The 127,223-nt window shown below is 46.6% G+C and overlaps 10 protein-coding genes across 12 annotated transcripts; 5 read left to right on the top strand and 5 right to left on the bottom strand.

The window, feature by feature from the left end:
- The first annotated feature begins 21,505 nt into the window (after positions 1-21,505).
- LOC136540792 (uncharacterized) lies at positions 21,506-25,490 on the top strand. The gene is made up of 8 exons (XM_066532812.1): positions 21,506-22,109; positions 22,229-22,373; positions 22,494-22,662; positions 23,742-24,012; positions 24,095-24,357; positions 24,443-24,658; positions 24,773-24,887; positions 25,021-25,490. The coding sequence occupies exons 1-8, from the start codon at positions 21,959-21,961 to the stop codon at positions 25,062-25,064; spliced, it is 1,374 nt and encodes a 457-aa protein (XP_066388909.1). The 5' UTR covers positions 21,506-21,958; the 3' UTR covers positions 25,065-25,490.
- Positions 25,491-29,049: 3,559 nt separating this feature from the next.
- Positions 29,050-30,057, bottom strand: LOC136540791 (mitochondrial import inner membrane translocase subunit TIM23-2-like). The gene has a single exon (XM_066532811.1). The coding sequence runs from the start codon at positions 29,959-29,961 to the stop codon at positions 29,368-29,370; it is 594 nt and encodes a 197-aa protein (XP_066388908.1). The 5' UTR covers positions 29,962-30,057; the 3' UTR covers positions 29,050-29,367.
- Positions 30,058-31,590: 1,533 nt separating this feature from the next.
- Positions 31,591-32,549, top strand: LOC136540790 (early nodulin-like protein 8). The gene is made up of 2 exons (XM_066532810.1): positions 31,591-31,955; positions 32,024-32,549. The coding sequence occupies exons 1-2, from the start codon at positions 31,763-31,765 to the stop codon at positions 32,413-32,415; spliced, it is 585 nt and encodes a 194-aa protein (XP_066388907.1). The 5' UTR covers positions 31,591-31,762; the 3' UTR covers positions 32,416-32,549.
- Positions 32,550-33,841: 1,292 nt separating this feature from the next.
- Positions 33,842-39,263, bottom strand: LOC136535814 (bifunctional fucokinase/fucose pyrophosphorylase). 3 transcript variants are annotated; one of them, XM_066528220.1, is made up of 7 exons: positions 38,757-39,263; positions 38,368-38,650; positions 37,926-38,296; positions 37,171-37,297; positions 35,945-36,961; positions 35,059-35,753; positions 33,842-34,427 (listed from the first exon to the last, which is right to left on the bottom strand). In XM_066528220.1, exons 1-7 carry the CDS (start codon positions 39,072-39,074, stop codon positions 34,029-34,031), a joined length of 3,210 nt encoding a protein of 1,069 aa, XP_066384317.1. In that variant the 5' UTR covers positions 39,075-39,263; the 3' UTR covers positions 33,842-34,028. The 3 variants fall into 3 exon arrangements, with proteins under 3 accessions (XP_066384317.1, XP_066384318.1, XP_066384319.1); XM_066528221.1 differs by having other exon boundaries at positions 38,388-38,650; positions 38,757-38,889; XM_066528222.1 differs by lacking the exon at positions 38,757-39,263 and having other exon boundaries at positions 37,926-38,304; positions 38,368-38,504.
- Positions 39,264-52,622: 13,359 nt separating this feature from the next.
- Positions 52,623-54,802, top strand: LOC136535812 (uncharacterized). Its single transcript, XM_066528218.1, has one exon. It carries the CDS (start codon positions 53,059-53,061, stop codon positions 54,544-54,546), a length of 1,488 nt encoding a protein of 495 aa, XP_066384315.1. The 5' UTR covers positions 52,623-53,058; the 3' UTR covers positions 54,547-54,802.
- Positions 54,803-54,931: 129 nt separating this feature from the next.
- On the bottom strand, positions 54,932-56,735 carry LOC136535813 (pentatricopeptide repeat-containing protein At3g53170). Its single transcript, XM_066528219.1, is given in 3 exon segments — positions 54,932-56,219; positions 56,318-56,599; positions 56,601-56,735. Coding segments are annotated over 3 exon segments (1,350 nt in total). The 5' UTR covers positions 56,649-56,735; the 3' UTR covers positions 54,932-55,199.
- A 4,787-nt stretch (positions 56,736-61,522) lies between these two features.
- On the bottom strand, positions 61,523-66,005 carry LOC136540789 (serine/arginine-rich splicing factor RS31-like). Its single transcript, XM_066532809.1, has 5 exons — positions 65,864-66,005; positions 65,554-65,753; positions 63,372-63,484; positions 63,024-63,253; positions 61,523-62,247 (listed from the first exon to the last, which is right to left on the bottom strand). Exons 2-5 carry the CDS (start codon positions 65,657-65,659, stop codon positions 61,896-61,898), a joined length of 801 nt encoding a protein of 266 aa, XP_066388906.1. The 5' UTR covers positions 65,660-65,753; positions 65,864-66,005; the 3' UTR covers positions 61,523-61,895.
- Positions 66,006-89,582: 23,577 nt separating this feature from the next.
- On the top strand, positions 89,583-94,045 carry LOC136535811 (uncharacterized). Its single transcript, XM_066528217.1, has 7 exons — positions 89,583-91,256; positions 91,345-91,435; positions 91,529-91,686; positions 91,782-91,833; positions 92,665-92,744; positions 92,860-92,953; positions 93,038-94,045. Exons 1-7 carry the CDS (start codon positions 90,075-90,077, stop codon positions 93,634-93,636), a joined length of 2,256 nt encoding a protein of 751 aa, XP_066384314.1. The 5' UTR covers positions 89,583-90,074; the 3' UTR covers positions 93,637-94,045.
- A 5,350-nt stretch (positions 94,046-99,395) lies between these two features.
- LOC136540788 (pyridoxine/pyridoxamine 5'-phosphate oxidase 2-like) lies at positions 99,396-101,942 on the top strand. Its single transcript, XM_066532808.1, has 7 exons — positions 99,396-99,647; positions 99,725-99,774; positions 99,842-99,899; positions 99,994-100,026; positions 100,132-100,227; positions 100,545-100,712; positions 101,476-101,942. The coding sequence occupies exons 1-7, from the start codon at positions 99,537-99,539 to the stop codon at positions 101,572-101,574; spliced, it is 615 nt and encodes a 204-aa protein (XP_066388905.1). The 5' UTR covers positions 99,396-99,536; the 3' UTR covers positions 101,575-101,942.
- Positions 101,943-105,772: 3,830 nt separating this feature from the next.
- LOC136540787 (short-chain dehydrogenase TIC 32 B, chloroplastic-like) lies at positions 105,773-108,327 on the bottom strand. Its single transcript, XM_066532807.1, has 6 exons — positions 107,719-108,327; positions 107,283-107,522; positions 107,077-107,158; positions 106,852-106,939; positions 106,723-106,769; positions 105,773-106,297 (listed from the first exon to the last, which is right to left on the bottom strand). Exons 1-6 carry the CDS (start codon positions 108,234-108,236, stop codon positions 106,028-106,030), a joined length of 1,245 nt encoding a protein of 414 aa, XP_066388904.1. The 5' UTR covers positions 108,237-108,327; the 3' UTR covers positions 105,773-106,027.
- Between the last annotated feature and the right edge of the window lie 18,896 nt (positions 108,328-127,223).

The raw sequence follows: 127,223 nt of genomic DNA, 5'->3' as shown, positions 1-127,223 counted from the left end.
CTGGTCGTAGGATGTCGGCGGGGAGTGGCGTGCCACCCCGGGTTCGCGTAGCGTCGGGGTGGCATTCCTCGCGTCGTGCCTGGCGAGCGCGGCGAGAGCGGCTGCCCGGGCGCCGCCTGCGCCTGGGCTGCCGGGGCATGACTTCATCGTCGGACGGTGGGGCTCGAGGGGCGAGGAGCACCATGTCGTACTCATGCCCCAGAGACATGAACTCTAGGCTCCCGAACCAGACTATGGTGCCGAGACGCAATGGTCGTATGGGGTCTACCATCCGGGTCCTGGTGGGACGATGAGGCTAACACGCAGCGGCCCCTACCTGGCGCGCCAACTGTCGGTGTTTTAGAACCGGGGGTCCCTCAACCAACAAGTGAATTTGTGCTGCGTGCCCCTAATCCCGGATGGTGATGCAAAGAGACACAAGGTTTATACTGGTTCAGGCAATCGAGGCCCTACGTCCAGTCTGAGAGATCGATCTTATGTTCCTTGCACCGGAGTGCTCGTAGTAGGGGATTACAAGCTAGGTGAGAGAGGGAGCTAGCCCCAGGTCTCGGTGAGGGTGGTGCGGGCTGCTTGAGGCGTTGTTCTCAAGTGGCATAGAAGTGTGTCGTTCTATCGGTGTGTTCGTCTCCTTTTTTCTTCTCCCCTACGAGGCCCAAGTCCTCTCCTTTTATAGTTGAAGGGAGGATGAAGGTAGTACATGTACCACTATGCGACGTCGTGCCAATAGAAGTGGCACGTCCGAACCCTGTGGCCCGTTCCGGTGGCGGCGTGGCCGTAGGAGCGATCTGTCCTTGGAATACTGGAGCGACGTGGTTGTCCCATCAGGTCCTGTGCGTCGTGGGAGCCCCAGGAATGTCTCGGAGTGGACGTGACAGCGAACGTGCGAGCCCTGGTGGACAGATTGTGCATGAGGCCGAGGCCTGGTTGGTGCCGAGGCTTGTACTACGGTGGGGGGTCTCGGCAGGCACAAACCCCGAGATTGCCGAGGCCCCGGTGTACAGTGTCGAGGCCTCGAGCGGGCGGCGGGTCGCGGGTGCAGCGTTAGGACACAGTGGCTGACAACCCCCGTCATACCCTGTCCCAGGCACTGATCGTGGACACAATGCTGGGACACAGTTACCAGTAACCCCCGTCATACTCTGTCCCAGGCGCTGGTCGTGGACATAGTGCTGGGTCACAGTTGCCAGTAACCCCCGCCGTGCCCTGTCCCAGCCGGTATGGCGCTGATGCGACTTCGGGTCGCATCGGCCATTCTGTGACGTTGAGCCACTGTCCGGCGGAGATTGCGGGAGTGGTTGAAAGTATTAATGAGACGTGACGTGTTGTCGGGAGGGTCGACCGAGGCGGGGGGCGACGGTCCACGGACAAGCCGGCCCCGAGCGACATAGAGAATGAGGCCTCGCGCGAGACGGAGATCAGGCCCCTCGCTGAGGCCTCGCGCGAGAGGCCTCGCGTGATACGGAGAACGCGCTTCCCGCCGAGGCCTTCCGTGGAGAGCCTCGGGTGGGGCGGAGACGGCGTTCCTTGCCGAGGCCTTCCCTGGGGAGCCTCGCACGAAGCGGAGTTGGCGTCAGGATGCCGAGACCTCCTGCTCTATAAATGGGGGCGGCGTGTCCGAGCCCTGTAGCCGGCCACTATTGTGGTATGGTCGATGGAGTGGCCTCGTCCTTGTCGTGTAGAGGTGACGCGCCGGTCATACTTGATCTTGTGCGTCGTGGGGCTCTAGTACAGCTTGATGCAGGATATGGCGGGTGACGTGCTGGTCATCGTGCGATGACGTTGTAGGGAGCTGTGGCTCTGCAGATGGCGAGACCGAGCCATCGTGGGGGGTTCGGCGGACATGGATCCTCAGGCTGCCGAGCCCCTGAAGCATACTGCCGAGGCCTTGGGGGGAATTATTGATCTTGGGTGCTGATTCCGAGGCCATAGTATCTCAGACGTGGCTCCCCACGCTGCGTTGTTCTCGGAGCAGGAGTTGGCAGCACAGTGAGGCATGGGCGTCAACCATGTGCTTTAGTGGTTAGCACAGTGGCGGGTAACCTCTGCCCAGTCCTGCCTCCTGTCCCTGTTAACACTAGATTTTGGTCGATTCTGGAAGATGACAGGTAGACCCACATGCGGGAAGAAGGGTGTTCGGCAAACAACGCAAGCGGTCGGCTAAATGCTTGTGCAGTCGGTTATTCTGGAAGGCGGTAACTCCATTCGGGAAAACAGAAGATGGCGGGCAAGACCGATCGGAAAGATGAGAGTTGTATTAATAAAGGAATCTATAAGTTTAGGGTAAGGAATCGTAAGTTTCCAAGTTTGTTTAGAAGTTCCTTTGTAAATCGTAGTCCTTTAGGACTCACATTTTGTCTAGGGTATAAATGTTGACCCTCGACCATTGTAAGAAGGGTACACAACCAAATCAATACAACTGGCCCCGTGCCAACTTTCGAGTCCTCTTGTCGTGTCGTCGAGTTCTTCGAGAGGAATCATCGATCCGTCGACCTTCGTAAGTTCTGACAACCTTGTTATCATGTTTAGTATCATGCGGTGGATTTAGACATGGTGCAAGCAGTCTTGTTTGTTTTCAATGGTCGTGCGGCGGATCTTTGCTTGACAATCAAGAAGTCTTTGCTTATGCTTCGTTTATGAGTAGATACCGTGCGGCAGGCGTTTACTCATATGCTTAGTGAAGGCGAGATAGTTATCGGCTCTATATTAGATATGGCAAATCTAAATAGATTCATTAAGTTATCCAGTGTTGCATGTTTTAAACCTCTTATATATTTGTAACACACTTCTGCCCAATCTAGATTGATATTGTTCGGACTTCTTTCTCTTGTGGTTTTACTCGTGCTTCAACGATCATTGTCTATTCTTATATTACCCTTGCAAAATAGATAACATGCTCATAGTGGCCGAATTGTCTTAATCTAGATTGTCACATGTTGCGGGTTCATGCATGTTAATCACATTTAAGCTTTAACGAAACTAGGTATCGTGCGGCAGATGCAGGTTTTGGTTTAGTTTAATCGCTTTTATTTGTACGTTCCTTCTTCATGGATCCCAATTCGGTTGGATTGCCGAGCTTGGTTATGCATTAACTCATAATTAATTTCACTTGTTCAAACGTGTCTTCCCATGCACATGCATTCGGCAATTAGGTCTTTACGTGCATTTACCTTACGATTAGCTGAATGATTTATGAATTTGTTGGCAGACAGCTCTCTATAGCCGTATGTCGTTGTAAGTGGCTTCAGGGCCGTACATGTGGAACTGTCCGGTATTACCCGACATGTTCCGGTTTGACATTTAATTGTTTTATCCCTTGTTAGTTTTCAGGTCAAACTGACTGGCACGCTTTCGGATCACGAAACACCCGGGAACTCAATTGAAGCCACGCTTTTCGGCTTGCTGTGTGTGAGGCACAGTACGTCACATTTTGTGTCAACACACTTTTTGGCACGCTCGGTGGGACAGTCTGCTAGTTCAAGATGGCATCTGAGATCAACAATGATCATGTTCTGGACGTAAGCATGGCAGAATTGCCAGATAATTACAAGGATTTAGTGCTACAAGCATGTGAGCAATACCAACGGAAGTGTTTGATGTCTTTTTCCAAAAACAAGAGCAATAAAGTGTTTCAAAAGCAGTCAATGCCAAGGGTTCTTCTTCCGCATCAAACTGATTACACTGAAGAGGAAGATGCTCAGAAGATGGCGGCCCTGATCTATAAAGCCATGGGAGAAACCATGACAAACCATCACACAGCTTTTCTGAATACCTTTTGGGCAATCATGATCAGTACTTTTGGTCCAATGGTTGATAAATACTTCGAAGAAAATGTTGGACCACTCAATGGGCCGACGCTTTTCAATGTTCCAAAGCATCAAGAGAGGCCTGTTGGAAAAGAAGTAGCGTCGCCTTCAAATATAGGTGGATTGACTCATACTGAAAAGCAATCACATCCCACCTATGGCCAGGTGACATTTGGTACCATAGGGGAAGTGCCACCTTCGGCTTATAGAGTTTCTCCAATATCAAACAGATTGCAAAAGAATATGTATGGTGATGGGTATCAAGAGTTTACTGATTACAGTGCTATCAATGCTATACCAAATCCAGGGTATAGAAGTGTTTCAGGATTGCCTTCTGGAGTGCAAGTACAAGGAAATCAGGATCCAGGCATTGATGTTTTGATGCACAGGATGGCCGATATGATGCAAAATCAGTTCGGCTTGAAGCCAAAGAATCAATCCTATTCATACAAGTCTCCTTATCCAGAATGGTACAACAGAGTGGCGTTACCTCCAAGGGTGAAGCCTCCGACAGATTTAACTAAGTTTTCTGGTCAAGATGATACTAGTACCATAGAGCACGTCAGTCGATACTTAATGCAGCTTGGAGAAGCTGCTTCAGATGAAGCTTGGAGAATTTGATATTTTCCTTTGTCTCTTACAGGACCAGCTTTCACATGGTTCACGTCTCTACCAGCTCATTCCATTGGTACGTGGGCAGAACTAGAACAGAAGTTTCATTCATATTTCTATACGGGTACTAATGAGAAGAAGTTAGTTGATCTCATGAGTCTGAGGATGAGAACAAATGAGACACCATTGGAATATCTTCGCAGATTTAGGGAGACCAAGAATATGTGTTATTCTTTAAATTTACCAGATGATCAACTACCTGGAATAGCTATAGCAGGAATGTTACCGAATATCAGGGAGAAGTTGTTCGGTTTGGAGTTTGATGATCTTGGCCAACTTGCACATCGTTTAGCAGCTATGAGTAACCAAGCCCAAGGATTTAGGAGAGATAATCGCTTTCAGAAGAACAATGCCACTAATGAGGTGTATCAAGGTTTTCTGGATGAAGCGACTGAGTATATTGATGAAGATGAGATAGCTGCAGCTGAGTTAAATTGGGCAAAGGAACCCACTCAAGTTAGTCAACGCTGGTTGAAGCAACAAAAGGGGACCTATGATTTTGATGTTACTAAGGCAGATAGACTTTTTGCATTGTTGATAAAGGAAGGGCGCATCAAGCTGCCAGAAGGACATCCTATGCTACGTCCTGAAGGAGTGAAAGACAAAAAGTATTGTGGTTTCCATAACACTAATTCTCATTCTATTAATGATTGCCGAGTATTCAGAATACGAATCCAGAAAGCTATCCAAGAAGGACATTTGAGGTTTGATGGTAAGATGAAAATTGATGATCAGCCTTTTCCACAAAATATGATTTCTTTCTCTGTGAATATGGTCTCTGCCAATGATCTCAAGGGTAAAGGCAAGGTGAAGGTGTTGACTTCTGATAGAGCAAAGGAGAGTGGTGCTGTTGACCCGGATCGACAAGTCACCAGTAAAGAGCTGCAGCAACGAATTCGGTTTCAGAATAGCCGAACCGAAAAAGGTCAAACTTCCGAACCCAGAGTTACATCACGTATTTTGCTAAACAAGTGGCAGAGGGAACAAGAGAAGGAATACTATAAGAAGCAATGGTTTATGGGAGAACGCCGGAGGTATGAGGAAGAAGTATACCGAAGGGAGCAAGAAAAATACATGACAGAATAGGAGCAGTCTCATTGGGGTTGTTCGTTCTTTAGGCATTGTTGGAATGAAGGTTTGAGGTTGCCTGTAAGAAATAATTGTCCGAAGTGTAGTGTTCAGTACTCCGAGTATAGGCAATCTCGAGTCAACCGCCGTCCCGTCTATGAAAGACTTGGAACAAATGTTCCTGAAGATGATCGGCGCTTAAAGATAGGTGGCTTTGAGAATCAGCAAAGGAAAAGAGTTGCAGGTTCAGGTTGGATTCATAATAGAGTGCATGATGAGGAAGCTGACTTCTATAAATACGTACGGCAAAAAGGACAGTGGTGTCCTCCAGGCCTGAGGAAAAGTCAGAAAAGAAGAGTGCAACGGTTGAGGAATAGGGAGCTGGAATTGGAAGTTGCCGAAACAAAGCAAATATGGCATCCTAAAAAGAAGCCTGATGGATGTGGTCCTTCGGCTAATGCTTGCATGGCTTTCTTCCTCCCATCAGAGTTTATAGCTCCCGAAAGCCAAGATGTCCAAGAAGAGGTGTACTCTGATTTTGATGAAAGTGAATGTCAGGATTTGATGGCTCAGCTTGTATTAACACAGCAGGCTGTTTTTGATAAACCAATCAAGAATCGTCACTTGAGACCACTCTATTTAAAGGGATATGTCAATGGCAAGCCTTTAACTAAGATGTTTGTCGATGGAGGGGCTGCTATCAATATCATGCCTTATACTACCTTCAGGAAACTTGGGATGACTAATGAAGAATTGTTGAAAACTGACATGGTGCTCAGAGACTTTGCTGGCAATCCTTCCGATACCCGAGGTGCTATCCATGTCGAGTTGACCATTGGATCGAAAACTCTGATTACTACCTTTTTTGTCATTGATGGCAAGGGGGCATATAGTCTACTCTTGGGCAGAGATTGGATCCATGCTAATTGCTGCATTCCTTCAACCATGCATCAAATTCTCATTCAATGGATTGGAGATGATGTTGAAATTGTACATGCTGATGATTCGGTAAGTGTTGCTGCTACAGAGTCTACCTATTGGGAATATGAAGGCGTTGATTGTTTCTCCGGAAAAGTGTGGAAAGAAGGTCCTGTGAATGTTTTCAGCGAGGACCAACAGCCGATCCAAGCAGTCGGCTCTCATAGTAATTTTTAATGGGAAATCCTGTCGATGGCAACAAAGGAAAGTTGGGACATGGTTTTATGTCGGCTGATAAATTGGAAGAAATTAATGTTGGTGATGATTCTAAGCCAAGACCGATGTATATTAGTGCAAAGTTAGACCCAGAATATAAATCAAAGTTGATAAACCTGTTGAAAGAGTTTAAAGATTGTTTTGCTTGGGATTATACGAAAATGCCTGGATTGGATCGTTCCATTGTTGAGCATCGATTACCCATTAAACCTGGATTTCGTCCTTACAAACAACCTCCACGGAAGATATACAAAGAGGAGGTATTAGCCGATGTAAAGAAGGAAGTTGAAAGATTAATAGAAGCAAACTTCATTCGGCCATGCAAGTATGTAGAGTGGATTTCAAATATAGTACCGGTATACAAGAAAAATGGAAAAATGAGAGTTTGTATAGATTTCAGAAATCTTAATAAGGCAACTCCCATGGATGGTTACCCAATGCCAGTTGCCGATTTGCTGGTAGATGCAGCAGCAGGTTATGAGGTCATTAGTTTTATGGATGGTAATGCTGGCTATAACCAAATTTTTATGGCAATAGAAGATATTTCGAAAACAGCTTTCAGATGTCCTGGTCATATTGGTTTGTTCGAATGGATAGTCATGACGTTTGGGTTAAAGAATGCCGGTGCAACTTATCAAAGAGCTATGAATTATATTTTTCACGAGCTGATCGGCAAGATTGTAGAAATCTACATCGATGATGTAGTAGTCAAGTCTAGAAATCATGAAAGACATTTAGCCGATTTAAGAAAGACTCTGGAGTGCACAAGAAAGCATGGCTTGAAGATGAATCCAAACAAATGTGCCTTTGGAGTTTCGGCTGGTGAGTTTTTGGGATTTTTAGTTCATAAAGGAGGAATTGAAGTTGGTAAGAAGAGCATGGAAGCAATAGACAAAGTTGTGCCGCCAACTAATCTCACAGAATTGCAATCATTGTTAGGCAAAATCAACTTTGTAAGAAGATTCATATCCAATCTTTCAGAAAGAGTTTTACCCTTTTCCCCTTTATTGAAGCTCAAGAAAGATCAAAAATTTGTATGGGGTGACATACAACAAAAGGCTTTTGATGAGATCAAACAATATATGAAAGCACCACCTGTGCTGGTACCTCCACAACTTGACAAGCCTTTTAAGTTGTATGTGGCGGCCGATAGCCTAACGATAGGATCGGCCCTTATGCAGGAGTTTGAAGGAAAAGAAAGAGTCATAGCTTATCTTAGCCGAAAGTTGTTAGACCCGGAAACAAGGTATTCGGCTGCAGAAAAACTTTGCTTATGTGTATATTACTCATGTACCAAATCTCGGCACTATTTGTTGAATTCCGAATGTGTGGTGGTTTCTAGTTTTGATGTAATCAAGCATATGTTATCAATGCCGATTTTGAATGGAAGAATTGGCAAATGGATTTTAGCGTTGTCGGAATTTAATTTAAGATATGAATCGGCAAAGGCGGTAAAGGGTCAAATTATTGCCGATTTTATTACCCAACATCGGGATCTTTCTGTTGAAGTGGTAAGCATTGTGCCTTGGGCTTTGTTCTTCGATGGATCATCTTGTAACAAAGGTGGTGGTGCTGGTATTCTCTTGATTTCCCCACAAGGAAAGACTTTTGAATACGCGGTTCCTATTGAATTTCATGTTACTAATAATCAGGCAGAGTATGAAGCATTGATTAGAGGGCTTCGGCTTCTTATAGAAGTAAAGGCCGCTGCTGTCGAAATCTTTGGGGATTCTGAGTTGGTGATTAATCAATTGAATGGTCAGTATGAATGCAAGAACAATGTGTTAAGAGAATATTATGAGGAATGTAGAGAACTTTTGAAGAATTTTTTGGTAGTAACCTTGCATCATGTCCCTAGAGAGTGCAATGAAGAAGCAAATAAGTTAGCTCAAGCTGCTTCTGGATATCGAGAGAATCGGGAGATTTTTGCTATAGAAGAAGATGTTTTAAATACTGATCAAGTAGATGGTGATTGGAGATACGAAGTTACCAATTATCTGAAAAATCCATCTCAAAAGGTTTCCCGAAAACTCAGGTACAAAGCTCTCAAATTTGTGTTTCTTGATGATCAGTTATATTACAAGTCCATCGATGGAGTATTGCTCAAATGCTTAAGTCAAGAAGAAGCCAAGAAAGTGATATATGAGGTTCACGAAGGATTGTGTGGTGCACATCAGTCAGCTTATCGGATGAAGTGGATAATTAGGAGAACTGGTTATTTTTGGCCAACTATGTTGGAAGATTGTTTTGAATATTACAAAGGGTGTCACAATTGTTAGAAATTCGGCAATATTCAAAAGGTTCCAGCGTCTGCTATGAATCCTATAATCAAGCCTTGGCCGTTCAGAGGGTGGGGTATAGATTTAATTGGTCAGATCAATCCTCCTTCTAGTAAGGGACACAAATTTGTACTCTTGGCCATGGATTATTTTACCAAGTGGGTTGAAGCTATCCCTTTGAAGAAGGTAACGTCAGAGAATATGATCAGTTTTGTTAAGGAACATATAGTTTACAGATTTGGGATTCCTCAGACTATAACAACTGATCAAGGAACTCAATTTACTTCTTCAGAATTCTGTGACTTTGCCAAAAGTATGGGGATTAAGTTGTATAATTCTTCTCCCTATTATGCACAAGCTAATGGTCAGGCAGAAGCATCAAATAAGATTATGATTAAAATTATCCAGAAGAAGATTGATGAAAAACCAAGGAAATGGCACTTGGTTCTTAATGAAGCATTGTGGGCTTACCGAATGGCTTGTCATGGGTCCACTCAAATGTCTCCCTATGAATTGGTTTATGGACATCATGCTGTGTTACCATGGGAACTGCGGTCAGGATCAAGGCGAGTTATTTTATAGAAAGAATTAGCAGAAGAAAACTATAAGAATCTGATGATGGATGAGTTGGAAGATTTACATTTGATTCGTCTTAAGGCATTAGAAAATATTGAGAAAAATAAATTACGCGTCGCCAAGTATTATAACAAAAGGGTTAGGCTGAAGCAATTCGCAAAAGGAGATTTGGTGTGAAAAACTGTATTGCCGGTTGGAACAAAGGATAGAGCATTCGACAAATGGTCTCCAAATTGGGAAGGTCCTTTCCGAATAGTAGAGTGTGTACCTGGCAATGCATACATATTGAAGACTTTATTTGGGGAAGAGTTTACCAGAGCTATCAATGGAAGATTTATTAAGAAATACTATCCCAATGTTGAGGTTGGTTCGTGAATGTAGATCAGAAAAGCGACAAGGAAAAATTGCCTTTAGCCTAAAAATCAGATACAAGACTGAGAATAGCCGATATCATTCATATCGCCTTTAGCACAAAATAGCCGATGCAGTTTGCATCGCCTCTAGCACAAAAAATGTTTGTCTGAAACTGGGTTGTTTTCAGCATTTTTTCTGACAGTCGCAAGTGGAATTTTGCCGAAAAGAATCAAAGAAGTAAATATTATTCCAAAAGACGAGATTGTTTATAAAGTTCATCCTAATACAAACTACTCCTCAAATAACTTGTTGAGGACGGATTGGGGGTTTGTGATTTCGGCAAGGGCAGCAGCATGATCATCGTAGGCCTCCAGACGCTCATCGATGTCGTCGACTTCGTCCGGGCGTCCTCCAACGAAGCCAACTGGCTAGGAGTAGTCCTCGTTGGTTTGGGAGGTCATTGCCGCCAGCCCGAGAGAAGCGCCGAGGTGCACACCTTGGATGACGGCCTGATCAATGCGGCCGTCCACAGCATCAAGGCGTGCCTCGGATGTCTCCCCCTGAGCATTCACCTTGTCGGCAATCTTGTTCGCCGCCGTCTTCAAGCGGTCATTCTCCACGGAAAGAGCTGGGCATGAAAGAAGAAATGGGTCGGCAAGCAAAGGAAGTCAGGATGATGAAACTAAGTGAGGATATCAAACCGGTGATGGCGTCGCAGAATTGTTTCCGCTGATCCTCCCATTCGGCTTGATCGATGCCGAACTTCTTGGATACGTCGCCTAGCTCCTCCCGGGCTTCGTCCCTCTCCTGGCGAAACTTGAGCGCCTCCTCGTGAGAGTATGGATGGTGTGCATCTACTGGCTCTGCCGAACCCCAAGGGTTGGAATGGTAAGAGCTTGAGGAGCTGGAAGATCCGGAGGAGCCGGATGATGGAGTTCCCGGTTGAGTTGCCGACACTAGAGGAAGGAGATGGTATTGGCTGGAGCTGATGACTCTTATCCTGATGAATGAGGAAGGGGAAATCGGAATTAATAGATGAACGAGGAGATTGCAAAGGGGGCAAAGAACCGAATCATACCCACGACGCCGGCAGCGCGACGCTCTGCTTCCTTCAGCCTCTCCGTCGGTAGGACGCTTGCCATGGTTGCCACTGTTCGTCATTTGCTTTAGTGGAGGTTAGGGTTTCCTTCTGGAATGAATCGAATGGAGGAAGTGGAAGAGACGGATGTGAGAACGCTGAGGCAAAGATAGTGATGAAGGCCAATGGAAAGGTCTATTTATAAGCCGAAGCGAAAGATCGTGGCGAATTCCACGGGGTTGTGGGGCGAGAATCCCGAACGGCGGAGTAGGTTTGTTCCCTTTCGGCTGGGCCGTTACTGGACTGGGCCAGGCCTGAGTTAAGTCGAACGTCACTTGAATATCTCCATGATTTATTGGAGCCAACATTGTTCAGCTATACCCTCACAGTATTTGGATTGGATTCGTTCGGTTATCGGAAGGATGGAGACAATCGGCTACATTCTAATCGAGTAATTTAAGGGAAAATGGCCGATTGCTTTTTTCCGAACGAATGAAAATAAGTGAACATAAAGTTGTTTAATCAAGGAAAAAAGGGTATCACACTTAAAGTTTATTACAAGCCTAATGTCTACTGGTTCAGAAGATGATTGATTGCTTCTATGGCCTCGATCCTGATTCGGCTAACATTATCTAGCACTTTTTGATCTTCATCTTTGGAACTCTGGATGCTGGATAACTTATTTTTGATCTGCTGGTCTTCTTTGATGGTCGAAGCTATCTTTAGTGAAGTTGCTTCTATGTTCTTCGGCAGATTGGCTATATGGGCCCTGTGAGACTGAATTTTGGCATTCAGTTCGGCTAGTTGAGCTTCTAGTCTAATTTTTTCATTCTCCATGGATTTCAGTTCAGGCTCCAAGGTTGCCAAGGAATTTCTCGTAGTCTGGATATGAGAGTGAAGATCTTTAATCTCCAGCTTTTTCAAAGATCTATCCTTCTGCAGAGCGGCCCTCGAAGATATGTTCTTGGTTGCCCTTCTCACCATAGCAAAGTGATCATCAAGATGGGCTGCAGATTCTAGGGGAGCCTTGAGAGCAGAAGGGATATCTTGATCAATGAGTTCAAGGAGGTCTTTTATCTGGTCTGCATCCTGAACCAGACTAATGGTATCCTTATTCAGCAGAATAATCACTTCTTTTAGTCGAGCCTGATTCTCCAGTGATAAAGTTTGATGAGAAGTGATCTCTTCACCTTTCTCAATAATGTAGTCCTCAATAGAGAAGGAGTAACTGGTGGTCGGTTTAGTGATGTTCTTCTAGACAAAGAGGAAGAAAGAAGGTGTTAGCCGATTGGGTAATTTTGCTAAAATATAGTATGAGACAAGGCATTACCTGTTAGGCTGATTGGTCATCAGGATGGGTTATACCCTGGCTTGCTGGAGGACTTGATTGAAGGTTCGGAAGAGATGGGTCTGGAGATTGATCAGGAGAAGTTTCCCTTGCCAGTTCATCTAAGATCTCATCTATTCTCAGTAAAGTAAATGATAATGAGCATAAGAGATAGATGTTGTTAAAGAGAAAGGAGAGGAGAATTGGTTGAACAGTGTTACCTATAGTCTCATCAGGTTTATGAGCCTTTGAACCTTCAGCTTCATGGGTCTCTGAAGTTTCGCTATCATGGATTTCTTCATCTTCAGTAGAAACTTCAGGGGTTGGTTCTGCAGGCGCTGAGGTATTACCCAGTATGGGAATTTCGACTTGTGGCTGCAATGGAAGAAGTGAGTGTAGAGGTAGTCAGGCTTACTGCTAAATAAGATGGTTGAACTGATAAGAAAACAAAAGGTTCATGCCTTAAGGGATGATCTGGCTTTCTTGGTCCTTGGTTTCTTGGGTAAGAGGAAACTTTCAGGTATTTTCCTTTTGCTTTTTCCTCTGGAAGATGCAGCAGTTAAAGTAGCAGGAGTTCTCATGAGTGCCTTTAGAGGTGCTGAATCCAAAGTTGCAGAAGTTTTCATGAATTCCTTTAAGTTTGGAGCATCAAACCCCAGAGCAGGTTTGGGGCCAGCCGGATAGTACTGAATTGCTTTGGTAGGGGGAGTAAACTCAAGATCCTGTGCATGACCAGATGTTAAAATAAGAAATGGATTCAAGAACAAGAAATGATGGGTATAGTGAAATTACCTCACTGTCAGAAGCAAAATCGGGTTGCAAGTTTTTGCATAAAGAATGAACTGATATATTGAAGACATGAGCATGCCATTCTTGCCACCAAGAGACAAAGAGAGGGTGAGCAGCATCTATTAGCCCAAATGGAGATGGTTCGTATATTGGTAATTCCCATCCTAATTCAAAGACCTTCTTGGCTTCTATTCCTTCTGTTAGTACTTCCCTTGATTTTATGATTGTTGAGAAGAGGAATTTTGGAGACAGTTGGCCGCATCCTAATTGTCTGGCCACCATGTTTGGATAATAGAATTCATAGGTGGATTGTACTAATCTCCCATGATGAAATTTGGCTGGCAAAGTGCAAGGTTTGATAAAGGAGTTGAAAATCTCTGTGGATTCTTGGCCTGAACAACCAATTTCATAGCTAAACTTGCAAGGCAAAGTCAGATCTTCATTCTCTCTGTAAGGAAACCAGAGCACATTGCCGAATCCTTTGAAAAATAGCTTGAAGAGATGACCAATGTCTATATCAATGCTTATAGATGCTGCTGCTTCCCCATAAGTCTGACAAGCCTTAACCTTTGCTGTGCTGCCTTCAGCATAGTTAACTGAGGGGAAACTTAGGTTGAAGAGGCTCACAGGGGTTATCTGATGCATATATAGTTGGAGCCACATTTGAATTAGCCACCAGGGACCATTTACACAAGAAATTTCTCCACCGTGGCGCATCTGAAGGGTGATCTGATGCATCATATGATAAGCAGACCCTAAAAGATATTTGCCTAATGGGATCTGGGTGCCTGCAGCTAAGTCTTCAGCCATTACCATGTGATTCAGGGTTGGTTCATTGGATTTTCCACAGAAGATGAATCTGCATAGCCACATATTCATGAAGGCTTTCAACTCTTTATCAGAAACGGTGCCAGATGCATTCATATAGTTCTGGATATGTTTGATCCATCCACATCCAGAACTGATGGCTCTTTGATTACTCTTGCTCTTGTACTTATAAGGATATACTGGCAATGACACATTCAAACCAGTCATCATGAATACGTCGGCTAGAGTGATGGTCATAATACCATGACCAAAGATAAAGGCATTGGTGGCGTCAGACCAAAAGTGAGAAGGTGCTATCAGAAGGGAATCATTCCTGGGTGTCTCTGCTAAAGATAACTCCAGACAATGACTGATGTCCTGACTTTCCCAGTGGCTGCTGCTCTTCTCCAACATTCTCCTGTACCAGTTACGCCATCCAGTGATTGGGGGAAATGGCCAATTCTTGAATGTGTTTGGCTGGTTTGGTGAGGTGATCCCAGACTTGAAAGGAATTCTTTGGGTTTCCTTCTCAATGATTTCAGAAGGGTCAGGATTTCCCATTGGGCCGAGGAAATAGGAGTCGGGGTTGGCAGCATAAGGGATCAAAATCTGGCTCTTGTACTCCTTTAGAAGATGATTGAAATCAGAGGGGAGTAAATCAAAAGAGGAGCGGAAGGATGAGATGAAAGTTGCCGAATATAAATGAAGTTTACCTCTGGAATTTCATCCTGGGTCGCCATTGAAGATTGGAAGGAGGTCCGAGGTTGCGCTGAAAGCTTGAATTTTTGGGCAGCGGCTGCGGTTTTGAACGGTGATGACCTAGGAGGATGAAAGAGCTTGTGGTCAATTTCAGAATAAAACAACTTTTATCCCGAAATTGAGGGGGCATGTGTTAACACTGGATTTTGGTCGATTCTGGAAGATGACAGGTAGACCCACATGCGGGAAGAAGGGTGTTCGGCAAACAACGCAAGCGGTCGGCTAAATGCTTGTGCGGTCGGTTATTCTGGAAGGCGGTAACTCCATTCGGGAAAACAGAAGATGGCGGGCAAGACCGATCGGAAAGATGAGAGTTGTATTAATAAAGGAATCTATAAGTTTAGGGTAAGGAATCGTAAGTTTCCAAGTTTATTTAGAAGTTCCTTTGTAAATCGTAGTCCTTTAGGACTCACATTTTGTCTAGGGTATAAATGTTGACCCTCGACCATTGTAAGAAGGGTACACAACCAAATCAATACAACCGGCCCCGTGCCAACTTTCGAGTCCTCTTGTCGTGTCGTCGAGTTCTTCGAGAGGAATCATCGATCCGTCGACCTCCGTAAGTTCCGACAACCTTGTTATCATGTTTAGTATCATGCGGTGGATTTAGACATGGTGCAAGCAGTCTTGTTTGTTTTCAATGGTCGTGCGGCGGATCTTTGCTTGACAATCAAGAAGTCTTTGCTTATGCTTCGTTTATGAGTAGATACCGTGCGGCAGGCGTTTACTCATATGCTTAGTGAAGGCGAGATAGTTATCGGCTCTATATTAGATATGGCAAATCTAAATAGATTCATTAAGTTATCCAGTGTTGCATGTTTTAAACCTCTTATATATTTGTAACACACTTCTGCCCAATCTAGATTGATATTGTTCGGACTTCTTTCTCTTGTGGTTTTACTCGTGCTTCAACGATCATTGTCTATTCTTATATTACCCTTGCAAAATAGATAACATGCTCATAGTGGCCGAATTGTCTTAATCTAGATTGTCACATGTTGTGGGTTCATGCATGTTAATCACGTTTAAGCTTTAACGAAACTAGGTATCGTGCGGCAGATGCAGGTTTTGGTTTAGTTTAATCGCTTTTATTTGTACGTTCCTTCTTCATGGATCCCAATTCGGTTGGATTGCCGAGCTTGGTTATGCATTAACTCATAATTAATTTCACTTGTTCAAACGTGTCTTCCCATGCACATGCATTCGGCAATTAGGTCTTTACGTGCATTTACCTTACGATTAGCTGAATGATTTATGAATTTGTTGGCAGACAGCTCTCTATAGCCGTATGTCGTTGTAAGTGGCTTCAGGGCCGTACATGTGGAACTGTCCGGTATTACCCGACATGTTCCGGTTTGACATTTAATTGTTTTATCCCTTGTTAGTTTTCAGGTCAAACTGACTGGCACGCTTTCGGATCACGAAACACCCGGGAACTCAATTGAAGCCACGCTTTTCGGCTTGCTGTGTGTGAGGCACAGTACGTCACATTTTGTGTCAACAGTCCCGTTGGCCATTCTGCTGTACTGTGCCGAGCATGCGGCCGATGTCAGGGGCAGTAGTTGGCTGAGTTAATGTGACACGACGTTTTGTCAGAGGGGCGGGTGAAGGAAGAGGCAGTGGAGTGCTGCCGAGCCTGCCTCGCGCGAGACGGAGAGTCGGCGGCCCGGCCGAGGCCCTTGGTGGGGGGTCGGTCGAGGCCAGCGGTGAGGGGGCCTCAGGTGAGTCGGAGAATCGGCCGAGGCCAGCGGTGTTTAGCTGGTTTCGACTTTTACAAAGTCTAAGTAGTCGTTTTTTGGTTCTTGCTTAGGGTACCCCTTCTCACTGTATCCGACAAATAGTTACACCTGAATCAATCCATCAAGTAGATTTTGCATAACTTAAATATAAGGACTCATCTACGAATGTAATAATATCCTCACCTTTTCTCATTAGGTGCTTTAGAAAATCTAGACAATCCTTCTGACAGTGTCCAGTCTTCTTGCACCATCATTGCAATGAGCTTCTCGATGTCCCACTTATCTGGCTGTAAGTTGTAGTTCACAACAAAGGTCTCATACTCTTTGGGCAAAGAAGCAAAAAATCAAATGAATTAGGAACTCATCCTTGAGTCCCAAGTCCATTGGCTTGAACTTAGATGCTATGTTGCTCATCTTCAATATATGCTCTCTAATCCCCCACCAGAGTATTTCTCATTAACTAACTTCTTAATAAGAGTACTTTTATAAGCATTTGAAGAGCCAGTAAACTGACTCTTCACCTTCTTGAGATACTCAGTGGCGGTGGTACATTTTGGGATTGATCCTCTTATTGGATCCTCAATGGAGCCCTTAATCACCATCAAACACTTACGGTTTGAACTGTCCCGCTTCGCACGATCAAGATTATACTTCATTCTCACTTCTACATGGTCACGCTACCGAGTAGCGAAAGCTGCATCAGTCTCATTTGCTTTCCTCACCGGATCCACTGGTTCAGTGGGACACAGAGAGATAAGTGCTAGATCATTGTTAGAGAGTGCAAGTGCTATCTCAAGCTTCTCCATGTATTAGACTTGCTCCCATTGAGAGGCGAAATAGACGAGATAAACGTCTTTGGTTTGTAGCCTAAAAACAACGTCAGAGAAAGTGAGAAACATTTAACATAATAATTATATGCCTTAATTTAACATTGGTCAAAATTAAAACATACAACATTCTTCTACACTAATTCTACATCACCGTTGGGCAGAAATAGAATTAATGTATAAAATCTCATGAATAAAAATTATAATATTGCTATTATCAACATTGATAAGAAAATAACAATATCATAATTTACAAAAAAAAATATTACTACTCTTCAAAATTAAATCATCTAGTTGGTTCGAATTTAATTAGAAGATTATAAACATCGTCATTTTGCAGCGAAAACATGAAAATAACCTTAAAATAATATTATTCAGAAGCTTTTTAAAACACTTTTCTACTCTCTGAACAAATTTTCCCGTTGGTTCAAATTTGTGCAAAGATAGAACATGAAAACTTCACAAAATTCAACAAAAATTATTCTGGAAAATGATAAAACTAAACTGACTCAAACTTTTCATTTTGGCCAGGCTGGAACTCGTGGCCCGCGGCCCGCACGCGCGCTGCGCGCTCTCGACGGCCCGTGGCCCAGCGCGTAGTGGCAGCACGTGGCCCATCAAAACGCCTGCATAGCCCTGCGCTCCCCCGCGCCCAGGCCGCAACCTGAGCCTGGGCCAGGAATTCGGCTTCCCGCCTGGGCTGAATCTAGCCTAGTCGATCTCAGCTGTCAGATCTAGATCGATGGTGGGCCACACACTTTGGCGAAACAAAAAACACCGTTGCGGCCAGCTCACTCCAAACCCTGACTCGTTTGCTCTTTCTCCCTTCTCTCTCAGCAGCAGCAACTCAAACAGTGACAACCACGGCTGGAGGAAAGGAGCGGCGGCGCCACCGTAGGCCCCTTCGCTGGCGCGCGCATTCGCCCGAGGGTGAGCGCCCCCCCCATCGAGCAGTCCTATGGCGGCGCCCTATCCAGGGCTCGCGCGCGTGGTGACGAGCGGCGGTAGCTTTCTTCCCGCGTGCTGACAAGGCGACGGCGGGTGCTTCCTCCCACGCGACCGAGATGTCTACGGTGCGGGGAAGACTAGATAGGTTCCTCTCCCTCTCCTTCCTTGCCCCTTCTCGTGTTAGGGTTAGGGTTAGGGTTTATGTTTCTTCTGAATCAAAATTCGTTTCACCTCCTTCTATATTCTTCCCCAAATTAGATCTACACACTAGTGTAGGCGCTCTGATACCATTGTTAGAAATATAGGATCATTAGGAGCAGATCTAGCAGGTGGAAACTTCACTAATCATGGCAAAAACAAGTAGATTATCCTAGTACATGAACTAGAGAGGAAGAAGAAAGGGGAAGAGAGGTAGATGGGTATGACGGTCCTGCTTGGAGGCGAATGAAGCCATGGAGTCGGTGATGAGGTCGACGCTGGGGTGAGTGGCTCCGGTAAAGGCGCCGAGGTGCTTGTCTCGACAGCGTATATCCAATGATGAGGGCGGTGGTGCTGGCAGTGGTGCTCCCATCGCTGTCAGTGCTGCCCTATCGATCGAGCTAGGGTTAGGATGTTGGTAGAAAGTTAGCGGCTACGATGAACCTCATACCCAGTGCCCCAGCCCCCCACCTTCCTCTTTATAGCGCTGCGCGACGAGGGCCCACCAACCATGATTGGGTTGACGCCCCCGATCAAGGCACGGATCAAAGACCCAAATTGACCGTTGGACCAACTTGGTGGAGATCAACCTAACCAGACACTCTCTTGAGTGTCTTTGTTTTAGGAAAAAAGGGTGTGAATTTGACTACCCCACTCAAGCGATCAAGTAAGCATCCAAAAGCTGAGTGGATAGTGATCTGTTAGGCAGATCATATCATATATATATCCTTAGTCTTCATTTGCTTAATAGAGAATACACCAGTAGTCAGTGACGCGATCACTATGGGTCAATGGGCCCAGCACCGCATCCAATTATCGAAGGTTCCGAGGGCCTTTGTCTCAATGCAACTATGCCAGCATCAAAGCAAAGGTAGATTTGTCGGCCCATTGCATGGTCCTGGCATTTGCTGCTCGACCGACACTCCCTTGAGTAACCCTGTTTTCATCTTATAAGGTTATGCCAGTCAATCGTGTAACATCCCGACTCAGGGCTTAACAGGATTAATAGGATACTCATACTAATAAGTTACAACTTCTTTTTCGGAAGCCCATCTGTAAATAACTCCGAGGTTAAGCGTGCTTGGCCTGGAACGATGGGTGACTGACTGGGAAGTTCTTCCTGGGTGCGCATAAGGGAGGACAAAGTGCGCAGAAAAGACCTGTGTTGGTCTGTGAGGGCAGTCTATATCTTAGAGAAGCTGCCATATGTAAGCGGGCCCAGCCTCGGAGAGGCGAGACGTTACAGAATGGTATCAGAGCCGACTCTCGCGGTTTCACGGGCGCGTGTGTCGCAGTTGCGCAGGCATGGTGCGCATGGCTGGTGTGGATCCGGCGTGGTCACACAGCATGGCACATGCGCTGGCTCTGGACACACGGACGTGGCCAAGAGAGGACGCTCTTGGCTTGGGATTGATCGACGAGGACATCTCTTAAGGGGGTGAGGATGTAACATCCCGGCCCAGGGCTTAACAGGATTAATAGGATACTCATACCAATAAGTTGTAACTTCTTTTTCGGAAGCCCATCTGCAAATAACTCCGAGGTTAAGCGTGCTTGGCCTGGAGCGATGGGTGATCGACTGGGAAGTTCTTCCCGGGTGCGCATGAGGGAGGACAAAGTGCGCAGAAAAGACCTATGTTGGTCTGTGAGGGCAGTCTATATCTTAGAGAAGCTGCCAGATGTAAGCGGGCCCGGCCTCGGAGAGACGAGACGTTACAAATCGCTTCATATATAATAATATCACATACTCTCTCTATTTTAAATTATAAGTCGTTCTAGGCTTTTTAAATGTATAGTCAAAATTATTTAGACGTAATGTATATCTAGATGCATAGCAAGAGATATATAGCAAAAAAACCAGATCGACTTATAATTGAGAAAAGGAGAGAGTAAAAGATGTTTTTCGTATTTCATCTTTCACCGTCTCATTTTTTGGAAGATCTTTCACCGTCTCTGATTTGTATCTTTGGCTAAATTAGTCTAGAATATCTTTTTAAAACCCTCCATCCAAATTTCAAATAGAGAGTCACACGTGATGAGGCAAGCGGAGTGTGGAATCGTGTTGTCCATTGCTATATAGTCAACAAATGTTGAACAGTGGCACAAAGATGGCGTTAGAGGAGGACCTTTTTTTCTTAAGGAAACTATAGCAATATAATTAAGTTGACTGAACTTTATTAGGAGCATTTCTCCCCTCCACTAATTTATCTGAAAAACCCTAGAACATCAAATGAGAAGATGAGGGAGTGTATGAGAACACAGTACTTATAAAACGACAAGTAAATCTTGTTAAGGAATTTACATGACAGGGGTCTAGAGTAAAGGATAAAAGGCAAATGATTACAAGCAAAAACTAAGAAATGAAGAGAGGGGAAAGGAGGGAGGGGTCAATGAGGTTATCCTTGTCTCTCGAGGCATCACATTTATGAGCTCAAACTATGTAGTCACGAGACTTTGAAATTTTGGTTTGCAGGAGAAAACCTCCGGGTTGCCGTAGAATATTAGGAGAACTCTAGAGTTAAATCAGAGCCATCATCTTGCTACAAGTTAGTCAGATGAACATGACACAACTACTAGTTGGTAACACTTTTTTGGCACTTAAGGAGTAGATGAGAACAATGTTCTTGGCACTTGTTTTGGCTACAAGTTAGTCATATTACAATGAAATCGACGAGCATTTGTGACATGAGGAGGAATTATGAATTGCCATTTTCAATTTGAAACATTGTAAAATTCAAATAACTGCACATCTCAACTTTCGAGGAGTTTAGCTAGATTTATAGAAAATATTATCAACATTTACATATTCTAATACATTTTTATGAAAAATATATCTCATTATAAAAAACATTTACATATTAACACATCATACAAATATTAGTTCTCCTTTATATATTTGATCGAACTTAAAGAATAGTTGACTCCTTGAAACTCTGGGATGTGTAGTTATTTATAGGAGAAAAATGAACTAGGTAGCCCTAATGTAGACTGTAGAGTGGCCGGTTAGGCAACCAGTTTCGTCACATCCATAATTCTACTACCTCTATATATTGAATTCTGAAACCCTAGGAAAGCAAAATTGCTGCAACAAACAACAAGATAAAAATCTCACCCACCATTGGACCCCTCAAGAGCACGCCAAGAGTAAACAACTCGATTTCCATCCCCACCAGCACGGACCCGGCGGTGGCGGTGGCCGGTGGCCTGACCATCACCCCCAGCAGCAGCCAGCAGGTGCAGACGTGCAGGTGAGGTGCGGCCCGGCCGAAGATTTGGCGCACGCACACTCAGTCCAGTCCCCAGTGGCTGCAGCACTGCCCGACGAGGAATTTTCACGCGCAAGCCGCACCGCACACGAGACGCGCTCGGCTCGGCGCACCACCACCCCGGACGGAGTGGGCGAGTCCCTCCCAGCCCGGATAAATCGACGCCGCGAGGGGGACGAGCCCCGGACCCATAATTAACCAGGGCCAGGCGCACCGCACCACCGATCCATCCCCCCGGCCTCCCTCCCTCCGGCGAGCGGCGGCGCGGGCGGCCATGGAGGTGTTCTACTACGTCGTGTTCGGCGCGCTGGCCGCCGTCGTGGCGGGGCTCGAGCTCGGCAAGAGCGGCAAGGACCGCGTCGCCACCACCTCCGCCTTCAACTCCTTCAAGAACAACTACGTCCTCGTCTACTCCCTCATGATGTGTACGCCCCCTCGTTCCGTCCTTCCCTTGTTTAGATCTGCGAATGCTGTTGCGGTTCTGATGGTTGCTTGTTGCCCTTGCCTCGAATGGGATGTGATGGCATGGGATGGATTCGTGCAGCCGGGGACTGGCTGCAGGGCCCCTACGTGTACTACCTCTACAGCCAGTACGGCTTCGACAAGGGCGACATCGGCCGCCTCTTCATCGCCGGCTTCGGATCCTCCATGATCTTCGGCACCATCGTCGGCTCCCTCGCCGACAAACAGTACGCCCGCCCGCCCTCCTCCCCCGCGATTCCTTTCCCCTATTCCAATCCCAATCCCAATCCCAATCCAATGTGGCTTGGCTTCTCACTGACGAATCGCTTGTGGTGTGCCTCCTCTAGGGGCCGCAAGAGGGCCTGCATCACCTACTGCATCAGCTACATCCTCAGCTGCATCACCAAGCACTCCCCCGAGTACAGGGTCCTCATGATCGGCCGCATCCTCGGGGGCATCGCCACCTCCCTACTCTTCTCCGCTTTCGAGTCGTGGCTCGTCGCCGAGCACAACAAGGTAACCCATTGCCATTGCCTTGCCAGTTGCCCCCCAGATCTGCCTATCACTGTCTGTTTGTCTCCATCGCTGAACTACCGCTGCTGTCTCCATCACTGAATTACTGCTACTTTAGAGCTGCTCTGCCTTTGCCGTTAATCCTAAGGTTTTCTTTGTCGGCGCCTTTATCCAGAAGCCACGTCGTAGAAGCTGCATAGAGTATGCATATTTGGAATGTGTTGCTCTTAAGTAATGCCTTTTCCTAATCCTTGTCGTTAATAAATTACTAGAGTGGGAGCACCGTTTAGATTATAGATTTATTCATCACATGCTTGTCGTTGAAGCCAGCTAAGTGTATTGGATCTTGGATGTTTGACTGCTAAATGCAATAGGGCACTTATATAATGAGCTGACTGACGTACGATTTAAAAAAATGAACATTGAACTGACGTGGCAGCATGATTGTTTGAAGTTTTAAGAACAAACAAATGTCCATGTTATGTTTGACTGCTAATAAGCCCAGTAAAATGTGGCTTTGTCATGATCTGAAAAGAATGAGGAAAATCTTGCTGGATTCAAGCTGAAAGGCACCATGTTATGTTTTGTTTGCTTTGTCATGATCTGAAAAGAATGAGGAAAATCTTGCTGGATTCAAGCTGAAAGGCACCATGTTATGTTTTGTTTGATTTCTGCTACTTGTGTCGGTGGATCAGGTGGGTCACCTGACGTGGCCAGAGGACGAGCATTTAACAAGCATGGCCCAGTCTTAATAAAGCCATCACGGATGGTCTTATTGAGAATTGTCCTTTTATTCGGCCATGTCCTGGCGGCATTAGTCTCATTCGCAGACCATAATAATTATCAATAGAATCCAAGGATCTAGTGCAGTAGCTGCTGCCTGTGATACAAAATGCCATGCTCTTCCACTTGCGGCAAAAGCTTTATTAATACCACATGATCTTGCATTTGTGAATTCTGGGGCTGGACACATTGCACCTTGTTGGTTTGTACAGAGACTGAATATTTGCCTTTTTTTTAACACAAACTGGGGGGAGGGCCCTACTGAATCTGAATATTTACCTTTCTTTTCTCTTTTACAGAGAGGTTTTGACCCGCAGTGGCTGTCCATAACATTCTCCAAAGCTATCTTCCTTGGGAATGGCTTAATTGCCATTGTATCTGGGCTATTCGCAAACCTTCTTGCTGAGAACTTGGGTTTTGGTCCTGTGGCTCCATTTGATGCGGCTGCATGCTTTCTGGCGATTGGCATGGCTATCATAATGTCCTCATGGAGTGAAAACTATGGAGATCCATCTGAAAGTAAGGACCTGGTGGCCCAGTTCAAGGTTGCAGCTAAGGCAATTGCTTCAGGTATGCTTAACCCACCTCATCAGATTGCAGAGAACCAAATATGCATATGAAACCATTCTAACATTGTCCACTGAATCTTCAGATGAAAAGATTGCATTGCTGGGAGCCATACAGTCATTGTTTGAGGGCTCAATGTACACATTTGTCTTCCTATGGACTCCAGCATTGAGTCCAAACGAAGAAGACATTCCTCATGGTTTTATTTTTGCTACATTCATGCTGTCATCCATGTTGGGTAGCTCCATTGCGTCGCGTCTATTAGCCCGAAAGCTCAAGGTGGAAGGTTATATGCAGATTGTGTTCTCGATATCGGCTGTCACCCTTGTCCTCCCAGTTGTCACCAATGTAAGAACTTGTCAGTCACTACTCCTTGGGTATTCTCTGCCTTTGAAACATTGCTAATGTCTATTTGCTGATAATGTCCAAACAGATCCTAGTGCCGACATCTTCTGTGAAAGGAGGCAGCATATCAGTTGGAGGTTCTCTTCAGCTTCTTGGTTTCTGCACCTTCGAGGCATGTGTTGGCATATTCTGGCCATCAATCATGAAGATGAGATCTCAGTACATTCCTGAGGAAGCAAGAAGCACAATCATGAATTTCTTCCGCATACCACTCAACTTGTTTGTTTGTGTGGTGCTTTACAATGTAAGGAGTCATTTCCTCGTCCAACTATTATAATCTCTTCAATTGTGCTGGCAAGAATTGTACAGAAATGTCAGCACACAAGTAACACTTTGCCTGTGGACATTGTCTTTGCAGGTGAATGCATTCCCAATCACTGTCATGTTTGGGATGTGTTCTATCTTCCTCTTCATGGCAGCAATCTTGCAGAGACGGCTGATGGTTGTCTCTGATCTACACAAATCATCAACTAGTATGTGATATTCTGATTCTCTTTCTCTATTCCAGCAATCCTGTGCCTATGAAGGCTTAAATTGTTCTCTCTGATAAACTCAGATGTCCTAGTTCATTTTTCATTGCTAACCATAGGGTAACATTCCTTGCAGAAGCACAAGAAATGATCGAGGAAGATGAGCCACTAAATCCTTAGGTGTCGACAGAATCATACGTTCAAATCAGATATGAAGACGGCATCCATACTGCAATTCATTTCCACCGGCGCAATAAGATGGACGTCAGAACCATGTAGTAGAGTCCAGTTGTTTTTGTTTGTAATTTCGTTTCTGTAGTGTAGATGTGACCAGGCTGTTAGTTTGCACCTCGGATCTGCTTATATCCACAGGGCAATATATAGTTCAGCAAGTATTGAGCTATACCTATGTCCCGAGAAGATTAGATGAGTTGGCGAATCGATATGGGCTTTTCGCATTGTTGTTTCTTGCAATTATTTTTAAAAATTATTCACTCTACAGTTTAAACGATACGGTATATATATTCTTGAAAGCATTATATTACTGTATTTGATGACAATTCTGGCTGATGTACATATAGCATGACAAAAGTGTGTTGTGAACCAGTGTGCGTATCTTTGAATTGCGTACTTTATGGCCGTTGCTCTGATGACTGATGACAATTCTGGTGCTGTTAGTGTTGCGGGCTCTCTACTTGGTCGCCGCTTATGGCCGTTTCTCCCTCGCCCTTGCTTGTGGCTGGTTAGTCCTCCGTCTGGTGAGAGGAGGTTTCTAGTCGTAGCCTTTTAGTTTGCTTCTCTTGATTTTGTGGGTTGCTCGTACTCCCTCCGTTGCATAACAAGTGTTGTTTTAGCTCTAGGCACGGGGATTAAAGAAAGATGAAAAAAATTGTGGTGCACCATAGGAATCGAGAAGGAAAGAGATAGAGATAGGGTGTCGCATAACAAGTGGTGTTTAGCTCTAGGGACGGGGATTATCGATTGAAGAAAGATGAAAAAGGTGTGGTTGAAGAAAGATGAAAAAGGTGTGGTGTACCACAGGAAACGAAAAGGTAAGAGAGAGAGATGATATATTGGAAGAAGAGAAATATGCATTGAGAAATGAGAATGTCATCTATTTCGGGACAAGTATAGAAAGCTAAAAACGATTATTTTGGGACAGTAGTAGTAGTTATGGTTTTGTTTTCTGAGATTTTCTTTGGTCGTTGTAAGAACTATTGCCTTTTTATGAAAAACGGGCTCCACATATTCTATGAAAAAGTTGTGTACTCCGATGCATTTGGAGTGTATGGACCACGGATTTAAGTCAGAGACAGCTATTTCACAGGATATGGTAATTTTGCTCTGATTATTCGTTTGCAATAGACATCTCAAAAAAAAATATTTTGTGAAGACATGGCTCCAATTACAAGAATCATGATGCTCTCCATCACAGGCCGCGTTTAGTTGCGCTCGGAATTGTGGCCGCCGGATTTTCAGCGATACTGTAGCGCACTGTAGCATTTCGTTTGTATTTGGTAATAATTGTCCAATCGTTGACTAATTAGGCTTAAAACGTTCATCTCGCAAAGTACAACTAAACTGTGCAATTAGTTTTTGATTTCGTCAACATTTAATACTCCATTCATGTACCACAAATTTGATGTGACGGAGAATCTTCTTTTTGTATAGTGTCAAAGTTAGGGTGAACTAAACATGGCCACAGTTTCAAAGCTGCATAGTCTAGTTGTAAAAAAAAAGTTGACTAGGCGCAATGGTTGTGACGACATGGCTCCAATTACAAGAATCATGATGCTCTCCATCACTGAAGCTATCGCTCATTTCAGTTTTATATGCATAAGTACTAAGGCCTCGTTTAGATTCCAAAAAATTTTACGCAGTATCCGTCACATCAAATCTTGCGACATATATATGGAGTACTAAATATAGATGAAAAAAAACTAATTGCATAGTTGGGTGAGAAATCGTGAGACGAAACTTTCGAACCTAATTAGTCCATAATTAGACACTAATTGCCAAATACAAACGAAAATGCTACAGTGGTCAAAACCCAAATTTTTTTTTGACTAAACGGGGCCTAATTGGGATGAAGTGGCGGCAAGCGTCTGGTGTCCTATGTGACAAAAGGGTACCACAGAAGCTAAAAGGCAAGTTTTATAGGACGGCGATTAGACCTGCTATGTTGTATGATGCAGAATGTTGGCCTACGAAAAGACGACATATTCAACAGCTAAGTGTCGCAGAAATGCGTATGTTGCGTTGGATTTGCGGGCATACAAGAAGGGATCGAGTTCGGAACGATGATATACGTGAGAGATTAGGGGTAGCGCCGATTGAAGAAAAGCTTGTCCAACACCGGTTGAGATGGTTTGGACATGTGCAACGGAGACCTCCAGATGCACCGGTGCGTAGTAGAATCCTAAGTCAGGATAGTAACGTGAAGAGAGGCAGAGGAAGACCGAAGTTGACTTGGATAGAGGCAATAAAAGAAGACTTGAAAGGATGAAATATACCCAAAGACTTAGCCTTAGATAGGAGTGCTTGAAAGACAGCTATTCACGTGCCTGAACCTTGTTTCTGTTGGGTTTCAACTCTAGCCTACCCTAACTTGTTTGGGACTTAAAGGTTTTGTTGTTGTTGTTGTACGAGGCCTAATTGGGGACCCCGACAGTTGGAACTGCAAAGAAACGAAGACAGGCATGGGCAGTCACATAGTGTTCAATTGCAACTTTGCAAGCAGTAGATACCTGCAGCTTCAGCAGCCATACAACATGAACAGTGTTTCGGTAGGCATGGGGTGATGGACAAATCAAACCACTGAACAAGAAAGATACTTTAAACATTGATGCAGAGACTCAAGGAAAAAGCTCACATATGCAACAGCACCCCACAACTCAATTCCACCCCGATGGGTTTCTCAAACTGAAGCAAGACACAGATACTGATAAATCATATGAAAATCACACCGCTGTTATATCATATTCAGACCAATCAGGATATGCGACTATTTGCAAATAAAGCTCATACGCAACAGCACCTCAGAACTCAAGTCCAACCCAATGGGTTTCTCAATCTGAAGCAAGATCCAGATACTGATAAAATCATATGAAAATCACATCGCTATTTTATCATAATTCAGACCATGAGGATACACGACTGTGTGCAAATAAAGCTCATATGTTGCACCTCACAAGTCACAACTCGAGTGCAACACAATGGGTTTCTCAAACTGAAGCAAGACTCAGATACTGGTAAATCATATCAAAACCACATCACTGCTTTATCATATTCAGACCATCAGGATACACAGCTTTATTTGCAAGTCCAACAAGAATGGCCAGGATCCAAAATGAATAATAAAATATCATATTTATCAATATAATTCAATATGAATCACTTTTATCTTGCGACCGGTATGTTGTAAAACCATATGAACACCACATCACTGTTTATCATATTCAGAGCACCAGGATACACCAAGGCTGTATGCACAAGTCCAACTAGAAAGGTCAGGATACAAAATGAAGATCATATTTATCAATATGATTCACTTCTGAATGACATCCTGTGACTGGGATATTATAAAACTGTATGAACATCACATCACTGTTTATCATATTCAGAGCACCGGGATACACCAAGGCTGTATGCGCAAGTCCAACTAGAAAGGTCAGGATGAAAATGAAGATCATATTTATCAATGTGAATCACTTCTGGATGATATGCTATGATCGGAACGTTATTGTGCTACATACAGTCAACAAATTACTATTCCCTCTGTTCCCAAATGTGGGTTTTTTAGTTCTGTCTTAAGCCAAACTTCTATAACTCTGACCAAGTTTTCAGAAAAAATATATTAACACCCACAATATCAGATAAATTCACCATCAAGGCATTTAAAGTTGGATCTAATGAAATTATTTGACGTTGTAGATGTCAGCACATGTTTCTACAAAAACTCGTTCAGAGTTAGAGAACTTTCACTTAGAACAAAAGTAAAATGACCGATTTTTGGATCAGAGGTAGTACCAAACTATGCATGAACTCAAGAAGCACAACATCTGTCTTCTAAAACATTTCACTGATAGATCAAAACATGCCTTTTTTCACATACAACCGGCAGGCGAAGAATTTCATATTTAGAGATAGGAAAACAGCGAGAATCTAGCAAAATTACACTACACTCAACATTACATTTCACAATGTCATGGGTTATCCAGCATAATGCAATAAGCAGTATTATTGTGTCGATACCAGCTAGCAGCTAATGTTACATTGCAAGGCAGACCAAAAATTTCGTGATCCGATGAGATCAGACCGTTGACATATATAGTACCAGCATATGGCTGTCAACAATATATAGGAGTGTTGAGAAGAACATGACTCTTCCCAAATAATTAACGAAAACGAAGAAATGACATCCACGCGACGAATTGATTTTGACTTTGATCACGGCAGGGCAGGGAGAGTACCGCAATCAGATTCAGAGGGCGGGGACGTATCTCTTCCCAACCTGCTTGGCAGCCGCGGCGGCGCCAGCAAGAACCCCACCGACAGCCCCGGCGACGACTGCCGAGCGCGGCCCGTTAGCAGCGCGGAAGAGCGCGCCGGTGCCGAGCCCGGCCACGACGCTGTTGATCCAGTCGTCGCGGTCGCGCGCGGCGACCATGGCGCTCTCGATCCCGGCGTACATGAGGCCGATGACCCCGAGCGTGTTGCCGACGCGGCGCCCCGAGCTGCCGCAGGAGTTGAGGACGCGGTTGGCCCGGATCTTGGCGGGCTCCCCGGGCTCGGCGCCGCGGGCGGCGTCGCGGAGCCCCAGCGCGGCCCCGGCCACGGCGCCGCTGAGGTAGCCGACGCCCGTGTAGTAGGTGAGGTTCTCGCCCCAGGACCGGTGCTGCGCGACGGCCTCCTCCTTGAAAAGGAACTCCGGGGAGGTGGGAAGGTCGTAGAGCTGCCGGTAGGGGAGGTTGAGGTCCTGGTACGGGTTGTAGAGGCGGCGCTCGGAGCCGGGGTAGGCGGCGTCGCGGCGGTCGTCGGACCCGGACCCCGTGGGATACAGCCGCGGGTCGGCCATAGCGGGATCCGGCGGCGGCGGCGTGGGAGGCAAGAAAACGGGAGGAGGGAGGGTTCGGGTCGCGCACGGCACGGCAGCTTGGCCGCGCCGCGTATATTCGGTGCGGGTTATATTTGCGAAGAGGTCCCCCGTCGCATCTGATATTTTTGGCGCCGCCGACCAACCACTTGGACGAAGGGTCGAGACTATGGGCTGGGCTTTCCGAAGTTTGGAGGCCTGCGTCTGAGCAAGGACGAGGATGCCCGCCGGTGTCTAACGGACAAAGAGAAAATTCGATCCGTCGAAAAATTGAAAATCTCTTCACAAGAAGGCAAACAGTCCTAGTTTTAACTAAGTGTATACTCCCTCATTCCAAATTATAAGTGTTTTTGAATTTTTAGATCCATAGCTTTTGTTGTACACGATACACTATGTCTAGATATAAGCAATATATATTTAAAAAAATCAAAACGTCTTATAATTGGAAAGGGGGAGTAGAAAATATTATCAACATTTTTATCTTCAAATAGGTTCATTATGAAAATATATTTCATAATTAATCCAACGATACTTATTACATCTCATAAATATTAGTAATTTATATATTTGGTTAAACTTAAAAATATTCGATAAATGAGACTTCTACACCCTGTTTGCTCGATCATATCAACCATGATATAGTATTTTTCTTTCACAACAAAACAACATCAGCCGGCTTATAAGCCAGAGAAACGATCAAAACTTTCTTAAGTTTGTCTAGTTTTATAGAAAATATTAGCGATATTTGTATATCCAAATAAGTTTATTATGAAAATAGATTCAACTATGTATCTAATAATACTAATTATGTACTATAAATATTTATATTTTCTTATATATATTTGATCAAAGTTAAAAATATTTAAACCCTTTGGAAAGCAAGAATAACACTTATGTGTTGATTTGGTGTGAGAAAAAAATACTGCTATTTAAAAGGACAGGGCGATTTTGGGACACACTCTTTAAGGTCTGTGTATGAGCAGCAGAGTGAATGAATCCATGATTACACGGACAATCCTTTTCTCCCTGCTGGGTGAGATTGTCCATTCGTCCTTGCTGATTTTTTTTATTTGCCAGTCTGACACGTACAAGCCGGCCGCCTGGAGCGGGAGGCTGCACGAGCCGGAACAAGCGAAGCGAGCGACGTGGTCGCCCCGTGCCGCCCGGACTGGCCTCCACTCCACTTCCAGTCTTCCACTGCCACGCCGTCCGTGGACGTGATTAGCCGTTGGTAGAGTAAGGCTAATAATATAGCCGGTTTGCTGGCTATAAGGTTTATTTTTAGTTTTTTCTTAGCTCATTCATATAGTAGTTGGCTATTTACAGTTAATACATAGCCCACTTGTCTCTCTCACAGACTTTCTTGGTTCTTGTGTTCAAACCGGCTGTAAGCTTACAGTCCGCTTCTTCTCTCTTTTCTCTCCTCTCTTCTCCACCTCAGCATTTAGTCGACTTACAGTTTATTATACTTGCTCTTAATGAGACGGCGGCGGTAGGCACCGGGGATTCCGGCCGGACACATGGCCCGAACCGCGACAACAACGCACGGGGCATGGAGCCAAATCCACAAATCCAAGTCCACCCGTTGCACACGCTTGCACTTGCGCGAGACCTCGGTCCAAAGCCTGCCCTGCTCTGCCTCCTCTGCTCTCATAAATAAACAACAAGAGAGAGGGAGAGGGACACAAAGGGAAAGCAGCAGCCAGAGCCCAGAGGACAGCGGCGCTCGGCAAGCAAAGCAGCCGCTTACCCCACGAGGCACGAGCACGAGCACGAGCAGAGGATGAGGATGCGTGCGCGGGCGGCATTGGCATCGTCGCCGGTGCTGCTGCTCCTCCTGCTCCTGGTGGGCGGCTGCGCCGGCGCCGTGTACAAGGTGGGCGACCTGGACGCCTGGGGCGTGCCGCCGCCGTCCAAGCCCGACGTCTACAAGCGCTGGGCCAAGTCCATCCACTTCGCGCTCGGCGACTCCATCTGTAAGCAAACCAACCCCATCCACCGCCGTCCCATCTCCGCCACCTCAGTGCCTCACTCGCGGTCGCAGGGTTCCTGTACCCGCCGAGCCAGGACTCGGTGCTGCAGCTGGCGCCGGAGGCCTTCGCGTCCTGCGACCTGTCGCGCCCCGTGGCCAGGCTCGCCGACGGCAACTCGTTCTTCAACCTCACCGCGCCGGGCCGCGCCTACTACGCCAGCGGCGCGCCGGGCCACTGCCGCAAGGGCCAGAAGCTCTGGGTCGACGTCCCCATGGCCAACGGCACCTACCTCCAGCCCTCCGCCACCGACCTCGCCGCGCTCGCCCCCACCCCAGCCGCCGACCCGCCCGCCGGGTCCGCGTACGCGTCCGCGCCGGAAGGCGCCAGCGCCTCGCCCGCGCCCCGCGCCGCCGCCGCCGGATCCGTCGTCGCGCTCTGCTTCGCCCTCCAAATCCTCCTCTGATGACATTTGATGTGTAGCTAGCTGATTAGCTACCTCTCGATGTAGTTCTGAGATCTCCATTTTTGCGGAATGAGAGTAAGTCCAGTTCTTTCTTGGGTTGAAATGAATTTTTCGCGGAATGAGAAGTGAGTCCAGTTATTTGTTCCGTTGAATTGAATGGTGGTCCTCGTTTGGATGGATGACCATCGATCGTTCCATTTTTTATTTTTTTTTTGGGTTGGTTTCTACATCTCGTTCCATTAAATTTAATTCCACTGTAGAGTAGAATCAAGTGATGACACGGATCATTTTTGCATCGATCACGCTTCTCGATCTCCTTGCGTTTATAGCATCGCCGACAAGTAGTTGAATCGTCTCGCTCCATGATCAGATCAGCTTAGCGGATGGATCGACTAGCTAGGCTGTAAGCTGGTGGGGCAGATCAACCCACATGCGATGGCGGTGGTGGTAACTAGTGATGAACAGAACATTAGAACAGGTGCTGGATCGTGTCGGTGTACTCATCAATCATCGCACAAAAGGACGGGCTGGCTGGGTGTTGACACCTACTGTATCGCGATCGATCCGCAACAGCACCGTAGTACCCTGGTGTCCGTGTCAGGCATCCATCTGCCTGGACGAAACGGGAACTGTTTCAGGAAACATCGGATCAATGATTTTGGGCATTCACTCAGACACCAGCCGACGGAGCAATAGAGTACGGCATCTATGAATGCCCGGTGAATCGTCAGTACATCAGCGTACTCCTCCGTCCCAAAATAATCAATTCATAAAATCACCCTCGGTCGTTTGACCAACTTCATAGAAAATGATAACAGGCTAACATCATCTATGATCACTCTGTTCGCTGATGCTGAAATTTAGCTTATGTTGATGCTGAAATATTTTGAGAGAAAAATAATATTTCATGGCTAAGAAGTAGTTGTGAATAAGCTCAAGCGAACAGGATGATCGATATCAAATAAATACTCCTTCTGTTAAAAAAAACAATTCTAGATTTAGAATCAGTCAAGCTTTCTTAAATCTAACCAAAACTGTAAAGAAAAAAACAGTATCCACATTTATATCTTTAAATATGTTTCCTCTAAAAGTATATTCTATCTAATAATATTTTTTGGTATTATAATGCTAGTAATTTTTTGTATAGATTTAGTTAAACTTAAAATTGTTTGACTTATGGGGCAGTGAGAATCACATTATTTTTAGTACGGATACTATACAAATATATAGTGTCATGAATATTGATTTTTTTATATAAATTTGGTTAGACTTAAAGTAGTTTAACTTAAAACAATCTAGAAGTTGATTTAATTTTGGATGGAGTATAGGCAAATCCAAACCTAGAGTTTTATTGCAATTTCAGCAAGTTACAGTTGCTGAATTCAAATTCCTGTTTGAAAATCTGCATAGAAGAGGATCAACATTCCGGTTACCCACCAACTTATATTAAAGTGGGAAAACAAAAAAGTAAACCTCAACAGAGTTGGAGAGACAAAACCACAATGGTCACGGATTAGTTAACAATTTCGAACCAGCTGCTCCCGCATAGGCATCTATCAACCAGAATAGAAACAAAAACAAAGACGCGCGCTCTTCTGCCCGGCACCACCTCATCACCGTGGCATGGCGATGTTCCAATCGTACACCTTCACATCCAAGGTGGCAGACTCTTCAAGTGCCCGTCTAAGTTCTTTGGTGCAGCTCGGGTTCTTGGCAAGCAGCAACGCAAAGCCACCGCCACCGGCTCCGACCAGCTTGTAACCGCAGCAGTAAGGGTCGGCAAAAGCAAACAGCTCGTCCACAAGCTTGTTGCTGCAGAAAGGGTCTAGCTCCTGGTGCAGCCTCCAGGCCTCCAGCAATATGCCGCCGAGCTCGTCCAATTGACCATTCATCAGGGCTTCTCTCCCGATTTTGGCTAATTCAGCAAGCCTCTTGATGCTGGATATCAAGATGTTGTCGCGACGGAGGTACCGAGTCACAACTTTCTGCAGGACTTGGTGGGCGAGCCTTACCTGTACAGATTCATTTGGGGAGGAACAACAATGTGGAAAACGTTAAACAACAAGCGTGTGTTTGGTTGCCGAACAGAGGTTGCATCGTATATCCTGGTTGAGGAGATGCAGGCTATGTGGAACCGTATTTTATAAAAGAAGCTGTTTAGCGATGCTGCATGAGTGGATGCAAAAAAAAAAAAAAAAAAAAAACTAAGATGTTGTTTGGTTACTTGTATGAGCCGATGCAGTCTACTTAATCTAGGGCTATGACACATGGGCCGATTCCTCCCATGCTGTATCAGCTCAGCCAGGCCAGGGGATACGAGGAGTCAGAGGAACCAAACACGCCCAAATATAATGGCATATGGATAGCACGGCCATCAATGAAAACTGTTGGCTGTACTGTGATCTGGTATAACTGGACCAAGATGTTGTTTTCGCTTTCAACATTTGGGCCTTTAACGTCACCAGATGTTGTTACATGATAACTACAAATGCCTAATACCTATGACCTCGTTATGCTAGATACAAATTTGAGAAAGATGGATAGTGTGTGTAGCTCATTCCTTCTAAATATAGTGGGTGCAAGGTCACAAGCAACGGATTCAGAAAAGGAATTTTATGTTTCAAGCAGAAAGGATGAACTTACTTGGCCGGTGAATACAACCAGGAGACGTTCTTCTAATTCCTGAATCAATTGAGGAGTGGTCAACAAAGGAACAACTTGCAACCGTAATGGTTGTCCTGGAAAACTCTGGGTGCACTTGATCCCAGGATATAAGCCACCAATTTGGTCTTGCCACCCACCACCTGTCCCCATTATTTGCTCCACCACTAGCACAGCTCTAGCAACATTATCATCGCTTTCGTCATCTTCCATTACTTGAAACAGTCCCTTAACAACAGCAGCTGCTAATATGCTAGAAGTTCCCAGTCCACTTCCACGAGGAACATTAGCCCATGTCCTAATGTTCAGGCCTGATTTTGACAATATCTTGTGACCAAGGATTCCAGTAACAATAAGAGCAGACTTGACAAGACGGAATGGATCACTTTCTTTGAATGGAGAAGAAATAGATGCCAGATTATCAATATAAACATTTCTACCAGCATCATCTTTGATTCTTACTCCAAGGTGGTCTTCTGTTGTCTCTATCATAGCGCCAACTGGAAGGCTTCCTTGCAAGCTTATTGCCATATTTAAAACACAACCTGGACGCTCCAAGCTCCACGGAGGAGTATCACTCCAACCCCCAACAAAGTCCACACGGACTGGTAATTCTACAACAGCCTTCCTGGGATGCAAATTTCCATGGTTTGAAGACATGTTGCTGCTTGATGGCTCTAAAAGAATGAAATGTGTTATTAACTATATAATAGCAATATCAATGGCTCAAATGGTAAAAACGACCACAATTAGCTCATGGCGCCATGGAATTTTGAGGAAAGTCACTATAAGCACAGCAGTTAGTTTTGAAAATCAAGGCCTTTAGTTACTGTAAATGACTAAATGTTGTGTAGTGACTAGTACACACCTTTTGACCCATATTTTATCGCCGACGCAGTTTCGCTTGCTATGGAAGCCCACACTTTCTCTTCCACCACACATGCAGTGGAAAGATCTCCAGAAGCTCTAAGAAGATCCATCTTGACCTGATATTCTCTGCTCTGAGGAAGAAGCCCAGGATACTGATCTCTGTGACTTCGAAAAAATGAAAGTAATTCTTCATAGACTGCTAAACGTGTATCCTTTTGTAACATTTCCTCACAAAGTTGAAACAGATTACGCCCGAGTAACCCATAGTTCAAGCAAGCCTTGGCTATGTCAGCTGCAAGATCTGCCTGATGCTTGCTCGACTCGGTGCAAAGTTGTCTGTAATCAATAGCATGATGCAGCTCTTCCAAGCTGATCCTCTGTGATTTTCTCCACAAGGAAGCTATTTTCCCATCTGGGTCACATGCTGATCCCATAAGCCACATGCCCACATTAAGCATTTCTGGGAGAGAGATGACAGGAAAAAGCTTTGCAGTCCATAAGCATTTGTCCTGGCTAGTTGAATCCCACAAATCCGAATCCTGGATTCTAAGATCTTCCAAGACATTTATCCATGGCTTGCCACAGAACGTCCCATCCCTCTTAATAGAAACTTTTGGATTATCGTGAAGACCACAGTAAACCAAAACTCTTCCCGCAGAGCTTACCAAAGGTACTTCCCAGAGGCAATGTCGATCAGGCAATGTGAAACAAGTGCTACCATTGAGTATCTGAGGATTGTACCCATGAAACTCACTTATATTCACCGCAACAACAATACATTGCGAGCCAATCCTTATTCTACCACAAAGTACTGAATCATAAACCAATGAATCCTCTCCTATTGAGACCCCAGAAGAAATCTTGGTAGACAAAATAATAGCTGTCGCTGCAATATCACAAGCAGTGGTCTCTGGTAGTGAGCACATATGCCTTCGACCTACAAGTCCTGAATAGGAACCCGCCAGGTGATCAAGAACCTCCACAGATGTGCCAAAATGTAAAAATGAGAAGTCATCTGAAAAGGAAAATCGTCCAAGTTTAGCATTTCAACTGGGCAATTGACAGGAAAGATGATAGGAATAATCTCTCTTACACCCGATCAGGAAGAGAACAGTTGAAATTTCAACAGATACATGAGAACTTAAAGGCATAGCCTCTAGATAGAAAACCAAGATAATGCACTAGCTCAAAGTAATGATAACTGAATGATCAGTAGGAACATACATGAACAAAAGCTGAAAATCCTTTGTTTTCCTAAAGCAGAAATCAGTTCCTTCCCCAATGGACGTTTTCGCAACCATTCATGCTTGGCTGGTACCCATGCCGCCACAAGATCCTCATATAAGCTGAGCTGCAGTATATTGGCAAGCATGATCACACAAATCGAAAGGTCAAAAGGTGCATCCGCAATCAGAGAAATATGCCTAACAGGAAGCAATGAAGCCTAAGGGGTAGAGTTTAGAACACACTTATGCATTTCAAGTCTAAATTAAATTTGTTAGTATGTTACTAGAAGATAGATTACTGGAGTTCTGTAAATCCACTTCCAACATGGAACAAAGAGTGAATACTAGCATTTCTTAAGCATAGAACAATTGTATCTGATCAAGAATATATATTCAGTTTCTATCACATAACTTGTTTAGTTACTAGCATAGCAAAGTAGAAACTGAAACATAGTGTTAGTATCAAATTACGGATTAAGGGTTAGAAAGCTATTCAGAATGTACAATCAGGAGCATCCTGGACAGGAATTGAGCATTCACGGTAATCATTCCTTCAACAAGGTGTCAAAGATCTAAGTTCTAACTGCTAAAATACAGTAAATATTTTTGCAGAATAATCCTATTTTCTTAATTTATTGAGCATGGTTTCAAAAGAAATGAATTCACCTGTTCGGCAACATCCAAAAGCATCTTAAGGAACTATGGGAAAGGAAAATAATAATTATAGCTCAAATGCTGGAAATGGTAGCTTGCCTCTTTGTTACTAGTCATGAGCTCCTTTATCACGGTATGGCTAGATGAAAGTGCAAGGGTAACAAGGTCCTGCCACGCTTTACCCCTTGCTGCTATTATTCCTGTGTCAAGCAGTGCTCTCCCATCATCTAGGATGGCATGGCCCTCTACAAGCTCGCTCACTGTCGGCTTCTGCAGGAGATCATCAACCAAACATAGTGAATAGGTCTCCTTATCAACCCCACCGTCCTTTGATGCTACAACCACTCCATGATTAGCAGCCACATCCAGAGTGGTGGGCACCGTCACAATACAAGCGGCGTCTTCAGGAAGATGTAGGTTGGAGGCATCAAAGCACGGGAGAACATCCCCGGTCATTATGAAGATCCCACCTGGTCATCTATGGGCAATTAGAAATGGAAACAAATGTGCGCTGGTCTGTCAATTTTGTCTGAGCTACAACCTTGGTTGTTGAAAGCTTGCCTTGCACTGGAGGAGATGGCAAGAATGTGATCGAACAGAAGCGGAACAGGTCCATCGGGATTGTCTCCGGCCAAGTAAGGCAGAGGGAGAAACGCCTTCCCCATGGGGTTCGCCCAGGGAACCCTCTTGCTGTCGCCCCCGGCGTGAAGCAAGAGCACGTGCTTCTTCGCCATGACGCCCGCTGCCGCGGCGATCGCGGCCTCATCCCCCGAACCACCATTTGCTTCTTCCGAAAGGAATTCGCCGATCTCTTCCTTGGAAGCCTGCGAAGAGAATCCCGACATCCCAATAGGCCATCAGAACAACGGGTCGAGTAGAGTAAAGCAAGGTAGCGATAGTAGGTAGGGCAGAGGGTAGGTGGGTCGGAACCTGGGCGGCGAGGTGGCGGGCAAGGGCGGCGACGGCGTGGAGCGTGGCGGCGCCGGAGCCGATGCGGGCGCCGTCGGGGTCCGGGACGGCGATGGCCGCGGTGGAGGCCGGGAAGCGGCCGAGAGCGCGGGCGCGCTCGAGCTGGCGGTTGTAGAGCGCGGCCTGCTGGGGGCTGGCGGCCGTGAGCACGACGGCGTCCCAGGGCGGCACGCGCGCCGGGTCGCGCGCGGACAGCCGCAGCCGGCACCACGCCTTCCGCAGCGTCGCCGCCGCCTCCTCCGCCGTGCGCGGCCTCCGCCGTCGCGGGCGCGCGTCCATCGCCTCGCCTCCCTTGGACTCGGATCGGGCCGCGGCGTGGGCGTAGTCACAGACTCCAACAGTGTTTTCCTCTCGCAGGAAATCAGCAGCAGCCGGCTTATCAACAGGCTCTTTGACTGGTTATCAGTGAGGATGCTGGTGGCAAACCTGGCATTCTGTGACAGTTCAGAGTACCGTCAGTTAAAAGGAGCTGTGGGATCAAGCCATGGTGAAGGTTATAGGCTGCTGTTCGACGGATATACTACTGTTTTTGTGGCCAACAACGGCTGTGGGATCAAACCAGTGTGGCTAGTCACGACTAAAAGTATTGTTGATCGATTTATTGAAGGTTGCAGCAGACATGAGCAATCTGTTTGGTTGCCAGCCTCCTGGTAAGCAGCCAACCAAGACAGCATTTTTTCTTTTTCTTTTTTTTTTTTTTGTTCTTAGACGTCCAAATTGGACGAGCCAGGCAAGATTGACGGGTGAGCGATGAAATACGTTCGGCCTGCAATTTACATTTAGCTTACGGATTGATAATCAGTGTGTTGGCCTTTTCTTCTTTTTGTTTTTTTTTTCCACGACGATAAAAACCGAATTTCATTTACAAGGCAACGAAATTACAGAGAGCCACAGTTTAGTGTTCGCATCACATAACCACCCATCGCAAAAACTTCGCAACCTTAACTACCGCCGCTACTCCTGCAAGCAACCAAGTTTAAAAGACGCACTACACGGCAAACAAACGGCCTGTTCGTTAATCGGTTTCTGGGCTGGTTTGGACTGGCTGGTGCTGGTTTATTGTGAGAGAAAAACACTGTTGGCTGGCTGGTTTGGGCTAGCTGAAACCAACAAGCGAACAGGATGAAAAGTTCCGGACCCCCAAAATTACATCCACAACAGCATAATAGCTGCGACACAGTGTACTACATGATTCAACCGACGACACAGGGATAAGCTGCTGGAAGGTACGGATGGTTAGAGGGGGTGAATAGTCCATAAAAATTTCTATAACACTACATAAAGTGGTTGGACAAATATGAGACGAATCGAATATTACGCTATCCTACTAAGAATACAAGCCACCTACTACAATTCTAATTGCTATTGTCTATAAGCACTCAAAGGCTATGTCACTATACTAAATTAGTGAGCTCTCAAAGACTAACTAAAAACCTCACTAACCATCTTACACGACTCTTGCTTGTCCTCAAAACTAGCTATACTAAAGGGCCAAGCTACACTAAAAAATATAAATGCGCGGGAAGGATGAAATATTATACCGCCGTATAGAGGAATGAGCCAATCACCAAATGAGCCAATCAATCACAAAAATAAATACCAATGAAGACCAATCACCTCGGAATCAAATAATGACACAATAATTTTTTACCGAGGTTCACTTACTTGCCGACAAGCTAGTCCTCGTTGTGGTGATTCACTCACTTGGAGGTTCACGCGCTAATTGGCATCACACGCTAAACTCTCAATAGGTGCCGTACAACCAACACAAGATAAGGATCACACAAGCCATGCAAAATCCACTAGAGTTGTCTTTCGTGATCTTCCACGGAGAAGGCACAAGAACCCCTCACAATGTCGACAATCGAAGCCGGCAACAATTACCAATAGCCGCTCAACGATCCACCAATCATCGGACCGTCTAGGTGTCGACAAACACCAAGAGTAACAAGAACTCCATCAGCCTAAATCGCCCAACCAGTGCCACAAGATGCTAGAACACTAAGCAATGCACTAGAGGCCCTCCAATCTCACTCAAGATGATGAAATCAAGTGTGCAAGTGAGTGGAGTGGTGTGTTTAGCTCTCAAAGGGTATATGCAGCTGTTAGAAGTGTCAAGAGAGTGGCCAAGGCCGGCCACTAGCTCTATTTATAAGCCCACAAGCAAATAGAGTCGTTACCCGTTTGGAGCAGCTTTCTACGAGGGCACCGGACACGGCGGTGCCTGGCACCGGACATGGTTGTGCCCCTCCGAACGGTCACTTTCCAACGGCTCAAAACTAGCCGTCGGGGCACCGCCCCTAGGGTGGCGGTGACCACCCGGCCAATCTGCCCGAGAGACCAAGTCTCTGGAGAAAAGTGGTGGTGCACCGCCCTCAGGGTGGCGGTGCCCGCGACGGTGACCTCCCTGTTTTCCCCCGTTCTCTGGATTTTTACGGCGGTGCACCACCCTACACACGGCGGTGCACACCGGTCGCTCCGGTGGCCACCTCACTCTTCCTCTTCTCTGTCGGGTCCAGGTGGGCACCGCCCTAGGGGTGGCGATGCCACCGGATAGGGTGGCGGTGCCCCACCAGTGCACCCCCACTCTCGGCCTCCTCTGCCGGTCACTGCCACAGGGGTGGCGGTGCACCAGACAGGGCATTGTGGTGCCCCCATGGCAGCACCCCAAGCCCCGCAACGCCACCTTTTCTTCACCTTTTTCACCACCTTTGTAAATGTGCTAACACTTCAAGTGTTTCACCATCACGTGCGGTGTGTTAGCATTTTTAGAATCATTTTCAAAGGTTAATCACTTTCTCACCGAATGTGCACTAGGCCTAAAATGCATATGTAAGTTTTCCAACACCTAGTGGCACTAGATGATCAAGTTGTCTGATAAGAGCTCCCCTCTTAATAGTATGACCATCTATCCTAAATATGATCACACTCGCTAAGTGTCCCGATCACCAAACCAAAAAACTCCTATTAAGTTTCACCTTTGCCTTGTGCTTTTTGTTTTTCTCCTTCTTCTTTTTCAAGTCTAAGCACTTGATCATCATGTACACACCATCATCATGATCTTCACCATTTGCTTCACCACTTGGAATGTACTACCTATCTCATGATCACTTTGATAAACAAGGTTAGCACTTAGGGTTTTATCAATTCACCAAAACTAAACTAGAGCTTTCAGCTGCCTCTCATCTTGATCCTGTGATTGCATCTCCTACTTGTGGAAGTATAACGCCATCATCTTCAGCTACTTCAGCACCCTGGACGACCTGTTGTCCTAAGTCTCCCTTCAGCAAACCTGCCCAATATGTAAGAAACGAGCAAATCATACAAATAATCTCAGTAGGAGATTTTACATTTTTGTTTTCAAAACAAACAGTGTTCCTAATATGCCACATCGTCCAACAGATTACAGTTAAACCAACTGCATGCATCTAGGGCCCATGGGATAGCACATTATCAATCCATACCCAATATTGGTCGATATTTCTAGGTCTACAATTAGTACCCAGGGCATAAGCCAACAAGCTCCAAATGTACTTAGCAGTAGGACAACCAAAAAAATAGGTGGTTTCCATTTTCATTTTCTAGACAGAAAGCACAGGACTAATTGCCCTTCCATTTCCTTTTGCACAAATTGTCTTTAGTCAAAATGACATCCTAAAGTACAAGCCACATAAAGATTTTAATCTTAAGAGGGATCTTAGCCTTCCAGATTTTCTTGAAACTGGGACCATACTCATTTCTACACAAGTGTTTGTATGTTGACAGACTGAAAGTGCATTTGCTCCCTATGTGGGTTTTAGTGTATTGATGATATCTAAATTAGAGACTAATGAGATCTTAATGAGATATACTGCAGCTTTAGTCCCTTGAAAGTTTCAAAGAGTTGATTTAAGATGAAATGGTATCCCTCAATTCTTTAAGTGCAAAAGGCGGACGAACCCAAAGCGCTCTTCAAAGCATTTTTATTCTGTTTTGGGTTTAGGTATGTCATACTATAAAGAGGGATATAAGTTTAGGTGGTCTGAGAAAGATAGAGTGCTCAAGCATAAAAATAAAATCTAAAGAGAGACACAAAATCACCTCACGAATACTTAGATATAGTTTATGGACTTTTGGTAGCTGGAAGTCCCGCGCGTGAGCCAGGAGTTCCGGCAGTCGAAAGTCCCGGTGCTTGCTGACTTAGCCGCCAGTCCGCCTGCGCACCTTCGTCCATCGAAAGTCTCGATGGGAGTCAGGAGTTCCAGGTGCCGGAAGTCCCGGCTCTCGCCGGAAGTTCCGATGCCCTGGGACTTAGCTCCCTGGCTCAGTTGTGCATCGGAGTCCCGACAAAAGTCAGAAGTCCCAACTGTCGGAAGTTCCGGCATTCCACCGGGAGTTTTGGCTCTGCCTGTGTTGAACATCTTTGACTCGCCTTAGACCGTGTTTTGTAGAAGGGTCGGAAGTTCCGGCGATCTGTGTCGGAACTTCCGACTCAGATCTGAACGGTTGGATTTATCAATGAGTATAAATAGCTCTATCCTCTCCTCTAACCATAGACCACTCATTTATTACTCACCAACCTTCGTCAAAAATAGCTCTCAAGCATTCAAGGCACCCCTCTCCTCCTCCTTTGCTCCAATCTTCGATTCCCGTAGGGTTTTGAGTGAAAGGAGAGTGGATTGAGTGAGAGAATCACTTTGGCAAGCTTGAGCACTTGAAGAAACCCTAGCCGGCTAGGCGTCGCCCAAGAGCTTTCATCTTATGGAAGAGCCTTCGAAAGTTTGTATTACCCTTGTTTTCTTAGTGGAAAGTTGAAGTAATCTTTGTGGCTACTTTGAGAGAGGCAAGGAGGTGGAAGAGACTCTAACCTTTGTGGTCACCTCAACAACGAGAATGTAGGAACTCCTTTGTGGGGTTGTCGAACCTCGGGATAAATTTTTGTGTCCCGCATGCTTGTTGTTGTTGTGATTTGTGCTCGATCTATGAAGTGGTGACCTTCCGACGTCAAATAAGCAACCCCAATACTTCACCTTACCGCTAGGGAGTAGGGTTGTAAGATATCTTTCGCTCAAAGTTCGTTTTAGCGCTTGTAGTGCAATTCTCGTCGGAACTTCCGGGTGCTAGAAGTTCCGGCCCAAACTGTCGGGACTTCCGACAGTCACTGACATTTGACTTTGAGATTACGCAGAAATTTTTAGATACGTCTATTCACCCCTCTCTAAGCATGGTTTCGATTCTTTCATAGACTTCTCCCAATCCCATCTAGCCTTATCTTTACTGTCATAAATAGCATAGCAGAACACAATGTCCTGTAGTCGCCTTAACTGGTTTTGAAGGTCCTCTGTTCGCTTCAGCTTATTCAGCACTACTCTTCAGTCGTGAAATAGTATTTTCTCTCACAATATTTTAGCATCTCAATAAAAAATAAAATTTCATGGACAAGCTCCAATTTTCTTTAGCTCTGCCCCAAGAACAGCAACTGCAGATTAGTGAGTGGTGACTGAACTAGTAAGCACTAGGCCGTGCTGACAGTCTGAAAGGCCTCTCCTCTGCGATCTGCATGACCTGCCGCCGAGCTGATGTGGTTCGCGTCCGCGACATGGGTGAGGACTGTACTCAGTCAGGTAGGCGCGTTTAGTTCCCAAATTTTGTTGGATTTGGCTACTGTTTGGTTACTGTAGCACCTCCGTTTGTATTTGGTGATTAATATCTAATTATGGACTAATTAGGTTTGAAAGTTTCGTCTCACGATTTCTCACCTAACTGTGCAATTAGTTTTTTTTTCGTCTGTATTTAGTACTCCATGTATGTGCCGCAAGATTCGATGTGACACTTTGTGGTGAAAATTTTTGGAACTAAACAGACCCTTAGTTTCGACTTAAAAACTTTACATCATGTCTCGTTGAATGTTTGATATATGTATGAAGTATTAAATATAGACTTAAAAAATAACTAATTGCATAGTTTTCGATTAATTTACGAGACGAATCTTTTAAGTCTAATTAGTCCATAATTTGATAATAAAGTACAACAGTACACACATGTGCTAATGACGGATTAATTAGGCTTAATAAATTCGTCTCGTGGTTTACCGATGGATTCTGTAATTTGTTTTTTTATTAGTATTCGAACACCCCATATAATATCCCATGTAATATTCGATGTAGCACCCAAAACTTTACGCCTTGGATTTAAATAAGGCCTGAGTATTGCTGGTACAAAAACTATAAAAACGTCACAATCACGTATTGGCCCTGAAATGTGTGCATGTTGACACTGTAGTGTACTCGGCGCTGTGCGTAGATATAAAGTCTGAAGGTAGCATACTTAGTAGATACTTTTGGTGGAAATAAAAACTTGAATTAATGCTAGATAGGGAACAAAACGGACCCAACACCTTTTTCTCTCTGTACTTTGGTGGGTAAAAATGCCGACGAGCCAACGAGGTTGGATGGAGGGCGAATCGAGCACGACCGAGAGGGAGGGAGGGCTCGAACATATGATTCCTGTTTCGTTCTCAAACCGACCTCAACGCAGGACATGAGCGAGACGCTTGTCTTGACGATGTTTGCTTTTAATAACACTAGTATAGGTGAACTGATTTTTAGCCAAATGTTACGAGAGCTAATTGCTAGCTAGCTAAAGGTTAGTTAAAATTAGCTCTAGTGTACCTAAATAGAAGAGCTAATAGATAAACTAATTTTTTAGCCAAATGGTTAACTAGCAGTTAGTCAACTAGCTAGACAACTAGAGCTAATTTGAGCTAAGTTTTAGCCCCGTTAGTAATTAACTATGTGTATCTAAATGGGCCATAAAAAATGCAGCATATAAGTAATCTGGAGCTAGTGCATACTCTCTCTGTCCTTGAATAAAAATATTACTAGAGTTGTGTTAAGTCAAAATTTTTAAACTTTGATCGAATTTCTAGGAAAAACATGTCAAAATTTATGACATCAAATTAATATCATTAAATATACCATATAATATATTTGTATAATATTCTCATTTTGTATCATCACACTTTCCTATAAATTAGTTAAAATTAAGATAATTTGATTTGCACATGTTTTAGGAATTTGATTTTTTTGAAGATGGAGCCCATTGACCGACGTTTCACGGCACCGTTTTGGCTGGTGATCGGCCCGAAATCTGGGCAACCGCCATTAGCAAAAGGACACAGGCCAACCGAAGGTGCGTGAGTGCTTCGTGACCCGCGCCACGATCCACCAACACACAACAGCGGTGAGTGCAGGTGCAGCACCAAATTAAAGTTGGCTGCAGATTAAATGAACAAAAAATGACAGAAGAGAATTCGGGTGACGGTTTTTTGGTTGATAAATCGGCTCATGCTTTTTAAAAAAGAAAAAATACTACCTCATGGGGTGATAAACTAGGCTGATAAATTCAAGAGAGGCGTCATTCAGATAACATGCGAGTGCTCAATGGAACTAAGTGATTTCTTGCAGCTTTCTCTTAACCCACCTATATATTAGTTACTCTTTCATTATTAATACACATGGTCTACTTGTCTCTCTCACAAAGGTTATTGATTCTTATGCCTAAGCCGACTGTAAGCTTACAGTCGGTTTTTCTTCTCTCTCCTCTCTTCTCTTTTTCACCTTAGCATTAGCCAGCTACGGTCTATTATTATACTTGCTTTAAGCTGTGGATAGAATAATTTGAAACAAACATCCTCAATCACAGCATGCTACAGCACCATCGTTAAGGATCGTTTGGATTGAAGGAATCTCACAGAAAAATTGAAGGAATTAGAAATGGAGGAAAGGAAACTGATTTGAACGTTTGGAACAAAGGATTCGCTCAAACCTGAGGCATTGTTTTGTTTTCCTTTGCGGAAGCCCGAGGCAGCGCGTGTGAGCAGGGGCGAATCTGCCTCATATCGTCGGGGTCGGCAGACCCCGATAACCTCGTGAGAATCCCCCTAAGGGGCCGTTCGTTTGGCAGGGAATGCATCTCTGGAACCATTCCAACCAGGAATGTTGTGTTAATTTGAACTATCTTTCGTCACCTGGAATGATTCCCGGTGGAATCAAGGGCAAACGAACGAGCCCTAAACGTATCTTACCTGGCCGTGCTTGACCCCGGCAAAATTAGGAACTGACCCCGGTAGATGAGCAGCACATAGTCCAACTCAGAAGTCACGATAGAGTTTTGAAGCCTGCAAGCAGCCCACTACGTGGATCTGGACTCAAGGACACTAGTCACAAACAACAGTCAACAGCCCAGAAGTTTCATAAGCTCAAACGACAACAGACAAACTCTCCGTTGCCGTTGCCTTGTTGATCGGTTTCTCTCCTTATCTCTGGCATACTCGCAAAGATGGCACGACGCCCTTTCAGCTTCTAGCGGTTGGTACGTGCCAGCGACGAGCGACCCAGCGTCGCACACTCGCATCGGCATCCAGCGTCGCACTCGTACTCGCGCCTCACAACCTGGCGCATCGGCGTCGCTGCATCCTGCCGACTCACGGACTCAGTGTCACCGCTCAAAAGTTACGCTGTCTTCCATCTACTCCCCATTGGCTCACTTCAGCAAGATGCCAGGCAAAGAAATTAGCTTTTTTTAATCATATAAGTGTGACTGCTTATGCATTATCCTGCTAATTTTAATTCAAATGAGCTAAAAGATCTTAGTCTTCGGCTTCATATTTACATTGACAACGTGTGAGCTGGTGCAGTATTTGCTCAATTGGATACTATTTCTGAGCTTGGTAGTCCATGGTGGAATCGTATTGGGGACGGATTTATGAATGATTATGTCAATAGCTCTGTGGAACAAGAATTTTTTATGCTATTCCAAATGATGATCATATATAGTTCGTAGAATATGGATGACTACCCATAGAGTGAAGTTATAAGAGGTAACCACTATTGTTATTGTAAAGAGTTTATTTTCTCAGATGACGTCATTGCTAGTTTTATCTCTATGAATGCTTAGTTTCTGCAATATATCATTGGTATTAGTATTTATGTCTATATTATGCCCGCTTCAGATTATTGTAAGTTTGGTCATGAGTATGTGTCGACCCCGGCGACAATTTATCTTAGATTCGCCGCTGCGTGTGAGAAGAGGAGGAAAAAAACGAGTTATAGTCAGTACTCATATTTGTCTAAATCTTATGATTCCTATGTTACGAATTCCTGCGTTCCAAATAGTCTAAACTTTCTAATCCTATGTTTTGAAATCCTGTAGTTTTTTGTTTTTCATTCTACCTTATTCCTGTGTTTTTTCCTATTCCAGTGTCTTGAATTCCTTTGTTCCAAACATACCCTAAGCAAAGCGACAGCTAGCAGGCACTACTACTAGGGTAGTGTTTAGTTCCCAAAATTTTGCAAATTTTTTCAAGATTCTCCGTCACATCAAATCTTTGGACGCATGCATGAAGCATTAAATATAAATAAAAAATAAAACTAATTACACAGTTTAGATGAAATTCACGAGACGAATCTTTTAAGCCTAATTAGACTATGATTGGACATTAATTGTCAAATAACAACGAAAATGCTACGGTACCATTTCCAAAAAAAATTCGCCAACTAAACCCGGCCTAGTACTGGTTAGCTCTCAACGAGTGGGAGCCACGTGACAGCGTCGTTGGTTTATTGCCAGACGTCGGCTTGACGCGACGCCACGCGACCGAGCCGGCGAGGGATAGATTTGCACGAGATGGCAGAGGGCGCCCAGGGAAGGGACGGTGGTGCCACCATGGACGAGGAGGCAGGCCGCAGGCGGCAGGCAGGCGCCAGGCGCGGGCGGCGCTGCCGCTGTTCGGCTGTTGGGTCTGGGTCACGGGCGCGCGTCCGGACGCGACGAAGCAGCGTCGTCGCCTTGTCGCCAGTCGCCACCGTGGGGCCGCCGAAGCCACGCGCTTTCTCTTCTGGCCGGCGGCACTGCAGCGGCACGCCGGACCTGCCCGATCCGTCACCGACACCCTGTCGAATCCTCGATGCTCTCTTTGCAGGTTGACTCTGTCGAACCAACTGACACTCTACGGTCCTTGTTGGGGTTGGTTGAATCCTTGGCAGGTTGCCTGTTCGAAGTGGGTTAGCTTCACCGGAGATGAACAAACAAACATTCCCGACTGATCGTTCGTGGCTTCGTGCTCGCGGCGAGAGGGCAGTATGCAGCAGATGGACACGGCAGGTTAATTGCTTGTGGTCCGAGTCCGACCGGTGCTCCACGGAATGCTTCCGCAGTTCCGCGGGGTGGGGAGGTCAGGGGAGCTCATTGCGATGGCCTCGTCTCGTCTGGGTGTGTTGTGTCGGTGGCGGTGACGTCAGGTGAGGCAATCGGTATGGTCGCTTGTTGGTTTCAGTATCAGCCAACAATGTTTTTCTCTCATAATAAACCAGTGTTAATCGGGCTTATCAAGCTAGAAATCAATCAACGAACAGACTGAATGCCCGTTGGATATGCATGTCCAGTACTAGTATAGAGGCCATAGGAAAATGCCACTCGGTTTCAGTCACACATGTACTCATGCATGCTGATCTGTTTCTGTTTGTTGGTCTCGTGCCGGTACACTATTTTTTCTCCTGATAGAGACAAATGATAGCATTGGATAAAACTTCTCATTTTATGGCCTAGATCTAGCGGACCATGGATCCTATCACATCGGACATTCAGATACTAATTAGAAGAATTAAACATGAGTTAATTATAAAACTAATTGTACAGATGGAGACTAATTTACGAGGCGAATCCATTAAGCCTAATTAATCCATCATTAGCAAATGATGACTGTAGCACCACATTGTCAAATCATGGACTAATTAGGATTAATAGATTCTTCTCGTAAATTAGTCTCCATCTGTGTAATTAGTTTTATAATTAGTCTATATTTAATACTTCAAATTAGTGTCAACATCAATGTGACAAGGACTAAAGTTTAGTCGAGGATATCAAACACCCCCTATTTCCAACTATGGGAGGGAGGACAACAGGCTAATGCTCGGAAAGAAATTTAGCGAGGTCCTAAAATCCGATCACTTAAATTAGCTGTGTCATTCTTCTTGGAGGCATGGAGATCTTGTGTTGTTAGACTTTGGTTTTTGCTCAAAATTTGTGTGTTATGCAGGAATAAATAGTAAGATATATGTCACCGAGCTTCTCCTAGCACCGGAGACACGTGCTCTGTTTGGGCTGAATGGCCATTGCATTTCCACGTGAGAGTGGTGTTGGGTATCGATATTAGGGATATCCAAAGCAAGAAAGTTAGCATCCACGCTGACTTCCCTAGATGGTTCGAGACGTATTAAAAGATCTCGCTCGACTCCAAGGCCGCGGGCTCCGTCTCGCCCGACCTCAAGGCCACGGGCTCCGTCTCGCCCGACCCCTTAGGTGCAGACTCCGTCTCGCCTAAGGTCGCGGGCTCCGTCTCGTCCGACAGGGACCCATACCGTCGCCAAACTCCAGGTCCAAGCGTATGGGCCTGGGTCAAAACTTTGACGACAGGGAAGAGGCTGGCACGCCTCGATGTAACCCGTGGCCATGACGGACCATACCTGGAGATTCACATCAAGAACAGTGTCGGACGTGTCGGTGCTGTTATGCCTAATCCTTGTACGGACGCTGACAGGCGCATCAGTTCACCACGACGTCCGTCGGGACGGAGTGGAACGCCATGACCGGTAGATGACGTCTGCGCATGGCGCCAGTGACGAACAAGGCCACGACGTGGAGCTGTCCCTGTGACATCTACAGGATCAGCGGGACTCGCATGAAGGAGAGAAGGACCCAGCAACCCTGGAAGCCTTCTTCTCTCTCTCGTTCTTCTCATTTTCCTCCTCTATAACCCGCGCTTTCCCTTCGCCTATAAAAGGGAAAGCAGGGCGCCCTACGCTGGGAGATGGGAACACAAGGGCACGACACGAGCACACGGCTGAGCGACAAACGAGCTCTCAGCATCCGTTCACTCCTTCCACAAGAGACCTGGGATCCTCTCCCTCTCTCGCCTGTTTGTAACCCCTACTGCAAACCAAGTGCCGGTACACACGAGCAGCAGTGAACTGGACGTAGGGACGTTCCGCCCGAACCAGTATAAACCCCTGTGTCCTCCGAGCACACCATCCGAGCCAGACGCGCAAATATAAATTTACTCATCGGTGGTCCGAAAACACTGACAAGTGGGTGCCTACTCCTTTTGTGATGCTGATTTTGTAAGTGCTAACCATTATACTGCATGGTTATAGACTCTCCTTCTGCCTTGCTTCGCCACTGCTTCAAGCTTCCCTGCTGCGTTCCCATGTGACATTGTCTTTCGTCAGCGACACTAATTCACGGGGTGTTGGATCCAAGGGCTAAAGTTTAGTCCATGTCACATCGAACATTCGGATGCTAACTAGGAGGACTAAACATGAGATAATTATAAAACTAATTGCATAGGAGTAGACTAATTAGCGAGATGAATCTATTAAGCATAATTAATCCATCATTAGCAAATCATGCGCTAATTAGGCTTAATAGATTCATCTCGCAAGCCTCAGTCTATGTAATTAGTTTTATAATTAGTCTATATTTAATATTACTAATTAGTATCAAAGATTTGATGTGATAAGGCTAAACTTTAGGCCCAAGGAAACAAATACCCCCTGCTGTTTCACTAGGTAATTAATGGTATCTGCGTTTTGTTCATTGATTGACATATTATGATTATATTTACAAGCAACAAACAGCTTACCATCCTAGGTCCTGTATATGTTCCACACATGCAGAGAATAGAGATTAACAAAATTACTGCAATTAACAGGCCACTCCAACATTTCGAGTTTGAAATTAGTCCCACTAGTCAGTGTGCAAAAGAGGAAGAAGAATGAAAAGCAGCAATACATAGTATTAGATACTGTTTGGTAGAGTTTAGGCTTGTCTCTGATTCCTCCCATAAACTTTAGCAATAAGTCTGTCCCTGTTTTCAAATGAACAAGGAGCTGGTGAAGTTGTGAAGGTGGTTTTTTTTAGTTTCATTGGCTTCGGCATTCAGCTTCTTCGAACACGACAACAAGAAGTTGAAGCCGAATGAAGCCGTGACAACAAGATCCCTGGTTATTCTTATATCAAGTCTTCTGCAAAAAAAAAAAAAAAAAAAAACAAAACAAATTGGACCAAGACTTGTTAACTATTTGCGTAGATATAATTATGTATGTTCGTGTAATTGGACCATCACCAGCATCACTACCATCAGCCTACATATATGTATGTATCCTATCATCAGTAATCAACCACCAGATATGATTGCTGTGGACCACGAGCCATCTATGTCCACCTTCGTAACAATACCCCTTTAGCTAGTGACAAATTGTACTTCACTGGTACTTTTCAGCGAATAAACAATATTTTTCTCTCACAACAAATCAGCATAAGCATCAACGTAAGCTAAATTTCAGCGAAACGAGAACCTTTTGGAACGCAGGATTCTCGAAACAAATATTAGAAAAAACACAAGATTTCACATGTAACTTACACATTTGAAGTGTAGAAAAGTTTTTGTTATGATCTTTAGATACAACATAGAAAAAAAATATAGGAATTTCTAGAGAGGGTCAGAGATAAACGAAAAGTTTCCATGAGGTCCAACCTTATGCTAGTTTTCTTTTTCTAAAATTTATGTGCCTCTATACATCCCTAAGTAATCCACATAAATTTTGTAGAATTTAATCCTTTGTTTCAAAGAAATCTAAATGGAATTTTACTATATTTTAAAATTTTTAAAATTCCTATGATTTCCCTTTGTGCCAAAAGGGAATTAAACAGGTTACAAACACCGTGTCAGTATCAGTACGCGCAAGAGATAGGATAATTGGAGTTAGGACAGTAAGCATGAGTCAATCAATTTTTTCAACCCCCGTCGTCCCACTCCTACGCTAGAGTTTGGCCGCTTGACATTTGCCGATGGCAGACGGAGACGGACCACGTGACCTTGTTTTTGTACCAGCTGTACCAAACCGTCCCTCCGCCTCCCGGCGTGTGGACCGTCTCCCTCGCCGTCGGTGCTGTGGTTCGCCTCCCACTCACGCTACCAGCTGGGCTGGGAGGGACTGGACCAGACCAATAGAGACCCATCCCTCTTCTCCCCTGCCGGTGGTGTGGTTCGCCTCCCACTCACTCACACTGTCGCACACACTTCCGCCCCGATCTCCATATATAACCCGCCGCCGCCCCGTCCGTCCGTGCTCCGGACTCCGGATCCACCGCCGCAGCGCCGCGCTCACCCTCTCCCTCTCTCTCCACCCCCAAAGTCGCCAGCCTGTGCCTGCCAAAAAGCATAATGGCGCCTTGGCCGCGGCGGCCTGTGCTGGCGCTGGTGCTGCTCGCGCTCCTCTGCTCCCACGTCGCGCTCTGCTCCTCCGCCGAGCCGGGGAAGCCCAAGCCCAAGGCATCCGGCGGCCGCAAGGCGCTGCTGCCGGACGACGACGACGAGGAGCTGCCCGCTGCCAAGCCGGCCAAGACGGCCAACGCGGCGGCGGCGGGGAAGACCAAGAAGAAGCTGCTCGCCGGCGACGCCGCTTCCAAGAACCAGACCAAGGTTGCCAAGGCTAAGAAGCCAGAGTCGGCCGCCGCCGCGGCGAAAGGGGCCGCCAAGAAGCCCGCTGGCAAAGCGGCTGCGGGTGGGGACGCCGCCATTGCCAAGGTCTCCAAGGTCCCCAAGGCGGACAAGGCCAAGGTCCCGAAGCCGGACAAGGCGGCGGCGGCTGTTGCCAATACTAAGGGCGCCGATTCGACCAAGCCTACCAAGGTTTCCAAGACGGGCGCCAAGGCGGTGAAGCCACCCAAGACGGGCGCTAAATCCGAGGCTGCCGCCGCGGCTGGGAAGGCGAAGAAACCGGCGGCGGCCAATTCGACCGCGGATGCCGGTGCCAAGCCGGCCAAATCCGGCAAGAAGGCGGCGCAGGTGGTCGCCGACGCGAAGGCGAAGGCGAATGCCACCGTCGTGAGCAAGGAGGAGTCGGCGGCGACGGAGACGACGGAAGTGGAGGTTGAGGAGGACGTGGTGTTCGCCAAGGAGGCAGAAGAGGGCACAGACGACCTCATCTCCGAGTTCCGGGACCTGCCCAGTCGGCTGCAGGAGACGCTGATGCCGGACCTGGCGCGCCTCTCGCACCACTCCAAGGCGTACCTGTCCGCGGCGAACGCCGGGATCGCCGACGGCGTGCGCCCGATCCTCGGCGGCCGGTGGGCGGCGGTGGCCGCCTCCGCGGTGGCGGTGGCGGTGCTGCTGCTGCCGCTCTTCATGCTCACCGCGCTGGTGCTGCGGATGGGCCCGTACCTGCCGCTGCTTCACCGCGCGCTGCTGCTGGCGCAGGCGTACCTCGCCATCTACTTCGCCACGCTCGCGCTCGCCGCGGCCGCCACGGGGCTGGAGCCGCTGCGCTTCTTCCACGCGGCCTCCCCGGCCGCCTACGCCTGGACGCAGGCCGCGCAGTCCCTCGGCTTCATGGGCTACCTCGTGCTCCAGATGGTGGACCTCGTCGCCGTCTTCTCGGGCGCCGCCTCCCCCGAAGACGACGGCAACGGGGACGCCGCCAAGGCGCTCGGCCTCGCGCAGATGGTGGTCGGCCTCGCCGTCGGCCTGCACTACTACGCCGCCGTCTTCCACCGCGCCGCGGCAGGGGAGGCGCCTCGCGCCAACTGGCGCGTGTACGCCGTGTACGCGGCCTGCTTTGCCATCGTGTGCGCCTGTGCGCGCGCCGAGAGGAGGAAGAAGGCCTACCTCGCGGGCACCGACGGCGCCGCCGAGGAGTGGAAGAAGAGCTGAGCAGCTGCTCATCTCGGGAAACTTGGCTAGATCAGAATCCGGGACTCGGGAGGGACTTTCCTGAAAAGATCCCAATATGGTGGAAGCCCAATGGCATGGGTGTAAGAAGGCCCAGAATTTGTTTAGGAAAAAAAAGGAGGATATAAAAGGAAAAGAAGACAGGAGACAAGCTGTGATTTTTCTTTTTTTTCCTTCTGTACATTTATTATTTATATAATATGTTTCCCTTTTCGTTTTAAGTTGTTGGTTTGAGTACAGAGGGATAATAAACTCATAAACCTGGATGGAATGACCAGGTTTTAGTTCATGGATTGCTCTGGCTCTGGCCACACTGCTTTGTTCATTCATGTTAATGTGCATTGATCAGATAGCTTGAACTCTGCTTATTTTACATTGCAAAGCAGGCGTGAAAAACAAATCTGAATACGTAATGATCAACAACGGATACAGAATGCATCCATTTTTTACAGCCTGAAGCTGAAAGCGCATAAGGTGCGCAAACTGCATTTTGCAGGGTTTTACCACTTCATCAGCACCTAAATGTTCAGTGACTATGGACAAATGTGATGACTCCAAACTGAGATCCTTGCAGGGTTTTACCACTTCAGCAGCAACCGAAGAGCTAGATAATTCTTTGTTGTCTTCATTTTCTTTCAGCCGTAGTATATCGCCGATCTATCAGCCGAGGTAGGGATAGATCGGCGAATCATGGTGGCATAAGTTATTTTGTCAGGCTTGCATTTCTTCTCCTTCATAAGCTGCAGCATCTCCTCCATGATTTTGATATCTAAGACAACATTGGTGTTCTCGGTCTGTCGAATAATCCCTGGAACCTTGTCAAGAAACCCAGCTTTACTGTACCCGTTAACTAGCGAGCAGTAGGTGATGGGGTTGGGTTTCACACCCTGAATCTTCATAAGCCGGAAATAGTACTCCATCTTTTCTATGTTTCCAGCACGTCCAAAACACTCTATCACTGTGTTGAAGGTAACCGCGGTCGGTGAGAAGAACCGTTTCTTCATGTATCTGAATATTGACATCATCTTGTCATACATGCCAGCCTTACCGTAGGACTTGATCACGATGTTGAACGTCTTGGTATCTGGCTCAACACCCATCAGCTGAAACTCACTGTATCTCTTCTCCATCTCATCTGTTCTTCCATGGTTGCCATATGCCCCAATCAGGGAGTTCATGGTGTAAATGTCCGGCACATTGCTCCCACTCTCAAGCATGGCGGAGAGCGCACTCTCCATCTCCTCAAACATGGCGGCCTTGTCGTACCCGTCAATTATTGCGTTGTGGATAACCGAATTGCACTCGATCCCCAAGTATGACATCTCATCGAGAACAGCAGGGATCAGATCGAAGCGGCGCGACTTGGCGCAGCAATCGATGAGGACGGAGAAGGTGTACCCGTCCGGCTTGCAATCAGCGGCGCCTTTCATCTGCTCGACGGCGGTCAGCGCTTCCTCCAGCAAGCCGCTGTAGCCGTACGCGCCGACGAGCGCCGTGTACACGTCCGCCGTCGGCCGGAGCCGCTCCGAGAGCATCGCCTTGAAGAGGGCGTCGGCGGGACCTGGCTGCCGGCACTTGCCGAGCATCATCAGCAGCCGCGCGTAGGTCTGCGACCTCGGCTCGTACCAGTGCTGCTTCCGCAGCAGCTCGAAGATCTAGCGGCAAGCAAAGCAAGAGAGCGGTAAGCGTCGTTGAGGAGAGAAGGAAGGTCCTCCCGCGGGAAGAAGGGGGAAAGCGTAGGGAGGGAGGCGACCTCGAGGGCGGACTCCCAGCGGCAGGCGGCGACGGCGGAGTCGAGGGCCTCGAGGACGGCGCGGGGCCAGAGGTTTGTGGACTGCTGCCGCGCGGCCGCGGCCTTGCAGGAGACGCCCAAGACGGCGGCCTCGGTGCGGAGGATGCGGGCGAGGGCGTCCGGCTGCTCGTGCTCGGCCTCGCCCATGCGGGTGGATGGGGACGAAGACGGTTTCCGCCGCTGACGCCGGCGCCCGGTGCCGCGTCGGGCAGCAGGCACGACAGGCGCACGGCTGGCACGGGGGAGCCGGGGCCGGCGAGCTGGTGGGCGGGAGCGGCGTCGGCAGGTTCATGGCGCTAGCGGAACCAGGCACGGGAGGAGCAACCGGTGGAAAATCAAGACGTTTGAGTGGGATAATTCTCGATTATTTTCATGTAGAATAAGATTTTTGGTTATTTGGATTCATGTCATTCTAATTTTCAATGTTCGGAGAAATATCATTACTATTCATCTATTTTGAAGCATGCCATTACAATTTTTTGTTACCCACAAATATGCCATATAATATGTTTGGACACGGCCTGGCCCAGCTGCAGGCGTATACGAAGACGTATACTTCATCGCAGCCTCTCTCCTCTGTCGCTGACACGCGGGCACCACATATCATCTTCTTCTTCCTTCTCTCCTCATCTTCCCTTGCTGAGCGCGTCGATGGCGATGGCGAGAAGCAGCAGCAGCACGCGTGAGTGGAGCTCATGGCCTGGGCGGCGTGTGGAGGACGCGGCGCATGGAGCTCGCGGTTGGCGCGGAGCGGGCGAACTGGGCGGCGCACAGAACACGCGGCCGGGCTCTCGAGCGTGAGAGCGAGCTGCTGCTGCGGGCGTCCAAGCGCGCGAGCGGGAGCGGGGGCGTCGGTGGCGAGGCGCGAGCGGCCACGGGCCATGTCTGTCGACGTCTGGGAGAGGCCTGGCCGAAGCTCCCGCGGGCCATGGTGTCGGTGCGGGAGGCCGGGCTCGTGAGCACGAGGGAGAGCTGCTGCAGTGGGTGTCCGAGCTTGCGAGCGGGAGCAGCGGCACCGGCGGAGAGGCGCGAGCAGCCGCGGGCCATGGATGCCTGTGTCGAGGAGAGGTCTGGCCTGAGCTCCCTCTGGCCATGGCATCGCGGGAGGCCAGGCTCGCGAGCGCGCGCGAGCGGCTGCAACGAGCGGCCAGGCTCGTGAGCAGGAGCGGCGCCGCCGGCAGCTAGGCGCGAGGGGGCGCAGGCCATGGCGTTGGTGCGGTAGGCCAGGCTCGAGAGCGCGAGCAACTGCTGCAGGCGGGTGGGCTCGCGAGCAGGAGCTGCGCGCGAGGCGCCCAGGCCGCGAGCTCCGCTCGATCGCGTGCTGCTGCTCGGCCGTGTGCTGCTGCTGCTTCTCGCCATTGACGCGCTAAGCAAGGGAAGATGAGGAGAGGAGGAAGAAGAAGATGACAAGTAGGGCCCACATGTCAGTGACAGGGGAGAGAAGCTACAATGAAGTATACGTCTTCATATACGCCTGCAGCTGGACCCAGGCCGTGTCCATACATAATCTGTGGCATATTTATGGAAAACGAAAAATTATAATGACATGCTTTAAAATAGACGAATAATAATGATGTTTCTCCCTACGTAAAAAAAAATTATAACGACGTGAATCAAATAACCCCAGATTTTAAGCCGAGGTCCCGAACAGTGAAAAAGGGACGATGATGGGCGGCGAAACGAAACGGCAATAAAGTTCGGACTCAGGAGCGACGACAAATTCAGGCAGGGCCGTAGATTTGCTGGACGGCTAACAGCACCGTCAGATCGCAGAGTCTAGCTCTGTGCACTGAACACTGTTAAATCTCCGTGCTTGTTTGGGCATCAAATCTCATTACAAATACACTGAAGGCAGCTGAATGCCTGGCACTAGTTCACAGTTACACCAGCCTAAAAACTGGGAATGCAAAGGTTCGGTGAAGATAGTCGAGAGCCATTACATTTCAAATATCAGCAGCACAGGTTATACTTAAGGGAGAATTATCTATTTGGCACTGAAACAAACCAGTGTTTCGTATTTGGCACTCGAAAATTTGAACTTTCTTATCCGGCATCAAGTTGAAATTTCCTTTTGTAAATAGCACTGCCGTCCATTTTCATTGATCAATCTGTTTGTTGACTGGTTTGACCGTGTCAATTTTTTCTCTATGTCCGATGTACCCCCTGTTACGTACACACAAACGACTCCCACGCCGCATCCCTCCACACCGCCCATGCAGCCGCCGCTGCCGTCGCAGTTGCTCCCATCGCCTCCCCTTCCTCTCTCCCTCACCCTCTCTCTCCCGAGGTGGCGGCGCTGTGGCGGGCCCCGAACGCGGCGGCCTCCATGCGCTGCGCGTGGCCGTCCTCTGGCGAGGTGGCGCGCCGCGGCGGCCCGGCACGGCACGGGCGGGCCCCCTCCCCTCTCACCAGCGCCTGCGGGATGGAGTACTCCTCGCCGTGCGCCGGCGGGCTGAACGTGCGCACCAACCACGAGCGGTGGCTAGGAGACGCCGACGACGGCAGCGGCGCCGGCGTGTTCGCTGGTCCTTGTCCTTCCATTGCCAAGGAAGTTGCTTTATCGATGACGGTCACCGTCATGGGGGGCAGCGTCAGCAGAGGCTCCTCAAGCTCGTTCTTAGCCGCTCGGTACTCCTGCCTGACGACGATGGCTAGGGGGAGGAAGAGGAGCAGGAGGAGCCCGGTCGCCGACGCGAGGTAGCCGGCGCGGGAGAAGCTGGTCTGCCTCTGCACGACGATCATGGCGAGGATGTACGCCGCGAGCGCGACCGAGATGTAGAGCAAGCAGCGGAACACGTCGCCGCCTCCACCGCGCGTCGCGCTCTGCCTCGGGCGGTGCGGCGGCATCACGCGGACGGTGCCGAGGAAAATGCGGCGGGGAGCCAGGCGATAAACAGGACGAGCGACTTGGCGTCACCGCGGCCGTAGATGGCGAGGTAGAGCTACGCGAAGATGGCGCTGCTGAGGCCGACGTGTCCCTTGAGCAATCCGGGCAAAGCGCCGCGGCTGCCGTCCGGGAAGTTCTTGACGGAGGTGATCACGGCTCCGGTGCCGGTGAACGTCTGCGAGTTGGCGCCGGCCCATCGCCTCCCCTTCCTCTCTCCCTCACCCTCTCTCTCCCGAGGTGGCGGCGCTGTGGCGGGCCCCGAACGCGGCGGCCTCCATGCGCTGCGCGTGGCCGTCCTCTGGCGAGGTGGCGCGCCGCGGCGGCCCGGCACGGCACGGGCGGGCCCCCTCCCCTCTCACCAGCGCCTGCGGGATGGAGTACTCCTCGCCGTGCGCCGGCGGGCTGAACGTGCGCACCAACCACGAGCGGTGGCTAGGAGACGCCGACGACGGCAGCGGCGCCGGCGTGTTCGCTGGTCCTTGTCCTTCCATTGCCAAGGAAGTTGCTTTATCGATGACGGTCACCGTCATGGGGGGCAGCGTCAGCAGAGGCTCCTCAAGCTCGTTCTTAGCCGCTCGGTACTCCTGCCTGACGACGATGGCTAGGGGGAGGAAGAGGAGCAGGAGGAGCCCGGTCGCCGACGCGAGGTAGCCGGCGCGGGAGAAGCTGGTCTGCCTCTGCACGACGATCATGGCGAGGATGTACGCCGCGAGCGCGACCGAGATGTAGAGCAAGCAGCGGAACACGTCGCCGCCTCCACCGCGCGTCGCGCTCTGCCTCGGGCGGTGCGGCGGCATCACGCGGACGGTGCCGAGGAAAATGCGGCGGGGAGCCAGGCGATAAACAGGACGAGCGACTTGGCGTCACCGCGGCCGTAGATGGCGAGGTAGAGCTACGCGAAGATGGCGCTGCTGAGGCCGACGTGTCCCTTGAGCAATCCGGGCAAAGCGCCGCGGCTGCCGTCCGGGAAGTTCTTGACGGAGGTGATCACGGCTCCGGTGCCGGTGAACGTCTGCGAGTTGGCGCCGGCGCAGATGTAGGCGCACATGAGCCAGACCGGCGGGCACGCGACGCAGCCGGCGAGGGAGAGGTAGACCATGAGGTGCCCGGCGAGGTTCATGGTGGCGCCGGCGGCGAGCACGAGCCACGGCGGGGCGACCTCGTTGAGGAGCCCTGCGGGGACGCCGACGTTGGGGCCGAGGTCCTTGAAGAAGGCGAGCGTGGCGACGGCGCGCTGGTCGTAGCCCATCGCCGACCGTAGCTCCCGGGAGTAGATGCCGAAGGCGTAGGTGCCCCCCCCCCCCCGACGACGACAAGATCAGCAGGCACGCGAACAGCATGAACCACCGCCCGGTCACCACCTGCCTGTTGGGCTCCTCGACCTCGGCGACGAACTTCGCATCAAACAGATACAATGGCCTCTCCTCCTGGACATTGTCAGCGTACCGGAAGTACCTATCCAATGGCATGCTCACTGGCCCGACCGCGAACTCCTTACCCGCAGAGATCTCCAGCAAGTAGTCTCTGCTCCATTTCTGTAACGCCGGCCAGGTATCGATGCACCCCTCCAGCAGCACTGGCCTGTTGGGCTCCTCGACCTCGGTGACGAACTGCTCCACGGACATGCCGCGGCGGCGCTCGTTGTTGTCCCGCGCGAGCCACTCGTGCCGCATCTCCGTGTTGGCGCAGAGCCAGCTCTGGAAGAGGTAGTCGGAGTAGAAGCCCTTGATCTTCAGAGCGCGCAGGGGGGTGAGGTAGGCCTGGCCGCCGCGGGAGGCGGCGGCGATGTAGGTGGCGCGCCAGGACCCGGCGAAGTCGAATGTGCCGCCGAGCTCGTGGAGGACGAGCGCCCGCCAGAGCGGGTCGTGGGAGGCGACGACTTAGAGAGCCTTGGACGCAGCCGAGAGCACCGCGAGGTCGCGCGCGGGGAGCAGGCCCAGGACGTCGAGGAGCAGGTTGTCCGGGAGCTCTCTCTCTCTCTCTCTCTCTCTCTCTCTCTCTCTCTCGCTCTCGCTCCGAGCTCGCGCGAAGCACCGCCGAGCAGCAGCAGAGCTCCGACCAGCCGCTGCCATTCCCATCCATACGAAAATACCTGAACTTCCCTATTTGGCACCATGAGTTTGTGCTGCAAACAAGGGTATTCATGTCTTTTTGCCAGTCACTTGACACCGTAACTGTCCTAAATGGACGGCAGTGCCATTTACGAAAGGAAATTTCAACTTGATGCCAGATAAGAAAATTCAAATTTTCGAGTGCCAAATACGAAACACTGGTTTGTTTTAGTGCCAAATAAATAATTCTCTCAATAAAAACAGGCAATGTGGCAATGGCAGGCAATCCATGCAACCAATTTCTTGGAGATGCAGAGATTTTGTTCCAACGAACAACGGAAACCAGGGTACCAGCATCACGTTACATGATAGCACTCATATATACTTGGAACAGTAACTCCTTCATGACACCACTGCTGCTCTAGGTATACTTGGCACGGCAAAATCATGTTGCTTACCACTTCTTCCTTTTACTGGGTTCTTCCGGATCGATGAAGTATGTGCTTTTGAAGTTATGCCACTGAAACCAAATGCGTTTTACTTCACATTTCGGCATATTAACTATGCAATTAAAGCATATAACTTCACGGAATTTTCTTAACTAGTATTGATCATAATCAGGGCTTCTTCTCCTATCATAGCGATCATAAACAGGGCTTCTGCCCCTGTCGTAACGATCATATACAGGGCTTCTGCCCCTGTTGTAGCGATCATATACAGGGCTTCGCCTTTCATACATTGCTCCATCACGGCGATCATACCCAGGATAACGCCCACGCCGATCATAATCTGGACTGTACTCCCTTCGGTACCTTGGGCTAGGTGAGCGCATGTAGGGGTTACCACGACGCCTGTCATAAGCACCTCGCTTGGGGCTGCCGTATCTGTCATCTCTCTCGCTGTCATCATCCCGGAAGGCATATTCAACGGTCACTACCCTGTCCAATATGGTGCTGTGGGCAACCAAAAATGAATAACACCCAATTAGGAGAATTTTTTTAAATGTAAAGAAAATCAGTGCAGCTAAACTCGGAAGCAAGGAATTCATGACAAGGCACCACTTAAAAAAAATCGGTACTAGTCCATTTCAGATATATCAAGCTAGGGAAGTAATCATAACTATAGGGACAAAAAGCAGAATATTCCTAAAAGAACCACTATGTCTACTAAATCTATCTTACTGCTGACATGAGACAAAAGAAACAACATGGAGGCACTTCTGTGAAAACTTCTAGAAATATTAGACCCTACAAACTGAATTCCATTAAAAGGAAACAACTCATGTGCAATATCTCAAATGGCTATCAGAATCAAGTGAAAAGATGCAAAAGAACAGTATCACTTCAAGATGCCCACAAATGCAGATATCCTGCAAGGGCATAGGCAGATGCTAAGTATTTATCACTTCCATGTTGACACTAACCTAACTTACTAAATAAATCAGATCTGTCAAACAACTAAGTAGGAAACCATTAAGGTAAGTGTGCATAACTTAATGTGGTATTTACACATAAGAAACCAATAAACCATCATCAAAGGTAAGTAAAACAACTCCAGGAGCGAGGGATACAATCCGTTATATTGAAAAGAAAATAATGCCCTAGTTATAATCTAGAAGCAGCTTCAGATACATGTGAGGCAGGAAACATAATTGTCATGGGACTGGGAGCAGCAGCAACTCAACAACACACTAACGACAGAAGGATGGCTAGTTGTAAGATAATAATACCTCTTGTTAGTGTTCTTGACAGCAGCACTAGCTTCCTCTTGCGTCTCATACTGTACAAACGCAAAGTTCCTTCGAATGCGAATGTTGGCAATCTTGCCGTACGGTTCGAAATGCCTCTCAATGTCTTGAATCTTAGTGCGCATGGGGTCAAAATTGATAACAAAGAGGGTTCTCGTTGGCTTTACATCGCCAGTAGGTCTATCACGGCTCTTTGGCACTGGTTCAACTTGCTGAACAAATTAAAGAAATGAATGGTTGCAATTAATAAATTTACGAAATGCTGCTCGTAAAGAAAATGGAAGTGGCAAAAATATCTATCCAGGCATAGAGCCATAGACAAGAAATTACCCTGGACCATTCTACAGAGAGCCTGCGCCTATCGTAACCAAAAGACACGTTGTCGAGACGCCTTATAGCATCCTCTGCATCACGCTCATCTTCAAAGTAAATGAAAGCATATCCTACAACAGATATATTGACAGAAATTGAGCACTGACTTCCAGGATTTCCCTTGCCCCCACCACAACTACTAGTACATAATACAACATAAAGTAAAAAAACAAAAACAAATTTGCAAACATGCACATGCCCCATGAAAACATATGCACTGGATGATTAGGTGTTGTGATATAGCAAGGACCAAGGAGATAAGTGCACTAGCAAATGTACCATATAAGGTGTAGTGCAAGGTCTGTTAAGACTGGTTGGGGGATTCCAATAGGAATGTTCACAGCACACTCATAGAGAAAATTTCTTCAATGCCATTGGAATTTATAAACTTCCCTTCAATGCCATTGAAAATTATGCATATCCTTCATTGCCATCAGTTTCTAGTTTTGCTTCTCCTGTGTGCCACTATTATCGAATTTCCGTTAAAACTATGTGCTCACCGTTAAGTCTACCCAGAGCAATAGCACGAACACCTTATGTGGAATAGACACCGTTAAGTTGGGGAGCACTGTGGCCTGTTCCAGCCTAGAATGTTGGAGGCAGACGTTAAGTGCTGAGCAGCACACCGGCAAAGCGAGCCAGCTGGCGAACACGTGGGAGAGGTGAGGTGATCGGCGGTGGTGGCATGCGCGCGCAGGCAGGCGGCCAACGTACAGGGAGAAGAGGTGGACTGCAGTGGTGGCATGCGCGGTGTGCACGTGTGGGCAGCATGCGCATGGTGAGGAGAGGCAACCGGCGTGTGCATGTCGGCGATGAACACGAAGCCGGCAGAGGTAGCCCACATGATGGTGCGTGCGCGACTGGCAAATCGAACATGTGACCAGCTGGTGGACACTCTTAGTCTCCCTCAACCCCTCTGGCGCCCGCTCCGTACACCTCTACCTCCGCGAGGTCTGCAACAGCCAGGCCAAGAAGTGGTGGAAACCGCCGTCTGCCTCATCCCAGTCGTCGCAGCAGGCCGCTCCCGCCTCCTCGCGGGCCCTGTCAGTCGCGGCGACCGAGAGGGATGACGTGCGGGCGCATGTGCCCGACACCGGGCACCAGCACCACTTCATCCAACACCACACCCGTAGTTCCTGCACGGGTTTACCTCAACCTAGTGCCAAGCAACCAAGAGGTGGCTGGCAATGGCAACAGCAGCAGTGCCGGCGTGACTGCGCATGCAGCAGGGTGCATGCTGCCACTGTCGGTGTTCAAGTAGCTGTATAGACAAGCGAGTAGATTAATCCCATTGGCCAAACGTGGTGTGTTAGATCGTGGGCGCACGGCGCAGGAGGGTTACAGCGGCGAGGCGCGAGAGGCCAATGGGCACGGCATAGGAGCCCTGGGCATGTGAATGGATGGCTAGTTTTTTTTTCTTGAAGGAACACATGCAGCGTATGGGCACGGAAGTTACACTGAGGAAACAAACAGGCGCGCAGATGCAGTAACGGAGATTTTGGACAGGATTTAATGGCAATGGCAGATAAGGGAGACAAAATTTAAAAGCAATGGCATAGAAGGAAACTCATATTTTTCAATGGCACATAAGACACAAGTACAAGTTTGAATGGCATAGGACAATTTTTCTCAATACAAATTAGTGCTCCTGACTCCAGGGTGCATGCATTTATGATTTAGCGCAAGATACGTTAATACTGGTTGGGGGATTCTACTAGCATACAAATGTTCACAGCACACTCATTAACACAAATACAAACTAGTGGTCCTGACTCCAGGTTCAGCATTTAGGATTAGATTCAGGACAAGCAGAATTAGCATTTCATTAAATAGGCACTTGCATTGATGACCAAACATGCTGCATTTCCCTTATATTGAATTTATAAGCACCGTGCAAGTGCGGAGAGATTGGTTAAGACTAGTTGGGGGGTGCTGGTGCTCGTAGGATACAAATATTCATGGCGCACTAAAAACACAAACAAACTATCTCTCCAGACTGCAGATACGCATTCAGGATTAGATCCAGGACATGCAGAATTAGTATTCATCACTAGGCATTTGCATTGATTATCAGACACAAGCGGCATTCCCCCTCTATTGAATCTAAGCGTCAGGCAAGTAAAGAGGAGACATCGAGTACCTATCTTCATGTCGATCCGGCTGATGGGGCCGTACTTGGAGAAGAGGCGCTCGAGGTCGTACTGGCGGGTGTCGTGGTCGAAGTTGCCGCAGAACACCGGCCTCATGGTCTCCGCTGCCTCCTCCGCGGCGGCACTTTGAAACTCCCAACGTCCGTCCCAAAAACCCTCGTTGTCCCCTCGGAGCCCGGCGACGCTAGCTCTGCAAAAAAACAAAAGGGCGGCCCCCGGTAATTGATCGATCGAGAGGACTAATAACTCCACTAGAGAGGAATCGAGAGCGCCGGGTTCGGAAGGGCGATGAGCACCGACCTGCGGCGACGCCGACGGGTCGGAAGCGGGCGCGACCGCGCGAGTGGCGTGCGGTAAAAACCCTAGGGGGAGAGACGGGCGCAGGGCCAGGGACAGGGAGCGAGCGGTCGGTGGGGACGACGCGACGGTGGAAGCAGCGGTGAAAAATTAACTTGGCAGCGATGGGATTGTGTGTGATGTGAGCGAGTGGGGGGCGCCATCGCGGTGGAAACACGCCCGTCTAGCCCAGGTTACTGTACCCGGGTTGGTAAGGCCCATGTGTGCCGGGCCTTACAGCTCGGTAGGATCTGGGCCAGATTCAAGAGCTTGAACCACCCCAAACCCAGCCTTTCCGGCCCCTGCAGTCATCTTTTCATCAATAAATATTTTTACTCACCCCAAAAACAATATTTATTCCTATAAAAATCTATTTATGCTGATTATTTGCTACTGCATTATACGGTCATGCACTCTGAATTGTATATGGAAACATGTCATCAATCCCCAACAATTACCGACGGATTTTTTCCCCTTTCATTAACCCAAAAAAAACAATATATATATATTTATTTGTGTTTGATTATTTGTTCTTGCGTTTGTAGGGGCATGCATGCACAGCACATTATATAGGTAGGTGCGGACTGCCGAGTGTTGGAACTCGAACTAAGGCCTTGTTTAGATGCAAAAAATTTTTTGCAAAATGGCTATTGTAGCGTTTTCGTTGTTATTTGGTAAATAGTGTCCAATCATAGTCTAATTAGGCTTAAAAGATTCGTCTCGTGGATTTCGTCTAAACTGTGTAATTAGTTTTATTTTTTATTTATATTTAATGCTTCATGCATGCGTCCAAAGATTCGATGTGACGGGAAATGTGAAAAATTTTGCAAAATTTTTTAAAAACTAAACTGGACCGAAGTGATCCCACGCTTGAATTGAAAGACGATATATGATGGAGTCACCGGCCGCGGCCTACGTACAGCTAGCCTAGTAGCTACTCCTACTCTCCTAGCTGCTATCACTTGTCGTCACCTTCTTATATTATTCTCCAATTAACTAGAATTATTCCAAACTAGTTAGACTAAGGCTGCACAGAGAAATTTGGGTTCGCTGAAAAGTAGTTGAAGCGAACATACAGCTTGTTCGGGAGGCCGTATCATATCGTGGATTATTTACTGCTGGCTGGTTTGGTGTGAGAGAAAAACACTGTTCCCGACTGGAAATTTACGATCGTTTACGAGCAAGCGAACAGGCTGATAGCCGACGGATCCATCTCATCTCACTGTTCTGATGATTAAGCCACGCGCCGTGCTGCATCAGTGCGCATGATCATCTGCATGCATGATTGATCGTCATCTGGTGTAGGAGTGGTATCTAGTACGTGGTGGCCGGACACACACACACATGTGCCCGGACTTTGGGCCACACACGGCCGGGCTAAACAATTCGTGACACCTGAAAAAGGTTGCACGCATGCACGTCGCTCCAATTTCGTCGTCCACTGCTGCGTAGTAGCTGGCTGGCTGGGTGCTGCAGTACTGTGTCCCACATATATCTGCCTTAGGTACGTACGGTGGTAGTAGTAGTAGTAGTATAAGAATAAATATGATCCATGCATGCATATGCATGATAGTATATATATATATCGAGGTGTCTCAGCAGGTAGCGAGAGCTGAGTAGTTGATGAGGCTGGTGTAAAGGAAGAACAAACGAAAGACGAAATAATGCATTTGCTTTGTGCTAGCTTGTAAACACCTGTCAGTCTGTCCTAACATAACAAGGATCCACCGTACGTCGTCTCTACGCGTGCGTGTGGTGGTGGTGGTGTGGTGTACCAATAATCCAACACCACCGGCACCTTGCCGTACTTGCATCTGATGAAAAAAAAAAATTAAGAAAGTTGCTATACTTCACATTCTTGAATTTCCAGACAACTAACAATCTTATGAAACCAATTGGCATATATAATTAGAATAGCAACTCATAAGATAATTAATGTATACCAAATAATGATAAAACTACGTCTTGTCTTCACAACGGAAAAATGCATATACGGAGTACGGTGCAAGTGAGCGAGCAGTGTGTTTGTTGTTAGGTACATGATGATATAATGTAGACTAACAGGATACACAACATGATTCCACTCAGACTAGGCCGTTCTAGCTAGCATCGTCCGGATATACGTACGATTCACACGCACGTCCCACAAGCGAACACACCCATACAGATCGAAGGTTGGGATCGAGAGAAGATGCAATGCAGCAACCCCAGATGCAGGAGATCGAGAGAGCTAGCCGTCCCGTACTAGGCGCGGCGATATAATAAATAATAAAAACGCATGGCTGCAGATGCTGTGCAAGCAACACGTACAACATGCATGAGAGAGAGGCCTCAATATAATGCATGTGATTAGCAGCTAGAGCTAGCTGCTAAACGCATGCATGTGCCCTGCCCATGATAATAATAGCAGATCATCGGCATCGCTATAGCGCGCGCCTAAGCGACTTGTTTAATGATCCGAGGAACCGAAAGCCACTCTTGCAGCACTTGCGTTTGTTTCGTCTGGGAGCCAAGGCCAACGACGACGATAGATTCTGTACTTGTGTTCCCACCACCCAAGCTTTCTTTACCATTAATATTAGCTAGCACATCTCCTTACTATTTTATATTCCCTGCGGCAAAACTTAGTTATTAAGCTAATTTCACCGGCCAAGGAAGGTGCCATGTTACATCACACGCCTGGTTTTTCTGCCTAATTAATTATCTCACTCTAGGTAACATGACACTACCTAGTGTGTGCCACGCACACTACCCCTTGATTAGGGCGCAAGGCACTACTGATTAGAAGAAGTATTTCTTTTTTTTCCCGACAAATGAGAAAAAAGCAAAGCTAGTACGTACTGTATGTACTATTGCACACATATATGATTGCTCCATGAGCTAGGGAATAATCTCGCATAGACAAAAGTACGAGGACCCACCTCATTACAAACGTGGATGCCGGCACTACCGGAGGGCCACGGTACACTCGGCAAAGACGGTTTTTGTACTCGACAAAGGCTTTACTGAATGTAATACTCGGCAAAGAGGCTTTTGCACTCGACAAAGGCTTTGCTGAATGTAATACTCGGCAAAGTCCGCTCGGCAAAATTTTTCTCGGCAAATGGTTTTTGCCGAGTGCTTTTTATCGGGGCACTCGGCAAAATAAAAAAACAATTTTGCCGAGTGCTTGGGGCGGCACTCGGCAAAATATTTTCGACTGTTGCGCGCCGTCCGTTAACAGTTATTTTGTCGAGTGCCCGAACCACCACTCGACAATTTTTTTTTATTTTTTTTAAAAATTACTTTGCCGAGTGCCCCGGCCCAGGCACTCAGCAAAGTTTTTTTATTTTTTTTTAAAAAGTACTTTGCCGAGTGCCCCTGCCCAGGCACTCGGCAAAGTTTTTTTTATTTTTTTTAAAAAAATACTTTGCCGAGTGCCCCTGCCCAGGCACTCGGCAAAGTTTTTTTATTTTTTTTTAAATAATTTCTTTGCCGAGTATCCCTGTTTAAGCACTCGGCAAAGAATTTCTGGATTTTTTTTAAAAAAAATACTTTGCCGAGTGCCGCGGCGAGGCACTCAGCAAAGATTTTTTTTTTGAAAAATCTTTGCCGAGTGCTTTGCCCATGGCACTCGACAAAGACCCCGAGAATTGCAATTTTTTTTATATTCCATTGTAACAGACAATATATATATATACACACACATCAATCATCACATCTATATCACCAACATGCATTATATATCACAAGCACACGCATATTTAATAAATCCATCGAAAATCCATCACAAATGCACCAAAGTTCAACATCACAAGTTTATTATTACAAGTTCAACATCACAAAGTTCAACATCCCTACTGCGGCGACGGAGACTGCATGTGTGGCCCCCTGGAGAGCGGTGAAGGACCGGACTACGGCGAAGGGTTGACGTGATCAGCCGCCGGCGACACACTAGCGGGATTATTTGAACCCGCCGACGAAGGCTGCACAAAAGAGAAGAGATTGCATGTGTTAGACTCAAAATTGAAAATTTCGGCAGCACCTCCCCTGCACGGGGAGGTTTCCAACCTGCAAGAAACAACGGCACGAAGGCCGACAATCACAACGGCATGAAGGCCGACAATTCCAACGGCACGAAGGCCGAAAATCACAACGGCACGAAGGCCGACAATCCCAACGGCACGAACGCATTAAACTTTCATACTCACAGGAGTGAGGTGTCGAACCAGAGCTGGAGCTGGCAACTGCACTTGGACACCCGATGCTTGCCCAATGGTTTGCATGATCTGATACATGTCCGCCATCTGCTTCTTCGTGGCCTCCAGCTCTACGGTCAGGTGCGCTTGTGTCTCCCTTGTCTCTGCCAGCTCGGCCTGCAGTGTTTCAATCACATGTTTTAGTATTGCAAATCTGATAAATGTGTGTAACGTTCAATGTACGACGAGTGAAACCGGAATTACCTGAAGTTCGTCGACCCGCGACAGTGTTGGAGTAGGTCGTGCACGTATGGGAAGGCTTCTGGTCATGCTCTGTGCCCTCACGTCGGAGAGAGAGGGTGCAGAGCTCGAGGAGTCGGCGCCGTCTGCAATCCACAATCGCCCGTGCTTCCTGCCTTGTCCTAGCCTCACGATCACCTCTATCTCAAGGGGCTAAGTGCTCAGATTGTGATCTGAGCCACAGAGCGCCCTAACCGCCTTCATGTAGTCCCTGACCTTAGCGTGGATGCTCGGGTTAGAGTAAGCCTAGGCAGGGGCATCCGAGTTGAAGACGACACCGGATTTCACTAGGCCCATGTGGGACACAGCCCATGCCCCAAACTCTGACACCGGCACATCCGGGTGTGCCACCTCCTGCGAGAAAGACGGCAAGATGATTAGAAATCAGGTAAAATTGAGCGTTAGAATAGATAAATGACATCTCGTACAAGTGCCCGCTTGAATGCGGGGAGGTTGCGGCTGCCTTGGTGGTGAGTTGGAGCGGTCCTTAGTGCCCGCTTCCACTTGCCTTGCTCGTGCTTTGCGATGTACGCCGGGTCAAGGTACCTATCCATGATCCTCGACCATGCCGATCTATGCGACATGCACCACGAGGCCGGTACCTACACATCATCAAGTGTTTGACATATAAGAAGATCAATTCTGGACCTACTAAATCTCAAAATGAATCAATATTATTCACCTACCTGAAGGTACTGCTCCTTGGTCAGCGCCACATTTCTTGCGCCGGTTTTGTTGAGGGGCTCTTTCTTGATGGACCTGTAGTAGTCGATGTGGGCCTGGAGTTGCGCCTCATGAATCATGTCGCTGACGTACTTCTTACAGGCTCTGTGTGTTGTCTGATCTGCTAGGGTCTCTCTACCTTCTTCGGCCTTGAAGTACCTCTGCATACAAACACGATGTATCCGTTCATTATTTCAATAAAAGACTTAAGCAATGGAGGAGATGTATTGAGCTATGTTGTGAGACACTTACCCAAAAGTCCGCCAAAACCCGCTCCTGCTTGTTGTCCTGCTCATCATCCGAGCTGAGCTTGTACCTATCCCACAACCAGGCCATCTCCCACCTCCCCTCTTTCAAGTCCACAAGGCCGGGGAAGTGTTTCCTGCACAGACATCCCAGGACGGTAGCGGGGGTGCGTGGGGGGTCAAGAGCACCCGAAAGAACTAGCCAGCCCCTGCATAAGTGATTACAAAAAATTATCAGTTTCTCTTTTGATTTTCAACGTATCATATGAAGTACTAGTGATAACATCTATAGTTACTTACCTTCTTCCCACAGGACGAACCAGTGGGCGTCGGTCAGGAAGTGGAACCGGAGGAAGGCTCGTGGGACCTCATAGGTAGGGAGCCAACTGAGCAGAACTATCCTCCGTCTGCTGAGTCCCCTCGTCTCCCGATGGAGTGTCTGTGGTCGTGCCCGTGGCCGCCACGTGGTCCTCCGGCTGGTCGAGAGCTGGGGGAGGAAGCGGGTCCCTCCTGGGGCGACCCCTCCCCCTCCCCCTCCCCCTCCCCCTCCCCCTCCCCCTCCCCGTGCTGGGGCAACCCAGGCCTGCTCTCGCCGCTAGGGGCGAAGACGTCCCCTCGCCTCCATTAGGAGGGCGTAGCCTCTGGTACACCGAGAGCACCTGCCTCGGTGAACGGTTGCCCACCATCTTTGTTCTGTCACCTACAATGTACAAAGAATGAACAACAAGCGTTAGTACATACATGTCAAATAGTTCAAAATGAATAAACATAACAAAATTTAGTAAAAACATAGTATTACATGGTTTAGGAATAATCTTCATGATTAGGGTCATAGGTCTCATCATCACTATCAAAATTGTCCAAATAGGCAACACTATTCGAAGGTTATGTGTCTTCTTCATTGTCTTTGCCTAAATGGAATCGATCAAGCATTTGAATATCCTTCGAATTTAGCACTACTTCTCCAGGGTCCTCGTCATCAACCGTTTCATTGTCTACTTCCATGGCGGTCATCACACTGGGTAAGACTATCTCAAAGCTCCCTTGTAGTCCATCTGCTTGATAGAACTCTTCATCATATGTGTTTGTGTCGAAGGTGTAATCTTCATCGTTTGGAACAGGTAGTTTACCGTGCGAAGATACCTGGTGCATAATAGACCAACCCTTAAGATGGTCTTTGTCTTGGCACGCGTATGGCGTATGATACACTTGCACGGCCTATTGAGCCACAATATAGACATCTTTCCCTTTATAGAAGGAATCATGCCTAATCTCGACTAGCCCAAGACGAGGGGTCCGTCTCGTTCGTGTAGGATCAAACCAGTGGCACTTGAATATGACAGGAGTAAGAGGTACCTGGCCCTCATATTCAAGTTCATAGATCTCCTCAATTATTCCATAGTATTCGACGCCATTAGTGCCCGGCGTAAAAACTTGGCCGTTGGTGGTTTTCCGACCGGGCCGAGTCTACTCATGTCTTGACAAGTGGAAGCGATATCCGTTCATGTCATAACCGGTATATGACTTCACCCTTAACTTGAAGCCGTTTACAACCTATCTCAACTTGTCACTCATGGACGCATTGGTTTGCGCCTGCAAGCTTAAGCATGATACATCGTTATACTATTGGAACGTACGAGCTACTAAGGAATATCGACGAACGCACGACCTTTTGTTTGAACCAAGAAATGAAATCAGGTCGCCTAGCTCCTGCACCCCCTAAAAGAAGGGTATCATATTCGTGCGGGGTAGGATCCCTTGATTGATGCCACTCTTGATGAACAAATTCCCTATACCAAAGAGAATCAATGGGGTTTGATACAGAATAGTGACGTCGTATTGAAACAAGTTCATTGAGAACTTACTTAATGAATGGCTCAACCTCAACAAGGTTGGTGAACACATATAGCGTGATTCTACGCCACTCTTTTGGATCCAATCTCTTGGGGGTCGATCCACTTGCGCTGCCTAGTTGGCATTTGAAAAGGCTGAGGGTCGATTCAACTTTGCCAGCATTGTAACGAGGGGGTGGATTATGCTTGCTAGAATGGTTAGGCTTGTAGTAGGATGTCATGAAGTTTGCAACCTCCTCCCAAATGATTGCCTCTGCAATGGAAGCCTCAATTCTAGCTTTATTTATACATTTCTTGCAAAGAGTCTTTAGACATCGCTTGATTGGATAGCATCAACGGGCCTGCACGGGCCCCCCAACCGTGCCTCGGTTGGGAGGTGCATAATCAGATGCTGCATCAGTAAGAAGAATCCGGGTGGAAAGATCTTCTCAAGCTCATAGACCAACTCAAGTGCCATAGTTTCCAATTCTGTAATGACGGTCGAAGATAGCTCCTTGGCACAAAGCTGACGAAAGAAGTAGCTCAACTTTGCCAGCACTAGCCAGACATGCTCAGGGACATAGCCTCAAACCATCGACGGAAGTATGCGCTCAATCCATATGTGGTAGTCATGACTCTTCATCCCATTGACTCGCAGAGTCTCTAAGTTTACTCCCCTGCTTAGATTCGCTGCATACCCATCAGGGTACATTAAATTCTTGATCCATCAAAGTACTTCCCTCCTTTGATCGATTTTCAAGACATAAGGGGCCCTAGGCCTTCTCCACTGCTTTCCTATTGCAGGAGGCCGCATCTCTAGATTTGGCCTATCGCACAACGTCGCTAGGTCCACTCTAGCCTTAGGGTTGTCCTTAGACTTGTCAGTGTCCATGAGCATTGCCCAAAGTGCCTTGGCGATATTCTTTTTAGTGTGCATGACATTAATATTATGGGGCAGTAGGAGGTCATCGAAATAGGTTAGCCTCGTCAAGCCAGACTTATGAGTCCACATATGTTGCTCATCATATCCCACGAAACCACCATCTTTGTTGGGCACGAGAGCATCTATCTGAGCATGAACCTCTACCCTAGTCCTCAAGTGTGGTCTAGGGTCCGTCACTTTGACACCTTTCGTAAAGCTCTTGATGTCTTCTCTAAATGGATGGTCAAGAGAGAGGAATTGACGATGTTTGTTGAACGATGAATACTTGCCACCCTTCTTCAACCATATGAACCTCACAGCTTCCTTGCATATTGGGCATGGGAACTTCCTCTGAACACACCAGGCGCACATTAACCCGTATGCCAAGAAGTTGTGTAGGGAGTAGTGGTACCAAACGTGCATTTTGAAGCTAGTCTTCGTAGCTAGGTCGTATGTTCACACCCCTTTGACCCAAGCATCGATCAACTCATCTATCATAGGCTCCATGAAGACACCCATATTACTCCCCGGGTGTCCAGGGATTATCAACGACAGGAACATGGTATGCCATTGAAAGGAGACATTGGGGGGGAGATTCAGGGGGATGACGAACATGGGCCAACATGTGTATGGTGCAGCCATCATGCCATATGGATTGAACCCATCTGTTGCTAGCGCGAAACGTACATTACGAGCCTCCTCTGCTTTGAGAGGATGCCACGAATTGAAGTACTTCCATGCATCAGCATTGGATGGATGTACCATCTTCTCAGGATTATATCGTGTGCTATTTTTGTGCCATATCATCTGTTTCATGGATTCCTCGGTCATGAATAGCTGTTGGAGCCTCGATAGGAACGGAAGGTGTTTTAGGACTCTCATGGGGATCTTAAGCTGCCTCTTTTGGCCATCGCCTGAGTCTACCTCCACGTACCTAGAGGATTTACACTTCGAGCAGTACTTTGCATCCGTGTGTTCTTTCCTAAATAGGACGTACCCCTTAGGACACACATGTATCTTGTCATATGGTATCTTAAGTGTAAGAAGGAGCTTCTCTGACTCGTACAAGTTCTTCAGCATAATGTGTGTCTTCGGTAGCATATCGCTCCACACGACCACCATCTTGTCGAAGCCTTCTCGACTTAGGTTTAACTCGGTCTTCAACCCCATTACGTGACCAATAGCATCCAGCTGAGAAACATTAGTATGATCATGAAGGGGTCTCTGTGCCGAGTCCAACATTAGGTAGAAGGCATCTACAGTAGCCTCCATCTCCTCCTTGTCACGTCCTTCAGCGAACTGAGCTTGGTGCGTGTCATCCAGCATGTCTGCTACCCCAGCATCATCATCGAAAGCCTTGAGCCGTGGTCTCACCACCTCCTCCCTAATACGATCGGCTTCACCATGGTGGATCCACCGGTGGTAGCCCGGAGTAAATCCAAACTTCACAATATGTTTACCCATGGTTAACCTATCTTTCCTTCTTCTATTGTCACAACCGCTGCATGGACAAACCACTAGAGAATGGCCTCCAGCACTCTCGCCAAATGCATGCTATAAGAATTCTTCGACCTTGACTATAAACAGTAAGTCGTAATCGTGCTCGTCTCTCCGAAGCGTGTACATCCACTCACAGTCCTCCATCCTTTAACAGACGTATCAGCACATATGAGTCACCATCAATTGCATCTACGTGGTGTCCCTACTCTCTGATAGGTGAGGATAGGTCCTAATCCCACCCACGGATCCATAGATGGGGTTAGTTTCCATGCTCCGCTCCTATCCGAGATAGAATTTTGGCAGCACCTCCCTGTTGTTCTCCCAATACACGTCCTGTAAGGGAGAGTGTGTATCTAGAGAACAACAGGGGGTGATGCTGAAACACCATCTCAGACCGGAGCAGACCATGAAAACTAACCCATCTACGCATCCATGAGCTGTCCAAAAAATGTGGATAATCCAAAACAGAAACGCTCGCAGATATGCAAAGATCTGCATACCTCCAAAGATATCTCTTTCGAACAGGAGACGCCTAACTAGGCTACACCGATCTACGACGATAGACAAGTGGAAAAAGAGATGATTTATACCTAGGGTGTCGGTGAAGTTAGGCTAGCGAGGCAGTGGCGAGGCGACACAGTGCAGGCAGACCCACGATGCCGACGAAGACGATCAGGGACCTCTGGGTTACCTCCGACAGGTCCTGCTCTGCAAAAGAAGAAACACGACACTATAAGTTCAAAATTTCGGCAGCACCTCACCTGCACGGGGAGGTTTCCAAAACCTGCAAAAAAACAACGGCACGAAGGTCGACAATCACAAACGGCACGAAGGCCGACATCACAATGGCACGAAGGCCGACAAGCGAAGAAAGGGTGGATATACCTTGCCCACGCTCGTAGGCGGTTCGATGATGGTAGGGGCATCGGCGGGACGGGCACGCGGAGAAGACGGCCGAGGCACCTCCTCCTCCCCTCCACCTCGGCTTCCTCCCCCTCTCCCCTTCTTCCTTTTTCTTCTCCTTCTTCTTCCTTTTCCTTCTCTTTCTTTCTTCTCTTTTTTCTTCCTTCTTCTTCCTTCTTCTCCTCCCTTCTTCTTCTTACTGCTGCTTCCTCCTCCTTCTTCCAAGCCGGCGGCAAGAGCAGGGGAGCACGGGGGCACGCGGGGCCGGCGCGTGCAGGGGAGGACGGCTGAAAGCTCTAGTTTGGTTTTGGTTAATTGATGAAACCCTAAGTGCTAACCTAGTTTATCAAGATGATTATGAGATAGGTAGCACTACTCCAAGTGATGAAGCAATGACGAAGATCATGACAAAGGTGATAGCATGGTGATGATCAAATGCTTGAACTTGGAAAAGAAGAAAGAGAAAAACAAAAGGCTCAAGGCAAAGGTATAAAATGTAGGAGCCATTTTGTTTTAGTGATCAAGACACTTAGTGAGTGTGATCACATTTAGGATAGATAGCCATACTATTAAGAGGAGTGAAACTCGTATCGGAATGCGGTTATCAAAGTGCCACTAGATGCTCTAACTCATTGCATATGCATTTAGGATCTAGTGGAGTGCTAACACCCTTGAAAATATTTGTGAAAATATGCTAACACATGTGCACAAGGTGTTTGCAGGGTTGAGATGGGTTTGGGTCCCTCTCTCCCTCCCACCGAGCTTGCGAGGCGGGATTCGGCGCTTTTGGGAAAATGAAATGTCTATTTTCTATTACGCCGGATGCAAAATTCTTGGTGGTTGGCACACTTGAGCAAGGGTGAAGAAGTTAGAGTTGAAATGGAGTTGGTCAAAATGATGCTGGCGTCGGTCTACTGACCGGACGCTGGGTCACTCAGCGACCGGACGCTGAAGGGCTGCGTCCGATCGAGCTGTCAGACGGCACAGTCGCTAGGGTTGAGCACCAGACGCTGGTCTACGTCCGGTCAAGGTGGACCGGACGCGTCCGGTCGAAAAAACATGCCTCGGGGAGCTTACTGGAAACGACCGGACGCTAGAGCTTCAGCGTCCGGTCAGTTTTGACCGGAGCGTCCGGTCAGCTTCGTAGCCGTTGAAATCTGACGAATAGCGTTTGAAGCAGGTGATGCGTGGCGTCCATCGGGCGACCGGACGCTGAGGGCCAGCGTCCGGTCAGTATGATTGGAGCGTCCGGTTAGAGCGCGTTTTGCCCAGTGAAGGGGTATAACGGCTCTATTTGATGGGGGCTCTATTTATAGCCCCATGGCTGGCTCAAAGGAGCTCTCTTGCACATTTTCATTGACATAGCATCTTTGTGAGCTTAGCCAAAGCCCTCCCACTCATCTCCATCATTGATCCATCATCATTGTGAGATTGGGAGAGAATCTAAGTGCATTGCTTGAGTGATTGCATCTAGAGGCACTTGGTATTCGTGTTGCGCTGCGGATTTCGCTTGTTTCTCTTGGTGGTTGCCACCACCTAGACGGTTGGAGCAGCGGTGAAGGATCGGCACGAGTTGGTGATTGTTTGTGGCCGCCTTCGGTGATTGTGAGGGGAGTTGTACCTTTCCCGGCGAAGTGCCGAAAGGTAACTCTAGTAAATTGCTCGTGTCATTGAGTTACCTCACTTGTGGGTCGGTTCTTGTGGTGTCCAATCATGTGAACGAGGTTTGTGAAACACCTCTTAGCCGCCGAACCACCAAGTGTTGGTCGACACAACGGGGACGTAGCGTGTTGGCAAGCACGTGAACCTCGGGAGAAAATCGATTGTCTTTTGTCTTTGGCATTCTCCTGGTGATTGGCTATATATTCATCTTGTGATTGGTTCATCCCCTACACGTCGGTATAATCACTCTACTCACTTATTTACATTCTTGCAAACTAGTTGACACAAGCTCTTTAGTGTAATTAGAATTGAGAGCTTGCTTTATTATTTATATTCATTTAGTTGAGCTCTTTAGAGTAGCAAGGTTGAGAGCTCTAAGTGAGTAATTACATAGCAAGTTTGTGTGCCTAAGTAATCATTGCAACTATAATTGTTGGATAGGTGGCTTGCAACCCTTGTAGAGCTAGAGCAAGTTTGCATTACGCTATTTGTTATACTAATCAAATTGCTCTAGTTGATTTGTAGATTTTTAAATAGGCTATTCACCCCCCTCTAGCCATATTAGGACCTTCAAAAGCTGCCGCGCGCGCCGGCGGTGCAGCACGCGATGACGGTGGCGGCACGCGCGCGGCCGGGTGGCGCGCGGGGCTGGGGGGTGCTCAGGGGCATGGCGATGCAGGGGCTTGGGCGCGCGGTTGCGGGGGGCTCGCCGGCGTGGGCATGCTAGGGAGCCACGCGGCCGAGCGGCGCGGTCGGGCTGGGGGGTGCTCGGGGGGGGGGTGATGCAGGGGCAAGGGCGCGTGGTGGCGGGGGCTTGCCGACGAGGGCGCGCCGACGCGGCGGAGCGGGGGTGGCGGCGCTAGCGGGCCGGGGATGCGCGGCGGGCGTTGGGACCGAGCAAACCGGGCGGGCGGATAGGATTCTGGGGTGGGGGGGATTTTGGGCCGGCGGCCCATCTTCTATTGGGCCTTTGCCGAGTGCTCCAGAAAGGGGCACTCGGCATTTTTTTTTGTTTTTAAAAACATATTTTGCCGAGTGTAATCCTTGGGCACTCGGCAATTTTTTTTAATTTTTTAAAACTTATTTTGCTGAGTGCCAGCGCCAGGCACTCGGTAATTTTTTTTTTGAAAATCAACTTTGCCGAGTGCCCCCGGGCCGGCACTCGGCAAAGCCCACTTTGCCGAGTGCCCCCCATGGCACTCGACATTTTTTTTGATTTTGGGCCCAAATTTTTTTCTATGGCCTTATGACAGTATTTCAAACTCTATTTTAAAATTTGGGGCAATTTTGACTTTTTTGATATATTTCATTAGTTTATTTCGTTTCGTCGAATTTTTTGGGATATTTCAAATTTGAACTGCAGGTACATGGAATAATGGATTTTGGTCATCCAAAAATTGATACTCATAATATTTAGGGTATGTTTAGGCCGTATCCAGGAACTCACATGAAATCTCGAGCATCTCGTCGACGTAACATGTCGAGGTACTTGCCGGAAATGTGATTTTAAATTATATAAAATGCAAACGAAGTCCGAAAATGACGAAACTTGTCGAGGCGTCGTGTTATCGCATGTGGAGGCTGTGGTAAAAAATTATGAAGGTTTCGAGCAAGTTGTGACGTCGGATGCCAAAAACCCAGACATCTCCACATGTGATGACTCCTGACACTCGGCAAAATATGCTTTTAAAAAATAAAAAAAATAAGTTTTAAAAGATAAAAAAATTGCTGAGTGCCATGGGCTGGCACTCGGCAAAATAGGTTTTTAAAAAATAAAAAAATTTGCCGAGTGCCTAGGGCTGGCACTTGGCAAAATAAGTTTTTTTAAAAAAAAATTGCCGAGTGGCACTCGGCAAAATCAGACGGCAGGTGGTCGCCGTCATGGGCCGGCCACCTTTTGCCGAGTGCCGCGGCAGGCCACCTTTGCCGAGTGCTTTTATTTTGCCAAGTGCGGCACTCGGCAAAATATTGCTTTGCCGAGTGCCCCGATAAAAAGCACTCGGCAAAGTCTCAGGCATTCGGCAAAGTACAGTTTTCTAGTAGTGCGGTGATAACCGAGACCGCGTGTTTTTACATGGCTCCCTATTAATTAGGTGGAACCAGTACAATACATACTGTTTTTTCACATGCTATGATTTACTACCTCAGTGATCTATCCATGAATAAATCAATTATTAGTCTAATTCTAATTAAGTTAAAGTTTATTTAGCAAATTTATAGAAAAGAACACAAAATAATTATGAAACCAAATAATTACATTATAAAAATATATTTTTGATGTATCTAATCTAATGATACTAATTTGGTACCATAAATCTTTGTGTTTTTTCTATAAGTTCGATCAAACTTAAAAAAGTTTAACAGACAACTCTAGGAATTGATGAGAAGCTCCACTAGGAGCGTTTTGTTCTATGCATCCTAACATGTTGGAAACTAATCAAGCTAAACTCCACTAGGAGCATTTTCATTTCATAACACCATGCAACATTTAAACAAGCACGCCTATGAAGCCATGAAATAAAATTATTCACTATTCAGTCTTTATTTCATCACCCACCACTCGTTCTTGAAAATAGTGCAATGAAACTTAACATTGAGAATGTTCTAATATAAAAATGTGAAAAAAAAATTAAAGAACTGTTTTTACACATGGAGGTGAACGAAGAATATCAGGTGCTGATCAAGTTCTGTTTGCCATATATTAGGGGAGAACAAGTACTATAGACAGCCAGTGTACGTACGTTGGCAACTGGATCGTCAGCATGTGACATGGAAGATTGGAAGTATAATTTAGGACGCGCGGCATTAGCTATATATCATCGTCAAAGCTTCTTAATTAATTCACTGTAGAAACTGCATGGGAGAAACACAAAAGAAGGGAGATGTGTGTAGTCAACCCCAGACAAAAAGCATTAGCATGAAGTCAGTCGCCCTGTTTGTTAGTACTACTTCAGCCGTATTTTTCATCGAACGAAAAATATTTTTCTCTCACAATAAATCAGTATAAGCCAAATTTCAGCGAAACAAACAGGGCCAGTTCGTATATTAATTTGGCTGAATAGTCTGGCTGAGAAACTTCTGGTGGGAAAGCAGGAAACCATACCAAGAATAACAGTAGGCTAATTTTGAAATGTGTGCTCAAAGAAAGGAAGCTAAGATCAAATCAACGTCCGATCCGCTGTGGCGACACGAATAATCAAGTGTACGTTTTTCTTATTGTTGACACAGGAGACCTATCTATCTATTTATCTAGCTTTAGCTAGGTGCAGGAAGTTTTCAGACACAATTGATTAGTTGGTTAAAAAGGCTAATTATGCGTGTCATGTGTCGTTAACTACCGTACCGAACCATATATGAGACGCGCAGATGGAACAAAATGTATATATATACGTTGCCGGAAAGCAGCTGTGTGCTATCCTCTGCTGGATTATTATTCAGAAGAGTCAAATGCAGTCATCATCAGGGTTCAATTCAGGGGCTTATAATCGATGACGAAGCTTGCCATCCTGCTGGTCCGCTGACCGCATGCATGATCATAGCTGCTGCGTGTTATTAATTAATATATAATATAACTGTTGGGAGGGGAGAGGGGGAGCAGCTAAGCTTGCAGGTCAAATCACGCATCACTGATCATTGATCGTAAGATCCCTCTAATCCTGGGTACGGTCTGTTCTGGCCGCACATGCATGCTACTTTAGCTACTACTACATTCAACTGTTAACTGTTTTGTCAAAGCTCAAAGTCTGACGACCAAACAGAGAGAGAGAGAGAGAGAGAGAGAGAGAGAGAGAGAGAGAGCTAGGAAACAGGTAGCTAACCATCTGCGTGCTTCCAAAGAAGAGAGCAGTGGTTTCACACCATGTCCACCACGCCTTTTCAAACGACCATCATATCTCGCGCGCACGCGGCGACTTCAAAGTTGGCTGTCGTCTTGCATGATGTAAACGCGACGCTTAAAAACGTAGTACTAGCTTGGCAAGCAGATGCGGTGCTTAAAAACGATGGAGATGCTATATATAAAAATGAAGCCATCAAGTCAAAAAGAACGTTCGCTGGTTAATTTTTGGATTGATAAATCCAATTGATGCTAATTTATTGTGAAAGAAAAATATTTTTAATTGATTGATAAGTCATGACCAAAACTGAAAAGTTGATTAAACGTATCAATAGCTAGATCCTACTCCTACATATATAGCCAGGATAGGGTTAGCAGTGCGGATCGGTCGGTCATGCTATGCATTTGACCCCTAACTCGTCTTGTTCTAGCTACTTTCGCCCAGCACTCCAGCTAGCAGCATGCACGCATGCATGCTCGTGGATCGCCAGAGACGCCATGGAAAGGCGAAGTGATCGAGAAGAATCTCCAGCTAGCTCTAAAGCTACTAGCAGCGTGATGACGACGATGTCTGTGGCCTCGCGCGGACGAACACGTACGTACGGCAGAGCTATACTACAGAGTAGGTAGAGCGGATGGCGGATGTGACCACATGAAAGCTCGTGTCGCACGGGCACGAAACGAGCAGGCTATCCAGTCGCGTGCATGGCGTGGCTAGCTACCTGCCTCTGGTTCTGGTTCTGGTTGCGTTTGCTTTGCTTTGCTTTCTCAATGGACAGATGGATGGTGGATGGTACTGCGATCGATGGATAAGACAGCATTGCGATCGATGGATAAGAGAGAGCTTGCTACGATCCGGCCGGTCCGCAGGTAGGACTGTAGTGTACGAGTAGATAATTGGTGGCCTAATAATAACCTAACCCTCCTAGGCACGAGGGCGCACGCTTGGCCGGCCGGCCGGCCGGAGCCGGACAGCCCGGACGCGGCTGACCGGTGACCGCTGACCAAACCGCACCCGAGAGACCACAGCGAGAGCTAGCGAGACTGCGATGGTTTTTGGGCAACCACACGCACGCAGGTGACTAGCTAGCAGACGTCGCTCTTGCTTGGTCACGCATGCCCTCGTCTACACGGTAACCCCCTGTGGCCCGGTCCATCCTCTAGCTCCACCGTGTGTCCGGCCGGCCTCCACCTAGCTAATAGTCAACAAACATTGTATTCAGGTCCGCTGGGTTAGGCAACTGTATGTCAACAAACTCTCGAGCTCGTCAGTGGTCTCAAGGGCAAGAGAACCATATATATATATCGATCATATAGCGCATCCTGCATAGCATCGTATAATCGATCGATCGATCGTGTATTTTTCATCTTGTGTTCTTGTTTTCGGATTCAAACGGCGTCGTTTCTCTTCTTTTCACCTCCAGCCCGAACCGGCCGCTGCTGCAAAATAATCTTTCATATATAGCAGAAATGCAGAATTTTACTCTCTCTGATGCCCTTTGAACATTTACGACTACAATTCTCGTCGTACTATGCACGATGCGATGGAAAAGAACCTGCACATACTATACGAGTGACAGCAACAGCCATACGAAGAGTCGTAGTGCCACATGTATCTCAGCTCACCCTCACCATGACCACTAGCTTGAGCAAACACATACTTTTAAAAAAGAAAAGACAAAAAAAAAAAAATCCGCTTCAACATCAAGGCAGAGAGAGGTCCAGCATGCGTGGCATGCATTTCATATCCATCCAACCAACCTGAATTCCTATCAGCTTTCTAGCTTGTTTGATCAATCAGCTTTCAGCTGTGTGGATGCGCGCGCCCCAGCTGAGAAGAAGAGAACAGTTTATATATTTGGCTCCATGCATGTGACTCTCATGTGGTCATGCGTGCCTAGCTACTGCTTAATTATCACCAATGCATAAATTATTTCCGCATTAATCAGTCAGAGTCATCAGTTAATTAAGCTGCCTAACTATATATGAGATCTACAAATTAATCATCAGTGCCAGCATCCTAACACCTAATAACTAATAATGCAATGCAAGCGAGCCTCGCTATCAATCTGCTTGCCGGGCCCTTATTGAAAGAAAGAGCCAGAGCAACTGACAGTGCTGCTTACCGACTAACACCGTACGTCATATAAACAACAGCTAGCAAATTAATTAGGATGCCAGCTAGTCTGATGCTGAATATTGGCAACAATGGGTATTCTTGGGTATTAGCTAGTTAATGATATTATTAGTACTATATTTAATATCTAATAGTATTTTAGATAAATAAAATTTAGGTCTTTCTAATATTTTCTCCATATCTTTTTGTTTTCGTTATTGCTCATCAAACATTAATTTGTCCCCATACCACACACTCTAATTAGCTAGTTAATTAAAATCAGTGCTTTTTCTTGTTTAATCCTTCAAAATTGTTCTTCAATTGGCATTAGCGAGTTTGGTCAATATTTAAAATTTAAATGCTACATAGTGGTATGATGTTTCCGTTTAATCGTCTACCGTTTAAGTGACCGTTTTGTCCGAGGCTAAACGGCAAGTGACCGATTGTTTGCCATTTAACATTTAGGATCTAGTGCTAATTAGTTTTGCCCCTATTTAACTACTTGTTATTACCGTAATTCTTTTTTCGGTCAAAGAATTAGATTGATCGGGTAAAGGTTAGAGGCTCGAGGCTAATTAAACTCCCTTCATTTTTTTTAGTTTTTTCTGCTTCTTTTGTATCGCAACATAAACTTTTATTTGTGTGTTATGTACATCTTTATCGCGTATATACATTTTGACATGCATGGTTGTTGCCGGTTTGCACCCCCCCCCCCCCCCCTATGCTCAAATCCTAGCTCCGCCCCTTGAGGGAGATGGATAAAATTTGTGGAAGCACCAACTGCGTTAGTTTGAATTGGCTAGCTTAGGTTACTTATCTGGGCAGTACTATACTGTTACTAGTTAGGTATACAACCTGGAAGACATCATCAAGTTTTGTTTATTGGACTGTAATAGAAAAATGCAAGTAACTAATAGTGCAAATGTTTCAAAATTATAGTAGCTATCATTGGAATCAGGAATACAATTCAAATTTACAGTTCTTTAAGCTAGGCTCTCAAGGCGTGCATACATATAGCATTAGAATCAGGAATATACAATTCAAATTTACAATTCTTTAAGCTAGGGTCTCAAGGATATATATATATATATATATATATATATATATATATATATATATATATATATATATATATATATATATATATATATAGACACACACACACACACACACACACCTTTGGTATAGATCGATTAAATCGAGAGATGAGATGTTATTTGTCAAATAATTTATTTAAAGTGGACATATAGTAATATATAGAGAGGACAGCTAGCTAGACCAGACTCGTGTATTTCATGCATGCATGGTTGATGGTTGTTTGTATGTATTTTGTGTATATATAATAAATAAATAAATGCAGTAGTGTGAGATCAGTGCACTGTAGAGTTAGCATCAGGTATTACGCCACAGAGGATCCGGACGATCTATATAGATTGGCCATGTTGCAATATAATATAACGAAGGTTAGGCATGTGTTATAAGTCGCTTTGATTTTTAGTTTATCTATTTTACTATACATCTAAACATATTATTATACACGTTTCCTATATATCAGTCGACTGAAATGCTTCGTTTGCTCAGGCGACGGCTCATCCGTCTGATCTTGTGCCGTAGACCCGTAGCTTGTGCCGCTGGTGATGATGTATTCTTTTTATTGGCCCGCTTTACCTATCAGATCTTTATCCAAACACGCTAGCTGTAGCAGGACACTGGATTTATCAGCTCTCTCGTTTTCTCCCTCGTCTAATTTTTTCAATCATCTTGTAATCTGTCCTCCTGTGATTTGTTAATTGTTTTTGTGTTACAACATATTATTTCTTTTTGTCCTTGTCTAACTATAGAAAAAAAATGTGAATTGTTAATTAACTTTGTGTCAATATATATTAGATTTGTCAGGTTTGTGATTTTGTCTATCAAGTTTTATATTCTCGGATCTTGCAGATTATGCCAATAAAAGTTGTAACAAACTAAAACTACAATTTTAGCATAAAATATGAGTAATAATTGTTGCCTGAAAAAACCTAAAATTCAGACACCTGAGTTTTAGCAACTCTTATTATTATATCTAGATCCATAGCAAAATGAATAAACTAAAAAAGTCAAAGTGACTTATAATTTAGAATGGATGGAGTAATAAAGCATAATTGTAAAATGGACGTGCCACCACCTCCATTGACTTGGACCAGTTGCTACCTCCACGTCTGCCTTTCTGAAACGAGCGAGCTAGTGCCAGTTCAACTGTGGAAGCTGACACCTGCGCGCAACTCCAAGCAAAACAAAAACCTAGGAATTGTTTTGCCGTTTTACAAAGGGGTCCTTCAAAGAAGACCAAATTACAACAAAGTCCTGAAGCTAGATGGGAAGGCAACACCGTCGATGGCGATGGGGAAGCCAAGTCCGCCGGCGGAGGGCCGCAGGGGCATCAAAGACGCATGCACCCGGATGGACTGACCGTGCAAAGCACCGGTTATAAAAAGGATCAATTGAGCCATCGGAGGAGACTCACACCGGCGACCGAAGGATGCTGATGAACTCGTCGCCGGAGGTTGAAGAAGAAGCTCGAACCAGGATCCTAGTGGAGGCGGAGGCTGACGCACCAACACTAGAACTGGAGGCTACTGTATGGAGATGGATGCGGGCGACGAAGGTTGTGGATCGGACGGGAGCGGATCTCGTCGATGGCGGGTGGAGGTGGAAGCAGAGATGATGGAGACGAGATCCACGAAGAAGAAGAATGGCTTATTTATTTCTACTGACCTTGTAGTCGGTGACGTCGGCGACGAGGAAGACCACGACGATGGCGACAACAAGACATGACTTTCCCGGCAGGGAGACACCCATCCAGGCACTCTAAACTACTCTACTAACTACTAGGGGGGGGGGGGGCACTCCCAGCCCTCACCGGCAAGCTCGCCGGAGGTGGGAGGGAGGGGGCCGGCTGGATTTGGATGGGATCTAGAGAGGAGAAAGACGGGCTGGCTACTGCACCTCCCGTATGGATTATCCCCGTACCACTGTTGTTACCGTGAATTTAGTTATTGCAGCCACACAAAGATGATGCTATAACCCATGACTTTGAGCAAATCATGAAATTGTTATTATATGATAATTAACCTTAATATGTCCATCTCCTTCTCTGAATGCTAGAGAGATAAACAAGAAATTGAACGAAAAGTTATTTTTCCATCTTATATTTCATAATAACAACATAGTACTTAGAAGGCGTGTTGTAACAACCTAGCTTACGGTACACTAAAGATGATCTGAGCTTCTATGTAAATATTTACTAACCCACGCCCAAAGGCGTGTTGCATCGAACTTTTTCTCTACCTTAATATAAAGACGTGCAAATCTTTTTCGTGATCGAGAAAAAAAACAAGTACTTAGAAAAATATTATTGTTTTTTGTGGACCCTCTTACCAGGGACCATGCATATAGGAGTGCGGCTCAAAGAAATCAAACACAGTCGTCGTTGCTTCCAAAACAAAAGGTGATACTTAATTATTTGATTATTTTGCTCCTTGACACTCCTACAGCAAACAAACATGTTACATGTGGCAGCATATGCTGCTTTGGAAGGAGGCATCAGATTCAATATCATTGCATTGGATTAATTAATAAATCCTACAGGGATATAATGTACGGAGTAGTATATAAAAAAATCCATTGCCATGATCGACGTGTGCTCTTGGTCCTGCGCAAGTGTGTGCATCATCTCCTGAAATGGAGGATTCAGGCTCAAGAGCGTGCCAATAATCATTGTTCTCAGGAATGGAGGGTTCTGTGCAAACACGCAATAATCCAGTTAAAGTAGCGGAGATTAATTATAACTGTGATGTTGGAGATTATTCAAGATTTCTGTCACTCGTCCTGCTAGTATACCTCATGAACGAAAGAAATTTATTCTCACCGTATCTCTTGGGCCATACACTAAATTAAATGTGCACGTAGCTTCAAACACTATAAACTCTTCCTTCCAACTTATAAATCACTTTGGCTTTGTTATAAAGCGAATTTCTCTAACTGTAACCGAGTTTGCAAAAAAAAAAGGTACCAACATTTATAATACCAAATTTGTTTCATTCAATCCACCATCCAATATATCCGAAAGCACACGTATTTGGGATTGTAGATGTCAATATATAGTTGGTAAAACTTTAAAAAAAAGTTTGGCTTAGTACATTAATTTTTTTTGAACAAAACAAACGGTTAAAGAAGATGTCTAAAGGTAAAAAAAAAACATCACTTATTTTAGAACAGAGGGAGTAGTATTTATTATCGCCTTTTGAATAAATAATGACCCACAACCAGTAATTCATGACAGAGACGATAACGGGAAGAACAGCTATGAGCGTGAGCATATTAATAAAGAAGAAAATGAGACAAAAGAATTAAAACTCACAATATATATGCATGCAAATCCTTCGGTGTTCAAAAACACACTGCCTTCTTCTGGAATAAACATTTGAGAAGAAAAAACAGTAAACTGTGACAGAGACGATAATAGGAAGGCGAATCATGACTATGACCGTACCAGTACGGAAGAAGAAAGGGGAGAATTAGACCTCAGAATTGCAGATTTTTGCATTGCTAATAATGGTTTTAAGTAGACCACATCATCTTAGAAAGCACCACCACACAAGCTCTAATGCAGACGGTAGTGGGTAGCGAAAACGACGCAAAGAAAGACTAGAGATGCTCCGTGAGTCTTGTCCGGTGTACAAGTTGCTCTTAAACCCAGAAAGTATACGTTGCTTCCTGACAAAAAGAAAGAATGAAGGGGCGAGCAAGTCAAAAGTTGATGATGTTTATGTTGAAGGAAATGCTGAAAAGGCGAGAAAGTTACAATAGTGTAAAATGGCTCTAAAACTAACCGAATTTGTATGGCACACGTATCTTAGCTACTTACTCCCTTGTCAAAAAAAACTTAGACTTTTTAGTTTGATTCAAAGTTATAAGCAAGATTTATAAAGAAAATGGTCAATAACAACACCAGATAGATATGCTATGAAAATATATTCCTTGATGAATATGATTATATTTTTTATAATAATAATTTATACAAATGTAGTTTGACTCAGAATAAAATTAGAACCTTGAACATTTTTTTTATAGAAGTAGTAATATGTAATGGCCTCGGAAAGGCCAGTAATAACTGATCGTGATGATTATGGAAACAATTTTTCATAAGCCGTATTTTTTTCGGCCAACGAATAATATTTTTCTCTCACACCAAATTAGTCAATAGTACTTTTAGCCATAATTTATCGTCAAACAAGCCCAAACAAACAGGGCGCTGGACAGATGTACAGAGGACCAGGTGATTTTGTTCAGCAAAAATGTTGCCAAGAATGGAAAATGTACATGTACCGAGCCAGTGCGCTGTAGCATGTGAAAACGAGATCCGTGGACGGACAAATAAAAAGTCGAGCAATTTCAGTCGTCTTCCTCGGCCCTCGTCGCGGCTTTGCCTCCCCTTGTCCCTGGCGAGCCTCCAAATCCTCCTGCCCCCAACCGATCCCAGAGATCACGGTCCCCATCCATCCCACCATCACCCATCCGCCATCGGCCCCGCCTCTCTCTCCCCCGTCCGGCCGTCCCCCTCGTCCACCTCTGCTTTTTATTACTCTTCTCCACTCATCAGCTTTTGGTTGGTTCCCTTCTTGAGAGTTGCGAGAACCCCCGAAACCCAACTGGGTACATCATCATCCACCCCCCAAGGAGAGAGAGAGAGAGAGAAGCAAGGTGAGGAGAGGGGGAGGACGCCAGCCGCAGTGGGCGCGCCATAAGCGGGGGGCGCACGCACGCGACTCTCGCGAGATCCGCTTGCCCCCGTCGCTGGCCAGAGCCCACAGCCCCCCCTCCCTTGACGCGGACGGAGCACTGCCTCCAGTTCTTGGGCTCCAGGACACCGGCGCGGTGACGTGGGGACCGACCGGCCGGGTGCGGGTACGTGTCCATGGCGCACTTCTTGGGCGCCGGAGAGGAGCGAGAAGAGTTCTTTGACTCGAGGGAGGTCCTGTCGCCGGCGTCCGTCTCGTCGTCGCCGTCGAGTTCCGGCCGCCACGACGACGGCGGGTGGCTCTTCGCCCAGCAGCTGCTCGTCTGGGTCAGGGACCCGGGCAGCGTCCACGAGCGCCGCCAGAGGTTCGTCAAGTCCTTGGGCCTCTTGGATCCGATCCCCTACGCCGCGCGGCCCGGCGAGGAGACGTGCTCGAAGCCTGAGGCCAGCGAAGAAATCCTACCGGCAAGCCCCAGCGCCGAGTTGTTCTCTGCCGCCCCTACCTTTGCGAGTAGGGGAGGGGAGCCGACAGCCTCCGGCGACGACGGCGCAGCCACGGAAGAGAAGTTGGAGTGCGTGTTCAAGAACCTGGACGATGGCACAGTGTTCTTGGTCGACGAGATGGGAAAGGATGGGAGCTTCCGGAGCCTTAGGGAGAGGCGCTCCAACCGGACAGTAACAGCTGCAGAATTCGAGCAGACCTTTGGCTCATCACCTTTCATCCGAGAGCTGATGCGGAGGGTGGACGACTCCGACGAACCCTCCACCCCGGAGAAGACTGTGATGAGGAGAAGGAGGCGGCGGCGGCTTGGGTGGCTACGAAGGTTGGGCATTGGTGTTTGTGTTGTCGATGCCAACGCAGAGGAAGACGATGAGGTCAATTCGACATCCTCCGCTTCTTCCCGGGGTTGCTCTAGGAAGGTTGATAGGGTCAAGGTGAGACCATACAAGAAGCGGTCAAAGGAATTATCTGCAGTGTACAAGGGCCAAGTCATCAAGGCACATGAAGGTGCTATTGTGACCATGAAGTTCAGCTCTGATGGCCAGTTTCTGGCTACTGGAGGTGAGGATGGGGTTGTTCGCGTTTGGCGGGTGGTGGAAGGCAAGAGGCCTGATGACCGTGATTTTATTGAGGATGATCCTTCATGTGTGTTCTTCACTGTCAATGAAAACTCTGAATTGGCTCCCATCAATTCGTGCGAAGGGGGTAAGGGCAAGCACAGCAAGAGTTCAAAGGGGGCCACAAATCCAGCTTGTGTTGTGATTCCTCACTGGACCTTTGCGCTATCCGAGGATCCTGTGCATGAATTCCGTGGGCATCATGATGTCATCTTGGATCTTTCATGGTCAAAAAATAGGGTGAGTTGAACTTAAACGGTGTGTGTCTATATACCCGTGGCCTGCGCCTGTTTTGGTTATCTAACTTCTGCTTGCTTTGTTTATGCAGGAATTGCTTTCTGCGTCCATGGACAAAACTGTTCGATTATGGAAGATTGGGTGTGATAGCTGTCTGAAGGTTTTCTCCCATAATAACTATGGTAAACCATCTTCCCTTCCCTGTTTACTGCTTGATGACACTGTTTGCCTCTTTACCGTCTGATGCTGACATATTGGTTATTTCTACTATGCAGTGACATGCATTCAGTTTAAACCTACCAATGACAATTATTTCATCAGTGGTTGCATTGATGGGATGGTACGTATTTGGGATGTTCCTAGATGCCTAGTCGTGGACTGGGTTGACAGCAAAGAGATAATTACTGCAGTTTGTTACCGTCCTGATGGAAAGGTTCATCCGAATACCTTTGCGATGATCAAATTTTACCAATTGGTTTTTTATGCTCCTGAATGTTAATAGTTCATACTTGTGCTTGTTCCTTTCAGGGTGCAGTGGTCGGGACAATAACAGGAAACTGCCGTTACTATGACGCATCAGGTGATCATTTGTTATTCTGTTCAAGATACTAGATGTTTGTGCACTTTGTGATCATTAGGAAGCTAATGTTTGTGGAGAAGTAGCTTCAAACAGCTACAGCATTTGTTTGTTAATATGTCAATATCATTTGTTTTCATGTGGACACTAAAGTTGCATATGCAATTTGCCAATGATGGTAATATCTTATAATTCGTCTCGTTATGAGATAGTGATGGACAGACTATTTGCTAATTTGCTACATATATTGTCTCGGTCTCTCATATCTGTATCAGCCATGTTGCAGTTTCATCCTACTGGAAAGATATTAGCGTTCAAGGCAATTTTTTTTTTAAAATGCTAAGCTATAACAACTATAATAAAATTTAAAATCTGTTTATTTAGAAACTGATATCCCTGTATCAATGCCAGAAATATGAATGTGCTACTCATTGGTGAAAAGTTTATATGATATTTTTGGATAAAACGTAAGGCAATACTATATAAGGCCCCTTAATAGTCATAAATCATAACCAAAGAGTTCTTGTCCTGCACGTAAGAAACAAGAAGCACCTTATATTGGCTGCCCTTTTGTTACCATTAAGATTTAATGTTTAGATATTATATCAGTAAGTTACTGATTAGGATATTTGGGTATTTGGGAAATAGTAAACTTGTTCAGATGACTTTAGGAGAAGGCATAATCGTAAAGAGCTGTTAAACCGTTCTTTTTATTTGTGGGGTATAAGAATCATAATTTCCTTAGCTGCTGATTTGTTTAATGGATTGAAGTATGATGCTTCCCAAATCTTATGCATATCGAATTTCTAATTCATTGTCTATTGCATTATTCAGAAAACCATCTAGAGCTGGAGTCCCAAGTCCCCCTGTATGGCAGAAAGAAATCTCCACTTAAAAGAATAATTGGATTCCAGGTATGGAGCTATTGACCTTCATCATTCTTATACCCTTGATTTTCTTATATTTAATATTCAGAGTATCTTTATGACCACCGATTCTTATAGCCTTTTTTATTTCTTGCATAAACAGTATTGCCCATCTGATCAAAAGAAACTGATGGTGACATCTGGTGACTCACAAGTTCGCATTCTCGATGGGGTTCATGTCGTTTCCAGCTACAAAGGTATTAAACAGCTCTTCTAAGATTACTCCTGAATTAATTGTTGACACATTAAGTTAACATGCCTTTTTTTTGTGCTGTTCTCAGGATTACGAAGTTCAAATCAAGTCCCTGCAGCATTTACACCAGATGGAGATCACATTATTTCTGCTAGCGACGACTCTAGTATCTATATGTGGAATTATGCAAACCAAATTGCCCCAGTCACAAGCCGTGTGAAAACCGTATGGTCATATGAGCGCTTCTTCTGCGATGATGTGTCTGTTGCAATACCATGGAACGCCTCACCTGCAAAGAGTTCTATATCTCTTGCTTGCAACATCCCTTCTTCACGGCAAGAGGTCTCTGAGGAGTTTCACAACCTGCAAGACTCTACGTCATGCGGCAATGCTGAAGACTCACTTGAAGGTGATAGCTTGTACCAATTGCCATCTGGCAATTTCACTCTTAGTAATGCATTCTTTGCGGAGTTGGCACCAAGGGGAAAAGCGACATGGCCAGAAGAGCAGTTGCCATCTAATTCAGTGACACCATCGTCATCTGCTTTGCGTAAATCTCAGTATAAGTTCCTGAAGACTTCTTGCCAGAGTGCCGCCACGCATGCTTGGGGTCAGGTCATAGTCACTGCAGGTTGGGATGGAAACATCAGGTCATTCCAGAATTATGGTTTACCTATGCAAGTGTGACATGGTACAAGGCTTGCACCTCTTCACTATTTCTTGATCAGTGGATATCCCAGGACTGGCAGATGAGAAGTCGATTGCAAAAGTTTTATGCCTCCATAAACTTGGTTGGCTGAAGGCGACTCCTGTCCAGATTATGATTACAGTACAAAGAGTCACATGGCTGTGTGCCTGTGCTGTATTGCTTGTGGACCAGAAGTTGTATGTAGTCCAGTGGTCCTGCAAGATATCGACAGCATCGGCGGCACATTGTGGAAAGGCCCGGGGAAGATGGATCCCCTCACAGACCAAACAAACTTTGCGCAAAGAGTGGGTGTCTGGCTGCAATTGCAATGCCTTGATGTTGTTCGTTTTCTCTGTTTCGGCTCCCTTTGGGGGTCCTCCGTAAATATATATAGTGGATGGATGAACATATTTTTTTGCCCGTTTGAGTTCCCCATGCCCTGATCCAAGGTGGTCGACAAGGCGAGCAGGGAGGTAGTAGAGTTCACTGTTGTTGGATAGGAAAATTTAGTTGGAGGGGAGTGCACATATTGGATTCATTTCATTTGTTCATCACATGCCATCACCATCATTCATATCATGGCCTGCCTTTATGGCGGAACTGTGCATAGCTGATGCTTCCATTTCCCTGTGTTGGAGACGCCATTGCTTTGCTTTGTGGTGGTGGACATGGTCAGGTGGCTGTGGGGGACCTCTGTGCAGGCCTTTCTGGATAGGGATGGTGCAGTTGGTTCTGATGGGTTTTCCTCCTAACGCCAGGGACCAGCCTAGGTGTGGGAGCATGGGGACTCCTACTCCTCACCCCCACTCATGGATCGTGGCCATGGCTGTTTAAAGCTGGGGGCCATGCCCCAGATCTTGGCCTTTTACCCCTGCATCGTCATGTCCTTATCTTAGATCCTCCGCATCTTTGGTGTGAGCTGCGTCTGCCAAGAAGTTGACATTGCATAATCTTTTGGCCTGTATGAAGTTACTACCTTTCGCTCTGCATTGTATAAGTCCATTTCCATTTCCTCTCAAGTTCAGAATCTTTGGTCTGTCAGAAAAGCCAAACTTACCCGAACTCCATGCTTATCCATACATAAAGTTCAACTCTTTCTTCTAGCTTGTAAAAACTCTGAAGTCATGCGTGAGTTGAGTTGGGAGGGACATGGAGTTGCCCACAAGGTGATGCTGGCATGCCATGGCCATGCCGGATGAAAAAATGGGTCCATCCCATGCCAGGGCGGCGATGCCCATGCCCTGTCTCGTTTTATTCAGCAGATGATGAGGCTCCAGCGGCAGTGCTGGCCTGCTGGGGATGGGGAGGCGATGGAGAGGAGGGGGCTGTGACTGTGACCGTGGCTGTGAGGATCCCCATGCCGTGACCCCTTTGGGGGACAAGGGCACAAGGCCCCTCCGTGCCCCGTGTGAGGTGAAATGTGAAGCCAGGCACAGGCAGCCAGCAGCTGCAGCTGGGCTGTAATTTTATTTTTCAGAAGAGACGCATGCGATGCGACGACAGTCAGTACACACTCGGCACTCAACTCCTGCTGCACCAGACCAGACCAGAACTGAACGAGATGATGGCGTCCTCTCGGCATCTCATCTTTTTTTTTGAGTGAACTCGGCATCTCATCTTCTCCTGAAGAAAGCTTTTGTCTCGAGGTAGAGGAGTAGACGAGTCGCCCCGGCCGCCGGGTGGCGAGCGATGGCGTCTCCCGTCCCACGAGGAGAGGGAGAGGACCCATCGCCATGGCCTGAGGTGATCGGGTGATGGGCCGGTTCAACTTGCTTGTGCTCTCTTTCATGCTGCTCAGATGTCCTTGGGCGTTTCTCGTTACGATTTGAGGTGTCAAGAGCCATGCAGGGTAGTACTACAGCAGGCAGCCATGCAGCCGCACCCTTATCCTCCCCAGGACCCAGGTCGCCATGGGTGGCCTCCACTCCACTCCACTGTCCGCTCCAGACTCCAGTGGATCGATCTTATAGCTTTGACATGTCCAGAGGGGGCGACAGCGCCATACCGCTGCAGTGCTGCCGCTGACTCCACGGTTTTAACCAAGTGGTAAGACGCACACGCACTGTGCAGCTGCAATCCACTGGAAAAGAAAGTGGCATAATCCACTGCGCAAACTGCAAGCTGCTGGCTGCTGCTGCTGCACAAGAGATGAGAAGAGGGAAGTTGCCCTCTACGGCTCTACGTACTCCACTCGTTTCCCTCTCTGGTCCCGTCCTGTGAAGCTGATGCTGATGTATGCCACTGTTCGGGCGTACTTGATGCCATGCTCGACATGATAGGATCTTTCCTTCACCTTCATGCACCCTGCTTCCCTGCTTGGCAAGGATGATCATGGCGTCCATTTCCCAGGTCACTATCCGGAAACCCTGTATGTATGCTCAGCGCTCTGCTTGCTGCCTGACTGACAGGTGACCAGATGCAAAAACTCTCAGTGGTTCGAAGAATAATAGTACTCGCAGAACCATATCCTTAATCATGCACATTCTTCTTACAACCGTGGTAGTATCCCACAAAGTTAAGTACAGTAAGAGTTGGGCAAAGAAAACTACTACAGAGCGCTGTAGCTGTTCATGTCTGCTATGGGCATGGTCGCATGCCCGTATGGTCCTTCTGCAGGATTCCAGCAGTGGAAATCAGATGAATCACGCAACAGCTGCTTCTTGCCTTTGTTTTTGTTTCCTGGTGTAGATCTGCGGATACTTTAGTGGGTCGCGATTGGAAGAACATTTCATTAGGGAATGTTAAATTAGAATATTAGATTATTCAGATGTGCAGGTGGAAGCACTGTGGTTTGTAGAACATGATGCTGTAGTTTCATACGTTAGAGCATCTTCACCGGATATACTATCCAACCTCCTCTATAGTTTTGTGATTTTTTTAAATAAATAGTTTTTAGTGCGTATCTATAGCATATATCTAGATACAATAGCAAAAGCTATGGATTTTGAAAAGCCAAAAACAACTTACAATATCATAGAAGATAGAAGCATCTTGGCTCTGGGACAGTGCGACTGACCTACAAATATCACCAGTATACAGTATCAAGCAGAAAAGGACTATTTCATTATGGGTTGAAGCTCAACTCCAGCAACTATTTCTGAAACTTTCGCTTCTGATAACGATGCAATCTGCCAAGACATAAGAGTATTGCTTGATCCTTCACATGAAACTTTTTTACTTGTAAATTGTTTGATTAATTAACAATGATCCATCAGAGAGGAGGCAAAGGAACAATCAGACAACAAGCCAGCAGGACTGGAAAAGGAAGTGATAGCGTGAGCAGGAATTGATCATAAGTTTGCTCACATTCTGATAGCAAATTTTGTATTGTATTTGTGTACATAAACATAAGCTATCTATTTTTTTAGTATTATCCTGATCAGAGAGTATTATTCTCTATTCGGCAAGCCTAGCGCCCGGACATCTAGCCCTAGGCCTGCATCCGGACACGACTCCGTTCGACGCAACCACCCGCCCCTCACGTAAAAAATCGATTACAAACAGAAATTGCGTCCACTGCGCCCGCGCAACAGGAGAGCGCGCCCATCCCGCTCCGGAGGCAGCGTCGCCTATCGTCCATCCCTCGTTCGTATGGATACCCTGCCGGCTCCGGGAGAGACGAGTAGAAGGTGGGAGGAGAAGAGATGCAACACCCTATAAGGAAAATAGACCCTAGGCCCATTTAATTTGGATTTTAGTGTTTGATGACCAACACATCTAAATTGGACTAATGGTTTTTTTGCAAATAATTATTTTGTAGTTCAATATGATGTAAAACGTGACTTGGACGAAGGCAACGTAATGATCCGATGATCAACACCTCAAGAAAGACATGTGAAGATGCATAGAAGACATACAATGTCAAGCAAAGTCCAAGCACGAAGATTGGAACCAAACCGGACGCAAGATCGCGAAGAAACGAGTCCGGCAGAGGTGACCGGACGCGACCCTATGAGTGACCGGACGTGTCCGACTAGGTGCCAGACAACAGCAGGCGTCGGCAGCTGTGACCAGACACTGAGCGAAGCAGTGACCGGATGCACTGGTGACACTATTCATCGTCACGGCAGTGTTTTCAGCGTGACCGGACGCAGCAGACTGGACGACCGGACGCACGAACTGTAGCGTCCGATCGAGTCCAGAGATGTTCCAGAGTGGCGCCAGCACGACCGGATGATGATGACCGAACTCTGACCCGAGTCCGATCAACGCGTGCGCTCCAACGGTCGGGACGTGATCAGCGTCCGGTTAGTAGCGGAAAGCTAGGTTTCGTCCCCAACGGCTACTTTCTCAGTGGGGCTTATAAATAGACCCCCCAACCGCGCATTTGAGATGAGTGGAGCTGAGAAAACATACCAAGAGTGTCAATACATCATTTTAGTGATCTCCACTTGCATAGTATTTAGTGATTCATTAGCTGATTAGCGTATGTGCTTTTGCGAAGTGCTTAGGTTGATTAGACCACCGCTTATATGCTTGCTCTAGGTTTAGGCCTAGTGTTTAGTGAGGTTTGCATACCTCTTACCACTCGGTGCTTGCGCGTACCATTGTTGTACATCAGAGGGGCTTGTAATCTTGCGAAATCACACCAACCGCGTTTGTGGTGTGGCCGCCACCGTGTACCGGAGGGAACAAGGCCGCGACGGTTCGACCGGAAGCTTGATAGTAAAGACGGAGGGGAATGATCCAGGAGAGGCTTACCGGAAGGCACACCGAAGACCCACTTGTCCGTGGAAAAGGCCCGGAGCTATCCACGGAGTTACCCGACCGAAAGCTTGGCCCTTTGCGAGGGATTCCTTGTGAGGGGCTCCAACGAGGACTAGGGGAAAGCTTGCGCGCTTCTCGATACCTCGATAAAAATATTAGAGTCGTCGATGGGAGTTTGCATATCTCTACCTTACTCTTTAGCTTCCACGTTTACATTGTTTGCATAACTCTTTTTGCGGTAGAGATAGCAACACACTAGCAAAATCGTAGTTGCACATTTAGATAGTTTATCTTTTGCATATGTTTTACTAAGAATAGAAAAAGAGGTCATAATTTAGAGTTAGAATTTTAAGTTGCCTAATCCACCCCTCTTAGGCGTCACGGTCCCTTTCACACCTGATCTACTTTTGAAACATCCAAATACAACGGTTGCAACATACGTCTGAAGTCAGTTGAAACACTTGAAACATGCTTATGAAACACTTGAAAAAACACATCTGAAACACACTTGAAAACCATTGCAACCATATGCAACATTCGATTAAAACACATGCAACATAATTGCAACACGCGTCCGGAAACACACAGATGAAACATACCGCTGAAACACCTGAAACATTCGAAACATACTCTTGCAACATGCCTCTGAAACAATTGCAACATATGCAACATCCTCCAATCTACTTTTGCAATATCCATATGAAACAAATGCAACATACATTTGAAACTCCTGAACCAATTGAAACATATAATTGCAACATAAGGGATGAGAGAGAGCCTTGTGCAGGGTGGGGGCTCCCGGTGGGAGATGACGTCGGTGTGGGGGGAGGGGCAGCATCGGGGGGTGTGGGGAAGGAGGCCACCGGGGTAGGGAAAGGAGCCGCCGAGGGTCGAGGAACATAGGGGAGGGAGAGGGGGACAAGAACCATCGCGACGGTCGACGGCGACGGCCCGCGCGCTGGCGTGGGGCGCCCACCACTTCCACATCGAGTGTCGGGGCGGGGGAAAGCTCTCTATTACGCGAACGTTAAGCTACCTGTTGTAGGGTTGAGGCACTGATTGTGGGCCCCACAGAGGTTGACTATCAATGACGCGTGAGGCACATGGAGTCTAACGAATCGGGTCCGTTAATCTGCACCAGGCGTTGGTGAAGCCGCGCGTCGGCGAGAGGGGCAGAATCGGCGACGAGCAGATGGCCGGAGCTGGCGCCGCTGCGTCGGCGCTTTCCAGCCCCTGGAGGGCGCTGCTCCAGAGAGCGCTGGACGCCAACGGCCACCTCAGGCACTCCACCTTCTTCCAACTCGTACGTTTCGATCGCCTTTGTGCCTTCCTCCGGATTGGGGAAAACAAGGTTTGCTCACAACTGTCGATTCCTTTCAGGCCACGGTGGGCGCCGGCGGCAGGCCGGCGAACCGCACCGTCGTGTTCAGGTATCCTGGAGCGCGTGGTTCTGCATTTGTGATTTCGATTTGACGTGGGCTTCCCATTTGTGATTAGGGGTTTTCAGGAACACTCTGATAAGATTATGATTAATACGGACGCCCGAAGCAACAAGGTGGGTTGCTATGCTCTGCGTTGATTGGCATTTTTTTTATTTCCCTGCTCCCTGATTCCCTGTTACACTTCCATGTGTAATTTTGATTCAACAGATTGGTGAGATCAAGAGCTGCCCCTTTGGTGAGGTGTGCTATGTAGAACATTAGAAATGTCACAGTTACATACTTACATCACTCAAGATGGCAAGTTGATTTAGCGCTGCCCCTGAACTTGTGTGTAAAACCCTGCAGATTTGTTGGTACTTCACAGATAGCTGGGAGCAATTCCGTATCAGTGGCAGCATAGATGTGATTGATGCTTCTAGTGCAGACCCTGCCAAGCTCCAGGTTAGACCTGAGAGCTGATCACTGCTGCATTTTGTCTACGCGCTGTATAGAGTGCACTGGTCTGGTTACGCTTTTGAGCACACTGCCAGTTGTTCTAGTAGTTTAGCTTAGTGTAGCTTTACTTCAAGTTCATAGCTGGGTTTCGTTCATCTATCAGGTTCAACCATATGTTCTTGTCACCTCAATAACCTTTCAAAGCTTTTGTTTATGCTGCTTAGAATAGCCCTATCGCTTACCTTGTTGTATTCTCTTGTACAGAGTTTTATAAAGTTTTCTATTCATTCCGTGGTAAATAATGGTTGTCACTTCTTTCACAGCACAGGGAGGAAGCATGGTTTTCAAGTTCAGTGAAGTCGAGATTGCAGTACTTAGGACCACAGCCAGGCATTCCGGTTCTAGATGATGAGCACGTTAAGGGTGTTCATCTCGATCCATTAGCGGGCCCAGTAGATGCCTTTTGCCTTCTGGTTCTTGATCCGGAAAAGGTTAGGCAGCCCTTTTTTCACTTTCCTATTGTTGCTCTCATGTTTTGTACTACCATATATGATTAAGTTACAGAAAAGTGCTGCGTTCAGTATTTTCATGCAGAGGACAAACCTAAAATTTTGGTTTAGCTTATCGTGAGGAACCAAAACAATATAATCTTGCAAAAAATGTTTAGATTCAGATTTTTTTTTTTGTATTTTTAAGTTCCCTAATTGGTGATACGATTGTAAGTTGTAACACACTATTTTTGAAAATTGTAACGCTGGGGATATAGTGTCAGAAAATGATGACTTTGGCGCTAAATAGGAATGAAGATAGGTTATGGTTCTTTTTATTGTACTGAATCCGCCCACAATTTTCAATTTACACTCCAAATACCATCTCAATGCCATATTATTTCATTCCCTGCTAAATGGGCGCTGCTATTAATTGCCAGAATATCAGAAAATCCCACCAAATCACAGTAGCGTACTGTTCATCTATTTTTTTTTAGAAAAAAAGGCCAACTCAGTTCCCCTTGGAAATAGTTCTTTTGCAGTAACCAGCTATGAATAAGTACATGGGTACCGCCAATTACCAGTGGTCTGGTAGCTTTTTAAATCCAGAATTTGTGCTTTTGTTATATACTTCATCCATCACTAATTCAGTACTGCATCCAAAATGCACAGAAGATTGCAAATCAAGAGTTTAGCAGTTGTTGCCTGATACATTAGAGCTTTTGCATGATTAATCATCTCATTGTCATTGTATTATTGTGCTTAGGTTGATTATTTGAACCTGAAAAGCAATCAAAGGTTGATGTTTACAAGACAAAATGACGATGGATCCAACGATTGGATGGCAGTAAAAGTTAGCCCTTAAGCTGCTGCAAAAACTTTATTCATGAACTTCTCTTGGTAACAAAGCTATCATGATTCTTCTGTGTTTTCATATCCTTTCAAATGTTTTGGTGAATGTCATTTTGTACATTTGAGAGATCTTTTCATGGTCATACATTTATATATTCGGAATGCTTTGTAATCTAAGGGATTTGTTATTTATGGTCCCTGAACATACTGGTACATTTTAAAATTGGCAACTAACACTATTGATAAAGGTATATCTTCGAAGTCTTGGAATTTTTGCTCAAAACGTTGAGTCTTGTGGATTTTTTTTTCTTGTAATCGTATGTGTTACATGCACTTTTTTTTATACCGAAGCTTGCAGACTACTGCATGTCTGCATCCACAGATAAACGCTACTAATAATCAATCAAGAAAACTGATATCTTTCAAGCTTGTTTGCTGGGGTGAAAGGGACTCCTCTTCGGAAACATAGAAGACAAAGAATGTAGGGTATTTAGGAAGACCGAAATTCAAAGGTTGTACAAGAATGTGGCATATCAGTTAGGGGCATTTGATCCAACTCATTGGTTTTCAGGACAATAAAATCGTATTATGTTTTTGAAGTCAAAGCAGGCTGTGGTTATTCAGGTTTGTTCAAAGTCGTTGAACTTGAGATTTGTTTGAAGATGAGCGTGACACTAGTTTGCCACTCGTGCTTGTTTTTGTGCATAAGGTCTTAATAGAGAATTCTTGTTTTCGCCATGGACCTTTACGTGCTTTGCCAGTTTGCTGACCTTGTTGCTTTGGCAGTTATCTGTGTGAGCAGAATGCAGAAATAGCATGTGTCTGCTTTAATAAACTACCAGCATATGGGAAGCATTAAAGCTGTGTCTACACTTGCAACGATGTGATGAGCTCAAGCCGTTGGATGGTTGCAGAACTTCATGTCAGCTGGGCAAGCCATGAATGTGGCCTTCGAAATCAAAGCTGATTGCGCGGTTATCCTGCAAAAGCCCCCAGGCAGACACACCACATGATCTGCCCTTTCTCTCTAACAGTGCAGAGCATTAAACATCTACTGATAACCGAAAGAACCTTGTGGCTGCAGTGGCCAGTGGGCTCAGATCAGTTCTGATTATGAACAGTTTCAGATGAAAACCTGCTAATAGCATTATGTCATTGCAAAAGCAAATGGAAAGTGAACCGTTGCAGCCATGTTTTGTTTGAGGCCCCAGTTGCAACTTGGGGTGTATGTGTTGGTGATGTCAAGTCTAGAACTTTTGTCCTGGGGGACCGAATGACTATTGGTTCATCTTGACTACTACTGCGGCTCAATCATCTGGCACTTGAGAGGAAGAGATAACCATGAGCACCATTCAAGATCAGTCAAATTTCTACTCCATTGTGGCTGATTGGAGAGGTCAAAGGTGGCTGTTAAATTGGATATTCAGCTTTTGCATCGAAGACTTTTGGCAGTCTTTTCCCTCTCTCTCTCTCTCTCTCTCTCACTACTCAAACCGGTATTGTGGCTGTGCCAAACACGAGTCATGCCCCATCACTTTTGCAAAGCATGCAAGGGACATGTTTGGGCATAAAAGCAGATGTTTGAGGTCAACGGCAGGTCTGGGCTGCAAGTTGTTAATGGTAGGTTCGTAAAAAAACGACTGAGAAGGCCTTCTTCGGTTTCGTCTTTAGACAGTGGTCTCTTTTTGCCTATTGGGCCTTTGTTGGTAAAGGCCTGGAAGATGTGGGCCATGCACAGCTCGGCAGACTAACCTAGTGGATAACACTCAGTCTCCACTCTGCAGAAGGTATTCTCTATTGGAATTCCTTCTCTATTCTCCATTTCTCCTCTCTGGTTTCATACTGCAAGGTTAACCCCCACACCCCCGGTTTATATGAACTAACACTCCTAAGTCAAATTTTTTAAATTTGAACATTATCTGAAATTTTGTATGGATTGACAGCACAAGAATGACACCAGGAGATACATTAATAAAAACAGCTTCCTAATAATATATTTAAAATTTAAGATGACATATTTTATAGATATTTTTAATTCAAGTTAGAAAAGATTGTGTTGCGAAAAAATGTAGCTGACTAATATTTAGTACTATAAATTGGGTGCACACCCTGACATCCATATTTATATCACATTTGGTTATGTATAGCCGTATATAGAAGGGTAAAAGTCCAAATCACTCCCCATGTGCTTGGCAATATCCAGATACCCCCCCCCCCCCCTAAACTAATGTTTGGTTTGATTTGCTCCTCCAACTATTTTAGTTGGTTTAATTCACCATTTAAGAAGATTTTTTATTTTTTCCTTTCTCCACGTACAAGTCGAGTTTAATTTAAAATTTTACGAGGCAACAGAGTACATCATACTTTATGTAAAAAAAGTACATCTTAATTTTGCCATTATTTTGATAGGTTAGGAAATTTCACAGTAAATTAATACTAGAGATACAAAATTATACGAAATATAATGATGAAAAATTCATAATGTATTTTTCTAACGCAAAATATGATGTTCTCTATTATCTCACAAAATTTTAAATTTAAAAACTTGTACGTAAAGGGGGCAGAAATAAAAAGGACAAATCTTGTTAACTTGTAAATTGGACCAACTGAATTATTTCGAAGGAGTAAATGGAACCAAACGTTAGTTTCGAGGGTAATATGAATGCATAATTTGAGGAGCAAAGGAAATGCAATTCGTACAATCAAGTCGTACTCGTCATGGTGCAAGGAAAAGATAGGAAATAGAATAATGAAGCTGAACCTAAAACACTACTCTCATATATGTTACCCTGTCCATTTCTGGTGGTGTTATCGGTGGCGCTTAGCTTAGGTTTGAGCAGACCTGTGTATAGTCAGCCTGTTCGTTTGGCTATGGCTTATCGTAAACGATCGTAAATTTTCAGCCAGAATAGTATTTTTCTCTCACACAAACCAGCCAGCAGTATTTTTTCACGACCAGCAACGATACGAATTAGCCAACCGAACAGGCTGAGCATATGTAGCTCTCAATAATTAGCAAAGAAGGCCTTTTGTATCATGCAAGCATAGGTGTTTAGTCATTTTGATCCCTGTCTCATCCCACCCCACAAAGCCAAGAGAGTTCCTAGAAGCACCCATCCAAGGACCAAGATCCAAAGTGCTGGCAATGATTGGGACGGGTGTCATGGTCATTGCCCGTGAGACCAGAAATTGAGAATCAGATCAGATGGATCACTTGACTGTGTCTGTTTTCGAAGGCTAAAGTTTAGTCGTGTCACATCGAACATTTAAATACTAATTAGAAGGATTAAATATGAGCTAATTATAAAACCAATTGCACAGGAGTAGACTAATTAGCGAAGCAAATCTATTAAGCCTTAATTAATCCATAATTAGTAAATGTTTACTGTAGCATCACATTGTCAAATCATGGCCTAATTAGACTTAATAGATTCGTTTCGTAAATTAGTCTCAAACTGTGTAATTAACTTTATAATTAGTCTATGTTTAATACTCCTAATTGAGGGGCTAAACTCACGCTCACGGTACCCACTCTTTTTCACAACTCCGAAGTCGCCCCAGCAGGAGGCTGGTGGCCCGTGGTGGTGTCCTGGTCGATGGATCCAATCGAACAAGACAATTCGGCAACTCATCCACCCGTGCGTGCGTGCACCAGCAGCAGCAGCTCGTACTTGCACGCAAGCGAGAGATGCTGCCGGCCGGCCATGCGCCGTGTCTCGACATGTCACCTTTGCTGACACCAACGGATAAACTAGAGCCCCGCCCGGCAGCGGCAGGCGACGGAGATGGTGGATGGGAGATGGACACAGAGCAAGAGCAGAGCCGCTGCGCTGAGCGGAGCGGCGCATGACACCAATGACACCAATGGATCATGGATGATGGATGCATGCACGCGTATCTCACTGACTGACACCAACGGGAGATGGATGCCATGGTGACGATATACTGCTGGACTGCTGCTGCTGGTGCAGGAGGACAGACAAAAGCAAGCAGGCGCACGTCGTAGAGTACAGCACTTGCTTGCTGCCCACTGTTCCGGCACCGATCGACACCAAGTACGCAGCACAGCCACAGGTCAATGTTCAGAGTCCAAACAGACTTACAGACACACAAACACAGAACTACTACTACTACAGCGTTGGATGCTGCTAGCTACTGAGTGGATTTGGAGTAAACAAATGGTGTATAGTATATAGGACAGGACAGGAGTACGCTACAAGCTGTGGCTCGGCAGTTCCTATTGATTTATTGATTTACGACTGATTTGTTGTAAAAGAAAAATATTATTCTATGACTAAAAAAAAAGTAAGATTGATTCTGTCTTATAAGCTCATAAGAACATAGCCATATATTTTTTATAATGCTGCCAGGACGGGATCGATCGGATATGTATATGTATTGTACACGCATCTCACATCATGGAGACGCAGCGGCGAAAACAAAAGGACGGATATGCTGGAGCTGGATCAGCATTCAGCAGGCTCGACGACGCGGCGACGAAGAAGCTCCAGGGACGGGAGGAATCGTAGTAGCGGAGCCGTAGTGCAGTCCTGCTGGGGTTGGCCGCCGCTGGTGCAGCCGTCGATGATGGCCTCGGAGACCCGCCAGAGGCGCGCGGCCTCGTGGCGGTCGGTGGCGACCGGCGACGGCAGCGCCTCGTTGCAGTCGGCGAAGTAGCGGCCAGACACGCCGGCCACCCTCGGGTGGGCCGCCACGTAGCACGTGGTCGCCGCAGCCTGCATGCGCATTGCGCAGTGGGAGGGAGGAGGTGAGCTCAGGCCACTGACGGCGACCGCGGTGGGGTTTATTACCGACTAGTACAGAGAGGGTTATAGTGGATGCTGCAATAACTACAGACCAACACATAGGAGTACTCCTACACATGGAGCAGGGAATAAAATTTGAAGGGATTTGGTGAGGGTACGTTAGCTTGTTTAGTTGGACCCAAAATCCAAAAAGTTGCTACAGTACCTGTTACATCGAATGTTTGTGCCCTGTGCATGGAGCATTAAATGTAGACGAAAAGAAAAACTAATTGCACAATTTGATGGGAAATTACGAGACGAACGTTTTAAGCCTAATTAGTCAATGTTTGGACACTATTTGTCAAATAAAAACGAAAGTGCTACAGTAGCCTCAAAATCCAAATTTCGCGAACTACCTGAGGGATCGTTTTCAGCAGCTTGGACAGCAGCAGGAACACCAGATCTGCAACACACAAAATTTAACTCACTCCATTCAGAGTCATTCAGACGAACGAGTCAGTCCATTGTCAGTTTTTCTCACTCACCGGTGAGGACGCCGTCGCGGTCGCGGTTGAGGCGGGTCCTCACGATGCCCGGGTGCACGCAGTTCACCGTCACGTTGGCGCCCATTTCCTGGTGAAACGAAACCCGACCGACCCCGGCCATCAGGAACATGACATCCCCCATTACCCAGTCAGAGTCGGTCAGTGCACATGCATGCCCATGGCGGAACCGAGAGCCGACAGGGGCGGGCGGACGGACGGACAGACCTGCAGGCGCGCGGCGAGCTCTCTGGTGTGCAGCACGTTGGCGAGCTTGGACACCGCGTACGCCTGCGTCGCGTCGTAGGGTCTGCCGGCCCACATGCCATTGCCAACACAATGCAAAGGTTGTTGTCAGGTTAACCACGACACCACAAAATGTTACTACCAGAGGTTGTAAGAAGCAGCAGCAGCCGTGCCAGGCTCAGACTCACATCTTGCGGCGCGTGACGAGGTGCAGGTACTCGGCCCAGTCGCCGGCGAACCAGCCGTGCACACTGGACGACACGTTGACGATGCGGCCCTGCACGCCCGTGGCCGCCGCCGTCTCCGCCATCCGCCCCGCCAGCAGCTTCGTCAGCAGGAAGTGCCCTAGGTAGTTGGTGGCGAAGGTCATCTCCACGCCGTCCTCCGAGAGCGCCAGCTGCCCGTGCGAGAACTTGCCGGCATTGTTTCTGCACGCACAGACATGAGACATGCACATCACATACACATACATGCGTGTGGTGACCGTGGCCCGACAAACGCAGAATCGAGACGATCGATCGATGGAGCGAACAAGCAGGCGAACCGCGCACTCCACACAGGGACGTGGCGTCGGAGACGCGAGGGAGAAAAAGGAAAGGAAAGCCGAGGGACTGGACGACGTACACGAGGAGGTGGAGCGGGAGGCCGAGCGCGAGGAACCTGTCGGCGAAGGCGCGCACGGACGCGAGCGAGCTGAGGTCGAGCGGGAGCACGAGGACGTCGGCGGCGGGGCACTCGGCCACGATGCGCGCGCGCACATCCTCCGCCGCCTTGGCGGTCCGCGCCGGGATCACCACGCGGGCGCCGCGCTTCGCCAGCACGCGCGCCGTCTCCGCGCCGATCCCCGACGTGGCGCCCGTGATGATGGCCGTCGTCGCGCCCAGGTCCCCGGTCACCTCCTCCGCCGTCGATCTCGACCCGAACCCGCTCGCGCCCGGCGACCCCAGCAGGTACCGCACCGCCCGCAGCATCCCCGGGAGCACGCACGGCAAGCGGGCGGCGCCGGCGAGGCGGAGCGAGGTGATGGATGATGCTGCCAACGGGAGGGAGGGACGGGGGCTGAAGTGGGGAGTGGAATTAAACGCGCCGACCTGGCATTTATATACACCTCGGGGGTCTCTCTCTCCTCGCTCGCATCGCATGAAGAGGGGAAGAGAAGCGAAGCATGGGCGTGCCAGCGAGCAGCAATTGCGCGCACGGGCCGTGCGTCCGCGGGCGACACGGCACACGGCTCGGACCGAGCGCCTGCCGGTGCGCCGGTCGGTTCCCGTCCCTGGCTCGTTGCAACGCGCGACCCCCCTTTATCCCCTCTGCGCGGTGCACGTTCGCGGCGCCGCACGGCGAGATCGTGACCGTCTCGTGCGCGCCGTCCTGGACCACCCGTTTCATCGTCCCTCTCGTGCAATCAGCAGCGTGCACTTTCCGTGAGCCAGTGACGCGGCTAGCCACGCCACGGTCGCGCGCGGCCAAGAGCTAAGCTAACGTGTACGGGTTCTCCCCGGAAGGAGCAAACAAACAAGGCCTGCTTTCGTGAACAGTGCCTCCGCCGACTGGTCCGGCCGTGCGAGCGCGAGTGCGACGCATGCGGCTGCTCTGGTTCAGCTGCGTGCGACGACGACGCGAGCGTGCGTGCGGCCGTTTCTGGGCCACTCGCCTCCGGGCCCCGCCCACGAGACCACCGCCGGCACTGGGAATATGGTCAACTCCGTCCCCCCTCCACCGAATCTGCATGTGGAAATCGTTAGGTCCACCTGACCGATGCCTCGCTGCGATCGCATGTTTGGTAGTAGGAGTACCATGCGTTGCATGCTGAATGAGTTTAATTTCCATGCATGGTGCAGGCTAAGCGCTCTCTCTGCTGCTGAGCTTCGCCGATCATGTTCTACTCGCTCAGTTCTAAATTTAGAGACGTTTTGGCTTTCCTAAATTTATAACTTTTACTGCACACATAGATATAAGTACGTCTTAAAACATTGTAAAAGCTATTGTATCTATAAATGTCAAAATATTTTATAATTTAGAATTTAAAATAGAGGAAGTACGTCGGCGCCTGTTTTTGCTTCCTCCCCTTTTTTTAATTTGACTAATCATTTGACTTGTACTAATAAGTATATGGTTGATCTAAATAACTACTCCCTCTGTTCTAAATTATAAGACATTTTTTAGATACATTGTTTTTGCCATGCACTTAGATATACACCATGTCTAGGTACATAGTAAAAGAAATGTATTTAAAAAAAAGCTAAAATGTCTTATAATTTGGAACAGATTGAGCAATTGTTAGCTGCCAACAAATAATTAGTATTTAAACCAGCTAATAGATTTTTTACTGGCGTTACTATTAGCTGAACCTCCAGCAAATAATTAGTACTCTGATTAGATTGACAAAAATGTGTTTTTAGCAGCTAAAATTTCTCTAAATAACCCAAACAGCTCAACTTATAGTTTATTTTAAACAATCCAACCGTCCACTTTATGAAAGCCATTATCTGACTCCCTCCGGCGACCATAACTTATAAAAAGTTTAGCTAATCCAAACGGACCTTTGGAGTAGTTCAGCCATTTTGAGAGCACGGAAGAACGATTTTCATAGTACTACTCTACTTCAACCATTTTGAGAGCACCGAAGGATGTTTTTCCTTGTTGTCAGAAAAAAAGATGTTTTTCCTAGTACTACTGTGCTACTTCTATATGTCGGATTGTTTAGTTCCGGCAATGTCTAGCAACGTGATCGCGTAGATAGATCTAGATGGCACCACATGGGACACAAAGATTTATACTGGTTCGGGGCACGGTAGCGCGCTAAACCCTACTCCAGTGGTGCGACTTGCTCTTTTATTCGTATGCTCGGTTATATGGGCTGTTGCTCCTAGCTACGAGGTAGATTGGAATGACAGATGGTGTTGCGGTGGACGTGATGATCGCGGAGTCCTTACCCCTCTTTATATAATCAGAGGGGTAGGGTTACAGCGAGGGCGATCGGCGCTTCAGATTAGATTCCTAGTTTGTTACAACAACATATCAATTCTATCCTACCATGACTACGATGGTGGCAGATATCCTTGATACGTCGTGATCTCCAAGTTGATGGTCACGCCGAGTCCTTACGGGCTTCATCCTCAGTCATTGATGGGCCAGATATATGGCCGGTGAGGGTACCCCGGGCCCATATCTCTGACGCTATACATTGTGAAGAAATAGGGCATGGGTTCACTTAGGCCTAATTGAATCCACTTGTAGCCAATAGTTAGCTACTAAAAATTAGATATGCACCATCTAAATGGTTCCAACTAATAGACCAGATAATTGTTATCTACTACCTTCATTCTAAATTCTAAGACGTTTTGAATTTCTAAATTCATAGCTTTTGTTGTGAACTTAGATATACACTATGTCTAGATGCATTTACAATAACAATGTATCTTGAAAGGCCTATATCCCTAGCTAACAAATATCTCACCAGCTATCTCAGGCTAGCTAATAACAGCTACAAGATTACGGAACGATATTTTTGACCTTCCACCTACATCTATATTCATGTGCTTCACCAGTAACAAATAGAAAAAGGAAGGACACTACAAAAACATTAATGCACTGCATGTTCAATGAGTTCCATGCATTGTGCATGGTAAGATCTCTCTCTGTCTCTGTGAGCTTCGTATCCAAATCATGCTTTGCCTACTCCAACCAGTGCCAATTTTAACTTCCTTCGCTTGTGTGTACTCTTGATTTAATTAATCAGTCATTTGACTTGTAGTAGATATGTTTGGATCAAACAACTAATTGTTAACTGGTAATTGAAAGAAACCATAGATTTTTACTAGTGGGACTATGAGCTAAACTATTAATTACATCCCATTTGTATCCTGACGCAAATATATACTTAACAGTATTTAGCTACTAAGGCATTGTTTGATTGATTACATAAGTTGCTAGCTGCTAAAAAAAGCACTAGCTAATCGAAATAGCTCATGCTATGGACTATTTTAAACTATTGACTCATCCAATTTATGAAAAGCTATTATCTGGTTTCCTCCGGCTACTGCGGCTTATTAATAATTTAGTTAATCCAAGCGGCAAAAGTGGTGCCTAAAGTCATTATTTAGGGTAGATCTAAATGGTCCCAACTAATAAATCGGCTAATTGTTAGTTAGATATCTAGCTAACAATTATCTCACTAGCTATCTCAGTCGAGCTTATATATAGCAGCTACTAATTCATGAAACGACGCTTTGCCCTGAGAGCCCACCTGTATTTAGGTTCTCTACTAATAGCAAATAGAAAAAAAAGAAGGGTATTATAAAACCATTAATGCATTCACCGTTTAGTTATTGGATCTAAACAATACGCATCCGCCAGTAGTAGTAGTACGTTATCTATATAGCTAATATTAGATGGGAACTAGTAGCTTCTAATTAGGATGTTTGGTGTAGCACCTAGCTGCTCACGTCGGAGTCGAATTAGGAGGGGGCCTGTTCGGCAAGACTGAAAAATATTGTTTCGACTGATTGTTGTGAGAGGAAAGTACTGTTCTGGCAGGACGTGAATAGTGATTTTGTGAGGTGGCTGGCCAGCCGGCAATTAGCCAGCCAGCCAGCCGAACACGGCCAGGAGCTATAAATCGTGGCTTCGCCTGCTCCGCGTCCCGCGCAGTTCATTTTTTCGTCTCGACACGATCGATACAGCTCCGTGTTACCATAGTAAACAGTACCGCTGTAGTGTTCGGCAGAAGGAGCTGAAACAAGGCCTTGCTGCTATAGCTCTCTTAGTGGATCTGACCAAGCCGTAGACGATGAAACTTGCACATAGTCTATATTCTAGAACAAGATACAATCCATTAGTCTGTGTTCTCGTGTAGTCTTGTTGTACATGTCTGTTTGGTCTGTCTGTGTGCAGGGCAACACCATCCAGCCGGACTACCCGAGACCATTTAGGCTCTATATGATTAGTTTCGGTTTCTTAAAAACCAATTTTTATCTCTAGTTTTTAGAATCTGGATTGTCAGCAAAAACTGGCCTCGTGGGGGTGTTTAGATTCCTTAGTATTTTTTTAGAATCTGACTTCATTTATTACTTTTATGGATCACAAGAAACTGACAAAAGCTATTCGTAGTTTTTAAGAATGTAGCAAAAACTAGCCTGTTTGAATTCCACCCAGTTTTAAAAGCTAGAATCTTAAAAATTGGCAAAAACTGAAGAGATCCAAACAGGGCCATGGACGTATGGGATTGTGACAAACCCTACTTGATCAGGAGTACTCCCTATGTCCAGCAAAAAATACAACTACGAGTTGCGTGTTAGCATAAGTGATTCACATTTGATCAAATTTCTAGTGAATATTATTTACATTTACGGCTCCAAAATAATTTATTATGAAAACACATTTCGTAGTTAATTTAATGATATTTATTTGATATCATAAATATTAATATTTTTTATCTATAATTGCTCGAACTTAGGATACTAAATCATAATACTGTGCTAGAATTGTATTCTTTTCTTGAACCAAGGGAGCAGTAGTTTGTTAAGGAACGTTGACAAGAGGTCCGGTACCACTATGCGCAGGCTGTTGTAGATAGAGGGGCGAGCGAGCATCTGGATGGCTACGACGCAGCGTCGGCGTCCGGTGCCTGGTGCGGCGCATGCATGCAACCATGCCTCGTCGCCACGCCATTAAAATCGATGGACCTCGCGTGCCTGCATGCCTGCTGCAAGCCTGCAACTGTGCGCGAGGCGCTGCTGCATGCATAGTATAGCTTGCTTGCACCCTCCAGCTACTGCTAGGTATGGACACAGGTGTGTAGTGTGTCATATGATACGCGCGCTTTGCGCTGTAGCCATATCGGATGTCACGTAAAGATGTCGTAGGGGTGTTTGAATACTAATAAAAAATAAATTATAGAATTCATTGGTAATCCATACTAATAAAAAAATAAATTGTAGAATATGTCAGTAATCTATGAGACGAATTTATTAAGCCTAATTAATCTGTCGTATCTGTCATTAGCATATGACTTAAAAGATTCGTCTCGTAAATTAATCGTAAATGGTTCAAATTATTTTTTAGTCTATATTTAATATTCTATACATATATTCAAACATTCGATAAGATATGTAGTAAATTTTAGGGGAAGAAACTAAACATAGCCATAGTAGAGTGACCACTCCATGCATCTCCACGCGCGCGCGCTCATCGCTGCCCATGCATGCAGATGCAGTGCAGGTGCAGGAGAGGAGACGACGACGCTCGCTGGTCCAGGGCTCAGCCACACCCATGACCACCAGCGATAGACAGATAGTATGATGGCCTGTGACTCCAGCGGCAGCCAGCAGGCAACCCAGCTGGTCGCCGTCGTCGGGACGCATGCTCGTCGTATTAGGTAGCGTTTGTTTTGTCTCTGATCTGTGTGACAGGACGAATCCATATTTTATTTGGTTGAGTAGAGATGGACCAATTCGTTTTCTGTTTGGTTTTGTGACATTAAAAGTGAGATAAGTGAATGACAGATAGAGCCTATTTGTTAATTTTTTTCTTTTTTCTCTCTTTATCCCTTTCGTAACTTTCCACGCAACCTCCCGCGACTCCTCCGCGCGAACGCGCAGCAGGTCCGGCTCGCCCGCCAGCGACTCACAGCAGGGCCGAGGCGGAGATTGCCCGCCAGTGACTTGCAGCAGGGCAGCCCCGCGCCTCCTCCGCCAGAGCCCGGACGCGCGCCGTCTCGGGCTTCCTCCGCGCGGCGCCACGAACCTCCTCCGCCGGTGGGGTTGGAGCTCACGCCGCGACGGTAGGGCCGGCCCCCAGAGCTCGCCCTCCGGTGGCGACCTCGTCGCGCCTCCTCCGCCCCGTGCCCCAGGCCTACTCCGCCCGCGCCTCCTCCACTGGAGCTCGCCGGGGCCGGGCACGGCAGTGCGCGGCAAGGCCACAGGCGAAACTCAACAGGACCGGTATAGGAATAGCTCGAGCGCGTGGCTCCTCTCTCTCCTCTTCTCCGCGTCCAGCGCGGCTCCTCTCCGCGACCTCGTCCGCGTCCGGCACCTCCGTCGCTCGCTCGTCCCCCCTGGGACAGACCCGTCCATGAAAATTTGGGGGACGAGGTCGTCCCGCATTTCACGCGAATATTCGCGTAGAGGACGTCCCGACTCCACCTCGTCTCATTTCGAGACCATCCCACCTGATCCTTCCAACCAAACACACTGTTAGCCTCTGTGCGCGCGCGGCGGCGACATGCCGACTTGGAAGCAAAGGTAGCTATCCCCGTAGCACTGCTAATAAAGATCCTACTGCGTCCGGCTGCGTCCGGCTGCATCCGGCTTGAAGTGCAACTCTGGTGATGGATGTGTTGTGCGTACGATACGATCCGTTCCGTACCGCATCCTGCGACGCGACACATCCACGTTGACGTACGTACGGCAGATTTTTGCCTTGCTATTGTACGTACTACGTACGAACGAGCACTATCGGGAAACCCACAGTTTGCCATATGCACAGAACCGTCGTCGTCGTCCCGTTTGCGTTCGAACTTCGAAGGCGACAAGTCAAAGGCTCTGCCTCTGACCTTTTTCTTATAGGAGTAGTAGTAGTCACCCCGTTCGTTTCTTGGTTTCGGCTTATTTAATCAGTTAATAGTATTTTGTAAATCAGTACTAGTCAGTCTAAATCAGTCCTAAAATCAACCAGCAAACACCTCGAGTACTGATGATGATCGCTCACGTTACACAGTCGTCACCGGTCGGTTGCAGGTGCAGTTAAACACCACGACTGATATGATGTCCAATGGGTTGTTCATGTGTGACGACCAGCCTACGGTTGAGCTAGGGTTAAGACTAGCTCGATTACTGCGTGCAGCAGTTACTCCACGGTTCCGACCACAGTACTCCTACTCAGATCAGATCAGTGACGGCAGGAGGATCCGATCGATTCTGATAGTTCACGAGCGTACTTGCACGCTTCCCGCCACAAGCCAGCCCAGCCGGCTGTGGTGAAAAAAGGAGACCGGGACAAGGTAACAACGACACCCATCAGCGCTGCGAAATGCTCAGAGACAGACAATGCACTGCGCCATTCACTTGGGACGTGTTCACCTTTGACCTTGAGGGACGCGGCCGGATGCACATGCATGCATATGCCATCGTCGTCGTCGTCGTCTACCTCTAGTCCTCTACGAACCCAGCTGAGCAATGACTGTGCGGCACGCCCTGGTGCGTGACTGATGGTGGTGTTCTGCTGGCAGACATAATCACGCAGCAGGTCTGGGGTTTTTGTTGACACGCAGGGCAGTGGATTAGCAGTGGTACTCGTACGGTGGTCAATGCCGGCCAGCCGGGTTGTGTTTTGTTTTGTTTTTTTTTTGAAAGTGGCCGGGCTGTTGTGAGAGAAGGCAGACAGCTGCAGGACACGGGCATTGAATTGAATTGCTGCTGCTCCTTGGGATAGGGGACGACTAGCCGAGACTAGGGAGGGAGGGACGGAGGTCGGAGGACGATGACGACCAACACAGAGGGACTGAGCGAGGGAGGGTAGGGGAGGCCGGGAGGACCCGAGGCAATGGCGGTCGGCGGATGCAGCTGATGGAGCCGCACGCAGGTCAGCAGCAGCTGGGGCTAGATTGCTGGAGTACCTATCAACCTGGTGCCCTGGACCTGTCAGATCGATCAACCTTGTTCAGTACAGCTGCGTTGATATGATGCCCCGGGGTTCCATACATCGTGCAAAAACCAATCCTCGCGCCCGGTGCTCGATGACAGAAAAGCTGGCTTACCTTACCCCATGGACCGATGCTGTGATTAGAAAAGTGGTTTAGCGTGATGTTATGCTGAGCTCATCACGACGCAATACGTACCGCTAATCATCCATGGCTTTGAGTTGAGGCGAAGAAAACAGATAAGCAGCCTGTTCTGTTCAGCTGGCGCCGAAACGAAACGATCCTATACGATGGTGGATTATTACAGAAAAATACTGTTTTGGCTGAAAATTTATGACCAGGCGAACAGACTAAAGATAAGGCGGGTCAGGCACGGTCAGAGGCTCAGAGCATGATAGTGAAAGAGCTGTTGGTGGTACCGACTCCGATAAGGCCGTGGTCAAACTTGAGAGGGAGAGAGGGAGAGAGAGTAATGGCGGCCTCTTCTCTTGTCCACTTGCATTGCTGGTTTCGTTCCTGGAGACTGCGGGCCTCCATGTTGCTTTGTTGCATGGATGGCATGGGACATCTCGGTTACCTAGCTACCTGTGCTTCTACAAGGTGAGGGCGTGAGAGGCCCTGTGCGGCTGTGCCGTGGCCATGGCCGTGGCTGTGGTGGGGGCAAGTCTCATGGAGCTGGGAAATCTGACGGATATACTTGGACGCCTGTTTGACATCACCAGACCAGAGCGGACCACCTGGACTCGATCCGACGATCTCGTCTGGCCTCGCCGCGCTCGCTAGCTCGCACTCCGGTAGCCGTGCCGCCGCGTGGGGATGCGAACCGAGGAAGAAGACGGTGGAATAAAGCCCGTCGGCCCCGCCGCATGCACTAGCAGCAGCGACGGGTTCCATCTATTCCCTTTGGTTCGCCCAAGTTGCCACTTGCCAGCCACTGTGGCGCTGGCGCTGGCGCCGCAATGACCGAATTTTTTATTTTTTTATCTATTTTTTTTAAAGTTATTCACAAATATAACTTTAGAGATATGTTTTTAAAAATCTAGATCCTTAGCTCGACGCCATTGTTGATGGTACCGAGGTTACACGTCTCGGCGTCAGAAGGTTTGGCGCCTAGGTCGGTTCCACGTTGGCGGCGTGGACGCTGACTTGACACACAGCTCGGTGCCGTGAATCTTGACTCCAAGCTTGGCGCCAAAGATCCTAACGCCGAGGTGGTGTTTTAACTCAGCGCTCAACCTTACTGCCCTAGTCTTCTTCCTCTTCTTTCTCCTTCCTCTCAGGTTTTTTCTCTCCCCACTTCGCCCTACCTCACGAATCGACATATTGGACCTTGGAAACTTTGATTTGATCCATAGATCTTCGAGAGCAAGGTATCATCACTCCCTCCTAGTTTTTTCACATCGATTCTGTATATATTAGTCGGATTTTTTAACTTAAGAATCGTTAATACTTAGGGTTCACGTAATTTTAATATTTATATTATACATCCGTAGGATGCCAAGGCGGGGAAAAGCTAGCGAACTAAGGCAACCTCAGCGTACGTTGTTATGTTATGGGTTCATTGTTGTGGATTAAATAAAAAACCCTAGGTGTAGGGTTTAATGTTAATTGCTATCGGTTCTTAAAACGAAAATAACTAAATTGTAGTTATGGTCGGATGACCGAAAATGCCTTCGACCCATTGCATCTGCCTAGTGGTGTTCCAGTGCCCATGTGCTTTTGTGGCGATCCTTGCAAGGTAGCCAAGTCCGATAAAGAAGACACATATAGGCAGAGGTATTGGATGTGTTCCAATTTTACGTTTGAGCCTACACTTTGTCAGCACCGCATTAATAAGATGGTGAGGAATTGATGTTATGCAATAATTATTTTGTGTCATATGACATCTTGCATGATTTTTTTTGTTTTGTAACAATTGCATTTGTTGCAGACCCCTCCACCACTCTGTAATTTTGAGCAGTTGATCGACATTGAGATAGAGCCTGAAGACAAGGAATGGATGTAGAACTGTTGCGGTGGGAGGTAGAGAACAAGAAGATGATGAAAAAGAGACGCAGAGAGGAGGTTGTAGAAAAAGGAGCACAAGGAAGAGGAGGAAAGGAGGCGCGTTGCTATGTACAGGGAGGAGAGGGAGAAGAAGCTTGAGCATGCACGCCGAGCGAAAGCAGAGATGGAGGAGAATCTCGATGCCCTGAGAAAGGGAAAGTAGCCTCGTTGCACTCAGTAGTCTCTATTACTTGCTAGTTTTATGATTTATTCATGAACAATGTTGTCTACTGTTGGACTTTTTATTGTGTTGCCATGTAATGCACTTTAAGTATGGGCATGTTTAGGTCATGTACTATGTTATTTAGTTTGTCGACACGTACTTTTAGTAATATTGTGTTGTTTAATATGTTATAGTATTGGACTTTTTATTATATAGTTGTTTTTCATTATTTATGGTTATAATATTCAGTTTAATATTGCAGACGTAGTGAAATATAATCACATGCTGCAAATAAAATCTAACGAAGTAGGGTATTATATAATTCAACACACACAACATATGAAATGGCATGTGAGAACATGTACCAAACTAAGGTACAGATGTCCTGAACTAAACCTAATATGCCTTAGGTAATTGAAGCGAACAACAAGCACACGAAATGGCATGTGAAAACATGTACCAACAAAGGTACATAGTTCCTTCGACTAAACCTAACATGCCATAGGTAATTAAACCAAACAACAAACACATGGATGTGTCATGTGAATAAGATATGGCCGTCCTAGTAGTGTGGCCACATAGCAAATTGTGTTGCACCTTCTCCACAGTAGCCTCCCATTGTTGGTGGTGGTGGTGGCAGGGCTGACGGCGGAGGCCTCTTATTCTTGTGATTAGGGCAGGTATAATATGGATCATTGTAGAGTACCTCCTATGAACTTGCACTGGTTTCTCAAATAAATCAGGCCCAATAGGCCCCTCCCATACAAGGGAGTTCCCTTTGTCCCTCCTTTCTTCTCCCACTCTCGAAACCCTTTCCTCTAGATGACCTTCCAGATATTCCTACTCCAAAGAAACCGAATACTAGTTTGGTTTTTCTTTTGGTTAGCAATGCTTCCTAGAACACATATATATAAACAGAGGCAGGTTTGCTAGCCATTGTATTGTGCTATAAATGCTCCTGAAAAGTCTACTCAGAATCACTAAAAAACCTACATCGTAGGACACTCGAGAGCCTAGATTCCATGACTGAAAAGCCTATTCGATTTCAGACTTCAATCACTATTTTGAAGGACACTGAAAAGTCTATTCGACGGTGACATGACAAATCACTGTAAATGCTACATTATTTTTACTAACTGCAGTTAGAGACGATGACATAAACGTACCTGCCCACTAGTCTACTCCGCTGCTGCTCAGCGGCTCAGTGCTCGACCACTCGCATGTAAGATTGGCTCACACGCATGCAATGTACCTAATCACGTTCAGTTTTTTGCATAAAATGGAAGGAAAGAAAAGAAAATCTCAACCAATGTGATACATAGTCATATTCGGTTCTTTTGCATTAAAGAAAAGATAATCTCAACCAATGCGGTAGGCCAAGAGGCATACATGCATACTCATAACAAAAAACAAATTTATTACTTAATGAACCAAAAAAACGGATGGCGTTGATTAATACGTACTTTAGGCAAAAAATTCAGCAAAATTTCCCCTATTTTTTGATGCAATCCATACACAAATATGAGATGAATTTTTAACCTCAATACAATATGTTCAAACATACAAATATATACCACATTCATCTGAAACCATATACATCAGCATATTAATAGTCCACACAGTCCATAATTAAAGTCCATAGTAGTTCATAGTCGATAATAATAGTCCATACAGTCTACAATAGTTCATAATAAAAGTCCACAAAGTCTATAATAGTACATAATAACATCTATCGTAAACCCTCACTGCCTCCTAGTCTTACCCTTACCCTTGTGACCAAAAGCGTCGGTGCCTAGGGTCAGGTGGACGTTGTGGCCTAGTGCCTAAAGGTTGTGTAGGCTGAGTCGAGGGAGCATCCTAGAGTTGAGACGGGCCAAGCTCCTCATTCCTCTAGTCCTGTCGGGTTCATAAACCCGGGGTCCCTCATAGACCGGCTTCCTAGCCAAAGCTCGGCCCAGTAGACGATGTTGCGAACGACGCGCAAACTCCTGGGTCGGCCCAAACACCTAAACAGCAGGACAGAAGGGCAATCTAATCTCCGACTGGAAGGCCTCGCTAAGGAGGAACAACGCTCGCTTCTGACTCCGGCCCACCTCTTCGACCGGAAGGCCTGGCCAAGAAGGAACAACACTCGCTTTCGACTCTGACCCATCTCTCTGACCGGAAGGCCTGGCCAAACACCACTTCCAAACTCCAACCCGCGTCTCTGACCGGGGATGCATCGAACCCCTGCTTATAGCTCTTCACCGACTGGCGCAGTCGGAGCCAACTGGGACCAACCGATCGGGGACGCCCACTCAGTGAGGACCAGGAAACGGACGGAGCAAGTAAGACAGGGCGCTCAGGTCAACCGCAATACCGAGGACCATACCCTTTACACCTATAGGATAGTACTGACAGGACATGTCAGAAGAGTGCCCTGCAACCTTCCCGGCATGTCAGAACTCAAGCAGTGTTGTGGGCGCCGACATTTGCCCCACAATGTTGTGGGCGCCCGCAACTCCCAAACCAAATGAAAGGACCTAGGATGCCGCCTAGAGGGGGGGTGAATAGGCGTTTCTAAAAATTAACACCTTTAAATACGGAAACAATTAGAAAGGGGAGTTTCCAAAATGGAAACTCCAAATTAAGAGTACTACCACCCCTCACAAGTTAGCCACAAAGTAAACAAGGCATAAAGAATATATCTAGAAGCTATAACCCTACAACACCAAGTTAGAATAGAGAATAAATATTTTCAGTGTAGGCAGGAAATACCGGACGTGTCCGGTATACACGATTTCTGCAGATCAGCCCCGAACTTGCTCCTTTCGATTTCTATCTTCAAACCAAACTGTAGGCACCTAATGGAGATGATAATATACACAGAGAACCTGTAGAACAGCTAGAGCAACACAAATATCAAATGAAATGCAAATTTAGACACGATATTTGTTTTACCGAAGTTCAGACTCGTTCGAGTCCTACTCTCCGTTGAGGGGGCTGCGGGCAACCCAGCGAAGGTCAGCCCTAGAGGATACCACGAAGGTCACTCTAGCTGGAGTCTTTTCCAACTCCTTTTCCTCCTTCCACTAAATGATTCCGAGGCGGCGGAATCGACCGTTACAAACTTTCCAAAGCAACCACAATCTCTCGGTTGCTCTCCGGCGACGCCTAGCCGTCTAGGACCGAAGAGTCCAAGAGTAACAAATGCGAATCACGAGATTGACAATATGCACAAGTGCTCAAGTGGTGGCTTGCTCTCTTTTTCAAATTCTTTCTCAACCCACAAATTGATTTTGCAATTTGGATCACACACTCACTAAGAGAGGGTTTAGGAGAGTTGGCAAGGCTCAAAAACGTGTGTCTATCTCAGCAGAATCAGCAGCCTCCAAAGGTGGAGGCTTGGGGGTATTTATAGCCCCCAAGGAAAACTAGCCGTTTTATAGCCGTTGCAATACCGGACACGTCCGGTATGCATACCGGACACGTCCGGTATGACTCATACTGCGCCAACGGTAACTAAGTTACAGTGAAGTTGTGAGGCGTCGGAACTCCCGAAGAACGCTGGGACTTCCGACCGTCGGAACTCCTGACTCAAGTCGGAACCCCCGACCCTCAGTAATTTTGAAAAACATGTAACTGAGTTAAAGTTAGTGAGGTGTCGGAACTCCCGACACATGTCGGAACTCCCGACCATCGAAACTCCCGGCCGTCACAGCTTTTGAAAACTAGCCGTTGGCTTCTGGTCATCCATACCGGACACGTTCGGTATGAATACCGGACATGTCCGGTATGACCAAAACAGTAAAACCTCCAAGTCTGTTGAAGTGCGAGACGTCGGAACTCCCGACCCATGCCGGGACTCCCGACCGTCGGAACTCCTAACCTACATCGGGACTCCCGATGAACCAATCCGAGAAGAACAATTTAATAGCTGCTGGGCAAATACCGAACACGTCCGGTATTGCCAGACCAGCAACAAATCAGTTAGCTCTTTTGTCGCTCAAATTCTCAAAACTCACATGGGTTGGCTTGAGCACTTATGAAACATCATCTGTCAATATGATGCATCCCTCTTAATAGTACGGCATACCTATTAAACTCAAGATCAAAGGAAAAATGAATTTATACCACTTGAGTTGATTTCTTTTGAATTGATGCCGTCCCTTCCAATCTTCATCAAGTAAGGGTGCTAACAAGTTGATGTTGATTTTTTCACTTGAGCATAGCCATCTTGAGCATGTGACTTGATTCCATTCATCAAATTTGAATAATCCCAAATATATCAAGTCACTTCCATCAAATACTTCATTATAGATTTGATTCTTCACATCAATATGACCATCTTAGCTTGATTGGTACCTCAACTAAATGCAAGTACTTTCTTCTTCACCCTAGCTAGGTTCTTCGGCCGCCAAGCCGTCGCTTGCCCTTCACCCTTGCTTAGTACCTCGAAGCCTTTCCTTGCTATCTTCACCATCTCAAGCCATCAAGTCACATCTTGTTGTTGAATCATCGATTCATATGTATTGTTATCTTTTTCATTTTAATTTAGCAAGCTTCAAATATGAGACCATTTCATATGCAATCCCTCATGTCTCATTAACTAATAATCATGAGCTTGCTTTCACATAGTACATAGAAATCCCACAGTAAATAAGCTTTCACATGAATTCTATTTATATTGTTGTCTTGTGCTTGAACTAGATTGTTTATGCAACAACACATCATTTTGGCTTTCACTAAGTACCTGTGAGATAACCTATTACCTATCCACACTTAGCAAACAGGTTAGTCCTTTAATCACACTGTCATACAATCATCCAAAACCCACTAAAGGGCTAGATGCACTTTCAATCTCCCCCTTTTTGGTGATTGATGACAACTTGATTAAAGCTTATAAAATGATATAAATATTTAAACTTTTGGGTTCAATGATTTATGAGAGGCTCCCCCTTAATATGTGCTTATGATTAGAATTCACAAACTGACCTCAAATGTCAGTTGCATATACTAAAACAAATAGGAGACTCCCCCTAAATCATTGCATCCGTGGGGTGCATGTGTGTGTGACAAAGAGAAATCGTGATGCATATAACAAGATATATCATACAAGAATAAATATAAAGGCATCATATAAAATATTTTCATTCTAGCATGCATAGTCCTTATGAAAATAAATATGACACATGTAATTCACACATAGCACTTATTACAAATTTTCTCAAGTCCAGAAACCACTGCTATATAGATAAAGATCATGTCTCAAGAGATACATAGATAAAGCAAAAGTCTCATCTCTCACAAGATATAATCAATGAAGCTCAAAAACAAACTACAGCCTGCAGTACATATCTTCACGTATAAAGATAAGCAAATGAAACTATCTTGAAGCTTTAATCAGTCTCTCTCCCCCTTTGTCATCTATCACCACAAAGGTCCAACAATGACATGCTAAGGACAAAGGGGCTACAAGCTGTCACTAATCTCTAGCATCACTCATCATCATCATCATCTCTCCCAGCATCTTCGTCATCAGAGCGGGTAACACCAGCCGGACGAGAACCACTAGCACCAGATGGGTCGTAGCCACCAGAGCCGTAGTAGCCACCCCCACCTGTCAAGTCACCCCACCAATCTGTAGCATAGTCGTCGGTAGTGCTGGGACATGGCTGAGAGTGAGTAGGCACACGAGCCTGAAGTGGTAGAGTGTCAGGGTGCTCAGGTGCCTGCTGCTGCTGCTGTTGCTGTATGAACTCAACATACTCTCTATCATATCTAGCCTGCTGCTGCTCCTCAGTCTCAGGCTCACTGGCTGCCTCATCTGATAGAGGAGACCTAGGAGGATTAAGCTCAAGATTAGAAGCAATTTGCTTCAAAGTCCAAGTGTCCTTCCTCCTAGCCTCCCTCTCCTTCTGCTGCCTAGTCTGGATGTCATGGCACATCCCAAATATGGAGCTAAAAAGACTATGGATAGGTGAAGGAGGACTACCACGACGTGAAGTAGAACGTGAAGGAGCACGTGGTGAAGGTGAAGCTCCTGCTGGTGCACCACTCCTAGGTGCATCTACCTCTGGTGCTGCTGCTGCTCCTCCTGGTCCTACTGGAGGTAACCCTGTCTTAGGCAGATCTGCAATAATCTTTAGGGCCTTGTGAATCTTATCATACTCGAATATGTGCCCTATCACCTGCTCAATCATATGCATGATATAAGGAGCAAAACCACAACCCTTGAGGGGCCTCTCTCCCACACTCCTGATCTCAGACCAAATAAAATCAAACACACTGAAGGGCTGAGCATCAGGTGCCATCCTATGGAGTAGGTTCCTAGAGTAATCAGCAATGTTGCCCTTGTCTCCACCCTTGCAGTCAATAGTCTTCCTAAACATCCTATCTAGGTCCCTGTAGGTAGGGTGAAGACCTAGAACCTTCCCCACAGCTCCTCTCTCACCACCAGGAGGATACATATATGCGAGCTGCTCAGGGGGTAACACCTGCTCGGTGTGGATCCTGTCCCTCTGGAGATCATCCTCTAAGAAGCCAAGCTGGGCGGCAAAAACATCATAGTCAACACTGTACCACTGGCCCTCAAGCATCCAGTGCATCCACCGCTCATCCTCCTCAACAAACAGAGTAGCATAGAACTGAGCCACTACCTCTGTGTTCCAGTCATGCTGGAACTCCATGATCTCATAAACCCCAATGTGCTGGCAAATAGCAATGGCATGATCAACTGAGGCCTTCTGCAACTCTGTAACGTACTACCAGTCAATCCACTAAGACCTGGCAATCACAGGGTTCCTGGTGAGAATAACACTGGAGTAGAAATCCAAGTGAAAGGCTATCTGGAAGCGGGGATCATACTGAACCTTAGGTAAGCTCCTCGGATCAACCCTTCGCTCATCTCTAGCCTTCCTGGTCATACCCTTTCCCCTGTAGTCAACTCTAGGAACATAGGAGGGCACATTGGGCAGACGTGTCACAAGAAGACCATAATGCATCCCCTGACCAGGCTGGTGCTAAACTAGAGGAACTGGCTCCTCCTCCTCAATCTCCTGCTCCTCATCTGAGCTGTCACCATCTGATCCTCTGTCAGTGCTCTTCCTCTTTCTTTCATCTCTAGACTCCACTCTGAACTCATCAGTGTCTGTGTCAGAAGAAGAGCTCCCTGACCCCTCTGCATACTAAGGTGCTACACTAGAGGCAACTCTGGTAGGCCTCCTGCTGCTCAGCTGGAATCCAGGATGCATCTTCTGTCTCGCCTTCTTGTACTTCTCAAGTGCTGGATCATGCCTATGCTTGGACCTTGGCTCCTGTCGTCCACTCATGGCTGCTGTCCTATATCCAAAAATTTCCAAAGAATTTTAGATACATGCCCATAGCTTATTCTTGAGTTGTAATTAGACATAGATTCTTTTATCCAAGGTTTTACAATCACCTCGACACACCATTGTCACAAGGTTTGCAAAACATAGATACAGAAGAAACTGTGCCTAATAAACAATTCTAAGATAGCATTGAATCAAAGGAAGCAGAGAGCCTGCTCTACTGGGTCATACCGGACATGTCCGGTAGCATACCGGACACGTCCGGTATGGGCGACCAGCAACCCTAACCAGGGTTCCTTGATTCAAACCAACACGGATTAATACCAAACTTTGGGCATTGCTTCTCCATCACCAATGCAGCATATTGACCGAAGGAATTTTCAAATCATGTATTGACCAAGTAGATTGGATGAGGTCCGTGATTAGGGTACCTTGAGAGGAGAGAAGAGAGAGCGATGTGAAATCCAAATCCACGGGCCTTCAATCCTTGATCCAAGCCTTCTCCAATGCAATCTCCCTCTCTCTCTTTTCCTTGGTGAAATCCTTGGTCGCCCTAGGTGAGAAAAAGGGCATCGGCTGGTTGGTTTGGAGGAGGCAAGTCTGTTTGGGCCAAAGGGGTATGCTCTGTTTTTATAGTTCCGCTCATACCGGACACGTCCGGTATACGCGGGCTGGCCCAACTTATTCCACAGGGTGATTTCTCTCTTCCAATCCCCTTTCTCTGTTGTTTCTCAGTCCAAAAAGGTGTATGACATTGATCCAAACCGAGTACTGTCACTTTTCTTATCCAATGCCATCAATTGATTTTTCTCTTTTCCAAATATATGGCATAATCAATAATTTGCTTGCTTTAGAGAGATAAAGTGAGACAACGTAGATTGTGGACTTAAGAGAGCCATGTCATGTGTGATTAGCTGATCAAACAATCAAGGAGAGCTATAATCATCACATAGCAAGGCTAGGTCACAAAGACCAAGATTCAAATAGTTTTTCAAATTCACACTTCCTACTCATGCTAGTTAGGGGTTTTTGAAACACATCTCTCCTATGTCACACAAATGCATATCCTAACATATAAAGGGCCTTAGATGCACTTATAATGCATATATGTAAAAAACATACCTTTGCCTTGAGCCCACAATAATACCACTAAGAAGATACATGGCATGATGATCTTTATGTTGACCTTAATTGCCAAATAACCATGCTAGATACATTTTCATCCAAAGAATTATAGAAAATGCTAGATAAATTTGTTAGTTCACAATGGTGCAAAAATAGAAATTTAGCTCCCCCTAAATAAGTGCTTCAAGTAATTTGAATAACTTTCAACAAGCACTTTATTCTTTTAAGAATTTGGGAGTCAATTTTCTATTTTGACCATAAACTAAATAAAATTGCCATATTTAAAATTAAGTTTGGGAGATGCAAACAATCCACTTAGATTTAATAAATCATAAGCTTCTTTGTGAATTAGTGATATATGAACATATATGAATCAAAAACTCAGTTGGAATCCAATTAGTGTTCTGGTTCCTGTAATACCGGACACGTCCGGAATACACAGAATAGAAGCACTAACTTTCTGTCCCTGGCCATACCGGACATGTCTGATAGTAATACCGGACACGTCCGATAGGTTCAGGACAGAACCAATTAATTCACTGCTTGTAATTTTAACTCTAGTTTTATTATTTATTGTATACTAGCATCTCAACAAATAAATTACTCTACTAGAGAGCGATCAAGAGCATCATATGGCAAACATGATAAATCTCAAGTGAAATTAATTAGCCACTTCCATTATTTCACAAATGTACCTATTTGTGAACTATAGAACACGAAACGAACAAAGTGACTATCCTAAAAGGTTTAGGTACTTGTTACCAATGGTGAGGATGAAATATATGAGATGTTCATTGAATTATCTTCGGGTCAACCATATAAGGGATTATGATAAGAATTGGTT

This window comes from Miscanthus floridulus, chromosome 2, assembly GCF_019320115.1.
Source record: "Miscanthus floridulus cultivar M001 chromosome 2, ASM1932011v1, whole genome shotgun sequence".
Lineage (NCBI taxonomy): Eukaryota > Viridiplantae > Streptophyta > Magnoliopsida > Poales > Poaceae > Miscanthus > Miscanthus floridulus.
Note: the sequence above shows the minus strand (reverse complement) of the source record. Positions and strands in the feature narration are given on the sequence as shown.

What these genes read in the sequence shown, in the direction of transcription:
- LOC136540792 (XM_066532812.1), top strand. Translation starts at nt 21,959, where the DNA reads ATGGAGGTGTTCTACTACGTCGTGTTCGGCGCGCTGGCCGCCGTCGTG. An exon ending in AGCTAAGGCAATTGCTTCAG is followed by an intron (nt 24,013 to 24,094) that starts GTATGCTTAACC and finishes CTGAATCTTCAG; the next exon opens with ATGAAAAGATTGCATTGCTG. An exon ending in TCCTCCCAGTTGTCACCAAT is followed by an intron (nt 24,358 to 24,442) that starts GTAAGAACTTGT and finishes ATGTCCAAACAG; the next exon opens with ATCCTAGTGCCGACATCTTC.
- LOC136540791 (XM_066532811.1), bottom strand. Translation starts at nt 29,961, where the DNA reads ATGGCCGACCCGCGGCTGTATCCCACGGGGTCCGGGTCCGACGACCGC.
- LOC136540790 (XM_066532810.1), top strand. Translation starts at nt 31,763, where the DNA reads ATGAGGATGCGTGCGCGGGCGGCATTGGCATCGTCGCCGGTGCTGCTG. An exon ending in CGCGCTCGGCGACTCCATCT is followed by an intron (nt 31,956 to 32,023) that starts GTAAGCAAACCA and finishes TCGCGGTCGCAG; the next exon opens with GGTTCCTGTACCCGCCGAGC.
- LOC136535814 (XM_066528220.1), bottom strand. Translation starts at nt 39,074, where the DNA reads ATGGACGCGCGCCCGCGACGGCGGAGGCCGCGCACGGCGGAGGAGGCG. An exon ending in CCCGCCACCTCGCCGCCCAG is followed by an intron (nt 38,651 to 38,756) that starts GTTCCGACCCAC and finishes TTCTCTTCGCAG; the next exon opens with GCTTCCAAGGAAGAGATCGG. An exon ending in TGGTTGTATTCACCGGCCAA is followed by an intron (nt 34,428 to 35,058) that starts GTAAGTTCATCC and finishes GAATCTGTACAG; the next exon opens with GTAAGGCTCGCCCACCAAGT.
- LOC136535812 (XM_066528218.1), top strand. Translation starts at nt 53,059, where the DNA reads ATGGCGCCTTGGCCGCGGCGGCCTGTGCTGGCGCTGGTGCTGCTCGCG.
- LOC136540789 (XM_066532809.1), bottom strand. Translation starts at nt 65,659, where the DNA reads ATGAGGCCGGTGTTCTGCGGCAACTTCGACCACGACACCCGCCAGTAC. An exon ending in CCGGATCGACATGAAGATAG is followed by an intron (nt 63,485 to 65,553) that starts GTACTCGATGTC and finishes TATCTGTTGTAG; the next exon opens with GATATGCTTTCATTTACTTT. An exon ending in TCTCTGTAGAATGGTCCAGG is followed by an intron (nt 63,254 to 63,371) that starts GTAATTTCTTGT and finishes TAATTTGTTCAG; the next exon opens with CAAGTTGAACCAGTGCCAAA.
- LOC136535811 (XM_066528217.1), top strand. Translation starts at nt 90,075, where the DNA reads ATGGCGCACTTCTTGGGCGCCGGAGAGGAGCGAGAAGAGTTCTTTGAC. An exon ending in CCGTTACTATGACGCATCAG is followed by an intron (nt 91,834 to 92,664) that starts GTGATCATTTGT and finishes TGCATTATTCAG; the next exon opens with AAAACCATCTAGAGCTGGAG. An exon ending in AAAGAATAATTGGATTCCAG is followed by an intron (nt 92,745 to 92,859) that starts GTATGGAGCTAT and finishes TTGCATAAACAG; the next exon opens with TATTGCCCATCTGATCAAAA.
- LOC136540788 (XM_066532808.1), top strand. Translation starts at nt 99,537, where the DNA reads ATGGCCGGAGCTGGCGCCGCTGCGTCGGCGCTTTCCAGCCCCTGGAGG. An exon ending in AGAGCTGCCCCTTTGGTGAG is followed by an intron (nt 100,027 to 100,131) that starts GTGTGCTATGTA and finishes AAAACCCTGCAG; the next exon opens with ATTTGTTGGTACTTCACAGA. An exon ending in CAGACCCTGCCAAGCTCCAG is followed by an intron (nt 100,228 to 100,544) that starts GTTAGACCTGAG and finishes CTTCTTTCACAG; the next exon opens with CACAGGGAGGAAGCATGGTT.
- LOC136540787 (XM_066532807.1), bottom strand. Translation starts at nt 108,236, where the DNA reads ATGCGATGCGAGCGAGGAGAGAGAGACCCCCGAGGTGTATATAAATGC. An exon ending in AGCTCGCCGCGCGCCTGCAG is followed by an intron (nt 106,940 to 107,076) that starts GTCTGTCCGTCC and finishes TCGTTTCACCAG; the next exon opens with GAAATGGGCGCCAACGTGAC. An exon ending in CCGCGACGGCGTCCTCACCG is followed by an intron (nt 106,770 to 106,851) that starts GTGAGTGAGAAA and finishes TGTGTGTTGCAG; the next exon opens with ATCTGGTGTTCCTGCTGCTG.